The following is a 144,179-nucleotide window of genomic DNA, read 5'->3' as shown; positions in this document are numbered from 1 at the left end:
CATTAGAGCCGTCGGTGACCCCCCCGGGAATCGAACAGGAGACCGACACATGGTGTGGTGTCCGCGGAATTAGTTTTACCCCATTTCACGGAAGTTTGTTATGCCCTGCGCTCTATTATGTCGTTGGTAGAACAGAACCAGCATTTCATTTAAATAAATCGTTAATTTCTTTCAATTCCTTTATAATTTGTTCGGTGGAACTTCGGTGGAAGATTTTTTGAAGAAATTATTGCTTTATAATTCGAAATTAATGAAAAACGTCATTTGAAATGATTATTAAAAGTAATATTTATTAAAAACATTGGATAAAACATTGTAATACTAGATGTACTTAGATATTATAAAATAAAACATCTATCAACTATCTTTCGACTTTAGTATGGACTCAAATTAGACAGAAGTAAAATTAAAGAGTGTTTATAAAAATAGACACATAAAAACATGTATGAAACAAAAAATAACTATGCCATGGAATGAATTAAATTAGTAGTAGGGCTTTGTGCAAGCTGTGTCCTGGTAGGTAACACCCAAACATCAGATTATCTACGTTCAACAGGAATACTTAGTATTATTGTGCTCCAGTTTGAAGGGTGACTGAGCCAGTGTAACTACAAGCACAAGGGACATAAAAACTTAGTTCTCAATATTGGTGACGCATTGGCGATGTAAAGAATGGTACATATTTCTTGCAGTGCAAAATGTCTAGGTGGTGGTGGTGACCACTTACCATCAGATGGCCCAATTGCGGACCTTCTACCTATAACATAAAAAAACTTGACTTCAAAATGAATGTACTTAGAAAAGACGACATGTGTACATATGTTAAATACCTATAGGTACGTCATACGTTACGTCATTATCATTAATACCTCGTCCATGTACGAAGTGCAATACTGGCCCACGTTCTTAATGATCCAAGAACAGACGCGGACCTAACTTCAAATCTTAGCATCAATATTCAAAGCGACACTACAGGATAAATTATTTAGGCTACATTTTAATAATATCGAATATATTCAATAATATTTTACCAATTAATTTTCTGATCTACACTGTATTTAAGTTGTAACGGTCAAGTTAAAGGGATTGCTGATAAATAAACTAACCAATTATTATTCAGTTAAATAGCAATGTTTTATTTATTCTATGTTATGTAAGAGTTAGTATAATTCGATATACTGGACAAATGAAATGTAACGAATGGCATCAGATAGACTTCGTGAGACGTGCCTTCATCGTCAGTAAACAAGAGTGGAGTTCAATTCTTACATTGAACCTACAATTTGAAGTACATACAGATCTTCAATGAAACCTGTTACAATGTTAACTTATGTTTGTATGGGTGAACTTTTAACACAATTAGAAGAAAATGACGTTGAATCTCAAGATGACTCGTGAATGTTAATTAATTACAAAATATATTTCTCAAGTATTTTATATGTTGTGCTAATGTGGATTTTATGCTCGGCGACGATGGAGATCATTCTGAAGACATCCGCGTGTCGAAAGTAATTCTGTTACATATTCTCATTTTCTTTTACCTTTAGAACAAACCTACAACGTCTACTTATAGGAAACAAGATTGTAGAGATATATTTCTTCAGAATTTTGTATTTTAAATTTATAATATATCAGGTTTTCTTCAATCCTTTATATTATTATGCAAATGAGTAGGTAAATAGTTCACTTGTTTGTTAAGAGTATGTTATAAAGATCGCGTGATAAAACCATATATGACCATGTGATTTCTTATGTATGTGTGCGTGTGTACGAACGAGCTCCTTATTTGAATTTCCCACTCTCCCTTCTCATTTAGTCGCTCGTGCTTTTCGAATTCACTATCACCTTTTATAAACACGTAAATTAAACAAATTACTTATAAAATATTGAAAAGCTTTTAGCACATAGACGCATATAAATATAATTACGATTCTCAAAGACTAAACATAACTAATATTTACTGGTAAATTTATTATTCATGAATTAATGGAACTCTGTCTCAGTTAAACATGTTTGCGTGCTGAGCGTGTTTGCCGATTGAACAAACAAAGCATGTGTTTACGGAGGTGATGGCCGCTAATCGCTTAATTTCAACTTGTTTCAGTTTTAAAAGACAAGTGTGGGAATTATATGGACATTGTACATTAGCACTAATGTCCACGTGCGCACACTCTTTTTTAATATTTAATTAAAATTCATTTATCTTTAAACATGAGGCAGACATTATAAAAGAGTAGCCATTCCATTTCAAACGCCGATTCAAATCAAGGCAAGCATTATTAGGTATCCATATAGTTATATCTTTTCAATTCATCTCGCTTATAAATAAAGAATATGTATATAAAAAAGTATATGCGTGTGATAAAATGTTTATGTATACCAACCGGCACAGGGCGAAACATTGCGTTGTAATAGTTTACCCTGCAGCATCTTCATACTTACGACATATCCATAAGATATTATTTATAGAAGCCCAATTAAACTATTCCATATTTTTATTGGTTTCTGTTTCTAAACTTCGAGTTCTAAGCATATTTTTGAGCTACTTTCATATAGTCATTATAATGTACTTTAATGTCTTCACAAATAACACATTAACTTGTTATCATTAGTCTAAACGCAATTCAGTAAGTTCTGTATTTGTTTTGTTTATATATAAAACTTATCTACAATATAAATGTTAAAAAGATCTGCTTCTAATGACTTTACTTCAGGAACAGATTATTTATTTATGATTCCTTTATTATAATTTGGTAAATTTCCTGTATTGAAAATCTGCGTTACACAAGGATCAATTTCAGGTCAGCTTATCTAAGTTTTATATAAACATATTAAATCTGTAACAGTTGTAGTCTTCAAATTTTTAATGTATCATAAAAAAGTATTATGAAGACAAGATTGAGGTATACAAGTATACGTGCATAATATATTAAAAGACTTAATTGATTTACTAGTAGCAATTTTGATTTAAATACAGAACTTAACTTTTTAAGAAAACAAATAATATAAAAATGAATAATTAAATTGGAATTTTAAAATGACACTTCAAAAATACATAGAAGAGCCTACATGAATAAAGTGTCCAGATTTTTATATCGTCCCAAATAGGCAGTAACAATACTCTCAACTCATCATTCATTACTTCAAAAATTAATAGGTACCAAGATAACACTTATGCAAAACGGAACAAAATGTACCCTTCATATTATTAACATCATTTGGATTCCACCACATATAGAACAATTAAAAATGATTTTAATAATATAGTAGATAGAGTTTAAAATCGAATGTTTAGGCCTTTAAGCAAAACCAAAGAATTGACATGTACACCGCAGTTCAATTAGGCTAATGGTATAGGGCTCTAAGGGATTAAATTAATTAGAAAGAAAGTTTTGTTTCCATTCCGGTATGCCTTTGTTTGTTTTAGGTTGTCTTGAAGTTTTATCATATCATTTTGCTTTTAAGTGATTTAATTGACGAATACTTACAAATTTTTAAAATAGTTTTTTATTTGTCTTTTGGTGATAAATTTAGGTAAAGTTCTGGTCGATTTTTTCTACATCGTTGAAGTGTTATTTGTTATTCTACACATTACTATTATTACTATTGTTTACATACACCTGATATTAATAAAAGAAATGAATAACGTTATGTTTAAAAATTCAGCATTAGACCGTATAATAAATTCACACGTGTACCTAATATTTGACATAGCAGTAAACGTTATAAAACGAGGAGCAAATGCGACTAAACGCTCGTAACACCTAATTAACGATATTAAAATACGTCCGCAACCGCAAAGCGTCGCAAACAATGCATTCGCACATCGTAAGCCATAAAACGCAAACGCTACCCTCCTTATTTATACGAATGAGAATTTTAAATTAACTGTGTAAAGCATCCCTAGCGGACGGTGCCCTGAAACGAGTACCGAGGTGGAGTATCTTCCACTTACATCTTATAAGAGAACAGATGATATTTTATTTAAAATAAATATGATTAACAAAAATATATAATATAATTTTGTTAATCGTATGACAAAGTACGACGTAAAGTCTTTGTAGCTAAATAAATATAATAGTTATATATTAAGCAGCAAAATAGTTATATTTTATACTTATTATATAGAATAACAAACTCGGTTTTGTTAATTTATATAATTGTTTTATGGTTCAGGAAAACTGTGTTTTCTAATATTGTATATCTATGGGTGTGCCTATCTTTAATGCGTATTCCTTTTTGAAAATATTACACACTTTTAGAATAGTCCAAGTTCCAAATAATTTCATGGAAAAGAAGTTATTTTAATATCATATTAAAGATTAAAGTAAAGTCCTCATGGGGAGATAAGGCCTTTGTCCAGCTCCTGCACATTTTCTAACCACTCGGTCAATCTCAAATCTTGTATCATATACCATTTTATAATTAAATACTACTAGCTCCAAGTGGAAAATTCTAATATTTTATAGAAGGCCATTATGTCGTGTTCTTGTAAACAAGTCGTAGGCAAGCTGATATATCTTAGAGCGGTCAGCTCACCCACATTAAACCTTTTCGCCCTTCGAGCTTTATTGTTCACATTATTCAATTTTTTTTATACATTTATATCTCTATTTAGTTACTTTAATGGATAAGCAGTTAGCATATAGTAAATTGAATATTTTAATTTTAATATTTAACCTGAGTTTTAAAATTATCTATTTGTAAAATAACCTGATCTTGTTTGATGATCAAAATATTCTCATTACACTGTTTATAGACTATACATTGACTAGACTGTAAATTGATAAGGCATTCTCATAAATCATTGCTTTCCTTACGAGTGCGCTTGCTATTATGAGGTATTTCTCTTCGAGCCGGTGGTAGAGTTTAACAATCAATAAGAAAGTGTTATAATACCTCTTCTTTAAATAAAGATATTTGAGTGTGGATTTCAATTTTATTCCATTTATATATTTACAATAAATTAAATGTATAGGTAGGTTTTGGGTAACTACGATATCCCCGGAAAATCCTGCAAATACCATGTAAGAATTGTACCTTAGTCTTTGACCTCATTATCCTACAACATCTTCGAAGATCATTTGAAGTTTTGTTTTTATTCAATGTATAAAATTTAACATGCGAAATATATGTGCAAAGAAATTATCAATTATTATTTTTCGGTTCTTCTTGTCTTTGTCACAGTTTGAAAACGATCTCGAAATGATCCGTAAGATATTTACAAATAGCAATTGTTCGCCTAACCATTCGGAGATACATTTTATATACAAACATGTTCAGTGTTACAGATTTATTACATGTACAAATCATATAAAACGTAGACGATCGTCGGTACACAACTACTAGTCAAGAGAACACACACACGCTTATAATATATACCTAATATAAAATGTAACTTATATTTTTTAAGTTTACGTCTTAACGGTACACGTACATTATTTGAGTCACGAGTCCAGCACAAATAGACAGTCATGATAGAGAATATAAAGTATAAAGTGATTCTAGGATCTAGCCTTAGTAGCAGTATTGTTTGTAAATAAAAAAAAATATATATATACACTTTCTGGCTTGATATGTTTTGTCTGTACGTAAGAGCTGAAATATTCACCCGTAGTATTTATGAGAGCGAATCAATGATCCATTTTATTGTGTAGTAAGAGCTATGCAGTTGCTGGGCTGACTCGAGGGCGCGCTCCTATCAATCATTGGAGGCTTTTTTGAATTTAATAAAATAAAATTTGTATTTTGTCATCGATTCTCCCTCGTTTTTTTGAGACTGGGCCGTATTCTTCACAAATTTAATATTTTTCGTATAGTAAAGATATTCTATAATTAACTATTATTTTGCTGTTATATATTTTAATATATCTAAGAAAATTTAATAATTATGATAATGTGTGAATTAGAAGTATGTTAAAGAATATAACATAATTAAAAAAAAGCTAATAATAACAAACCTATTACGCTTTCTTAAATGACTCGCGTTAAATGATATTATTTTATATAATTTGAAATGTCAACTTAGGCAATACGTGAAGGTCAACTTAGGCATAAATGACATATTAAAACGCTGTTTCCGAATTGGAAATAACTACATTTTATAATCATCGCATTCAAAGAAGTTTTAATTTTGCTACACAACCGCTATTTAAACTGTAAACATAAACACTACATAAATATTAATTATGAACAGCCACAGTTCGTCCCTGTTCACAGGAAAGTTCGCGCGGCGGCAATGCAGCGCATCTGTCACCGTGCGCCGCTCCGTTTCGCTTCACCTCTTAAATATACTCGAGTTCTGAACAACTCGCATATGTATTTCCAACCCTACTATTTGTTCAAAAAGGGATTTTTCGAACATTTAATTGTCATTCTTTAAAACTAAGATGTTCGTGTGTATCGATATGTAGCGTGTGTTCGTTTTCGATTGTCGAAAAATCTTTCTTAATTCTATAAGTGTCAATTTTGAGCTTGAATATATGACACATTCTTTCTAATAATATATAAATTAGAATTAATTGTCTAATAATATCTGACAGTATTTGACAATTCTGACAATTCATTATTTGACAAATTTGACATTTCTGACAATTCCATTCTCAGGTAGCTTACTTGAGAATCGAATTGTCTTTTCGGTACAATTTCTCAAATAAACAATAGTTTGTAGTCGGTGACTTTCACGATTGAAATAATTCAATTAAATAATACTTTAAACTTTTTCATACTGATAATTCCTTTAATAATGACGAAGGTTTGAATAATAAACTAATAAGTTAAATAAATTCGACATTAACTTCACTAGTTGTCAATTTGCAACTTTGTTAAAGCGCTTTTTATGAGATACTTATTTTCTCCGAAGAAACTTTACATATCTCTCAACTGGGTTATTGAAATTGATTTGTTAATGAATAACTTTCATGTAACTTAAAACAGATCAAATAATACTTACTTGATCAATAAATACCGTTTATATTATTTCTGTAAATCATCGAACGATTTATTGAAATAATGATTTTTTTTATGTACCTACACACCGCATAATAGTAACCTTCTAAGTTCGTAATTTCCATTCAAATTACAATATATAATAACTATATAATAACAAATTCCCAGAATTACATAATTCAACTTTATCATACGCAATTACAACAATCAAGTGCTCAACATCAATGCCGATACCGATCTCATGAACAATGAAAAACTCGATACCCGTAAAGCGAGACACAATTTAAACATTGCATTTACGCCACGCTCCGAGTATCCGTTGTTGCGAACCGGCTCAATACAAAAAAGGGTTATTTTCTCAAAATGCTACGACGTTCAGCCGAAATAATGATTAATGATCGCAAATAAGCGGGTGAGCGTGCCTCGAGTCAGAACAAAAACTGCAACGCCGGTGCAGTTGACTGCGCGCCGCTGCACTTATCGACTCCTCGAATTATTTAAACATTGCAAGTAATATGTACATCATTTTGTGTAGTCAAGGAACTATTTTAATGGAAATCGTTAGCAGCTTTAGTCTTTCAACTGTCATTGTTACGTATCGAGTACTTTATTTTTATATTATTCCTGTATTCATTTTTAGTATAAAAGCATTTCTCTCTAAATTGGTCAAGTACGAATTAGATTCAAACGGAGTGTTCCGCACGTAGAAAAATTTAGGCAAGTGCGAGACGGACTGGCGCACTAAAAGGCTCCGTGCCACCACACAATACTGAAAGATTTCAAGGTTATTTTAAGATTTAGAATTCAGACTCTAATGTAACAACAAATGTACGGTTTTCAGATTTTTTCCTATACTTATGCTACAAAATATAATTTCTTGACAATTTTCATGATTCTAATTCTACGGGAATTTGCCCTATTTGTTGTTTATGGGAAATACAACATAAACGGCCATTTCTTTTCATTGCGAAAACTTAGATGTTTCATTTTTTCACAGCCTTAAGGGATCATAGACCTCAGTATTCGGTATGAATTTCAACTTTATGCGTCTACTCGCTCCTGAGAAAAGAGAAAAGAGAGACAAACATTCAGACGAACAACGAAGTTCACAAGAATATGGTCTCATTTTTTCCTATAGTGGTACGGAATCCTAAAACGAATGATATCAGTAGAATAAGATACATTTCATTTACATATTACGTTTTTTCCAATTAAAATTTTATTTCCATTATAAAGAAATAAATGTAGATACATAACTACAAATCTAAGTAATATTATCTACTATTATAGAAAATTAATAAAATAATTAAAAATAAACTTAAAAGTCGCATTGACGGTTATCTTAAGAATTATTTTGAAATGCAGTTTCAAAAGTCAAAATATAAAACAACAAATGCGAAAACTCGGAATTTTTCTATCGTAATATAGTCTTTGTAACAAAGCTTAAATCGCACACGGTTGCTACAAACGGTACTTCAAACGCTACTAATGAATTGAAATATAAATAAAAGTATCACCGTTTTTTTATATCAATATCGATACTAACAACGATACTGCCCAAAACTGGCAAAAACCTCAACTCGTGTTTAGGAGAAGCTTACTCCCCCGTATTCTGTAGGTTTCCTCAGTAGTTTTCCTGCATTGCGAAGTACCAACGTGAAGAATTGTTATTTTTATTGATTTAAATAAGGCTAGAACTGAGGGTAATCCTTTAAAAAGTGGTCACCTTTATCCGTATACACTGTAAAAAGTAAAAACTCCTTTTAAAAAAAGATAAAAAGTAAAAGTAGTTTTTACTTTTTACAGTGTATAGAAAAAACTAATTAGTACTCCTCGCCGTCATGGACGGACATAAGATATTATGCCCCTTGTGCCTTTAACACAATGGCTTACCCTTCAAATCCAAACACCAATATAAAGTGTCACTATTTTACTGAGTCCTACAGGCACGTCGCCCACCCAGAACATACAAAGCCTCATCAACGGTTAATTATGAATACTATACTTACTTCGATTCTATTGAACCTCCATATCCATAACATCAAATAATAACAAAAATCTTTAAACGCTATAATAGTTGCATAGTATAAATTAAATAAAACAACGATTCCCTTTTTTATTCCAATACCGGCACTAACAAAGAACAAGTTTATTTTAAGATTCGTTATTAATGTGTGCGAAATAATTCGCTCGATACCGGGCCTCGGAGTATTAATCAATTGATGTAATTAATTTCGTGGCGATAGGTACGTCAGAGGCACCGACAGGTGGGAGCAAATCTACAGGAAACCGCCTAATTAGAGCAACCTTCCGTCCGCCTCGAGAAATATCAAACGGTATTATAAATTGAACAAATGTACCGTTTGCTTAATCTAAAGTTATTTATCTTAAAGCCTCGACCTAATATTACGGACAGCCCGAAGTTAGCAACCTTATTCTGGTTTCTACAAAATCCTACCGAAGAATCCAGACCTACTTCAATTTAACGGTTAAGCTAATCACACTTTATAACTTTCAAGCATTCTTTTATTTTCTTGTTTTGATTGTTTTTTATACCAGTTTACAGTTCAAATTTTAAAATATATCAAACTAACAAAAGTCAGCAGTCCTCTACAGTGGTTCTGTGTCTATAATATATTAAAATTAACTTAAAATATATCGTTTAGTCATAACGTATCAGTTTAAACATAACGCTAACATAGATATATACGTCGTCGCTGATGCTTTTACAGATTTTGTTTTAAGCTCTACAACTTTTTTATAGAAATCATTAATAGGTACTTTAGCTATACCTCTTAAAGCAGCAGTCGTAAGAAACGCATTCGCTTGACCTTTATTTATAGACTAACGTTGCAAAATTTGTCACCACGAAAGATCCCCTTTTATAACTGGATAATATATATCCTATGTCCTGTTTGCCTGCCCATGATTTAGTAGATTCATTCTAAATATTAGTAAAAGAATTTCTAAGTAGTATTTACTCCACATACTACATATTGCACATTCTTTTTTAATTCATTTTTTTATACATTAATACTCTTACAATAATTTTAAAGCGTTACATTACAACTATAAATAATTCATCAAAAAGAGCCGACAGGAACACCTCTTTTGAAATTATCCGGCCTAATCCATTCTATCTGAATGAAAATTACTTTTAATAAAATCATTCCATATCATATAATAAATATTGAAATAAATACGACTTATATAGGTATTAATTATTAAACACATTCATTAAAATCGTAGAACATAATAATTCGCAATGTATAGTATTTGTGTTAGAAATATATAATATAACATTGTATGTGTCGAGCTAACCTTGACTTACATGCAAGTTTTAATTACGCAAATGCAAAAAATGTTTTACGTAGTCAGTTATTACGTAGAATAGAAGCTATGACAAATTGATGTATATTATTAACATTTACCTTGAATTGAAGTAACTAGGCCTCGACCTGTCATTAGTTCGCACTAGTAGTAGTAGTAGTAGTAGTCCGAACTAATGTGCATAATAATTTATTATTCGGTAATACATAATATACTTATAAATAAAATAAGTGACATTTATATGTCCGTTTCTATTTAATTGTGTAATAGAAAAATACGAAAACAAACTATACAAGTACCTTAGACGGCATTTTATTGAACACCCTTGAAACTAAAAATACGATTTACGGTGAATTAAAAACCCTTATGACGATTTAGCGGTCGCAGCGTCCCGTCATCCCATCAAGCCCCATCTGACACTAATGAGCCCAACCCTTTGGGACATGTGTACGCCAAATTATACCTTATCACTTGACACGACATGTTCCGGGAATTCTTGTATTTTAACCTTAAGTATCATGTGCAGTCATGCATGGAATTAGTATAAGTAGAGATCTTGTTCAAGATGGTGGAAGCTATAGTTTCGATCCCGAATATTATTATTATTACACGTGTTCTACTGATAAATAAAAATACTTGTTATTGTAATTATATGGCTATGACGATATATATTAAACTCGGTTACTATGTTATATATATTTTTTGTTTACGAATAGCCGAATTGTCTGTTACTATTTTTATTAAGACACTAGCGTCTGTCATCTTCATACAATTAGTACACGTTATTCGTAACCTTCTATAACGTGAGTAATTAAGTTAGCCAATGGTGACTTAATACTGAATTATGTGAAACGAATCGTTCCTTGAATATAATAACCAGGCCCTTTTTGTGCTATCAAGACGAAAGTAATTACCTAAGGTGACCATTTTGCTCACCTGTCTTCCTATGAACTCAGATAAAAGAATTACATTAAAAGCGTATTTTTTGCATTAAGTGTTAACTACAAGTATACGATCGAATCGACGTTACACTAAAGACTAATGAGAAATTATACTCGACCGGAATTTAAAATGCCAAGAGTACATACGTATACTTTACGTAAAGGTATACAATTTATTGTTTAATTTAAATTATTTTTATTCTACCTCATTTTATATAATTTATTTTTTCTTAATGATATAAATTAATTTTTATCCTTAACTATACACTCGTGGACATATATTGAGGAACATAATGAAAGGCTGACTTATATTTAATTCCTTCCAATTACGTGCTTGCCATCGATGTTAATTTATATCATTTAAAAAATATATTGCCGAATTTCATTTGTTTTTCTAGGATAAATTTATGTCGTTTAACGCCAACATCACACGATAAATTAAGGCATAAATGCCAGGCTAGCATAAGTCTCGTGAAGAGTAATGTAGATGAAAATAATTACACAATCAAGTGGCCCAAACAACGAATATTGAACAATATTGGAGACTGATGAGTATACAAGAATTAAAGAAAAAAGTCGCAAAAGAGTAATTGGTTTACAAAACATATTGCTATAAAAATAATCTTTCACATCTAAAGTGAGAACTAGACCCAAGAAAGTTCGACAAGTGATAGTAAGTAAAAGACGTTATGCCGCTATAATAAATTTGTCATCCGATGGTATGGAGAGCTATTTACATACGAACAAACACGGAGCTATGCACATATTGTAGAAAATAGGTCTCACACTGCGTCACAGTCATTATAGAAAAAAAAATTATTTTTACCTGAAACTTTAGAGAATGCTTTTACTGTAATAGAAACTTGATAGAGTGTTTGGGATAAACTCTGAAGAGAGCTCCAATAAGGAAATCCAGTTATGCAGTTACTTCTGGGATGGCTCAGCTAAACATGATCTTGTAGCACTGAACTCGATAAATCGTCGTTGGGAGACACATCGGCAATATTATGGTGTAATCCTAATTCAACATTGTTTAACACTTAAATTACTGTACAAAGTAGCGTGCCGGTCAGTTTTCTACAGGTTATTCTCCAGAGAGTGTGTACAAGGAGTTACATAACTAAATACCACCTTCGTTTCATTCTTCCGAGGAAAATAGGTTATAAAAGTTTATATAGACGATCGTCATAACATCTTATGACCTCAAGCTCAACATTTGATTCTCAATAAATCGTGGGTGGTAGGTGGAAGTACCCTCAGTTCCAACGAAAAAAGAATTATAGGAATTTCCACGGTCATGATCATCAGTGTTTCTTTCATCTACTGGCTTAAGACCGGCGATGATTCAATAAAAACTATATGGAAATACAACTGGTACTATCAAATATCATTTGTACAATTATATCATAGCAATTTCCGATTGTTTTGATCACAATAATACACATACAGTAATTGTACCTTGACCGATAAATCTTTCGCACTTTTATCGTTATAATCACTCGTATACTCAAGTGAGATTATTTGTCTTATGAACCATAACAAAAGCATTATAAATATGAAAGGACGTAACGAACTTTAAAAATTTGAGAGTTGTTTCTAATCAACCAATATTAAAGGCTGACTATTTGCGCTAAATATAATGAACAGCGTATGTTTATATAAAAACAGGTACATACAGTCCAATGGAACAGCAATCTGATACGACCGAAGCGAGATTCACCCCAGAGAATATGGCTTCGCGTTCTTTCTTCTTTTCTTTCGAAGTTCTACTTAACTTTAAGCTGTTACTGGGTTTATTTTTAGAAAACACGGGACCGCTACCTAAGCTGTGTACTAGAACAACCTAAACAGTTTGTTAAAACAATAAGAACATGTAATTCTTACAATTAAAGCAATTAATTTTCAACCCATGGACAACCACTAATTTTTCTACTTACAGAGAAAAATAATAACCGCACCGAGTAACCATTTTTCTTAATAAAGATTAACGTTAACACGTCAAGGGTGAAAATATATAATTACTACCTTGTACGGTACACGTATGGTCTAGTGCATAAAACATTACTCAAGAAAACAAATAGCTTCGGTTGCATTACTATAGTATAACGTAGTATTATACACGAAAAAATAAATGTATGTACATTTTTCATAAAACTCTTACGTAAATGTTTGATATTGTTTGCTGTTCGTAATCTCTGAGACTGTGGCTGTACCGATGTAGCTATATAATCACTTAGTTAAGATAACTTAACATATTATGCACATGTCTTACTTTTATATATTTACTTAGTGATAGGATTTTGTGCAAGCCTATCTGGATAGGTACCACCCACATATCATAGGTATTTGTTTTCCGGTTTGAAGGGCAAGTTAGCCAGTGTGACTACAGGTTCAAGGGACGTACTGTCTCCGTTCCCAAAGTCAGTGGTATGTTGGTTAGGTATATAAAAAAGGTTCAAATTTCATTGCTATTATCTATGGGCAGTTGTGACTACCTACCAACCGATGACCTATTTGTTCGTCCTGGCGATGCCTTAAAAAAAAAGTGTCGGAAAACCTATCTTCTATAAAGTTCTATCTTCTACTGAGAGTCGCTGTGGCCGAAATCGGTTCAGGGGATATCAACTATATTTGGGATTATAAGAGATAACAACTTCTTAAAACCCTGTCGAATTAGTTTCATTTAGAGACTATGTTCAAATTGCATTTGAGATGTTTTCACTCTAAGGCGACGAAACATTGTGTAATTATAGAAATAATCGAAGGTCGTAGAATATCTAATGAAAAGGTCTTTAGGACATGTTAACCAATTCGATTATCATTTTTATTAATAACAAATGGTAGCTATTGAGTTTCTTGCCAGTTCTTCTTGGCATAAACTACATTTCGAACTGATAGCTTTACGTTTATTGTAATCCTGCGACATAACCATTCAAAAGTGCATAAAGAGCCTACTTGATGAAATATTTTTCATCTTCATCCGAAACATGCAGGTTTCCTCATGAAGTTTTACTTCAGCGCCAACAATGAACCTTGATTTGAACCAAAACTTCAGTTTTGATTCACAACTGGGATAAGTCGGCTCTTCATTGAGAATTATATTTTTAATTATCAAAATTAATACAAATATACCTGAAAACCCATATCATATCGACATATTTAATACGTGATATTGATTCTATTGCCGTATCGTAGTACTAATAAATTGTTTATAAGCAATTAAGATATTACCATTATAGGCAATAAAGGCTATTACAAATAATTTTAAAAGAAATAATGTGCTATCAATATTAAATTATTCGTAAAACTGAATTTATATCTGATGCTTTAAAATTATAAAAAATATAAAAGCTAATGGGTAAAACGGACTTTGAATAGCTAATAGCCGTGGACCGCTAAGCGGAATACTTAAATAAGTTTTTAACTTTATTTTAATTTTTTTCTTTTAATCCCCTCTTGAATATTCAACAATATGTAAAGCCGCTTGGAGACAACAGAATATTCTAATATTTCAAAGTTACAATTGTTATAAAAAATGAAATTTTAATAATACCATTTAAACTTCTCATTAGACAAGATCTTATAGGTACTATAAATAATAATAAATACATTGGTGCTCATATATTTATATATACGAGTATGTATATATAAATTTATCAACTAAATATTTAATTTATTTTAATGGACTTCTAATAAATGTTATTATGCCTTAATCGATTCAAATAATAATAAAATATGTAAGTAAATTAAATGAGGTTATTCATTTAGTAATGGCTCATGTAATTTTAAGAGGATAATATTTCATCTATCTTAATATATTTCCCATATTCTCTACTAACATCGTCTTTACGGGACCAGTCAATACAGCAATAAGAGGAAAAAAGATCTGAAATCGTAGTGTAATTAAGACGACCCACCGCATCGACCTCGAGGCCTTGACCGACAACGCGCCTAATGAGTTCAGCAACAATGTTGATCTCGACATATTGATTTCAACTTTACACCGATTTTTTAAAAATATTCTTTCAAATATTTAAATAATTTCAATAATGGAATCGATTGTAAGGTATAATTAGGTTTCTCGTAAAAATAAATCGTCTCAATACTAAATATTTATTATATTTTTCTTGATAAAACTGTATTTTTTTTTTATTAATGATCTGTAATATTTTCATTAATTTCCTTTATAACTCCTAAACGATTCTAAGCCTAAACTATTCTTAGTTGATACAGCAAATCGAATTTTATAAGAATTAATTTTTAAAAAGTTAAGTTATATGTAGCTTCTATTAAAGTATCACTTGAACTCAAATCAAGTACCGTATTTTAGATATATTTCCTATTCACCATTCGAATTATGAAAAAAACTCACCAATCACATTCAAATGAGTCACGAGAATTGTATCAATTGGTAAAGATGTCGCGACGCCATATTGTTACATTGCATTTCTCATGCAATGTCCCGTTCGCTAAACAAAAATCAAACAACAAAAGGAAAACGCCGACGAGCCGGTTACTAAAGTTTTTTTATTTTATTTCAGCGTGACTGGCGCTGCCAAACGAAAAACGTACTATGTCTCTACGAGATCTATACTTAAATCCTCTGTACATAAAAGTCTTAACTTTCTCAAAACTGGTTTTCTTTAAAGACATTTTGTTTTTCAATATAAAAGCACCAACACGAACGCTCCGCCTACACTTGATTTAAAATTAGAACTCTTGCATGACAAACGCCGGTAACACGAAATTATATGCTAAAAAGTTAAACTTTATCTACAGGTGATAGAGCACATTATTGTGCGATAGTTTATCTGCAGTAAGGTGGGTTGCTCCGTAAATGCCATTGGCCCAATAGCGCGACGTGAAACAAACAAGAAATATGGGAGAGAAGAAGACGGCACTAATCAACGGTCGAATTGCGGCATTATTCGAACCAAATATACATTTTTAATAATAAATATATATATATTATTCCTTAATTAAAAATTAAGCCTAACATAGTTCCAATATCAATAAAAAAAAATAAAAACTATGTTTAAACCGAAAACTGCAGTAAAATATAAAAAGAGACGAAAGATATAGCTTTGCTGTGGTAGAGAAAGGGATGAAAAATATGTTTTGTAGACGGCTCGTTTTCTATTTTCGAAATAAGTATAAGATAGAGCAGTTGGTTTAATGGGACGTATCATGTCGAAATAAAGTTTAATTTTGCTCAGCACAGTTTGGTACGTTTGTCTTTTAAGCTTCAAATAATGTATGGAAATGGGCATGGCGGCAAGCGAGCAGTGACGATTCGTTTAGTAGACAGTTGACAGTCGCCACGCCACACTGACATAGCGATAGAAACACTGATAACAAAATATCTATTGATGAATATTTTTTGCTGACTCTCCGCCTAGTGTTTTGTTTTTTATTGGACGGATTAAAGCAGTGCATTGAAGGAGGATTGTTAAGACTTATTTAATCAGTGAAGTGAAGTGTTGTGAAGTTGATAATGACTAAAAGTGTTTTGGACTAACGTGTCTCGATTGAATTTTTTCTATAACTAATATTTTACATTTTACGTAAGTTAATTTTATTCTATGTGAATATAAATAAAATACCAATAAAAAAATAAGTCAAAGAGTTTGGGGGTACTTGTAGAAGTTTCATTGGCCCTTACATCATGAAGACGCAGGTAGAGTTTTTGTTAATTAAAAAGTTCTTGAAGAACCTAGAGTTATAGCGTTAACAGTAAAAAAATATTGCATGGAACGTGATTTGTTTTTCTTGTGATTATAAAGTACTACCTACCTTTCTACTAAACGTTCGAAGTGTGTAATTGAAGTCTTTAATATTATACCAATTAATAGTGTACATACCTATTATGAACTTTTTTACTGAGTATCTTTTATATTATATGTATGACATGTATCTATAGGTATGCATATGAACGTAACGTATACGTAAGGTTAAGTTAACAAAAAAAAAAAACAAATTTATCACTCGGTATAATTTTTTTGCATCAGTTTAATATATAGATAATATAAATTATAATACCTTATTATTAAATTATATAATAAAATATTCTATACATATGTATTCTATACATTTGAAATTATATGTAGGTATATTTAAATTAGGTAACACAGGTAATTAACTTATATTTTATTAAATTTTTAATATATATATGTGGCTTGGGTATGGTACCTACAAAACTAACACTAACACCAATGAATAAGTAGGTATTCAGTGTTGTTATCGCTCAAAAATATATTAAGATTGCCTATCGTAAGATTCATTTATCGTGAGACTAAATATTTTCTTCATGAAATAAGGATGTAGGCACATAAAATTCTAAAATCTTATCTTGTAGGTTAAATCATACTGGAGGAGCAATTTCTTTAGGTAGTTGCCTACAGATAAAGTATGAAAGTTCTTTGTTTTAATTATCAAGATATGAATCATTGCCATTGCCATTGAACTACTAAAAAAGAACAAATAGAGGCTTATCTCTACATTCTAGTGATTTCCTTTATATTATAATGTATACTTTTTAAAGTAAATACATATATATGCACCTATAGCTTTTTATACGTTAATTTAAAAATTATATAAAATATATTTTCAAATTATCTTTTAAAGATTATTTTTTTCTTATAACAAATACTATGTAATCGTGATAAATATTTCTTAAAAAAGACAATTTTAAATGTGTCCTTACCACGCTAAATACATAGCGTCGTAAAGTGTATATACCTAGAGATCGTTTAAGTCTACCACTAATAATAAAAGTATTTCCATTGAGTTTAAATAATATAGTTATTATATCTTATATATAAATTTATATTTAATTAACCAACAACAAAAGTTTAAAATGAATTTCAAATTCCCCACATTATATACATTAAGCTGCAGTATATTTAAATTTAAACCTATATACTAGCGATGTTTGATATCCAAGCTACTGATACGCTATAGCGGTCCCGCCTACCGTCGCTGGGCGGTTAGACGCGACGGGACACGCCCATCCGAATATACAATACACTAACTTACAATACACATGTGTAACTTCCTCAATGCATTTTAAACTACCACGTGATTTAAATAAGAATTCCATTTTTGAATTCGACTAACGGAATAATATCTCATCTAAAAATATGTATATATACAAATGTTTTATTAACACGCTATATACTTGATGATCATTTTTGTTTTATAATCGAAATGTCCAATATAATAAAATGTGTAATTGAATAAGTAATGGTCCAAAGGTATATTAAAAAACGCGCGATCTGCTCATACTTTCTTCAGTATATCACTACTCGTTATATTAAGTTAATAAAAAATAAATGTGGGCATTTTATAAAAAGAGTACCACTACAAATACAATAGGAATATGTCTATAGGTAGACGAGAAGAAATGAAATTTTGAGTTAAAAAAGATGCAATAACAAACGCAGCATACAAATTAAAAAAATCTTGCTTTCAGTTTCTGATCGATATACGATGGATTGCCGCTGATTTTTATAAAATAGTATCACACGTCTTATAGAGATTATTATAACGAAACAATACGTGTTTCCCACACATAATAAAGTAGCTAAATAAATATTTCACGAGACAGTGTGCACCCCATGCGATCCATCACGAATCACGGCTCTGTCGGACGTTTACGACTCGAATCACTTTTCTGTTCCGCAACACTGCATTATGTCACTTTGACATATTTTTATTAGATTCAACGTATAAAATTGCGTATATGTAACGACTATACTAGGCTAAAATTAGGAGTTATTTGGGTTATTTAAGTGTATGGGTTGTGTTTTTTATTCGACTGTTGTAGAACTATAAGCAAACTCTTTTCAGTAAGTTTACTGTCCGATATTTCTTTTTTATTCTGTTATTGATATTTTTTATAAAAGGAAGGTTTTTTAAATCCCACGTTAGCAATATTGTAGGATCTACTTATAAGTACTTATGTCACAGTGTCAATGCCATTGACTCAAAACAGCGTTATACTTACCATCCAGTGGGATACCTATGTTGTTCAGTCCGTCTTTTAGATAGAATAAAAATAATAGTGACTGAATCGATTAAAATATACACATATTAAGAATATTCGCTTAATCTTATATTTAGCTCAACATTGGAAACATTGTAGAGATGGCATAGTAGCTATCATATTCGATAATTATGTTCCAATATTCATGTTCAAATAGCCACTGAAATTACAGGCACATAATATAGCAACTTGCGTCTTAATATTAGGAATTATAATATGTTAAGTGTATTCCTGTGACCATTTGTCGTAAGATATTTTAACAGCAAATACATTGATGTCATTTTAAATAAGTTATTCTATAAACATTATGTATATTGATGAATAATATGAAAGTAGGAATCATCAACGCGGTTATGTTCGCGTTTTTGGGGTTGATGGTCAGGTATGAGGTATTAAAAGTATGCCTATGTCCTTAGGATTCAAGCTAGGTTCAGACTATTTTTTTTCCAAAAAATATATCAAATTCGTTTCAGTGGTATGTCCATAAAAGCGTAACAAACAGAGAGAGTTATTTTTACATTTATAATATTGGTATAGATTAATTTTTTAATTACACTAATGTAACTCTGAGTGTTATACGATATTTTATGTAATCATACAAACCTTGTTAAATCACTTTTGCTTTTAAAGTTTCTTAAAAAAAAAAATCTAATAATTTTATTTCCACGAGATTTTCTCATTTTTGTTTCATTGTTTTTTTCGGGTTTAATAAAAAAAACAGAGCTTATTGCTAAATTGTATGAGGTCCTCATTACTTTAACGTCTCCATAAATTCACTAAATTTGTTTTATGTAGGTCAGTCTTAGTCAATTAGTAGGATAGGATAAGTATATCCTATCCAACTAATTGACTAAGATCTCACTCTCTCCTCTCTAACCTCGGTTCCTATTAGCTTTCTTAATCTCGGTTTGAAACATCACAGTCATTTCACCAGCACTCTGGTCTCATTTTAACCTGATAGTTTTGTTCCCAATATCTGAAACTCATTTTTTTCGAATATTTATTTTATGGTCTGTCTTGACACCTAAAATGCTTCTGAAGATGCTGGCGTTCCTTGAAATGGGACGTCTAATTTTCACTCAGGGACCCGATTTAAGCAGCGTAATTTATGATGGATAAACTGTAACTTACATTTCGTCCAACAAGCTAAGCTAGCAACCTGTAAAGGATGTTAAATGATCTTCCTTTGCGATCCTTTTTGATTTCCTCAATTCTTCTAAATTTCCACACATCGTCTCGTAACGGTAAATTCTTGCACTAAATTCACAATTCAATTCAAGCACACAATTCTCGGATTTGTAAGACCAGAAGCCACTTATGTGCACCTTTTGTTACATTGCAAACTCAAAGTATCATAAAAATTTACTCTAGTCGGTACAAGTACTGATGATCTAGTGGATATTTACTTATTAATTAAAAAATAATGTTAAGAAGTAATGTGCATTTCTGACCGGCATAGTTGACCGACTCAACATCTTGTAATGATAATTTGTAACATTTTTTCTAACAATTTTCTATTCAAATCTTAGACAGTATCCTGAAGAAAATCAGTATAATCCGTGATGCCTGGAAAACATTGCAATAATTGAGAATAATTTATATTTTTTACTTTCTGCAAAGTAAAAAAAATTAAATAATTTATTTAGTTTATACCCACTGATTGATTCATAAAAATAATGAAACGATCAATAATCCTTGACCTTCCCTGAAGTGATCCTTTAGACGTATGCGTCTGGTATACGTAAATAAATAAATATGATTCCAATTTGACTACAGAAAGTTGTTCTGTACTTAGGAGTGTAGGTACAAAATACTAGTTGTAAGAAACTTTTAACTTTTATTTTCAACTAGGTATTGAAAATATATTTTGACAAAGTTTAATCATACCCTCGTTGGCTAGGAATAAAATATCTTTTTATATATGTAATTTATTTCAGTTTCAAACCTTTCTAATAATATTTTTATACTTCATGTCTAGGTGAATTTATATTGCGTATGTTAATGTAGTATATTATTTATTTGTAATCATTTCAGAAATCATAAAGTACTAAAGCCCTTGTGTAATTAAAGGCGTCCTTTACTCTTCACATTTGAATCATATTTCAGCACATTGCCCCAATGCTGATTTTTTAATACAAATTCACAATTCCTTCATCGCCGTACACAAATTAAGCACTTAAAAACTCAGTGGCCCTGGTCAGTGGCGTAACTACCATTTTCGGAGAACAATACAAAAAATGGAAGTAAGAATTACTCAAAAACGGGTTTTGGAAAATAAGCGTTTGATGCCCCCCTGAATGCCCCCATGCGACCGCTAGTATTGACTGTGCTACTAGCGTTGTTTTGTGTTAGAACTTCCAATCTTCAAATTCGCTTCATTACAATTCATATTCCTTTAATATAACCACTGGACCATCTTGGTTCATTGGCAAAATATACGCTTTTGTTATGTAATATTGAGAAATACGATAATATATTCTTAACACCTGATTAGCTTTGTGATGAATCAATGACATCCATCAATCAAGATAATGAACTTAATATTATGATATTTTTATAACGTCTGATATACAACGATCTTCTAACACAACCGTAGTTTCTTTTGTATTTATCTTTATAAATATTTTATAACGAAAGATATTATCGTATTTTTATTATGTTATGAGTATGTATATTGTCTACTATAAAATAATTACGAAAATGTTTCATTGAATAGTTGAAATTGTACTTCATAAAAAATATTATGAATGCCGTTTTTGTTGAGTGCAAGAGATAGATTAGAAAGTTAATTGTAAATCATAAATACAAGTTCCGACGATGACTTCGAGATAATTTCTAATGGAGTTTCCAACGCACCCACGGCACATATGGAGATTTTCTCTTTAGATGAAAAACTTATTATTCAAGCGCACATTCTATAAAATTGCATTAAAAAACTTGGTGCACTTTTCACCAAATTAACATTTTCATTATATATTCGTATTAAATGAGATAATAATACCTACATGCCTACATTAAGCCCATGTGCATACGATACGATACGGTGAATATTTTTTTCTTTCACGAGTCTCTATTTCACAAGTAAGTGTTGTTATGTTATGTTATGTTTTGCTATTGAATTTTAAAGCAGTAACAACCTGACTAATTGAGCTCACACTTTGCATACATACTCGTACACAGTTACTTAATGTTTTGTTTTGTGTCTGCAGGAAGTTTAATCGTTTTATTAGAAACATTCATTTAAATATTATAAGCAAAAGTCCACAGCTTGTTCTGGAGCTGTTCCTATCAGATAGGTGGATATGTCTGTGGCAGACCTCCATCGACCCTTGGTTATTTCCTGACGATGATTTCTTTCACCGCCAAGCCTTGAGTGGTGCTTGCCCGAGTTTAGTTTTATATTTATAAAATACGTGTCATTAATAAACATGGATTTAATTAATTTCGGCTACGAATACCTACATACATTTTATAATTTTTTAATGTAAAATATATTTTGACTACTAGAATAATCTTATGGTACATCGTAAAATATGTATAGAAAATGTATTGCTAATAATTAAAGATCTATTATAATTTTTCTATACCTACCTATAGCAAGTGGATATAGTAGGAAGATATCAGAATTAATTCTTTGAGATAGCCGGTAATCCATACTATTATAATATTAGAGTCAGCCTTTGCTCAGCTGTGAACACTTTACTTACTTTAAAGCAATTCTTAAAAAACCACACCTACGTGCAATCCCTATAACTACTTATAAAATGTTGAAGGTTACGATATACTATAAAGCTATATAAAATATCTCTTATTGTATTCACTTTAAAGTCCAACATTGGCCTATAATATTTTTAAAGCGTCATTAAATCGTACATGACACAGACAGTTACTTTTAGACGAGCGACGAGTGATGATTAACCAGTATTATTAGGCTTAAAGACTATAATTTGATAAAGTATATAAATTATGTGTGTTTTGCGCTGTTGTCAATAGCACTGGAATCGCTCAAGGATGGTGTAGGCGATTGTCTTAAGAGCTCAGTTATGATCTGTCATTACGCGGCCGTCATCGCGTTGCGTGGGAATTATTCTGTATTAGACAATGACATGAGCCTCGGCGCCGTTGATTCTATCAGTTGGATTCCTCGAAGTTCAATTGTCCACTCCAGATACTATATCCATTGCGTTATTGCGATTTGTAATGCAGTCATATAACCCGTTTCCCAATGATATATAAAATTTCTAATAAATAAGCATAAATTTAAATACATATATTTTTTTAAAGTAGGTATTATATACAAGATAATAGAGCTCTTAGACTTTATACTGATGGATTCATACCAATTTTCCATATTATAAAAGTAATAAAGTCCTATTCCGATATAAAGCCAATACAGGTAAAAAGATTTTTCTACTCATTAAAAAACGAAGAAATTTACGGTTGTGTACTTAAACAAAATACACAAACGTATGATAGAATATAGAAAAATAACTAATAATACGTAATATTGTTAAAAAATAAAAAAACATTAAAAAAAAAAAATCTCCTGAATATTAGTACACGACACCCACACATATTACAAATAATTTAGTTACATAACGCATAAGGTATATACCTACATATATATAGAACGTGGTCGGCAATGGGCGGCCACACGCAATTCTATTCCCCGAAGAGGAAATCGTTATGGCCGGCAAATTGGGCCCTAACCACTAGTTTGTGCCGCGACCCGTCTTGTCACGCAGATGTTACTTACATAAGGATTTTCAACAACTTATGAATGCTAAAAAAGGTTTATACATAGATATATATATACAGGAATAGCTAAAGTAACAATCTTTAGATTTTACCTGATTACAAAAATTGTACATAAATGAATTTTAATAATAAGAGGCCAAATATATTTTATCTTTATTATATATTTATTTGTGTGTAATATAATGACGTCACTTGGAAAAAAAACGTAGACTAATTGAACCTGCGTTATTAAAAAAATAGTCAATATGTGGTCAAAAGTTCGTACCATAGTAATTGCTGATTTTTATTAAATGAAAATTGGAATTTTATATTGATTATAATTACAATTATCTCTATGAAAGTAAAAAAATGAAGTCTGAAACTTAATTTTTCATAAAACTATCTCCTTCCTTAGGTAGTACTATGGTCTTGGAACTCATGTTATATGTACCCTACTAATAATTCCTACTTTATACTAAACTTATATATATATATATATATATATATGTATTTTAAACTGCAAGTTTAAAATCTATATTTATAATAGACTGCAACTTGACAACACATAAACTTGTATTAATATAAAAAGCAAATAAAATTTGTAAACGTACTTAGCATGTAGATAAGTAGATCTCATCATGAAAATCACTGATGAATGAAAATGATATTTAATTAGTTTCCATAAAAATCGACAATTTACATAATTCAACCATAATTTTAATGTATGGACTTTTATTTAATGAACGACTTACAAATTAAAAGACTAAATCGAAATGTTCAACATTTAAGCGAAAAGATTCGCGTACGTACGTACTTTTCAAAACAAAACAAAATAATTCATTCATTTGAAAATCAAATAACTCGTTATATAGGTATTTGAACGAGCAAAAATTCAAATCCACACGAGGCATAACCATATTATAGATTTGGAATATTAAATTAGGAATATTGTTATTTCGTAAGCTGTGAGATTTGAGTGAAATGTCGTTTTCTAAATATAGCGTCATAAACAAATTCATAAGTAGGCTATGTTCTCCATTTTATGCGTTTTTAAAGGGCCCCCCTCGAGGGAGCGGAAAGTGAAACGTGGCGTATAACCCACACCCTTACAAAAAACAAGAGGGAAAGGATAGGGCTTGGGAAATTTTAAAGTGTCACCGTCGATGTCGAGATGTAACGAATGTGGAAACTCTGAGTACACTTCAATACAAAACTTACTTCATACCATTATTGCTTACAATAATTTATTTGATGTTCAAACTCACATTTAATTCATTTTATTTAACAAACTGCCACAAATGTTTATTCTCAGAACATGATATCAAATTTTAAAAAAATTAACCGATTTTAAATTTAAATAGGACCGAACGGGAAATATACCGTCCCCAACAAAAATATTTTTTTTCAAAAAGATTCATGACGGAGTACAAAAGTAACAAAACAATACACCCAAATTGATAACCTCCTTATATTTTTGATGTCGGTTAAAGCTGTATGCCTATACAAAACTAATTATTACAACTAAATTAACCTTATACCTTTTTTTACTTTTAACCTTATTATGTATTTATTCTTTAAGTAAGATATTAAATAAGGTTTACGCTACAAAATTAAACACCAAATTTTAATATGAATATGACGGCCTATATATCTACTAACAGTGAACTCTTCAAAACTCCTAATGTATCCCAATATTTCAGCTTATATTATAAATATACAACCAAAAACAGTTAAACCACTCTCATCCTGATCTCCGTAGTACAAGTTGCTTATATACAAGATAATAATAGACCTTGTAGCGGTAACTTTACCCGACAGCCTTGTAAATCACCCGATTAATACTCACTACTGACTCCCTTGAACTCTGATACTTTAAGCACGATCACTCGACAGTCTTGACATCAATTGCGCTGATCTTATGTAATTTATTTACAAGCTATTCGCTCAAGTTAACGCTTATGTGTATTCGGTTTTTATCAACAAGGAATTAATTTATGAAATATGAATTAATATTGATTTTAAGATAGAACACGCTTAAGGCGTTTTTAGCTGGAACAACTAAAACTTATAATAAATTTAGTTTACAATGTCAACGACAGCCTATGAAAGTTTCATCACAGCGTATTAAAATCCATACGAGTAGATTCAAATACACATACACATTGTACAAATATAAAATATGTGCATGAAGTCTTAAAAAGGTATGTAATATATTATACCTAAAAATTGGGCTACAGATAACTTTAATAATAGCTTAGAAAAATTAAACTATTTAATCCAAACAAGAAGTTTATTGCGAGCAACGATACACAAAAACAAAGTCCCACCGGAGGAAATTACATTTCATTGTCCATTCACATATAGAAACGTACAGAGAATTATAATTCGAAAGAGCAACCCATACACATTAAAATAGGTTTAACTGCCAGCCGTTCCACTTTGGAAAAAATAAAATAAAACAAAAAAGGCGCGATCACGCCATACCTCCCGGGCGCGCCGCAAATTCCTGCGGAAAAAATCGTATTTCGTACGTGGTTTGAATTTTAATTGACATTCAACGGCGAAAGCCGTACTTACAGGGCCCGCGAACATTTTTCGAATTCACTTCTATGTATGTCTATAAGGGAGTGCATACGGTAAAATATCGGAACTTCCACCAGTTGCAAGCCATAACCACAAATCCTAACATCCGTTAGATAATATAGGCCCTTTTATAGGGGTGAGTACAGTTTACTTTAAAAAATGAATTTAAATAGTACCTACTCCGATACACCTTATACGCGTACAAGTTACCGTATGTTCATGCAATATCATTACAATTAGCTGCCAAAGCATTAATAATCTCATATATATAGAACTTTACAAACCCCCTTATTCCTTGGTGTTAGTATTATTTAATTCAGATATCTTATTACGTAGTAGTTAATTTAAATTTTAGACTAAAAAATTCCGCTACGTTAATTGTAAAAGGTTTTTTTTTTTTACATTTAATCATTCACAACAATGGAGAATTCATTATCTCATCGTTTCGTTGTTCGACTGAGTCCATGACAATTTTAATAACTTTATTGTTGGACATTACGTGCTATACAGTCCATGATGGCCGCTAAATTACAATAAACAATTTCGAGCCCTCATTATTCTCGCGCTCATCACGACTGGAGCTTAAATTATTCGACACAAAACCACGAATAATTGAGAAATAACCACGAGACAGCCTTCTCCACCTCCTGTTACATTTAGTATGGCGTCTCTCTATTTGGCGCAACATTGAACGATTAGACGGGGCTTTATTGCTGTGTCGTAACAAATGACCTCGAAATTCTTTATTAACTTAACGATTTACTTCAAAGTAATCCATAAATTGTGCAAAATATAAGCTTCTTAGAACAGTTACTTAATAATACATGTATGTTTTTCTTTTATTTTCAGATTCCGTTATGCTGCATTCTGGATCTCGTGAAATTTGCCACTTTAAATAACATTAACTAAATAACAAAAAACATCCTCATAAAATGTATTGAAACGTAATGAAAAAGTAACATACATGACTGTTCGCGGCGTGATTGGGTGACACCGGCAGCGATGCAAGAAATATGCAACACCGCCGCGCTGCCGCTCGACAGTAACCCCTTAGTCCGCAAAATAAAATGTGAAGAGTTCCCTGTCAGAGGTAAACAGCCAGCGAGAATTGGCATGGGGGTGCGCGATGAAATGGAAGAAGAGTTTGCAGTCAAGACGAGGAATACTCCGCCAATGGGCCCCGCACCGGGACAAGAGCACCCGCGCATGGAACATGGCGGCAACGGCTTCTGGCTGGCGGCGGTTACAGCTGCCGGAGCACCCCATCCAATGCTTGAAACTTGTACGGAGACTGGCTTTATTAACAGTCAACCTTCAATGGCAGAGTTCATGACTGCACTGCCTCAATTAGGTGGTGGGGAATTGAGCCCGCAACATACCCCTCCTGGCTACGCTCCAGATCTACCATCACCGGGAGGCGGTCTCAACGTGCCCGAATACCCGTGGATGAAGGAAAAAAAGACGACGAGAAAGAATAGTCAGCAAGGTGAGTTAACGTATTGAAAATAAAAAAGGTAGGCGAGAATGGTACAATAGTATATGATCACGTCCGCTCATAGGTAACAACTCAGTAACTATTTTCTACATTTAAAATGCGCCTTCCAGCATAACAACGTACTAGTTATATACGTTGCGCTAATAATTACATGAATTCCTCCGTTATATAACACAGCGATAAGAACTACTGCTGTTTAACTTTTACTATAACCAATAATTCTAGCAGACAAGCTTTCAACTGATTAAACTCCTTTCAGCTCATAATTGAAAGATTGCGAAAATAGCTAAACTGTAATTCTCATACAATGGGAAATGTTTCGTCAGTGCCGCTAACTGCTACGTGAATAACTTAAGAATTATTATAGAGCCTTTCAGCAACAACAAATGGCCATTCAACCATTGTGTTCTCGTTCACGGTCCCAGAGTTTCTTTAATGAACATCAAATTACACCGAAATATATTGAATTGTATGGCGCGACGACGTCTCATGTCTGTAACTGTTTTTGGCTCTGAGTGTGGGAGTGGTATCACCGGTGGTTGTATTATTTAAGCCAGCCCGCCGCCACTATGCCGTGTAACGGAACGGAATATTCGATATGCACCGTGAACACAAATTATAAGTGAGAACATTTTAAAACATAAATGTATACGTTGGCTACTTCTCTAATGTAAACTTAGTCTAAACTTTGGATTTTGTTTCATAAATATGTATTATGTAAATACATCATTCTTATTCGTAGCTGGATTCGTAAAGTATCCTCCATTTCAATAGGTATCTACAAGTTAAAAAATATAACACTTTCGCATAAATATTATATAATGTTTAAAAACAGACGTTGTGATTACCTACAAATAAATTAAAATAAAGAAAGAAATAATTTGATAAATGTTATAGAATCAACAATATTTTCTTGGACAAATACCAAATATCTGTAAAATAGACATTGTAATAATTTACGCAGTTATATTAACGAAGTACAAGCATAATTTAACGTGTAGATAATACTAGATTTGTGTTTACAGAATGAGTATAAATCGTTTAGTGTTTTATTGATTTAATATGTAATTCAAGAGTAAAAAAATCGTACATTCAATTTAAAATAAACTTTAAAAAAATTATAGAGAATATTTGAAGCTATAATAATAACCAGAATTTATTTTTAATCTATTTCAAATAAGAAGAAAACAGATTCAGCATAAAAAGTGATCCCTATATTTTTGCACAAACAATATGACAGTAGACGAAATGACCCTAAATTTGTCGCAACACAAAACAAAGCTCGTGCTTCATGATCCATCATCATCCGTCGGCCGCGTGAGAACGCGACCTCACCTGGCCCATACGTCTTGTTCAATATGCGATACGTTATTGCTAAATTACAAGATCCATGTCAACATACCACTTTTTATACTAATCTATTAAGCCATTGTTTAAAAAATAAATTTATTATTATTATTTTTTTTCAATTAATTAACAATCATTAATTTCTATCTTTATCTATGTAAAATATTTTATCTTTAATATACTTTTTTATTATTATTTTTTTTTGTAAGTCTAACGCCATAGCATCGACTCGATGCTATACTGCCTACTGAATCATACTTCCTTTCCTAAGTTGATTTGATTTCGTTTATTTCTTCACAATTTTATAAGATGTTTTTTTTATATCAGTTAATTCATAGCATAAAATATATACACTTGTAACCGCGTGGTAGCAATATTTTCATATTTAAGTACGATTAACACTGCGGACAGAAGCTGCCCCCCGCCGTGCGCGACGGGAGGCCAAGCACCGACTCAACATCGCGTACGGAAGAATTGTAATCATCAAACCCGAAATAAATAGTGAAAACAATTGAATATAGATTTCTATCTTAAACAATCAGTATATATTCTTAATAATTCTACGTCTCTACAGTATTTTTAGTAAATTAATAATTTGTTAACAAATATTTTTAAGGTATATTATGTATTATTTTTAAGGTACTTTTATCATTTACCTATTCCTTAATTTATATTTACATTTTTTTTTATATAAATAAAATAAAAAATAAAGAAAAACTGAAGCGTTTGTACATCCGCCCGCCTTCCGTCCGTATCGCCATGACAGACAAACCGACGAAGCACAAGATATTTCCTACATCTAACGGTTTCCTAATATAAGAATAGAGAATGCAATATATATAACTCGCGATCACTAGAATAAATAAATACAAATAAAATGAAATAAAATTAACACGTAATGAACTTAATATACATCGACTTGAAAAATAAATTATAATAAGGTACTTATACGTATACTTAAAAATAATGTTACGAAATACTTTTGCAAAATTTTTACTCAATTCGTATATTCGTATTCGGGTTCATTCTTTTGATAGCAATAAGATAACGATGGCAACACCGTAGCATTGAGGGTAATCCGTCACTGTCACCGCTATCGAGCGATGCACGGCGCTGCAGCCCAGACGCTTTGTGCTAAACTTAGATATTGGATTTACTAAGTTTTGACTGATTTTCTTATGTGACTGCAACATTTTCTGATTAAGTATGGTCTATAATAAAGTAATTACGTTTCAATATTTATATTTTTAATTATTAAAGGTTTTGTAAGGTTTTTAGACTATTTTGTTCTTAAATTGCGCATAAAACAGCCTACTTTTAATATTTCTAATTTGAATAAATTTATTACTAACTACTACTCGTCGGGCTTCGATCCGTACTGTAGTATATTACCTACTAGCCGTTCCAAACATCTCATAGAAAAGGTGCTTTGTCTTCTATTCCGTAGAAGGTAGGCATCGAGGGACATGAAACAAATCGTTCACACGGCCACGCCTCCGGCCTATCTCGGGAATCGAAATTAAAACGAACGCTCCAACTCGATCGATCATTCCGATTCATCCTTAATATAAAAGCATTATTTTTGCACTGCCTCAATTTGTTCGCGGTTGACTGACGCATGATATGAACTCAATTTATAAGCTTTATTTCGATCAAAATAGCAACTTGCAATAAAAAAACACACCTCATTTCACATTGCAGCTGCCCGTAAGTAGAGAACAATTTAACTACTTTTATTTCAGTAAAAAAATGTCACTATAAATACGAGGTCAATGAACCGGATTAAATTAATGTGGTAAGTCGAAATAACATTTTTCAGAACGAAAATAAGCAACGGACATAAATATTGAATTGCGTGTGGGCAAGCTTATAATTATAGGCTGTATAATATAAGCTAAATTAATGGTATGAAGAAGGAATAAGCACTACCAAAGATTATGTATAAATAAATGCATAGCTACAAGGAATTGCATTACATTTAAATGAAATACAATTCTCAAATTTATTTGTAGCATTGCTGTAGAATATATACCTAATGAAGTATATAAAAGAGGCGTTATTAGCTTGAGTAAATTATCATGAATCATTTTGTGATATCAAACATTTATTTGTAGTAACAATACCATTGAAAAGAAATCGATATTTTCAATGAATGAGAATAAAACATCGAAAAATATCCTCAATTTACAAGATCACTGTAGCAAAACCACCAACAGTTTAAAGTATAGATTACACCGTAAGCAAGCAATAAAGTCGACATTCGGATTAAATGAAATAGGTGAATGTATTATTTATTAGCTATTCATAAATATTTACTTATCAATTTTTCTGGTCCAATTTTACGCTCGCTCTAGCATCGCTATAGCATAGCTCGGTATAGCATATTTCAAATTCGTGTTCAATAAAAAAAATAACATATAAGTAAAGTCAAGTACCCTCTCGATTTAAGGAGAAGCACATAATATCAGTATTGTTTGACCGATTTGAACACGTAATCTAAAATTTCACTTCTCTTCTCTTCTTTCCGGGTCAGTTATCATATTTACAGATAGTAACGTCTAATCTAATATTATAAATGCGAAAGTAAGTCTGTCCGTCCGTCTTTTGCTCATTTACGGCCAAACTTATTGAATTTAATGTGATAATTTTTGGTCTTAAGCGAACTACTCTCAAGGAAGAATAAAGGCTATTTTTTATGCCTAAAACCTGACGACAAACCACTAATAAGCGAGTAAAACTGTGGCCGACAACTAGTATTCTATATATTCAAATTATTCATAGTATATATTTAAATTCTTTGAAATTTAACTGTACAAATTTATGAATTTAAAACACAACTGTACTCGACGTTATAGAAAAAAATAATATATAGAACAATCAATCATTCTAAAAAATCTAAACATTTCTATGAACTATTTGATCGATATAACATGGAAATTTTTCTACCCCATATAAAGTGATTTCCAGTTAAAGTTAAATGTAGAACAGCCAAATCGCGTGCTACCTAAATTGTCTGTAACTAAACAACTGAAACATTCACCGTAACGCGAACACATTACATATAATGATGATTGCTGAGAATTTCGTTTGTTTACATAACATATTGAATATTGATAGCGAATAAACGAGAAAAAATTAATTGAATGAATCGATGTAATTATTTAATAACATCATTTATTATTCGTCAATTTGAATAGCCGATTATATCCAGCTATTATATTCATATGTATGGCTTGAATGAGAAATATATCACTTTACTTGGTAGTAGGGCTTTGTGCAAGCCCGTCTGGGTAGATACCAACAGCTCATAGCATATTCTACTGGCAAACAGTAATGGTTAGAATAGTTGTTTTCCGGTTAGAAGGGTGGGTTAGCCAGTGTAATTATAGGCACAAGGGACATAACATCTTAGTTCCCAAGATTGTCGGCCCATTGGAAGAAATTGTTAACATTTCTTACGGCGCGAATGTCTACTATGATTTGTGAGGACAAGTGACCATCAGGTGGCCATTTTGTTCGTCCGTCTACCTAATTTATAAGTAAACAAAAAACAAAACATTGCAAAGAAATCGATAATGGTATTATATAAGTAATCGACAGCATATTACATTTATAACAAAATCATGTTTAAAATAAAATAAATACTATTGAAAAAATAACAATGTATGTTTACACTCTCATTTTCAAACTCATTTTAGTAAAAATAATCCGCAACCATTATGAACAGGTATTTTTTCTAAGAATACTACAGATAGACACAGAGCAATAAATCTTTTGACCGGCGCTCTTTGATTTATGTGAAAAATGACCGTAAATTTGAGGTTAGGTCGGCCGTCACGGGCGGGTCCTACGGTAATCATAAATGTCTCCCACCAATTACGTGTTGAACACCGTCAGCTAGATTTGAAATTGCCCTAAACTTTACTTTTGAGCCAACCAAACAAAATAAAATTATTTAATTGCTTTAATATCGCCGAAGTTAATCTACGAGCGAAAAAAATGCCATTCATTTCTATTATTTTTATGTTTTATTATGCTGAATTATTGTGATTTTACACACTTTATACCTAAGTAATATACTTTATTTGTGTTAATCTATCGTCTCTTATTATTAATCTTAATCTTTCAACAAATAATTGTAGTGGCAACACTAAAACTATTCTTCTTCGGTGTAATTGACAATACCTAAAGATACAATAAGAAGCATCAAAGATATAAAGACATTGCATAATATAGATCAATAATTCTACTAACCATAATTCAAAGATCTATCAACAAAAGTAACCGAATAGTAAAACACGTTATTTTCCGTATAATCACAGTATTCATTGGCTGTCAATACATCGGCAGTATGATTTACGCCGTAACACTTTCACCTCCGTTATATCATTCGGAGGACATAAATCAATGGCGCGACGTCCCGCGACTCGGGCCCCTTTATCGTGTCCCGGCGTCCCGGTTAGCACCGGTTGCAGGATACGTGTTGACTGAAGTCAGTTTTAGAAATTTTCTATGGCTTTTTAACTGTTTTTGTTTTTTTTTTTATTTTATGTTGTTACCGTTATTCATATTAACGGTTACAAAATTCGGGAACATTAGTTTAATTATGTCTCAATTCGGCTTTCTTCAACAACATTAAATTATGTTATAAGTATATTTATTTAATATCATTAACTTTGTTTTACCCAACTTTTATTAGATCTTTACAATTGTATACCTATAGATACAAAATGTGATCAGTTTCTGGTAAAAAAATACAAGTGTACAAAAATATAACACTATCAATCAGATTCTCAAAATTCATTTCTTAATTCATATTTCAATAAATAGTTAAATTAGCGTATCTAATTCCATTTCATTGAATACGTCTCAACAGGAGCCGCACCTGCAAACAAACAAACACACATAATCCGACTAAGCCATAAAGAAGCAATCAATAAATCACTTTCACTGTTCGGGCGCCGTTCGGGCCTTTTGTCCCGATTGTCGGCACCGCAGTTGCAGCAATTAGACACTTACCTGCTGCCCGCGGTAATCCTATTATAAGGTGCATGAGCGACAGCTTCAACGTCAGCGTGGGCGGTCGGATAATGCTATGCTGTGGCTCGGCCGTTTTGTTGGCGTCTGTAGTAAAATGTCAATGAAATTTTACTATTACATACGTATAATGTTACTCAATCGATTTATTCAATTTGATCGACTAAATGTTCTGATAATTGTAGCATAAGAACTATATCGTTTTAAAAACATAATTCCAATCATTCTTTACATTATGATTAAATACTTTGTTTAAAAATAATTTTATTCCCTAAACAGTAATCTATATCCCTTGTAACTCAAATGTGATTATGGTAATAATATCATCCTTCACCACTGCCATACAAATCTGTTTATGAAACAATTTTCTCATTTAACGCGGGATTGTTTAACACTTCGCACCCCTACCCTTAAGAGAGATGTTTGCTGTAAACTGATTTATCATATCAGCAGAGTTCCAAACAAGCATCATCTTACACGCATAAACCCTCTATCACCACCGCAACTTGACAACAAATTTCAAACAATTTTCAACCTTATGTCTATGTTCATACGATATACATTGAGCCAAAAAATGCAACGTGTCTTCTGAGTAGTAGCTTTAAAATAATTGTGAAATCTGTTCTGTGTTGTACATAAGAGATTGTGTCTTATATCCTATACATTGGGCATAAATTTGCCTGAATACTGTAGCTACTTACGCCGTTATGAGCTATGTGTTAGCTGACATAGAGAAGCTTGTCTGAGACAAGGGTGCTATGTATGGTGTTGTCCGGTTTCCGGACACAAACTCGCCGGTAATTAACTAAGTTTCCACTACATATGTATATTTATAAATACTAATGATCTACTCTTAGATATTGTTTATATAGTATGTAAGTATGTTTTTGTCATAGATGTATGCGTAATTGAGATTAAATTATTCGACTTATTAATCTTGCGAAAAATATTACAAAAAGTAGGTACATCCGTGTATAGACTATGAAACTTACATGAAGAAATTCACAACAAACGTTACCGAATAATTCAGCAGTTTGAAGATATTTGCATGCAGTCGTATCTAAATAGTAAAGTCCCTCGTTCACGTTAGCGGTACTTCGAAGAGTCGGAAATAATACATAAAAGCATTATATGATTTTTAACTGTACGCTCTAAAATATTAAAGCATGAACTGCTAGATAATGTCCTTTATTTTATGATACGGCTATAAAATCAAAATCAAAATATACTATATTCAAGTAGGCTTTTACGAGCACTTTTAATCGTTATTTAACAAACTTTATTAAGTGAAGCTACCACCGATTCAGAGTGTAGATTCTACCGAGCAGAACCGGCAAGAAACTCAGTAATTACTCTTTTTCAACGTTTAAAAATACAGTCATGTTAGTTAAATACAATTATATATGTATGTAATATATCCTGCCTAAAAATCAACAAGCATTAACTCCAGGCTTTTCTATCATCTGTATAATCTTGTATTGAATAATATGCCTCCTTTACCAATTTGTGAATTTATGAAACGACAAAGTTACAAATGTCTGCGGAATTTTATTATAGAAACGGATACCTTGCCCCGAGAAGAATATATTGACTTTGCGGAGTCGGAAATTTGGCGTTAAGCTTATCCTTACTTCTTGTGCACATATAATGATTTTATCAATGTGATCAATGTTACTATGAATATACATAATATTGTAAATATATTGTGACGCAACTGTGAGTATTCCTACTTTGTTAAAAACATCTCGAAGAGATTCTTTAGCTCCAAGATTATTACTTCAACATATAAAAAGAAAAAATATTGTAAAATATTTCTATTCATATTTATATAAATATTGCCACAGAACTAAGTACGTAACATATGACGCAATCATAACATAATATACAGTACATACAACATTTAACATCCTAATGAAACCTCAAACATGTTCAAAGACAGAGTATAAATCACTTGCATCTTGAGACCGCGAAATCCGTTTAATCATCTCAGCGGTTATTAATAACGCCTTTGAAATTAAACAATAAATTTGGGGCTAATCGCGCAGAACCGCCGCAAAGCAACCGAGGCGGCCGCTGGCTGAGTCAACATTTATAGAGACAAATTGTTGCACCACTAACACGGCCTCGCCGATGTATTAATCTTGAAGCTACGACACTGCGCTGCCGCCCGCCCCCCCTGCGACACTTAACTAAATGTTACGCTGAAACACTGGGTACGGGAGATAGTTGGTGCGCATCGAGTTTTTTGATACAAAACTTTCGAGTATGTATTCGAATTCAATTATCTCTTATAATATGGGCTACTCGAGTTGTCTACTATGTTTCTTAATACGGACATAAAATCAGTGAAGAAATAGATTGTCATATGACATTACTTTTAACTAGTTATTAACGTTGGTTGTGGATACGTTTCTAAAGTATCTTCTGAAAACTAAATAATCAAGAAGTATAATAATTTACCCAGGATATATTAGAGTTCATTAAACAAACATTTTAACTATAAGAAAAATCATAATTAAACATCACTTGATATGGATATTTTAAAATTAAATATTCCACTGGCATTCAGATTAGAAAAAAATAAAAGAAGGTGAACTCATCAACTGACATAAGATTTTTTTTTATCGAATTATTTCTTACAAACCATCGAGCACAATAGAAGGTCGTGCATACTAGCGTTATCGCGGCGGGACGCGGAGTGATACGATGGTTTTCTCCCCATTTCCCTCGCATGATATATTGTGAGCGGTGCGACACAACTATTAGTGCATCCGTCATTAGTCTCCGTCATCGCAACGTTTAGCCACTAGGGTCTGCATAAACAACTACATTCCGTCTTAACATGGTATATTTTTTGGTCTCATTGACATCGAAACGAATAACGTGTACGTTAAAGTAACAACTATAATACTTTATTTTTCAAATAATAATAACATTTTAAGTTACAGTTAAACCTATATATTTTATAAATATTAATAACATAAATATTAAAAAGCCTTTGATTCTATCCCTGGTTCGTCTCAGGTCGTAATGTACACCACATTTCCGAACAGTTGGTCGATTTTTGTTATTCAATAAGCAATTTATAGGTATGTATCACTTTTGTATTGAATAAAAAATGCGACTTTGTGACAAATGAATAAGTAAATGTTTTTTTTATACATATTATTAACTTATTTTAATAATAATTGATGAATCATTCAACGACATAATTATGATCATTTATTAGAAACAAGAATACAATTTTTAACAAAAAACCTAGTATGTAAAATTTTAGCTTATCGTTAAATAATAAATATTTGATTTAACATATAATGTTTAAGTAATAAGTGGTATACATCAATGAGTCTCTAACATGTATAAAATAAATAAGATGTCTTTAATCAAGGGCACTTTCTTGTTCGAGGAACGTTTGAGGGACCGCGGTCCGTCTCGGAGGGTGCTAATTGTCGTAGACTATTACGTACCAACTAATGAAACTGAAGTATACACAGAAACTATTAACATCTCCATGTATTTCGATTTGGAACTATATTCTAAGCAGTACAGTTAATAGTATTATCATAAATATTGTATGAGAATAATTGTCATCACAGTTATACAAGTATAATATATAGGTATAATATTTCACATCAGTATTATATGTTATCAGTATAACATATTATAATATATCTGAATTTTAATTTATTTGTTTAGTATTAACATATGACATTTTATGTTACGCATGTTTCTTTTGTTGACAAAGTTCAAACTATATACAAATATATATATCAACTTGTATTTTTTTAAAGTAAACTTACACTAGTAAGAATAGTATCTATATATATTTTATTTTTATTTTTTTTATTTATATTTATTGTTAATACATCAAATTACATACATCAAAGAGGCCCTGTACCCCTAAACTAGGAGAACCCGTATCTTAGTACTTAGTTTAGGCGAGCAAATCAAGAAAAATAATACTAAAAAAATATTAACAAATTATTCCACATACCCTCAACGCGCCTTCAAACATGGCGGTTTGCTATAGTCTTTATATCTGTGCCTGCCTAATTACACTAGCTCACTCTTCTAACCGTACGTAAGAATACAAAATTTGCTATTTGGCGGTTGAATAAAATTGATGTAGTTATAATACCCAGACGAATTTTCACAAAACTCTTCCACCAGTTAACAAATACGTTTAGGTAAATAAGTTCGTGTACTATCGATAATCAGTATATAGCACAACAAGATCCCATCGTAGCCGTCACCAAGTGAAGGGTGTTAATTCTCTAAGACGTGCTAATGAAAGCGACTTACGCTACCCACTGATCTCGACCCGATAAACGCTCAGGAATCCGCAGGAAATTGACGGTTTGCTACTTGGACTTGCTCTTGATGACAATAATACCTAAGAACTTTATACAATTTTGTAACAAGGATTCTAAGCTATAATATAAAATTGAAGGCATCTCCTATTGAAACACTGCTATTGAAATTTAACAAATATAAAATGTGACTTAAATAAAGTCTCATAAGTAGTCCTTTACAATTGATTATTTTCTTCTGATACACATAAAATGTGCACATAAACAACAAACATTTTACCGTGTTCATATAAACGCATAAAAGATCTGCGTGTATGCGCATTTCGAATTACTAATTCATCGGGGTAGTTAAAAATAAATAAATAAATATTGGACAACATCACATACATTACTCTGATCCCAATTTAAGTAGCTAAGGCACTTGTGTTAAAAATTATTCTTAATTATGCAAATCATTAAATACAATTAAATAATTATTATGATAAATGTAATTTCTTTTAACACTACTACAACACTCACTCACAAATTTAAACTTGTAATAAAATAATCATTATAAGATAAGGTCTGAAGTTGTCTATTTCGAGCGATTTGACATTTAATTGTTAGCTTAGCGAGCAACTTCATGTAGATTGCATGTCACAAAAATAGCACTTATTTTATTTTCATAAAGTTTCAACAGAGTATTATAAATAAAATTAAAAGAACATTGTAAACAAATAAGTACATAAAATATATTTATGTATTTATAAGAAGATTAAAAAATAAAGCGATATAAAAAGGGATCAATTATATGCATACTTGTATCATAGTACACTTAAATATAGTAACTATTGTAATATTTTTGTAGTATAATAAAATGGTAAGAAGCCTTAAGACCTTATAAAGGTAAGGAGGTTTACATTTTCAAAGATATACTTCATTTACAACAGATTTATGACACGTCATCTAAAATAAAACATGTAAAATTTGTATTACATTGTATTACAAGTAGTATATATTAGGTATGGATATACTAGTTTAGCTGGTTGAAAGACTTTATACAAATGCTTTTAGCTAGGTACTACCAAAACTTATTACTTGTATTGTTGAGGTCTGGTTTGAAGGTTAACTTAACTTTAATTGCAGACGTATAGGAAGTTACCTCTGGCTGTGTACCTACTGTCGGTGTTGGAACATCTTACGCATGCCAAAGTTTACAGACCCCGGTGATGACTTAATATTTATGATTCGTTTCCCTTTACGGTTAAAAAATTGTATAATTAACAATAACGTACAAGTAAAAATTAAAGAAAACTTAACGGTAGGAGTTTTTTCGAAAGTCATATCGTTTACATGTGATGCTCTTGGAATTTTAATAAAAATATACTTATTTAAATGACATCATTACAAAAAACGACCGAGACATAATAGAACGTACACCCCCGATCGTTATATCGAGAGCGGGATCGATCCGGGAATCACTCCGCTTTGAAACTAATTTGATTTTAGCATATTAAGGGGGGCGCTATAAGGAGCATGTCTTAGCCACCCCGGTAATAACGAAAATGATGTAAGGTGTGCCCTTAATATCCATCACGCGTCCGTATTTGCTTATCTATAGACTCGCGGAAGTATAAAAATCGTCAGGGGTTATCACGACGACTTGTGTGTACGTTAAAACACTTAAGACTATTAATTTTCAAGAGTAACAATTCTTGCTTGTACGATGAAATCGAAACCTTATATTTGGATGAGTGTTATATGTATAATAACTTTCGAAAAATTAATTCTAATTAAAATTTTAATTTTATTTTCTCATAGATTATCTCATAGGATACTTTTTTATTATATTGTTTATGTATGTATAGTCAGGTAGTATAAGCTACTAAAGTATTTAGTATTCAGTACAATATAATATAATATATTAATATGTATGTTTACCATATAATATATATATTAGGCATTTACTAGGTCATATTGTATTCTTAAAATATTTCATAAAAGATCGATTAAAGATACAATCTCAAGCTATAGATAGTCGTATTAAAGAACGAAATCTAAAATTTTTATCAGATTCATCTCGAAACAAAAAGCTAACGCCTTTTACAGCAAACTCATTTAACTTTAGGAATTCCAACTCCAAGATACCTGTTTCCACTTCGATTTTATTGTCTTTCGTTGTCCTATTTTCGCAATACATTTATTTTATTTCTCTGAATTTACGGATTAAACGTTCAAGAACCGCGATCAGTTCTGTTTTGAAGTTGGTTTTCCAAGTAGGGTATACAATCAGAGAGCAGGAAGTATACGTTCGGAAATAAATGTAGGCTTGAGGGGTAGATAGCAGCGCTGAATGTTGCCGGCCTCGCGGAGACCTCTCAATCGGATGCTGAGGTACATAAATAAGACTGGATGAAGGTGTTTCTTATCTAAAAGGTTTGTCACTTGACTTCAGTTACGATCGTTTGCATATGTATATCTTGGAATATTTATTTCATAGAAGCGAAACACATCGAGCTGTCTTTGTGTAATCTTTATATTACATGTAATGAAAAAATATATATTAGAACCGTCTATAGCAATATTTGCAATTCAATAAAACTAAATACGTATTGGAAGTGTTCTCATTAAGAATAATTGTGTTGGCTCTTTGTTTCGATCACCGTCTCATTTTATTTTAAGCTGTCAGTTACAATCAACATTACAAAAATATGATCGTCATCTTTAATTCCTAATACATACTATCAATCATCCAATCATTCTTATTACGTTACTAATTTCTTAATGGTAACTAAGATCTAAATGGGCACTGATGCTGTATATAAAGTTGAATAAAACGAAGATATCATTTTTCGTTAAAAATCAAATTTTCGAATCACTATAAACTCTGAAAGTCTCAAAATGGAACATTTTACGATTCAAATAAAATGTTTATCTATACGTAGAAATAATATCTAATTCATCTAAAACGGCTAAAAGCGGTTTATTGAACCGCGAAGCATTTGTAATCGTTTAATACCCTCAATTCTTTATCAGCGCCGAGGGAATCTGTACTTACCGGGATTCGCCCCGCTGCGCTTCGCTGTAATGTACAACCTGACGAAAGCTAACTGATTATCTTCTCTATTTGTTTTGTTAATCAGCCAAATAAATCGCATTTGTGCAAATTATTACTTCAATGTTACAAAGTTAATAAATGTACTTGTTATTGTATTGTAGGGAATCCATCACTACACATTTTTGATATTTTTAAGCTATTATTTTAAAAGTAATTTGTTAAACAATACTGAGTCTTTTTTTTTCGAATCTTAAATCAATGACAACTAAAGTAAGAAATTACTGCTTGAACTAAAACCCGTCAAACATACTTAAAAGCTATTAGTAAAATTTCATATGTTAAAAGTTAAAAACTACGTAAATGCACGTTCCGTATTAAACAAAACGATCTTTCTTATGACTGTATTGGAATATTTTCATAAATTTCAGAGGTCCTTAAAAATAAAATATCAAAATAACACTAAAAAGCAAACGATACAAACTAAGCCGAAGTCAATAATGACGTCATTTGCTTATCAGTTGACCATTACCAAAATCGAAGGCTACATTACGCAGAGTCCGAATGTCCCGAACCGATATAAAAACATCTTATCAAACGCTAACGTCGTTGAAAAGCGGCATCGATTACAATATTCACTTCTAAAAAATGTCATAAATTCTTTCCATTTACAAAAATAAAAACATTGCCAATCTTATCGCCTTCGATTTTTTAAATAACGGTACACCAACGGTAGCTCTGGAGTACGAGTTTTTTTGTCCTCGGTTCCCCTTTTTTCCGGGGAAGAATTTCTTTTCGGCAATTTAGAGGCGAGCAGATAATAAAAGGGCTCTAACTGCTCCGATCGCACCCTAATGAAAACTTGAAAACTCCTCATTTCAGTATCAATAATTCCTATTTCACGATATCTGTGATTTTACGAATCTAATTGATAGTATTTTAACTATATTTTTTCAAAGTATTCTTATTTAATTCATAAAACTGTATACGCATAATATTGGATGTAAAATTCAATATATTTTATTTAATGTTTCTGTATTTAAGGAGATTATACTTACCTGCTTAATATCACAAATCTACCACTAACCTCTCCACCTCAGACGTTAAAAGAACCGAAAAACTCAGCAAGATTTTATTTCATTCAATTATTCTGATTATAGTTTTAATTTGATAATGGCCTGGACAAGGAGTATAGCTTTAGATTCGAGCCACAAAAACCTTTTCAATTCAAATCAATATATCTGACAACAATTTTATTTTATTGTTAATATAATTTTTTTTTATTTAACATATATGAATTTTAAAATCGCTCGAGTATGATCATAACCGGATTATCTCAGTTGGCCAGCACTTGACCCAGTTGCACTGGGAGTAAATCGAAAATCGATGTGCCAACGACCCACGCGACTCCCGCGCTCCAGCTCCGCTTACTAAGGTAACGATGTGATATGTTACTCTCACTTACTCACTTACACTTAGTTAAATTAAAATTTATAATATTTAAAATATTAAAGAACACGGTTTAATTAATTAAAACGTATAACATGTTTTATACAGTTTTTAAACTATAAATGATTTCAAAAATAAAAATAATAAACAATTATTTTTATTTTTGATATCATTTAACCTTAAACATCATTTAAAATTAAAAAAAAAAAATTCGTACGTCTATTCAAAATGAGTTGTCATTACATTAATATAGGTATATATTAATGTCGATTTTCAACATCTAAACTAGATAAACGTACAAGAAAATAAAATAATTGAATTGAAAAATATTATTTTTTATTATAGACAGTTGTTTGAAAGATACAGTAAGTACGTACTTATACTATAGTAAAAACAAATATAATCATCTAGATAAATTATTACGGTACAAAATTTCACATTCTACATCAAAATCACCTAAGAGTGTTGTAGTAGTGGAAGAATGGCTGATTTGAATCTTTTTACATACAATAATATTTAAAAAAAAGGATAATTTCCTTAAGTTTTTTAACTTTAAATCAAGTGTTTTCTTTTCAAGAACCACGTACATATACAAAGTATCTGGTTAAACTTTAAAACTCTAAAGTTTGAGACTTACATATAATTAATCACTCTTTGTATACAATATACATATATATATGTATTATATATGTATGTATTTATGTAGTCAAATTATAATATATCAGTAAAAATTCATAATTCTCGTCAGGACTATACGGTAGCAAGCAAACAGGAAAACTCTTGAGACGTCATAATCGTTCCCAATTCAAGTTATAACAGAATTTATTTTCAAAAATCGAAAAGATTAATATTTTTCTTTAAAGATACAATTTTTTTTAAAACACAACTCTTAATTTTCTTTTTTTGTACCATGCTTTAGTAAGTATCACAGAGACAAACCTGCATATATACCACGGGATAAGGTATTAATTTTGTTTTCTGTAAAAGAATAACTAACAGACGAATATTACTTATTTATGTAATACATAAGACGTGCATTTTATTAAAATGAACAATTCCTACCACCTGCTCTGAATCTAAATTATTCTACGAAGAGGAACGAACTGGCGAGAAACTCAGTCATTTCACACATATCATACACTACATGTGTACAATAAAATGGTATTAAATTTATGTATTACTTATGAAAAATCAACGAAAATCAAAATAAAATTGTACAGTATAATATACCTAATTTATCGATGTTATATTTAAATAATTAGTAATCAGTTGCAATTAATAAGAAATGTACATATTATGTGTACCAATGTAAATGTAATATTACGTTCACAACAATACCACGGTGCACGACGAGGATGTACTACGTACTTTTTCAGTGGCCTGTTATTCCCCTCGTACACGTGACCACTAATTGCTCAGCTGGGACGATACTTTATCATAGTTTTTCATTTGAATATAATACTGTATTATAATGATACGTGTAATGTTTTAAGAGTTATCTTTGAAAATACACAAATATAAGTTATATATAATGTGTAATATTCAAACATAAAATAATATTAATTACTTACATAAAATTTCTAGGTATTTAATTTATCTAATAAGTCTATGTAAATATGATTCAAAATAGAACATTCCCTCGCATGTAATTGACAAAATTAACGTACGCCCGCCATATTGAGATTGTTCAAATTGAGGAATTATTTACAAGCCGCCGCCACATGTCCTTTCTCGGTGCTCGGGAACTTCTCCATGCCTATTCGAATTCCTGTATGGAGTAGAAATACGGCTTTATAGGAGTAAAATCATACTTTCTCCTCGACGGTTCGCGGGGTGCGGTATACTAATGACCGCGCGGGGAGAGGCTACCTACCTACGTATACCTACTGCCACGACAACCACACTTTATATTGCGTTTAGCTGCCTACCCACACTCTCGTTCAACACACACAGACAAGAATTTGTATTTTTTATGATATTCCGCTGTACACTATTTTCTTTTTGATGAAAGGTACAACTTGCAGCTTTTATTACGGTGCATACCACGAGCGTGTATATTTTAAAAAGCGTTTCTCATTTGGTAACATTGTTTGGCCTGGACGTTTAAATTTTTGTTGTTACACTTTATTTTATTCCGCTGATGCGACTCGAAACCATTCCAGAAGAGAGTTTAAGGACTTCCTACTACTATTTTTATTATATTCTATTCTATTCTTCTAAGACCCCCCCCCCCCCAATAGTATACCGGTATACATGATCACTGCCATAGATAGGAATCTATAACTATCACGTTAACATGAGTATAAAATTATGTATCTCCTTTTTCAGATTAATATGTTAAATTTAAATTGAATTGTTTCACTTTACACCAATTAAAAGCAGTCACGGTTTCAGCAAGTCACGGTCGGGTATCCATATGTAGGGCCAAAAGTCGGTGTCGGCCTGTTGAACCAAATCGCTGACTCACGAGCCCTGTGTCAAATCTCAATAAACACAAGCGAAACTTTTGTTAAGCACATGTACTATGTAGTAGAGATATCACATTTGCACATTAGTGATGTAGCGATTTAAAATACAACACGAAAATAATATCGTTTTATATAGCAGGACTATTTTTGTTTATGACTATTAACGATATTTGGAATGTTTTATGTAAATAATACGTATCTTAGATGTAAATGCGAGAACTATGAAATATTTATTTATTCACACATACCCTATCATTTGTTGTACGTAGGACGTCGCGGTGTTTCAAACCACTAATTATTAGAGTTCCGCAGGCTAGAATTTTATTACACACATTTATTCTGTGTACGTGTATTTAAATGTTTCATATCAAGTAACTCTTAGTTATTCTCAATACCTATTCTTACTCTTAATACATACATAATATTTTGTATATAATAGGTATATATAATTATTTGATTTCGTTGCGTACCTACATTATACTATAATTAAATCAATGTAAAAAAAATCGATAGTTGTGTAGTTACTAGATTCCCCAAAATCTTCAAAACATTTCAAAATAATTTGAACAATATTTCAATATTTCTTCCAAAAATAAATTTATTGTTAGGTCCGACGTATAAAAGAGTATATTAAGTTGATTTTGACTTTAAAAAATGTAACATACGATATCCAAATTGTTATTGGAATAACGCATCATCCATCAGACGGAACGCCGTCATGGGGTGAACGGATCGCCAAAAAGTAAGGGACAGCTATATCATTCGTCGCGCGTTAGAAAAGATCCAAGAGAGAAATTTAAGAATTTGCATAATCTGCTCGGGTACTTTATCATAGAACCACGTGTCAGTGACTAGTGCAGTCGCGGATTACGCGGGTCGGATTAAATCGTGCATCTCGCGACTGGAGAGGAGAGAAACGAATGCCTTTACGTACTTAAATGTTTTGATAATAATAACCCTATTTTACATATTGAAGAATTTTTATGAATATGAACACACCTTTTCTTTATGTAACAAAGTCAAAAATTTCCTTAGAACAAGATCGTTAAATATCCGATAGTTAGTGATATCCGATACTGTACGTAATAATTGCAAAGCATAAAGTAGCGTATGGCCTCAAAATTTTACGAATGAGTTACGAAATCACTTTTTACAGAATAGTACCTACTGCTGATATGCACTAAGATGCGCTTAAATTTTAGTAAATATATTAAGATTCTTGACCAAGATTTAAGAAATAAAACTTATATTAAATTATAAATATCACACTGGCAGACAGAATCGTCCAAAAAACGCTTAACTTGTCCCGCTACAAAAGGAAAAAGTCAGCGTCTTCCGTTCGGTCGGAGCCAAAGAAAAAATCTTCGCGAGGGATCCGAGCCTTCCATTTATCATATTCCATATTCATTTATTCGTCAAGTTCTGGATTCATTTATTCGTCATGTCTTGATTTCGTCTCATTTATTATTAAAAATGAACTGTCCGGAGCAGAGCGTGAATACGACTTTGGCCGGAGGCTACCGATTTAATCTTAGAATAATTTCATACCAAATTAGGTCATTGTCTAAAAACAGTTGCAATTTTCTTTGATTAACCAAACAACAAATAATCATTTTGATCATTTAAATATCGATAACATTTAATTCTTAATTCATAAATAGAATCAATCATTATTATAATTATTATAACGTCTCACGTAAATTTATATGTTTTATATGTTTTAATGAATAACATTTATTTTCTAGTTGAAAAGATAATTTAGAACGCTGTACAAACATTTGTAGGAAATTAAAATTTAATTAAAACTGGCCTTTAGAGACCGTTTACATTTTTTCACAGAAATGCATTTAAAGATCACAAGGTCAGTAGATAGGTATATCGCGATCCCAACCCTCGACCGTGCTGACCTGGACTCGCATGATGGATGGCGGGAGGGACAGTATCAGACCGTAATTCAACATGACCACTTAACATTATAATAAGTTGCTACTGGACCAACGTTGTTTTCCTTAATAATAAAACGAATAGAATTTTATGCAATGTTAAATTTATTATGTCAATATTTAATTCAATAATAAAAAAATACACAATAAATAAAAAATATATCATATATATCACATGTTATATGACGCTGGTTTAACTTTGTCACTTCTATAGTCATCATTGGACAATATGATGATCTTATTTCTTAATGCCGTGCTTAAAAGACTGATTCTTTGAACGGCTCGATTGAGTACCTGTAGTTGAAGAGTGCAAATTTGATGTTTTAACCTGTGTTAAAACATAAACATTTCACAAAATCGTTTGGTAATAAGCTTCAAATGCAAAACGAATGTCTCTTAGAAACAAATGTCCATATATTATAGTTTAACCTGCGCGTTAATTGAGTCAATTTCTTAGGTTGATCATCCGGTGTTTAGCATAAAAAAATTCTCGGAGTTTAAGTTTGTTTCAAACTAAATTTCATCAAATTCGGTTCAGCTTCTTGGATGTGAAAGAGTATCTGACAGACAGAGTTACTTTCGCGTTTATTATATTAGTGTATGTGACAAAAAAAGTGTGCTAAATAAAGTTTAGTAATAAATATTTTGTTCAACAATGGTGAACGTTAGAATCTTGAACACAGATGCATCAAATCAAATAAAACCTGCAATCGACTTACAGATTTACAGATCTAAAAGCAGTCTTACTACTCAAATAACAATTATTATTATTACATCTCAAAACTCACGATGATGGATGACTTGACTGACATGACTCGTGACACGAACCATGACAAGAATGGCTCTATTACCTATGTACATGCTATTAGTCTCTCTAATAATGACTTAGCTTAATACGATTATAAAAGGTAAATAAAAACCTAAGCAAATAACAAATAAACTCATCCTATTTCAAATTTACAAAAAACACAACTCAAACATGTTATATTATAATGTTTATTATAAATTATAGTTATTTTATTATTTTAAAAGCGAAATGGACAAATGTTTCAATGCCCATTACAAAATATCTAATGTTATGACTGCTGATAAAAATGTACATTCAAAGCCTTATTCGTTTAACCCTGTTGCGATAGACACTTTCATTTCATAATTTAATTATTCAAATAATAATCAGGTGATTTTTATATGCGACGACACATAACTGGAAATAAGAACAGTAAAGTGAAAAAAGTCATCCCCTTACTGTCCTTTTGCTAGATAATGTTTCAGAAAATTAAGAACTTTTTATACCACGCTGACACACTGAGGTTTGGAGGATATAGGTACATGAGACAGGATTTGATCCAGCACGTGCAGGTTTTCTCAAAACATTTTCCATAGGCGTCGAGCTCGAAATAAATCATTACAGAAGTAAATAAAGCAATTAATAGCTCAGTGATGCTTGTTCCGATTTGAACCCCTGAACAAAAGATTCACATGTTCTACTGGACTATCTCGGCACAATATTAAATTTGTTATGCAATTAATTTAAAATAGTATTTTACGCAAATAAATAGTATTTTAAATTAATTAAGTTAGTAAATTTATAAAAATATCATAAAATCTAACGATTCAACGTTATGAAATCATAGGAAATGTCGAAAAATAATGTTATCAAGGGGTCGAAGGCAAGATATATGTGATCCATTTGTAGGCAATCTCGACAATAAAACGTCAGTCTTTGTGTCGGCTGTCGGCGAGTCGTAATTCTGCCATTTCGCCGACATAACAAATGAGCGCGCATTACGAGTGGCTATCCCGGACTACATACGTCACCGGCTTACCCGAAGTTTCTTTAGGAGGTTTATACAGGTATTGCAACATGTTTTAACTTTTAGTTGCGGCTGACAGTTTCAATTTAAAACAAACTTCTAATATTATTCCTGAAAGCTGTGATTTAAAATAATATATTTTTATTCTATACAATAATAACTAAATGAGACTCTAAAACCTCGATCAAATTGGTGCTCCGTTCATGATACAGTGAGCAAAAAGTAATCACGTATCGAATTTCAAGGTGAACGATCCATACAATAACACGGCTGTCTCCAATCTCAAATCTTGGCCCAAAAAACGGCTATAGGATGTGATGGGTACAGGACCCGCCCCGGGCCCGCTGCGACAGGAACAAATGACCCCACCGCATCATAATAAATAAAACAATTTGTTGTTAATTAGATTTCGTGAATTTAATTTTCATGTCGGTAATTGGTCGGTGGCCACAAAGAGCGGCTCTCTATCAGTGATGGATGATCGAATGGCGCCTTCTCACTATTTACCTTCGTTCGTTCTAACGTAATTAGACGGTTCGGAAGTTTACTTTCATTATTGCTTATGAACCTATTACCATTTTTAATATAAATTTCATTTAAAATGCTATGTATACTCGTGTGTTTATTATTTCAAAGCGTGAGAAAATCCAAAGACTATAAATATAAAAAGAAGATTGTGGTGGATATTATATAACACAATCAAAATTTTATTAATACTTGTAACTAATGATTTTAAATATCTTTCCCTATCCTTGTATTCTTTCCAAAATTTTTTTAAAAAGAAAACAAAAGATAAATCGGGAAGACCGCTCGCATTTAGACAGTTGTTACCGAACTGCTAGCGTAAAGTTTAAAAAATAAACGCCGAAAAAAACTTGGAAAGTCACGGGCGCTTAACTTTCTTCCCCTGTTTTATTATTTGTTCCCTCTTCTACAATTCTGTTTCTCTTTCGTCCTACGATAATAAAGCACTTTGTCTCTTTCTATTTAACTGATAAGTTACTTTTTTAAAGTGCAGGAAAATCGAATTCGTTCACTGGGCGAAATTAAAAGCTGGCACTCGCAGACACAAGTCATAAAAAGGAAATATGAATACCGTTAATCAAATAATTTACTTTGTACTCGTTATTGTTTATTATTTTTGGCGTAAATATTGTGTGCAAACCATAAACAAAGTTAAAATGTGCTTACTTGCGAATGATGTAGATTTTATTTTTGTTAATTCAGACCGAGAACTGGGGTTTTACGTGCATAGTCATTGTACAGTTAGTATTAAGAGGTTTTATATTTACCACAGAATATTAAAAAATTTGCGACAATATAAATTTTTGATATCATACATTATTACGATAACTTAACAGTTATGTTATACTTTTTAAAATTTAGCTTTATATGGAAATCGAAACGAACTCTTAACAATGTCACTAAAAATCAATTCATAAAATATAAAATTAAGAATTTCTTATCGGAAAATTATATAAATTGGTAATCAAATAGAATTATCAAATTGAACATTCAAAATCAATCAAATAAAAAAGGCTACAAACATTACTACGCACGTAATACTTTATTATTTTGTAAATGAATGTTATAAAAGTTCCATACACATATATCAATAAATCTTTATTATTTTTCTAGCTGTACTGTGATGCAAATGTAACGGTCCGCACCACAACAGGGTGATGTTAGTTGAACGCAAATTGTAATCGCGAACCGCTACCGGGAAACAATCACATACTGAGCTTGCAACACCAAATATCATTATTTTTTGTATATATATCTATATAATTTAATCGCATTCTTTTATGCGTAGATTGTTTTGATTGTTGCTCGTATAAACATCATATTTTTAAAATAAATGAACACTGGTTACTTTATAACCAGGGTTAATTTAACGTTACCTGTTTCATTTATGGCCACTCCTATTAATTGCGACAAATAAAAATATCCAATTATATATTTTTTTCTATTTTTAAATTATTTTATATTTTAATTTAAAAAAACAAACATTTCTTAAAGATGACACATATTTAAATAAAGCTATGTTGTATATATATGCTTCTGATAAACGATCAATTCGCTAGGCGTAATAAATTAAAAGTATTCTATGTCCACGGCATAGTTGATTATTGGATAACATAATAAGCAAATAAGTACAAATTTCCAAACACATTTTCGCATCCATAATATATAACTGAGATAGCAATTTCATCATACAAATATATGAGAGTCACTTATTACTATGAGTCAAAAGTATTAATGTAAAAACTGTTAAAACAAAACCGGGCGACGTAGCGATACCCTGATATTGATATGAGTGACTTGCACTTACCGCCCTTTGAATAACGTCGATGTTATGGACAACTACCCCACCCTACTGAACTGTTTACCTAACAAACAATGTCCTTAAGCATTATGCTCGCCCAGTAATCTTACTTAAGTTTACAATTATGCCGTGAAATTTTAACTTCTAATAATCCAAGTCATCGTAACTGCTATTTATTGTGATTATATTAAAATTTCAAACATTGTTTAATAAGAATTTTCTGAGCACAATATATGTCGACCATAAAAAATGGTTTGGAATACAAAATCTATCGTAACACTAAATAGTCAATCATAATTTCAATTAACAATGATCATATTTATAAAAAAATATGAGTAAAATACGACGCACGTATTATGACAAGCTGTATCCAACGTTTTACGATAAAAAGTTTCCTAGTAACGCAACTAAATCCTGTATATCTTATCCGACGACAGTAACGGGACGCAAAACTTTGAGAAGCCACAAAACCAACTGAAATAGCTACTATGTCTATAAACAAGAGAACGGGCGTGGAATATTCAAGAGGAAAGTTGGCCACCGAGTTGGTCATTCCACAGTCCATTGAGTGCGACAGTTGCATATAACGGGCTTAGTTTGGACACCATACGTCATGGGTCATGCATTGTCCCTAATGAAGGCAAACTTACGATAATAGGCCAAGTTATTGCAATCTGAGCTCGGTTTGATGACCACTTAAATGTTGTGATCCTTAGACTAAGTTTTCCCATTATAGAGTGTTGTGATATTATATACATCTATCTATGCTTAAACTTTATTTAAATGCCTTTGTTTTTACAGGCAACATTATAACGCAACATTTTACACTATTAAAAAGGAATGCATTAACATCTTAGATACATAAAAACTAAATATTGTTCAATGAATACACAACTATTACCTAATTAATGATCAGAAATGCCTCATTGTTTTATCACAGAATTTAGAAAATGAATTGAATTTTATTAAAGAAAAATAAAATCGATTAATTAAAGTAGTTTTGATTCAACATTAACAAACATATTAACACCAAATTCAATTTTAACTACATTAAAATATCACAGATTATTTTATTAATTTGAAATGTTTACTGTAAGGGCAAAGAAGAAGTTGTCACGCTTGTCTTTCGGCACGCCGCGCTGAGTGACATAGAGCGGATACTATTTTAACTAACTCTGCTTTCTGAATAAACAAGACATTTTCAAACAGATGTCTAATGATACTAATTTGAATTCCATTTATAAACATATTATATATTCAATTATTTCTTTACCGTAAACAGAACGAGCATTATCATTTAATTTTTAATCATTACTTAAAAACGTTATTTATTCAAAGCTGCTCAAACTATACGATACTGCACTATATATATATTGAGGTAAGATTTACGATCTATACTATAGCTTAACTAAGGAAGGACTTAAATATGAATGTTTAATAGGAACAATTTAAATATATGTGACAACTATTTCAATTTCCAGGATAAAAATATATCTATTTTTTCGCAATTGTAAGCTAGCATCTCGTTATCATTACATAAATATCCACCAATAAATTGGTGGATTTTTGAATTTTTTGAATTGCATTTGCATTGTAGCGTATCGTAATAGATTTTTTAAGTTCATACCAAGCTGCAGCAGCAATTATATGATATCAATATGACGATGTATCTTGTAATGAAACAACGATAATAATAAAATATATATCAATTCGACTAAAAACACTTAGGATCTCTTATTGTCTTACATATAACGGACGTATTTTATAATATACATTTAAAAGGCGACACGTGTGTCCAACATTACTGGGAATTCGAATGTGATAGGTGTCCATCGACACGTGTCTAAAACATGACAGACAGAAATAAAATATGAAACAAAAAACATCAAATATAGTTACCATTCGTGATGACACAATGCTAAAATAACACGAGTATTTCGGGACATACATACCTCGTTACATGGTCTTTGGAATAGTTAGTTTAAAAATAATACAAAATATTTAACTTACGCAGTTACGTTATTTTTTTTCGTTTCCCGATTAATTACATCGCTCTACTATGACAATACTTGTAACGCTGTAGTCATATAGCTATTTTAACAATACTTATTCAAAGAGAACCGTTTATTTATAAACGATTAAAGGTATGACTAAATATGAAAGTATGATTAATACGTTCATTTTGAGAATTTAGCTAAAATATTTGTGGTCTTTCAAATTATACACATGGTTTGTAACTGACAATAGGAAAACTATGAATAGACAAAAGTTAAAACGTTGCATACCGACACACGTATAGACTTCCGTTTAACTGTGCCCGACAGTGGTCGGTTTGTTTCTTTTAATCTCCGCCGTGAATGAAGCTAATGACGTGGCGCTGCGCAGGCGCACACACCTAACGGTCGTCCTCAATCCTCATTCATCAGAACTGTCAGCGACATCTATTGACAGTTGACTCCTGTGTCACGCCCGCTGGATAAATATTCTTGTTTCTAGTGATGATAAATCTGAACAAAATGACTATGTTTTTCATAAACAAAAGATTAACTGGTTATTTTTTTTCTCGTATAGATATACGTACCTATGTACGTATAAATTAGCCCGCCTTAAATCCGTCAGTCATATTTAATACATAAAAAAATATTGGGGATTACTCATCCTTTAAACTAAAGCCTTCGCTAGCGGCTAACAACAATAGTTACTGATAAGAACGTAAAGAAAAATAAACGATTATAATACCATCAGTCATGCCGGCAGCCCCGCGGTGGTCAGGTCAACGGCAAAGAAAAAACTCACAATTCCGAGCCGAATTCAAATGAAGAATGATTCATTTATGAAAATGAAATGACAGAATGAATAGTTATGTGGCAAGGAGTACAAAAGCGGCGGCAGCTACTGGCCACTGCTTTATGCCACGTGCTCCCGAGCCTCGTGGGAACTGTAATATACGGGCTGCACGAAAATATCTTTAGAGAATACGAATCTTCAAAGCTGTAATCCTATAGGCTAATTTACTTTAATATTTTAGACAATTATTACGCATAATCATTTTATACAACCTTTATGAAATAGCTTATAATCGAAATGTTTTTGAAACATCGACTGCATTTGTAAATAGCGCCATTAAACATGTTTGACATTTAGAATTGCGACCTTATCTCATAAAAATGGCAATTACTCGCTACCCCGTACCCGCAGCTTAGTAAACTCAAACGCTAAGAAAGAAGGAGCGGGCAATGAAATTAAAAATATGTCTTAAGGGCAATTAGCTTTAACTTTTACAGTAAGTGCCCTATCTGCCGCCACCGCTCCCTCGCTCTTTTCAATTGCAGGGACGGCGACCAGCTTTCCAGTTTGAGTGAATTTTATGAACTACACTCAAAGTTTTGCAAAACTTCACTCAAATGAGCTTCACTTCATTTAAATTAAATCACAAGGCTTATAATCATAATTATTTATCTTATTATAAGATAGTAACAAATTATAACTTAGGTAACATACATTATTGTGATTTAAAAATGAAAAAATATTAAATGGCTTTAAATATTATGTGTCTCTTCTTTCATATTATATACTTAATACAATATTGATAACTATAATAACTATACATATTTGCTTTTATTATTTCTACAATTTATTATATATTTAGTAAATCTTTATACATATAAAGATTTACTATTTATATAGTCAAGAAGTATACTTTGCGAAGACTATGAACTTTTTATACCAACACGTTGCAAAACAAAAGTGAAAACAGAATTAGGTAATTTTTTAAAAATGTTACTAGAAGCGCATTGACGGAGTGTTTAACAATAAATTTCCATTTATAAAGCCACAAGCAGGCGCGGGTGGGGGGAACTTCCGCCACTTTTTTCCTTCATTTCCTAAGGCCGTGCGGCTAGGGCGCACCGCCCTACAGCCACCAAATTAAAATGTTGCTCGACTCAACTTAAATTATACTGCATTAAAATATATAATGATTCATTTTTTTTTTTGAGTAAATATTTATTTTCTTAAATTGTCTATAAACCCTTCTATTGCAATAATTTGACATGTATGAAATCAAGAAATAAAGTCAATGATTGTAATTAGCTAGTATAAAAACAAGCTAACATACAAATATTAAATAAATGTTGAAATGATGTATACTTACCGCATTATTTAATATTATTAAATACTTCATGCAATGGTAACACTGGGCCGGGGGAAGTTAAGATGTCATACAGAGCACCGCACAAAATATCGGCGGGATAATAATTAAAAGAAGCGATAATGTCCCCGCCGCAGTGAAAAACGACCCTACCATCCTTTTTATTTGATAAATAAAATTTATTTGCGAACGCTATGCCTTCCTCGCTTCTTTGTGGGTTCAACTTCCTATTAGCGATTCTTTGTTTTATTTATAAAAATAGAATTGAAAAAAACTGAGGTTAAAGTTATAAATATAATCTTGGTACATATATTCGAGAAACTATTGTAGTAAAGGTCCTACTATAATAGTTGCTTACAAAATTCATAATTAATATGAACCCTTAACCCTATAAATATATACCCCTGAATGGATATATTCACTTAATACTTTACATATCAAACCTTTTTGACAGAATCTAATATAAAATACCAAAACTCTTCTATAATCACTTCCAATCAAGTAAGTTCATAAAAATATACTTATAGGGCTTTATTGTTAAAAGTACCTATGAAAATTTAAAAATTTAAAGGATTTTAAATCATTAAAATGCATCTCGTAAACAGGCAATGATTCGAATATTCAACTATTAACCTTAGCCTCCCCTAGGACCACAATCGGGACGGTTTTACTGCGCACTAAATATTCTCCCGGCGACAATTGCGATTATGAAAAGTGCACCATTATTTATACCCCGCAGTTTATTTTTTGTCGCCCCTTTCAAGGGCAATTAAATACGGCCAGTCTTAAGCGTTTTGCATATTCCAAGGAGTCTTTATTATCAGTTCCCTAATAGAGATAGCAAAGGTCGAAATGGATAGGTTTATTTTAAAATATTGTTTATAAGTAATATACAGCTGCACTTAGGTACTTTTGAATGAATGAATGAATGAATTGAATGGCAGATATTTTGTAATTTTATATCAACTTCCTATGTCACAAAGTCTGCCAACAGTGTCTTAAGAACATTGTCTAAGACAGAAGACATTAAGAAGGAGGAAAACAGAAGAGCTTATTTTTTGTGATCGATAAAATATATATATATATATATTAGTTTTTCCCATTCACAGAAAATCATCGCTAAAAGCCGTACACAAATTAACCGCTGAGGTGGTTAAATAATGGTTTGAAAATGTAATTAAAGAATATTATTTTATTTAAAATGCCATGAAATGTATTTAACACAGACTAAAGCCCTCTACATACTAAAACGAAAAACTCTGTATAATAAACTATATTGGAACAAGCTTCAGAAGTGTGTGCAAAATATTTGAGAATGATTTGAATTTAGGAGATGTAATATTTCACCTAAGATTCAAGTAAAATTATATAAAATCTGGTAAAAGAACTAGAAGTATAATCTGTATTTATTAACGCGGTAAAGGCTTAAAATGACAGATGTATTATATGGAAGTTGAAAACAAACAAAACAAATCGATTAAGTAACGCCATTAATACCTAAAGGATAAATGAAACGTTGACGGAATCGAACGGAGATCCCCAAGAGGCTGTCAAACTGTTTCGAAGTTGCGCCGTCTGCCGCGACAACTTTTAATAACCTTAATATCACCCAAATGGATTTGGGATTCTGAGAGTACTCATTACAATTTCATCAAACTTTAATATAAAAATGATAATGATTCAACTTTTAAATGAACATACAAGTACATTGTTGTTATATACATATATATGTCTAAATTATTGCAATTAATGCAACTGCATATTCATGTATTGCATTAATATTTATTTATAATTTAAATCACTAAGTAAGCTATGCAGTATAAACTCGGTAGGAGTTCAATGCTCGTTAGAACACATGATAGATTTGTTTTCGTTTTACAAAATAAAGGAGGCTGTTAATGTAATGTGTGTAATAAAAAAAATATAACAAAACTTCACAAATATGCCTCTTGTGGCTTTGTGTTTTACTATAATTTATTTACATTATAAATAGTAAAATATATTTTTTTAACTCAATAGCAGATCAAGATATCGAGTCAGCTCCTGGTACATCCCTGCCTTAACCCTCCCCGAACCAGGCGAAATTGAACCGTCTTAGATCTGTCTCCTCGTAATCCATGCTTATAATTGATGCGATAATGTCAAATAGGCCCCACGATACAAAGAATCGGAAAAATACAAATCTACAACATGATCGATTGAACAGTGACGGACGTAGAGATAAACGTATGTCAGTTGGATGAGATTGCGGCTGCAGAATAGGTTATGTTGACATGGACTTATACATATTTCCGAATATGTATGACGTAACATAATACGTTATTACTATGACACAGTTACAGTTTTAGTATCCTTTAACTATTCAATATATATGTACCTATATAGATATACCTAGATAGATAAACTACGACTAAGTATAAAGATGAAAAAAAAAATCAATGTGTACTTTATTATCATTGCTTTTTTTAATGCACTTTTGAATCGTCATTTTACAGAATTCTAATAACCGAACCACCAGCTTGGAATACCGGTTCTTCTCAGTAGAATGTAGATTCTAGAACCGGCAAGAATGTCTTCTCAAACATTTAAAATACAAGATTATGTTAGTTAAATACAATTAAATGAATATATCGAACCTGAAAGTGAACAAGTATAAGCTGTACATTTTTTTATCAACTGTATAATCTTGTGTTAATATTTTTATGTAGATTTAAATAGGCTGGTGCATATGCCCTTATTTTAAATAATTCTCACGTAACCTTAAAAAATAAAAACACCTAACAAAAAAAATAGTTATTTCGAAACATATCTACTTCTTTAAATAAATGTAAACAAATATTTACAACGACCCTCACGTCTCCAGACACCCTAATCGACGCTGTAACCGACAAGAAATGGCGGAAAAATTTACTTTTTGCCTTTGAAATATTGAATTTTTACATTTATGCCTTTCACACCTCATAACGTAATATTTCTTACCGACTCCAACCCCTAAGTAAGTTTTCTGGAACAGCAGTAACATTCAAAATAAATGTTTAGTACTTTATCAAAAACAACGCAACGCAAAAATAAAAGAAAAATATAAAAAAACATTCCTAATAATTGTAATATTTGAAATCGTCGGGCGTATTAATAAGTTTTTTACTTAATTATAAAAAAATAAGAAATTTATTTATTCGTATTATTGACAATTCCAATTACATAGGAAAATAAAATACATACGAAGCTAGTATAGGTATATACTAAGCGACTATAGTTTAAGTACATGAAAATCAATTACAACAATTTTCAAGCACCCTCACCATGTGCCCCGAGAGCCCGACTCAAATAATGTGACCGCAGCATTTAGTCGGCGGGCATCGAACGTTCTCTAATGGCATCCAACCGCCAACTGGCCACCGCATTAATCCTTTACCGACTCTTGATTAATTATTCAAACTTGCCCCAGGGCCCAACACACACTTCACAAATTGTTTACAACAACGTCACTTGTACCATTAGAGGAATTTTATGAATGTCTTAAAGGTTAAAACATACGTACTTGTAGTTTAACGATATAAGTACATCAAAATATAAATATATTGGGAATACAACCTGAACCCACTAGTCTATATTAAACAGTTACATCATTATTTTTAGCCGTTGTTACCAACCAAATACACATCAAATGTAATCAATCAATTAATAAGAAATATATAGGTACAATTGTCGTAGAAATCATGTTATACTTTACTGTCGATCGGACATATAAAGAAACAAACAACTAAATTAATTCAGGTAACTGGCACGCTTCACTTCACGCTATTATTCAATGTACCTAGTAAGGGTATTGTGATATTATCAAATTAAGTGCGGACATCGCGACTGTTGACTTGAACGATGTAAGTGACCCTTAATCCGCAGTAAATCTTCGGTCCGGGCCGAAGTATCCCGCACGGCCGTACGAGGGTTAAACAAGCGATTCCAACATCATTTATTACCTACTTGTTGTACGTAACAATGGATTTGTTAAAATAAGAGGTACATGATGGTAATACGTTATTGTGGATTTGTTTTATATTAATATTCGTAGTATAAAATAAACTCACAAACTCTGAGCAAGGTCATTTGTATCAAATGCTTTACGTAAAATGTTTAAAAATGAGTTCCAGTTTAACAATAGTCAATTTCCCAAATCCATCGCCACTTCAATCATCCACTAGAAGATATATTTCCATAAATAACTATCTATGACTCGTATAATAAATGAAATAGAACTTTCATACGTCGTCTAAAATGATACTATGTGATATTACGCGGTGTTTCCTAAAATACCTAGCAGCGTATTTCAAATGTATTTAAAAGTATGACGTATACGAAATGACGCTGTAACGTAGATAAAAAATAATAATAGCTCTGGTGACATAGAAGAAAGCTTCGCTCAGTGCGTAAGTGAGGACAGGCTGATAATGTGAACATTATACGCGGCACCTCTTCAGCTCGCATAATCGTCCGTCATGAGCAAAAACACCGCACTTGCATCTCACATTTGAACGAACAGTCGCGGAGAAAACTGTGAATCGAAGAAGTCGATGTTGATTTCTCGGGAAATTATTCGAACATCAAATGGTTTTATCGCAAAACGATTCTACAATTGATCAATAATATTTTTAAGTATGTTTAAGCTCACAAACTTACAATATCATCTTTTTTTTAATTTGCTTTAAATATATTCAATATTATAAATCATTTAAGACTATTCAACACTTGTGTTAGTGGCTATACCTGAAAAGCCGTAATTATTCTAGAGGCTGACCGAGGGCTATCGGCTTTCAGGTTCAGTTAACTGATGATTTAGTTATGTAGTTTAGTCTAAAGTACTCGTGGGTACTTATATAAAGGTAAATTTGAATCTTACACACACATTAGTATTCCTTTATAGCGTAAGCATAGAAATATTTCCAAATTTTAAAAGAATGAATATTTCAAAAATCGATTATGGTAATAAAAAGTGAATATACGTGAATATTAAATATACGTATACTTAAACTCCAATCGTTGACCAAGTTACTACCTAATAATTTATAAGGCGGGCTAGTGCATCAATGCGGAACCAAAATGAACCTTACATTTTGATTGACAGTTGTCCTTGCCCAATAGCATGAGCGGTTGCTGACGAGTCATGTCAATCAAGAACCACCCAACACACTACAATTTATTTCGAACAGTGCAGTGTAGCCTTTATTTCTCCAAATTTAGAAGCTATATTATAAACTGCCCTAATTATAATGCGAATACACACAGACCCTGCGCGGAATCGTCACGCGAACGCGATCGCCCCATTATTCGCCGCCCTTTGTAATTTGAATTTCGAATTCCAATTCGTATTTGTGGTAAAATAAAAAGAACTGTTTCGACACAATGGCGTCAAGGGCGGTGGTCTGACATGCGATCAAGTTATTACATTAAAGGAAAGCGCACCCGTGAGCCGCTCGCAGACCTGTTATTTTAACTTCGGGGAATATAATACTGTAACATTAATGCAAAACTCAATATTTAATAAAAAGTTTGCTGTTTAATGAAAGCGACGATAATGATATTATTTAATTTCAGAAAACGGTTTGCCGCGTAGGCTAAGAACAGCCTATACAAACACTCAGTTACTGGAGTTAGAAAAAGAATTCCACTTCAATAAATACCTTTGTAGACCAAGAAGAATTGAAATTGCAGCTTCGCTTGACCTCACAGAAAGACAGGTAAAGTCATATGACAAATATACGTATACAACATGAGGAGTCTTATAGTAGAATTATTTACAGTAAAATATAATATGTTAAGATAATATTAAAAACGGTGTCACTTTGTTGTTACTATATTATAATATATATTATATTATATTCGTATATATTATTACCATATTAATATGTTTTTTTTAACCTGTAGGTCAAGGTATGGTTTCAAAACCGTCGTATGAAACATAAAAGACAAACATTAAGCAAAAGTGAAGATGGTGACGATAAAGACTCCACAACATCAGAAGGCGGCAAGAGTTCTAAAACGGGCTTGGAAAAGTTTCTTGATGATGATGGTCCATTATCTGGTAAGAAAAGCTGCCAAGGCTGCGAACTGCCACCTGGAGCGTTGTGCTCTCCAGCTGAAGATCTTCCGGAGCTCACATCACGTACAAGGAACAATAACACTCCGAGTGCTACAAATAACAACAGCTTTGCTAGCGATGGCGCTTCAAGTGTAGCTTCGTCATCTTCGCTCGATAAAATGGCTGAAGAAGATTCAAGAGAGGGTCCACCTCCTTCAAGTGTCGTCACGACGGCACCTAGAAATCTTGCTAAACGTATTAAACAAGAATCTAGAAAACGTTCTCCATCTTTAGATGCAACAGGCTGTAAAGTGTCACCTTCTTCATCAAAAGATGGTCTCGTTGGTGTTGCCGGCTTAGACGGTGGAAAATTTTCGTCAGTCAATTTAACACCGTCATCTACTCCTGGTACACCTTCCAGTATGCATCAAAGTCCTTTAGGACTGTACCCTCGACCGTCACCCCCACATGTGCCACCTGGCCCACCGCTACCTCAAGCTGTACCTAACGCTATGCCACCATATGTTATAAGAGGGAACGCTCCACCTGGTCAATTTGTTCCCCATCCAGACTTTCGTATGGACTCCAAACAATTCGTTGGCAAACTAGCTCAGTACCAACAAAACAACAGATCTTATGAAGCGTACGGTCCCGCATTGCAGGGTAGTGATCAACATGTATACACACGGAACCAACAACACTCGAGGCAACAAGAGGGATCTCCTGCAACGAGAACGACGAACGGTATAGGGTCGAGACAATCGTACCCGCATGAAATGTATCAAAACTATGGATACGCAAGCTACAGCAAGGATCAAGTAGCTTACGGCCACCCAGGTTATGATCAAACACAAGGATATCCTGGAGAACACATGGGCTATCCAAACAGTCACTACGGTTATCATTACCACGAGAGTGGGGCACACGACCATGCTCACGGCTACTATAGTAGTGAAGGACAAAAAAATGTGCATAGCAACGATTATACGAAGAATGCATATTACGATACAAACTCATATGGTAATCAACAAGGTAGTGCAAGTGCGACAACCTATGTAGCCGGTGCAACGCAGGGACCTACGCCTGGCGAGCCATATGCCGGTACAGGGGAATGCGGCGACGGCTACGGTTCTTTCCAACAATTTTATGAAGCAACACACAACACTCCAACTACTGGTGATAACTCAAATTCTTCATCAGACTTTCATTTTCTTAGCAACCTTGCGAACGATTTCGCTCCCGAATATTACACCATTTGAGATAAGGACTTCGCCGAGCAGGCGAGTGATCTGTTCGTGTAACAATTAAACGCGTGTAATACAATTATTACAATTCATGTACATAAATAAAAATCTTAGTGTAAGGGTTATGGTGTTGAATTTGAACTGATTATCGCCAAAGGCGGCTAATTGATAATTGTTATATATCTATTTCTCTTTGTACGACTTAAATACCCGTAACTGCGATGTACTCGGTATAATGTAAATAAACTACTCTTAATAATTGTTATTCTCCATAGAGTAAATTACATGATAATTTTACACGCGAAATTATGAAAATATCTTCTTATGTAAAAAATTATTAGATATTGTCAAATATGCAAAAAATATATACACAGACTTTATATTACAGAAATTAATTCAGAAGTCTTAGATATACTATGTACTCAATTTATCAATTGTGCTAAATCGATGCAGCCATATAGCAATTACTTATAAAAATCAAAAATTGTCAAAATTTACAAATCAAACCCAAACATATGGCTATGATCTCATGTATGTCTGTACCTAAACAGTAGGTACAAAACTGCATTATAACATTAATAAAAAATATGAATTGTACACTTACCGTTATAGAAGCTAAATATTATAAATTAATTGATATTTATGTGAAAATACCTCGAGTATTTTTAAATACCTTTTCACGTGTTCAGGTTGAAAGTAATGCAATTTTCATAATTATTGTTTTTCGATACTTACGATTATAATAGATATTGTTTATGAAATTAAGGAATGGTCGTTGCCTTATTTAGTTAATATTGTTTTGTGACTATGGAGACATATTGTAGATACATAGTAAGTTAGTTTATTAAGCGACTATTGTAGATAAATCAGCGCTATCGTTTTGGCCTATTAAAATAAAAAATAATTTGGTGTCGCATGTGTATCGACTTATTTCAATGTATTCATCCCCATTATTTAATAAAAACTAAAGATAATCTTTAATCATAATTGTTTTTTTGATTGATTCAAACATTTGCTACAAAAATACGAGTAAATATTTTCTTATCACTCATATAAGTCTTATGAGTCATATCAGTAATTCCTTTCTGCTAAGTAAAGAAACTTTTTCATATAATTTACTTCAAATTTTTAATCCAATTTAAAAATAACATTAATGAATACAAAACAATTTTTGAGATATTTTAAGTTAAAAAATAAAATGATTATAATAAGAAAGATTTAAAAGCTAAAACACTTTTTAATTTTGTTATATAGATGTCATTTGGAACTAGTTATTATTATCAGCAATGGAGCCCAAATGCACACTGGCATCTCACTATTTATTCTATTTACAAAAAATAATTAAAAATAAATAAAATAATTAAATAATAATTTAAAAAAGTACAGTTAATAACTTTGGGATTTTGTAGTGAGAGAAGCTGTCTATCATTTGGAAAATATATTAAATTTCCAATGCATTATTACTAATAAAGAATTGGTTCTTAAACTATTGAATATTCTATGTTTTGAAAATTCAAAATGTAAAAAAAAAATCTTTATTCAACATAGAAGCATTACACTTTCTTATTGACTGTAAAAATTCTACCACCGTTTTAGAAAGATATACTACAGACCTGAGAAGAACTGGCCAAAAATATATAGCACTCAGTCGTGTTTAAAAAGTTACCTATTCTAAAACAACAGAATATTCGGCTAACGGTGGATAATAGATCTTAAGTTTTTAAGAATGACATTAGACTCATAGCTCAAATGGAATTCTCATTTATCACCCTGTAAGACTCATCTCAACAGCATAAGCCGTTTGGAAAGTAACATATCTAACTAACATTCATACTGTTCTTTTAGTTTAGTTATTTTCATGGTATCATGACATAGTGTGTTACTTTGATGTAATACTTCTGACTTAAACAAGGTAATCGCTCGTCAAAAACGAGCGGATCGATCTATCTGTGATCTTAAAACTAGAAACAGCCCCGGGATGTTTTAGGTATAATAGGAATAAGTACTTACAGTAGCGTCACATCATATTTGCAGCAACTTCGTGTATAACAATAACAATATCGATGATTTTGATAGAAACAGTGACAAAAACTTTGTATAAACACGAGAAGTAGAGATAAACTTGTAGCACCAAGCTTTCGACTCCACAAACTTCGCAAAGATAGTACAACCTCTCTGGGGTAAACTTTTTGAAATAACATTTTACATTATCCTATTTAAAATATATTATACAATTTTAAATCATATGTTTAAAGAAAACAAGGCATACTATACGGTACAGGATAAGAAAGCAAAATTATAATGCATCATTAAACAGTATCTGATAATCATTAACATGTAACCGATACTACGGTGTTTTAAGAATAGCATTGGCATTCTGAACTTTAGTGGTAGTTTAATCCTCATTTATACTCTCTAACAGGAAGCCTTAGCTCAGCTCCGGAGCAAACACGGTTAGAGAAGTTAGACAACTAACTGATATTGATACCGCTCGTCTGACGTCTACTTTAGGGTAACGTAAAGATTTTGAATCTGTTTTTGTTTTACAAAAGAGAGCTGTCCGGTCTATTTCAAATCAGAAACATTCACAGTTTTGTTTCCCCTTTTTTAACAAAGTAGGAAAACTCACTGTTGCGTCACAATATATTTACAACGTTATGGAACATTGATAACTTTTATAGAATCAGTAATAATCATTGTATGTACACTAGACGTAAGGATAAGGTTATATATAACGCCAAGTTTCCGGCTCCGTAAAGTCAATAAATCCTTCTTGGGGCAAGGTTCTTTATGTAATATTCGGGTCTGTAATAAAATTCCGCAGATATTTTTAACATTGCTGATTCATAAATTCAAATCATTTGTATAAAATACATTACTATATAAAGGATATTATTTAGCACAGCATTATATAGATGATAAAAATATTTTCGAGCGAATACTTGTTGACTTTCAGGGTTTATTACATAAATATATATATATCATTACATTTAAGTAACATAACTTTGTATAATAAATGTTGGAAAAAAAATAATTATTAAGTTTCTTGCCGGTTGTTCTTGATAGAACCTACATTCCGAAACGGTGGTAGCTTCACATAATAGTTTTATAATTTGAAGATTGAAAAGTGCTTCCAAATTTTATAGGCACATTTTTCAAAAAAATAATGAATTAAACCAAATCAGATATTGCTCCAGACAAGAATTCTTCTGAATTTTACAGAGATAGTAATTACCATTTCAATTAATTAACACAGCAATAACTCACCCAAATAAGACAACATCTCACTACTGTTTTTGTTTTTTAATATTTAATAAAAGTAAATATTTATGACATGCTTACTTTACACACATCTGCTGGTAAGATAAGCTCTTTCTTCATCTTGATAATAAAATATTTTTCCAAGTGAGGTTGTAAAAGTAGCATTAATACAAAATATCAGTAATTAAATAGTTTAATCATTTAAAGTAATACAGAATAATTTTAAAAAACAGTAACTTATACTGTAGATATATTTGTTTGCAATGTGATGCAAATATTGCTGCTAAGCTTATTATAATATCAAATTAAAAGGTTAAATTATAATAAAGATTGGGGAGAAATGCCATGCATTGCACTTGTTTGAATTAAGATTAATTAAGGATTATGAGGTAAAGCTGATAATATAGAAAGCTAATGTTATGACGTAGAGGCCTTCTGAGCCTGGGCTTGTGCTTGAACTTTCATCTCCATCATCATGCAAATTGCTTCTCGTACTTTTGATTTTTCAATACCCAAAACTTGAATTTTTTCCATTTGTTCAGTTACAAAATCAACTTTTCGTTTAAAGTAATCCTTGGCACCTTCTATATCCTATGAGTAAAATAATAAGCTATAAGATTAGTTAGTCAAAGAAATATGAAATGAAATCAACATTATATATTAACTACCTAGCAATTTAAATTTAGCCCATGGTTGTTGTACCAATTTATGTAAGTAATAAACAATATAATTGCTTTAAAAGTCAACAAAATCAACAGAGTAATTTTTTTTTATTTGATATAGGTGGGCAGATTGGCAAATGGGCCACCTGATGGCGAGTGAGCCCCACCACAACAAATGATAGTGGCAATGTTGGAAATTTTAGCCATACCTTACACACATGTGTGAGTGTTGTATTTCAATAATATGTCAGAACAGAACTACACTAAGTATTGCTAGTTGGCAGTAGAATATATTAGACTTTAATAGCTTTTTAGAATGCAAATTCTATCAAATTAACTCGAGCCACCCAGCAAATTACTATTTTATAGTGAATAAAATAAAGTAAGCTATGATTTTTTGAGCATATCTAATTTTCATTAGAATAATATGCCTGGTTTTTGTTAGGTAATGTGAGCTGTTATTGTAAATGTACATCAATCTACAAGAATTAATATAGAACATTTATAGGCATAAAGTTTCTTAGTGTTAAACATAAAAGTAAATCACAAAAAAAATTATGAATTGATATTTTTAGAAATTCCGATGAACTTACCTTTTGTGCATAGTACCCAGTTCCGATGTCAATTATAACGTTGTCAGTGTCTGCAATAGTACCAGGGACGTACATTGAACCAGTTAAAGGTACGAGGACTGTCTTTCCTTTCGATTCCGGTGTAATTTTTTCAACGCTCTCACCTGATTCTACAAATTTTCCTTGTGCCATTTTAAGAGTTTGTAATGAATCTTGAAACACATTAAGTTCCTGGGAATTAAAAGAATAATATTAATAATGTATTAAAACAGATTTATAAAGAATTAATTTTATTTTACTCACTTGATCTAATTGCTGTTTCAATTTGGCCAACTGGTGAAGATTTAGCTTCGATAGATCAATTTGGTGCATCCCAGGAGCTGGGGCCGATGAAATAGTAGACATCTTAGAAAATGAGATTTATTCGAAAGGTAAAAACAATATACTTGTGTTTATTTTATTTCAAATTCTACAATTACTCATAGTTGCTTTATAACCTAAACAAGAATCAAGATCGACTAATGACATAGAGTTACAGAAAATTAGACAAAGACAAAAATAATACGTATTTTTTATAATAATTTTTTTAGCTGTGGTCAAGGTGCTACTCATACGGTTTAATTAAGTCAAACCTATATAATAAACAATTACTAGCCGGAAACAGTCAATATCATAGCTTTAAGAAAACTTATTCCACTTTTTGTTATTTAGGTTTTGCTTGAAAAATCCTAAAAAATAAAGTCACTAAATCGCATCATCATCATCAATAAATAAATTGTAGAATTTAGTTCCTGAAATCAGAAATGAGTTACTTGTCCCGAAGGAAAGATGGCAAGACTGATTACTTGACAAAATATAAATGTCAAATTGTCATATGTCACAAATCACATACACTACTGGAAATCGGCGAATAGTTGAAGATATCTCCCAAATTTAATTATTTTTCATCTGTAATTTGCGTTAAAACGTTTTTTTTTAATTATCTAAATTCTGTTTAACGCGTTATTTCATCACACGAGTGAACATTTATATATTTATTAGCAGAGGAAATAATATAATATAATTTAGTCATTATACAATATAACCTAATCCCGAAATGTCGGTCACTAACATTGATACTGTAGATAATTTTGTAAATTTCGTCAGGTACCTGTCGTTCCTTCCTTAATTATAAATTCAATATGTCTTTTACAAAAGGAATATGAATTTGTAGCAAAAATATAATGATACAAATAATTATTGCATCAAATGTTGTTAAATCATAAGAAGACCATTCATATTAAATATTAAATCCAAATGTAGCATTCAATAAAATTTACTTAGTAGTAGAAATGCCCCATGTTTTATATATTATCATAATTTCATTAAACAATTAATCTTCAATATATAATTTTCGAATATATCAATATCAAAATATTGTTTCAACATATCTACCATATAAGTAGTTAATTTTTAGGTCACCATCCTTAACAGTTGTGCACTTCTCAGCTGATTGGGCAGACCAATGTGGTCAGGTTACAGACATTTTGAAAGAGCTGTCAAAATTACCAGAAGTACAATCCAGTGGTAGTAAATTTGGTGTTTGTGATGCTGAAAACCTTTCTGAAATCTCACTGAAATATAAGGTATAACACTTGTATCATTATGCTTGTAATCATACAACATTGTAATTTTTTGTATTTATCAATAAAACAAAGATTAAATAATATTAATTATTATTAGATTAATTCTCCACATTTTTTCTATACTTATTTGCCAAGTCATTTAAAAATTCTAAATTTATTATATTAGTATCTATTTATCAAATAGCCTTTTTAGCAAATCATCTAACTATTGAAACATCAATCATCAACCATCATCTGCTCATTCAATGTTTTGCTATATAGATGTTTTTGAGGATGCCCTAGCCCAGCTATGGGACATTTACAAGTTGTTATTTTACTTCTCAAGAAGTTCTTAATAAAATTTATTGATTAGATAAAGAAATGTACCTTTGAACTTATTTTGTTTTTTCTTTTACTAACTGTCATGCCATCAGGCTGAATCAAATCAGTGTTACATCTATGCCCTGTGTATCAATCACCTCTACACAGTACAATACTCTCAAAATTGAGTTTATTTCTGGCACTTACTAAAACCTCGAACCATTTTTGCCGAAACTGATTGGATTTTTTAAAATATTTACACATTTATTTAATACAGCAATAATATTCAACAATGATGCATTATAACAATAATAGTTTTTATTTTAATATAAAATACTAATATTGTTATCATTTATAAATCAAATATGATTATTTACAAAAATCATTCCTTTTACATGCTCCTTTTTTTTTCAGGTGGATTCTGTTCCTACTGTAATATTATTTAAAAATGGCACTCAAATAGACAGAATTGATGGAGCTGATGCTGCCCAAATATCATCAAAGGTTAGAACTCACAGTGGAGCTAAAAATAATTTAGATGTATCACCTAAACAGTCATTGGAAGAAAGACTGAAAGCTCTAATAAATAAACATAATGTAATGGTGTTTATGAAAGGGAATAGAGATGCACCTAGATGCGGTTTCAGTAGAACTCTAATTCAGATTCTTAATGGTACTGGGTATGTTGAACAACCAATGATAATAAGATATTTTTAATTACTTGTCTATGATAATAGATAAATTTAAGTCCAAAATCTATTGTCTAAAATTGCAAATTTTTTTGCATGGATCATTTTTTATATAATAATATTAATATTTTTGTAAAATAAACAATGTGTTTTTAGAGTGCAGTATGAAACATTTGATATCCTAACAGATGAAGAGGTTCGTCAAGGTCTAAAAACATATTCTGATTGGCCCACATATCCTCAATTGTATGTCAAAGGAGAGTTAGTGGGTGGATTAGACATTATAAAAGAACTTCAAGCTAGTGGAGATCTCGAGTCTACTCTAAACCCTTGAATTATGCTCATCTATGTTGTGTAGCTCATTTTTTATTTATTTAATAAAAATATTGAAATTTTATCATTCCCTTTCTTTTACCATTCGTTACTTGGTTATACAATTTATAAAAGTAAAATTTAGGTTAGTTAAAATTTGAACATAATGCAGAAGTTTAATGTGAAATTTCGATTAAATTCCTTGCTTTCTGGTTGCATCATTGTGAAGAGAAAATCGTCATAATATCCTGTGATTTTATTTTAATTATACAATCTGTTTTTCTTGGACTCTCAGTAAAAAAATCTATTTGATATATATAACATTGACACTTTTTGCAAAATGGCCTTAAATTATTATTTATAATTCTGTCGAACATTAAAGAAAATATTGTTTTTAGAGACATTGAAAACTAAATTTGAATTATAAATTAAAATTGAAGAACTGACTAAATCATGATGACAAACTGATAAACATGATGATAAACTTATCTAATAATATCTGGATCATCATTACCTTGTACAATACAATTTTATTCTTATTTATATATCTATACTTAATAATAATATTATAAAGAGGAAAACTTTGTTTGTTTATATTTTATTTTGGAAAAAATAGGGTTCCGTAAGATATTGGGTTTTTCGGACACAAGATGTAAAATATCAACCAGAAAAGTTACTTATTTTGCGTACGCTGCCTAAACAGTAAACTATAAAAGATTGAACCATAAAATGATAAATTAATTGTAGATCTTATAAATATCTACAAAAAAGTCCGCGACACACTATACCTATCTATGTCGAGTGAGGCACAACAACAATTTTTTTATTTAAAAATCTTGAATTTTTCTTGGACTACATTTAAACGCATTTATTTTACTCATGCTATTAATCCTTATCAAAATAATTTCTCTCAGGAATGAAACAGTCAACGAAATAAACAATTTAATTAAGCAGAAAGTACCGGGTGAAGTTAAATACTATAAATCCATAGACACCGTCACTAACATCGAGGACGCAGTGCACTACCCCCAGGAATTTTTAAATTCTCTGAACCCCGCTGGACCCCATGAACTGTCGTTAAAAGTTGGCACGCCGATAATGCTTTTCAGAAATTTAAGCCCCCCCAACATGTGTAATGGCACGAGACTTCTTATAAAGGAGCTAAAAGATAATTTAATAGTAGCGAAGATTATCACCGGCCCTGCAGCTGGTGAATTAGTTCATATACCAAGAATACACATGATTCCTACTGGTTTGCCTAAACCCTTCAAAAGGCTCCAATTTCTAGTAAAAATTTCTTTCGCACTCGATAAACAAATCCCAGGGCCAAACATTCAATTATAATTATATACATACATACATGTCAACCGAAGGACGTCCACTGCTGGACATAGGCCTCCCCCAAAGATCGCCACAACGACCGGTCTAATTAGTAGGAATTGATTTAAGAAAAGAATGTTTTACGCATGGGCAACTTTACGTTGCCCTATCACGGGTCGGGGCTCCCAACCATCAGTATATTTTGTTACTTGGAAAACACCTCCAGGACTGCCGGCAGAAGTGAAAACTTAGTATTAATTACATTTAAATATTTTCATCATTAACAACTTTAACATCCACATAAAGACAATCTTTGCAGCCTGCGGATAATGACTGCGTCGTCGATGTTAGTGTCGGTGTCTGTGAATTGACCTGGGAATCATTTTGCTGACCGTGTCTTTCCTGGGTAGGCTCTTTGCAGCGGTAACCGACATCCACGCGGGCGGAGCCGCGGGCGACCGCTATTAAACATATAAAAATATAATAAGCTTTAAATTTTAAAAAAAAATTCAATGTACACCTACAGATTCGGTCGAATTACTCCTTAATTATATGTATAGAAAAAAATTGTCGGTAAATAAGTTTACAAAATCAAAAATCAAGTCATAATATAACTATTTACATCACATCCATGATCTGTATAGTGTTATAAAGTTTTCATAATTTTCGCAAAGTTTAAAAAAATCATCTTCTTACTTCTATTTATTTTTATTTTTGTATCTTTATGGGTTATTTTGATTTCCTTTTGAGATACGCAACCCTGTCACAAATCTGAAATCTACGCGGACGAAGTCGCGGGCAAAAGCTAGAATTCAAATAAAATAAAAACAGTTGGCGAGAAGTTACGCATTTAATCCAATATATTGATGTTCATCGAAACTTAGATGTAATTAGATTTTGGAGTTAATTAGCCAAGCCAAATAAATTCCGAAGATATTTGAAAATATTAGGTTTATTAAATAACTGATTTTTTATAACAGATTACTTCTTTCAATTTTAAAAACTACATGGATTGCCGCAATTTTATGCAGCAAGGTTTGAAATAAATCGTAGTTCTAAAATTTAATATTTTAAAAATGTATCAAAAATAAATAAATAAACTAATATTCATATACATATATTTTTATTAGGCCTTCGAGCTTGAAAATAGCGGGAAATTGAGGGATAGCCTGTGGCCTAGGATGGCCGCACAATGAATAATTAATTGTTGTAAATGTTTCAGTAGTTACCGCATCATGCAGTTGATTGTACATATTAATTATCATTTTAATATTTACATAACACATGCTACATAATACAATAATATCAAATCTACAATTTTGAATGTATTATGTTGTTATAATTATTACCAAATCCAATAAATACCATTATAATTATGAAAATTATCAAATCAAATAATTTCACTATTATATCTCAGAGACAAACAGAAAAAGATAAACTTATGTCACATCTGTTCGATCGTTTCGGCTTAATAATTAAACTACCCTCGCCTTCGGGAGCCTTCTTTTCCTTTTCCGTTACTGTGACACAATTTTAATTTTGAAGAGCTTGTCTACAAGTATACAAATACGTCAATGCCTAGAAATAAGTGCATTACAAAAAAGCTGGTTTTGCTAGTATATTGTAATTATAAAATTGTATTCAAAACACTTAAAAATTAAATAAAGCTTAATAGAGAATGTTAACAAAATAAATATCTTTTACTTTATTAATATTATGGTATGAAATTTACCATATTAATGCACAAATTCTAATGAACTTTGCTCCAAGGCAATGTCACTTCAAGTTTATTACAGGTTTATTTAAATCGTAATGTTATTTTCTCTTTGGCTTTTTAATTCATGTGATTAACTTCAACTACGATTCGACATTGACGTTTGACAGTCACACGAATGTCAAATATACGTAAACGTAATACAAAATAAAATTATTAATTTCTAATTTTGTTGTTTTAGCTGTTCTATTGAAAATAAATTAATAATTTTAGATTCGACATGGATACATTAATTTCGTTTAACTCTAGTAAGTTGTAAAACAAAGTATTTATTAACAATAATTATTGGTATAAATATTAGTATCTTATCACAGTAATGTTTCCTACAGAAATAATGAATAAAATTAGAACAGCGGGTGATGGAATGGAATCAAATGAAAATGTAAACGAGAACAAAACAAATAGACATGAAACCAGAACGGTTCTCCGAGCAAGCAGTAAAGAATCTTTACTTCCTGGTCGTTTAGTACAAATATATCCATCAAAAATAATTACGCCTGAAAAGAAAAGTTCTCATATATACTCTAAAAATCCGAAGTTTGTCCCTTACGAACCTTATGCAGGTGCTGTTAAACCAATAACTCCTAGGCTGTTGTTGAAAGGAAACAAAAAATCTAGAAATCGTATGGACATAAACAAACTTATCAACCAAATGTCACAAATGAACACTAATATCAACGAATTTAAACCTAGAAGCAAACTAGCATCTTGCAGTGATAAGTCTGAAACAGATACAGATAAAACAAAAATAGATAAGGAAATTCAGAATAAATTAGAAGAGTTAACAAAGGAAAATGAAAATTTAAAAGAGCAACTGAAGCAACAAGCGCAGGTACCAATATTTATTAAACAACCTTTCAGCAACAAATTTTGTTAGTTGTTTTATTTATTTTAGACAGTAAACATTCAATTACATTGTATACTCATATCCTAAAACAGGTGAATAAGGAATTAAAGACGATGCTTGTGGCCTCGATGGGTGAAGATCTTGAGTTTCAAGTCCATTCCCTGAATGAGGATAAAAAACACTTAGCTAATGCTTTAGTCAATTCTGCACAACATTTGTCTACACACCAGGTGAAGATTTATATTAGATATTGAGAAATATATAAACATTAATGATTATTTGGTATTAATTGTTGTTTGCATCAAAAAATTAAAATGAAAACCTATACAATGAACACCAATTATAGTAAAATATTTAATTAAATTTCAAAATAATAATTGAATGGTTCAAGTCAATTTGATTAAGTTTATTTTTATTTTGATCATTAACTATTACTAGGAACAAACAGAATGGCTAGCTGGCCAATGTGAAGTATGGAGAAGTAAATTCCTTGCTAGCAGGTAAATTGTAAAGTATTACATATATACAGTATTTAATATGCATTTTTTGTTTTTATATTTTTTTTACAAATTTATTCCTTACAGCCTTATGATTGAAGAACTTGCGCAGTGCAAGAAAATACTTAATGAGAAAACAGTAAACTTGCATCAGGCAGTAAAACAATTGCTTGATGAGAGATGTAGAATGAGAGATATGATGATTTGTACATACAAAAACTTATACAGCCTTCATGAGAATTGGCTAGAGAGTGTGGCTATTTCTGAATACATGGGAAGTAAAAATAGACCAATTGGTAATCTTAACTTTAACACTACCATGCCTCATTCTGCAAGTGTACTTGATTTAGCATCAACAAATTTAAAATTGTCTGAAAACATCAGCAGTTCAACAGAGAAACAAGCAATTAATCATTTAGATTCACTAGCCACAGCCACTGAAGCCGAGATTTATGCGGAGCAAGTGAGTACATTACATTATTATATTTTTATTTTGTTTGGTTATGTTTGATCTGAGCTAGTGCCATGTAACTTAACCATTTCTAATTTTATTTAGGTAATGGCAATGCCATTTGAAATGAAGAAATTAAACGAGGAACCAGTAAATGCTCTTGTTCATCACGCTTACAACAATAGTGGGAACATTTCACCACCGGTTGCATCTTGCATGCATTGTAATGGAAAAGTTCAATTGCTGTAAATAATACATTTTTGATACAAATTTGAAATAAAATCTGACAAAGCTTGAGCTTTAATTTATAGTATTCAATAAATTGTTAAAAAAATACTGTAATAATGATATTCATATTTACGTCTATATAATGAATTGCTCAAAGTTGCACAACCATAATAAGAAGCAAATTTTAAAATCAGGAAATGGTGCTTATTGAAGCATCAATTAAATATTGCTCAAGGAAAAAGGTAATTGTTATTAATTTCTATTCTAACATACATATACCTAATACATTATAGGCAAGAACCATTTTCATTCAAATATTTTTATTATTTATAAGTTTACACTTTTTATGAATTTTATTGTTATTTAATTTTTGATATAATTATTATATAAAATAAATATGAAACAGTTTATTATTAATTTTTAATTAGGTGCTAATGTATACATATTAGATTTTTGCATACTTAAACAGTAGACCAAGAATATATATTATATGGATAGCATCAATACCAAGGTTGTAGTTTTTAATTATTATTTTTGTGCGATGCAGCATTTATAACATATCCGATAAAACAATTTAAAAACTTTCAACAGATACTAAAACTTTTAATTGCATTCCCCATAAACTTTTTAAAAAGTATGTTTTTTATAACAGTTTTTTGTTTTGCAATTGTCCTACTTTCCTAATCAATAGTGTTATCATGAGTTCTGATATTATAATTATACAAAACATTTGGTATTCATAATTATCATTCCAGGTAGATTCATATTAGATTCCTATTTTAGATATAATAAGCAATTCATGTCATTGCAATATTTATATAAGTAGTGCAGCAGAAAGTTCCACAGCAAGTTAAATCATATTGCTGAAATAGTTGGTAAATTCATATTTGTTTATACCAATTGGAATAATTTTATACTACAAGTAGAAGCTTTAAAATAAAATACATTATTTTTATAGGTTTAAAACTTAATTTGGTTGAAATAAATATAATATATGTTGTATAAAAATATGTATGTATATCTCCTGTAATATTAATACTTATCTAAAATTGTGAAAATTAGTGAAATTCTCATTTGCAATAATAAAAGTAAATATGTATGTAAGGACTTGTTATTCAATTTTCATTAACCCATCACCATTACTTTACTAATAATAGTCAAAATATCTTACAACAAAAGGAATAAAATAATCTTCTGATTTCCTTAAAAATTCTAATTCATTTATTCAATGTATTAAAGCATTACACTTAATTATGTCGTAAATTATATAGTAATTAGTCAAAATTACTATTCAGCATATAATAGCCTCATTAATTCACAATATTTTAACGGACATATGAAATTAATTCTAAAAGTACAAAAGTTCTAAGTATCTTTATGATAGATACTTCTTAACAAATAAAATTCTCAATTTTTTGTCTTATTACATACAATATATTTTATACATGCAACTTTAGTTCTAAAAAAATATATTTATATATTTGTAATAAAATACCGTTACATACTTCACTGTTTAAATTTTATACATCGTTATCAAATTTATGTAATAATTGGTTGTGATATTGCAACATCTCGGTGCCGGTGTAGTTGTAAGCCAGATAGTCTTTGACTGGTACGTACTTAGCGCCGCCGAACCAGTCAACCATTGCAATTTGCGCTATCTTCATTTTAGCGATGAACCAGTCGTGATCTGTATAAAAATAAAACAAAAACTTGAACTTAACACCTTTAATGCTTTATCGTATCACAATTTAAAAAAATACAAATTGTTATCTTTTGTTCGAAATAAGAATAACAATGATAATATAACTATACTACATACTGGAGTTTTTGGAAGAGTATGAGACGTATATTTTTATTTTTTTTGCTCATAGTTTAAGAGGTATACTACAGGCAGTGACAGGATTTAAAAATTATCCAAGTATAGGCAAGTATATAAAAAATTGAAAGTCCATTTCCAACAATATTTTTTCATTTGAATGACGAGTAAGCTGTTATAGGAAGTAAAATTAAATAACTAAGAAATCAAAACCCGTTTGAAATACATACAGCCCTATGTCAGCTACATTTAACAGCTATTATCGAATCAGATGAAATACGTAAATCTAATGTTTGTCTTTATTCTTCTTCGAATGGAACCTACATAATTACCGCTTGGGTGACAGTGACTAAGGAATCCCTTGGTCTGCTGCGTACACGAAATTATTTATCTCGATTCCAAAAGGACCCAAACACTGCCCTTGGGTTAACCCCAAAACTTGCTTGCATAAAAACCGTAGGTAGTCGTTAATGGTAAGTATACTACCCATATGTCATTGCAAATTACCGCACAGATGTATAGGTATACGTAGCATATATTTACACTGCTGACTCAGCGTTGAAAAACGGATGTGATTAAGCGTATTTTTTTTAAACTGGGCCAGCATTTTAAACTTTTTAATTAAACAAGACTTCACAATAAACAAATAACATAGTGTTGAAAAATACGGACATAGTGAATGTAATTATTGTTTTAGTAACAAGTGCAAAAAATATACAAATGATATTTCAAGTTGCTTATAGTGTTTGACCTTGAAAGTTTTATAGGAAGAGACTAAAGAAAAAAGGTTGTAAGTATTTTAAATTCATGGCAATCAAGTAATATATTTATCCGCATAATATATTTAAATCTATTTTGTGTGAAATATATAATATGAGTACCTCATCAGTCATAAAACACTAAAAACTAGATAAATAGATACTGGCAGGATTCATATGCTAGTTATGCAAAATTTTATGATGATCTATGGAGTACCTACCTAGTTAGTCGTCAAGGGTACCTACCAAACTCGCTATCGCATGGATAGGTACCTTTTTTTAGTTTAAGATACAATACCGGTAACCGCGCTAGGAAACCTGCGCTACGGCTTAGACCGATATAATATATAGGTACTTTTTACTGGTCTGAGTGTTAAGGCTGTCTAATATTTTATAAAAAAAAAATATTAAGATTTTTTTTGTAACAGGTTACCGTTTCATTTATATTAGGATCCTACACATGTAATTTACTAATACATACCCTATATATTGTATGTTCTTAATTTTAATATGTTTAATATTTTGGTTTTCATTTATTAATCATCACAATTACACCGATAAACATATACCTACATAGCTATTTGTTGGCTAAATAATTCAAATTCATGATTATGGTTAAATGATATATAATTATACCGATCCGTTGTTTAGACAGTATTTTAATTTAGGCAATATATTGTCACAATAAAAAGTATGCATAAATACATAAAATAGAAAACTTCAATAATTTAATAATGCAAATATAAATAAACACGATTATTAAGCCATATTTGTATTACTCATGTAATTACTTATCACAAGACAATGTTGACTAGTGAACACACAATAAAACATTTATACATCTCTGTTTTATCCGTACTTACAATTTGTTACATATTAGCAGTTTAACACTTAGGGAATTGCGACTTTTGGGTATAAAAGTGAACTGTATTGTACAAACTTAAAGTCCAAAATGGAATGAGTTGACCTTTATAACGTATATTCAGTTACTCAAGGTATTCGAGTCATGGGTATCGGAAAACGTGAATATCGGAAGTAAAATAAAGTATGTTCTATATTATCAGTTAATACACACCAGTTGGGAAGTTTGCCATCGCCGGATGTCTCTCGAACAAAGCGGCCTTTGCGAATTGGTACTCATTAGTATTCTCTTTGATCTGGAAAGTAAAATGTACAAGACAAATACTCTTTATTTTAATACTACAAAATTTAATTTGCATTGAACAGGATAATAATAATAAAAGCGATCTCTCAATCGGTAAATAATAGGTGTAGAAATGACAATATTAATTAATTAGATACAAAAGTGTTTATAAAAGTCTATCAGAATATTTTTACTATAGAAGAAACGCACACTTTCGAAGGAATGACTCCCAAAACAAATGATGTGTGCACAAAATAATTTTAAACAAACAAATGTAAAGGTATTTTGAAAAAATATAATGCCGAGATGGCCCAGTGGTTAAAACGCGTACATCTTACTCGATGATTGCGGGTTCAAATCTAGGCTAAATATTCATGTGCTTAATTTGTCTTTGTAACTAATCTCGTGCTCGGCGGTGAAGGAAAATATTGTGAAGAAAGCTGCATGTGTCTAATTTTAATAAAATTCTGCCACATGCTGCTGCCACCAAACCGCATTAGAGCAGCGTCATGGAATAAACCTCAAAAAGTGGGGGATGTCTTAGCCCAGCAGTGAATCGTTTACAGGCTGTACAAGTACTACTGCATAAAAAAATATCACCTTTCATAATGCCCACTATTGAAATTTTCTAGTACCTAAACTTTGTCAAATTTATAATAATAGGCATTACAATAAATTTATCAATTGTTATTATTAAGATAAAACAGATAACGGAGACGTGAGACAGTTAACGTAAGGGTAATCTTATAATGTCAATAATTACAGAGATAAGTCGAGCGCAATTTTTTTTAAAGTGATTTATTTTATTTAATATAATATAAATACATCTTTAACCTCGATGAAAAAAGTAATCGTTGCTGTTTTTTTTCATTTCCTATATAGGTTCATCAATGAGATGACAGTATTTTGAAGTAGTTACGGTTATCGTCTTTGTCGTAATATATTTAACGTGCTGATAAACTAATATTGTATTAAGTATAACTGGAGAGCTTTGCAAACATTCGTAAGTTAAACATACCATTCTAAAGTGATATCGAGTCTTGACTTGTCCTCATATACAAAGCGTTGACACAAAACAAAAGTATACTACTCGTATATCATATTAATAAAATAGAAACATATAGAAAGTCAATAAATTCATTTTATTATTAGAGTATTATATTCTCACCTTCTTCATCTTCCCGGAAAGCATAAGTCTTGTACATCTGGGATCTTCTGGGTCATACTTCTGGTTCTCGCAATATCTCGTCTGCTCTAACGACACTAATATCGTGGCGCGGGTATTTTTCTGCAAATATTATTTTAATTTGAAACCAATATAAAAATAATAATTGACCTTTGAAGTAAGACTATTACGCTTTAAATATATATAACATTTAACAAAATAAATTACGTTCAAAAAAATATCAAAAGAGTATTTTATTATTATTGTGATTATTAAAGCTATATTGTTCGTAAGGTTTAATGTTAAATGTGAAAAAAGTTAAATTCTAATTTCGATATTTTGTACTTATATAATTTGGACGTTAGTCAGTTTGTATCAATGTACCGATAAATCTCGCGCTGTGAAATCCAAAGGTGACATATAAAAGTATGGTATCCCAGTTGAATTTGCCATCGACCCGTCTACAACGGATTTTACGTTTGAAAATGGAAATCCTTCGATGGCGGGTAAAGTTGAAATAGTTGCTATGGATGCCCAGTCTGTAGAACAAAAGGAAAAGATTTTTCATCAGAACGATTGAATGATATGTTGCCATTTTATACAGACCGTGAAACGGTCACGGATATTTTGCGTAAATTTATTATAAAATTAATTACGTAGGCTTTTTTCATTCTTTAACCAGTTTTCGCTAATTAAGTTATCTTTCAGCCTGAAACAAATCCACCGATATTTTAAAGTGCTTAATTTTTGTTTATTTAATATCGTAGTTGGTAGTGAAGGAAATTATAGTGAGATAACCTGCATGGGCCGACTATAATTCTTCTACACATAAATCCAACAAGCATTAGAACAGGTAGAATACGTCTCGTCTCGTCAAGCGTCTCCTTAACAGACAGGGACAGAGGCTTTCTCTTTCGCTTTGCCTATACTTTACTATCAAAATACAATATTTAAGATCATATAAAAATAATATTTATTAATACTAAGCTATTATCGAGTTAATTACTAAAGTATCAAGGATGTTACGTTCGTTGTTAACCTTTGTTCCTCGACCTTATTGCCGGAATTGATATTTTCCATATGCAATAGAAAACTATTCTTCAAGTAAATAAAGCTTTAGTCTAATCATTTGCGAACAAAAATACTAAAATAATATGTGGGTGCGTTTTAAAAATGTCATCGAAATTTAACTAAATTAGCTCAAAGACAGTGAGAGAGTCTGATAGTCCGAAATGTATCAATGTTCTAATAGTTCTGGGAAGGTTTGGAGGTTGTTCCACACCGGTCCATAATGAGTTGGTGGGTACACATGATTTGTTCGCGGTGGTTTCCTTCAACTCCGAGCACGCGGTGAATTATAATCACATGAAAATTCAGTTGCACTTGTCATGGTTTGAACCCAACATTCTCGGTTAATATTCACGTCTTCTAGACAATGGGCTATTTCATCTCATAATTGTTCCTACTGAATATAAGCTGGCAAAGATAATAAATAAAACTATTATTCACTGTTTAATTTATATTTTTTACATTCTGTAAATAGAATGATTAATACCTTTTTACACGTGAGACCTAATTTTCCAAGGTAGTATATTAACCTCTTATTAATTGTTCAGTAAAGTAACAGACGTAAGTGTTTATATGTGTATTTATTTCGAAATGTTGTAAATTATCTATAATTAAGTTAATCAATAATTCATAACGAATGAAATATTTTGACATTTAATAAATAGATAATAAAATTATTTAAATACCTTATAGGGACGATTATAGTGCCCAAAATGGGAAAGGAATCAGGATCAATAACAATATATTTTAAATTCTGATATCCATAATCTAAACTATTCCATTAAGCTATTTACATTTCCAAAAATAAAATGAAATTTATTCTTACCACAGTTATGTAAAACATATCTCGCCATAGCTACTAGCTTAGTATGATCTGGCGGGCTCGGCCCTTTGTGATGAGATTTTCGGGTCCCTATTTCATTTCCGTCGTCTTTGTGAACCCACTCATTCCGTTGTTTCTCTTGATAATATTTAGTTTCACCGTATATACAAATAACACTTAAACATATAAATAGTTGCTTCCACATTGTTTTGGATCTAGGAAAAAATATATAGGTACATAGTTATTTAAGCATTAATACTTATTTAATTCGTTTTTTATGGCAATCGTGTTGATAGTTCATTATTATTTTTTCTTTATGTGTAGAAAAGCTAAGTATAGATTTATTTCAATTTATGTTAAAAATTTAGGTGGTTTAAATGCTATTATACAACTCAATTTATTTTTATAGAATAAATCAATTATAATAGCGTGATTAGTAAAATATAAAGCATGTACATCATATTATTTCGTTATTCAGACAATATATTTTATATTAAATTACTTATAATAAAAAGACACTTACATTTTAATAATGTATAAAAAAATTACTGTCCAGATATTTTTAGTAATTCACAAAACGCGCTCCACTCTCAAGCAAAACGGAAATGCGCGAGCGCGCCAAACGACTAAATGACGCAGTAGTAATTGAAAAGTTGTGAACTTCAGCTGATCAACATCGACAATAATGCTCAATTCCAATATTAAATATCATGACATAAAGCAAAGTTGCCATAATAATAAAACATTTAATGTTGCCATATAAAAATATGTTGTCTATGTTTGGTTTAATCAATACTGACAAATCGAAGATGTAACAATGTTTTTAATTAATTTCAATTTAGAGTTTCATTTCTATAACTCATGCGGATTATGCAAAATTAAATAATATTATGTAATTATTTTGTCGTACGTGAGGTACAAGTTGAATGATGTAACAAAAATCAGTTATTAATTTAAAAGTTTATTATCATTACATTGTCAAAATTTATTTCTCAGTAAATTACATGAGCATAAACGAGTATGAGATGCGGAGTACTAGCGCTGTTGAGTACTTTTTGCGATTTGTTCCTTGAGCATGAGAATACTGGCACGCTGCTCTGGTGGCAGTAGTGCGATTTGTTCATCAGACAATTGCAATACTTGCATGATCAGTGCAGCCTGTAAATTAAAAAAAAATCACAAAATATTATTTTTCTATTTCCTGTTTACAAATAGTTAACATGACAGTTTTAATTAATTTAATTATTTCAAGTAACTATCTCTTTCTTAAACTTACTTTTTCTTGATCCGAGGCCCCAGATGGGATTCCTTGAATGGTCCTGGCTTGAGCCATGCTTGGCATACCGGGTGGCATTTGTTCTAAATAAAATAAAAAAGGTATTTTTATCATACAATAATAAATATTTCTATGACTTCTTTTACAATTACGATGTCTTAGACGACAATGACCCAAAATTTTAAGTTTTAACTTTTCAGAAAAGTTATTAATGTATAATTTTAATGCTGTTGATCTTTTGTAGAATCTCGATTGATATAAAAATAATGTATAAAAATTATATATTTTTGTTAATAAAATTCAATGATTTTGAAAAAACAAGACAGTATAGAACTCACGTTGTGGCATCTTCGATTGTGTGCGTGGATCGTTAGAACGCACACGCGGGTCAGAATTGAATGGTTGCATATTGGCGAGACGAGGATCACGTGGAAATGAGCTGGTAAAATAAAAATAAATTAAATAATTATTAATTAAATAATAATTGTTTAGTAAAACACACAGCTAAAACTTAAATAAAAAACGACAATACATGACATACAGATACATTCGAAAACAACAGAATGACATGCAAAGGAAGTTCATAATATCTGTACCAAGGCAAAAGACATTTTACTGTTAATTTAAGATAAGTCTAAAAGACCTTTTCTTATACAAGAAAGTAAAAGATAATAATTCAAAAGCTTTTTATTAAAATTTTACTATAGCCCAAACAAAGTACAATTTTCACATTATGATCTTTCTAATAAAACGTCTTTTAAAAGAATACTAATACACCAATTATAAATAAACATCTAGAAGCACATGAAACGGATGAATAATATCCAAATATAAAAGAAAAGCAATAAAAATAATTCATAGTAAATTGAACGTTAACTTATTTAAAATCTCTAAATTAATTTGACAGGACTAAAAATATATTATATGTTCATTTTAAGAAGGTAAACAAGCAAATGGGCCACATAATGGTCACATTGCTCTACTTATACTGGCCCTGTAACAAGAACAAAAAAGATTTTACAGCATAATGCACTCCAACCACGAGATCTAAGTTGTTATCTCCCTTGTTTTAACATTGATTCACACATCCTTTAAACGTAAAATTTGTTATACCGATAGTAAACACAATTTTCAAGTTTTAAGCGAAACAATAGAAAGTCTTTTATTCCTGTCAAATAATGTAAATCATGATGTACAACCAAGTCAACACCCATAAACATTAAAACTATTTCGGCTTATGTTTAAACCAAATAATATTCCACACAATGAAAAAACATGAGATTTAAAAAATACGACTTACTTTTCTTGTACCTCCGTTGTTTGGGCAGGTCTTCAAAATTTAAATGACAAAAAATCATTTAATGATTCATAAAATATGATGTCATTTTAACAAAAGAGCTTTATTTATTTTATTTAAGAATTATATTAATTGTTAAACATTAACATGGCTGTGTTACTATTACTGTTTGATTGTATCATATGCCTATCTGGCTGACTTAAAGCTCATTTGATTGCAACTAACACCTTATCAAAGTCAAAATGCTAAGATGAATTAAAAAAAAATTATTCACTCTATAATTGGCACCCTTTAAGATTTTGTATTTCTATTAATACTAAACACCATGTTTTTGGGTAGGTACTTTTTTATTTTATCGTATGTATGTATTTTATCTATGTAAGCAATTGTAAATGTAATAAAAAAATAAATAGGCATCATTTTAATATGTGTATATTAAGCGTCAACATTTTCTTCTGAGTATTGAAAAAAAAAATGGGACAATTTCGATCACAGACGATATCATAAAATTATATTACTAATAAGTGTCTTAAGTTGCAACCAATTTCAATTTCTTTTTTAAATTAAATGTCGTTAGATTTTGGTTAGTTTGCACATTATTATCAATACAACAATTATAAATTGCAAACGATCAATTTAACAATAATGTAATAATGAGGTACGTACGTATCCTGGGCGGGGGGGTGCGACGTGGGCGGCGGGACGGGGTGCGGCATGGGCGGCAAGCTGCGCATGTCTTGGTCCAACAGGGGAGCTGGCGCACGCGTACTGCGCAGATCCACGTCCATGCCGCCCATTGATTGCATCTGCATCGGTGGACGAGCTAAGTAATATAAAGATTAAATTATCAGGTATACTGAAAGGACGCTTTGACTTTTGACCACATACATATCATCCTGACCGATTTCAGCAACGGCGGCCAACCTCAAGGGAGAACAGCCAATTACGAAGGATATATACTATAGAGCATAAATGTGTGAGCAAATACATGTGCACTGTCATAATCCGATGGGATTCGAATCCGTGCTTTCCAATGCACTTTTACTGAGAAATTACATAGAAAAAACCTGGTTCCAGTCACGAGGCACTCCACAAAAACACGTCGTGGTTATACCTATTATTATCTTGCGACTTGACAATATAATATTGATTTTAGTTTGTGAAAATATTTTAATTGGACCTAACTTAATATCCAACACTAGAAATATTTGTAATTAATAATTACAGAACCGCATCCCAGCAATATTATTATTATTGATAGCAAAAACGACCAGTTAAGTTTAGAAAGTGTTTCTTGTGATAAGATATTAATAAAAAGTTTATTTTAATTGAACATGCTAATCTCACGAACTACCTATTTTGCATTAGATTCCTTTTAAGTGGTATAGCTATAGCATATAAAGTTTCTACACTATGCCCTAAAGAGCGAAAAAATAACCATAATTGTCAACTAACAAGTAACTAAGCTTATCTTACACAGAAATAGACACTTTTTTGCATAATCACTGCATTGCATAAATGTGCTTATTAATATTATGAACTTAATATAATTAAGTATTTAAAAGAAACAACTGCTTTCACTATCATTTTTAAATTAGTGGACTGCATATTTTCTTAAAATATAAAACCTTTTTACTAATAAATTAAAATAAATAATAATCAATTTAACTTACGGACATATTGATTCTGAGGTGGTGGGGGATTATTTAACAATGGTGGTTGTTGTGCTGAAATAAAATAAGTTTTAATATTATTAATAACACTCGATAATACTCTTTTTTTACTTAATAAAAGTAATACAATAACATAGTAAAAAAGTTTACCCTGTGATTGACTGGTAGGCATATATGTAGTGGTTGGTGGAGGCTTATCACCTGGTTGCAAAACGGGTGGCACTGGATTACTTGGATGGAGCATGCTCTAAAAAAACAACATTTATATATTACTATTTAATACAAATATATTTGTCTATTGAAGAATAAAATATTATAACAATTCATTAAATAACATTTAATATAAAAAAATATATACAGTAGAATACAGAGATTGCAATGAAATGGCCATTGAATACCCATACCAACAAAAAATACCCATATACCCAATAAAGAGTACCCATACTAATAAAAAAATAATTTCTAAGAAAATTTAGTAGAACACACTTTGCATCAAAAAATAGACAAGATAAGGGAATACAAGTCATCAATGTGTATGTTGGTTTGTCCTACTACAAACATCAAATAGGCTTATGAATAGATAGACAATTTATGTAAAAGCTACTTTTTATTCCATAAAAATAGAGCCTAAAGCTAAGAAAAATTGTAATAACTAATACAACTAAAGGTTAATTATTTTATGTCATATTTATGCTTTTATAATATAAGTGAGCATGGTAATTATCAAATAGGCAGTAGATATTACTTACAACTGCTGTCGCAGGATCAACAATCCTCATTATTACTTGAGCTTGCAACAATGCATAGGCTAGTTGTGGGTTTTGTAACAGCATATTCCTCGCTTCAGTTGGGTTATTCTAGAAACATAATATTACAATAGAAGATTAAAATCAGTAGTTATTTATATTATAATATATTCATAACATTAATAATTTATGGTAACTAAAATATATCATATCAAATAAAAATTCTTCTAAGGTTCTTATTGAACTAAAAAACTTTTAAACTGAAAATTCACCTGAATACATAGTTTCATTTGCTTCATAAGCTCAAACATTTGCTCCGGAGGTAATGTAGCAACTGCTTTACTAATGGCTTCTGGAGCTTTATCTGGGTCAACAGGATCACCATATGGATTTTCAATCTGTAAAAATAATATTTAACATTCATTAAAAGGTATTCAGGTATATCTAGGTAATCAATTAATGCTTAGCCTATACCAACCGCAGTAGAAATAAAGACAAATTAACAACTTTGATTTTGTATTGATACAATATAATTAATTAAGAGTTAAAATAATATTCAGTTATTATGTATAATGTACCAAAGCTAGTAGCGTTTGATAGACTTTTTACCTATACAAGTTTATACTTTATTTTTCATTTAGGTACATTTATTACTAAGGAGATGAAATAATTAAGAGAAATTTTAATATTACCTGAGGTCCTTGCATTAATGCTTGCATTTCCATTCTCGATTTCTCCGTACAAGCATTATCAACTCGAAGTGAACGACCACCAATTTCATATCCATTAAGATTTCTCATAGCGCTAAGAGCTGTTTCCTGATCCTTATATTCACAAAATCCATAACCTTTCGGCTTGCCTGTCTCACGATCAAATACTAGTTTAAACGATAAAACAGGACCGACTTCACTAAATATATCTTTTAATTTCTCCTCCGTGGCTTCGTAAGGAATATTACCCACTGAAAATAACATATTATATCATACCGCTTCTAAATAAATACTAGTACAATACAACACATTAATTGCTACTTTACCAAAAACCGATCTCATGGACTTGTCCATAATACTTTGCTCTTCTTTCTCTTTACTTTTATCCATTTTTAATTACAGTAAATTGCCTTGTTATAAATAAAACAGTACGCTAAACAATTCTTGTCTAGAATAGCTTCAGAGTTCAGGCTTGAAAATTGAAGTATCTTAAAGTTTTTGACTTTGGCACTTGACATTCCGTAATGTTTTTTTTACTATTACTCCTCTTTCAAAAAGCAAAGATACTATATATTACAGCCTTACCGACGTTTCATATAAATAATAGAAATTCAACATAATATTTTAAGTACATTTGATATAACAAATACTAGCTTCTATTAAAATAGTTTCTGGCTTAATATCTGCAATATTACAAAACTTCCATCAGACAATTATATTTTATATGATAAAAGTATAAAGTTTTTATAAAGTTTACATAAGATATCGATATTAATATTATAAATGTGAAAGTGGATGTGTCTGTCTGCTTGTCTGGTGCTCTTCCACATCCAAATCACTGAACCGAATTTGATGAAATTGGGTATTAGCAAGCTTGAACTCCAAGGAAGGACACAGACTAGTTTTTAAGCCTCACACTTGACTACCAATCCCTAAAGCGCGAGCGAAAAGCCACAGGCGAGAAATATTAATTTAATAAAAATTAAGAATTACATTTACCAATACTTTAATTTGAAATATAATCTTGAGAGCAACTAGGAAGTCTGGACTCTCTTTTTGATCTACGCATAGTTTTTAGTTTAGATTTTCTTCAGTCAGTTGCTCTTCGATAAATTCGTATGCAAAGCTTCATGGGTGTAGATAAACTATTAGAATCTGATGTCTAATTATCATCCTTGTTGAATTAGTCTTTGCGTCTTTCAGTATTTCCTTTATTATTATTATTATTAATTATATTTATGGCTTCTGTCAATAGGTTGACAATTCTGCCAGTGTCAGGGTTGAAAAATACACGTGGATGCTTGAAACAGCACTTTTTCGTTCTGGCAAATGACTGTAGCACGATCTAAAACAAATAGGACATCACAATATAATATACCAACACCAACACCCACTAAGATACAAAATAATAAAACTACCTACATAAATATACTTATTATATAAATAATATATACTTAAACTTACTCAAAGTTTAATGTTATATCTTTTAATATACTTAAATAAAATAGTTATAATAGAGATCTCTGAAGAAGACAAAATACAGGACATGTTGAAAGGGCGAGGGATAGTAGGAGGAAGAACATCATACAGTGAAACAGGAAATCTGGTGCAATCAAAAAAAATATGTTCAACGGTACCCTCATCAAGGCCACATTCACATAAAGAGTGGTTCCGAACCCTGATCCTTGATAAAAAATGAGGGCTGCAGTTATGGCCAAGACGCAACCGAATTATTGTCGAAGTAGAAAACTTAGAGCAGTTACGAAAATCAAAAAACCAGGGTTTTAATGGAATATCAGGTTGCAAACTGCCATGCTATGCCATGCCATGCATGCCAAAGGTAAATTTTCCTTTTACATGACGAGTACAGTTCCATACATCATACCAGCGCTTATTCAAATCAATTTTAGCGACAGAACGTAAATCTTGGGCAAAACAGTTAGCATAAGTCTCCGTACCATTGCGAATAGACCAGGAATGGTGTCCAGGAATCCATGCAAGGGCTACCTCAATTCCAGCAGAGTGACACTTAAAAAGAAGTTCCCGAGTTTTGAGGTTGATTGGGTGAACATCTGTAGAACGTAAGGGAAATTTTAAAATATCCTCTAAACAACTGCGACTATCAGTAATAATTATGGTTTTATTAAGGTTGTGGGATTCTATCAGGGATACAGCTTCATAAATAGCTATTGTTTCTCCAGAAAAAAACAGATATCCTGGGAGAGCATTTAAAACTAAGAGTCAGCTTCATATCAGGAACCCATACCGCTGAACCCACAGGATCATCTGATAGCTTAGAGGCGTCTGTTAACATAGTTCGCCACCCGGGAAACTGCTCATTTAAGAGTTGGCTCCAGGATCTTCTTTATTAATACCAAAATATGTAATTACATTGGGCCTAAAAACAAGTGCATCAAAAGGGACAGCAAACAAAGGATTACCAGGAAATTGAAAAAGAGGAGATGCTGCAATAAATTTTTCATAACTTTTGAAAAGGCAAGGAGCTTCTTTATGAGTCCAATTAGTTGAAGATGGAATAAAATTTGAAAGGTGACAAAGAGAAGTAAGTAATGGGTGGCAAGAATTTTGAACAGCTTTGTAAAGAAATCTATCACAAAGATATTGTCTACGAAGAAATAAGGGAGGATCCAGACATTCTACTTGGAGAGCTTTTATGGGGGAGAACTTCATGGCACCACAAATGATGCGGAGACATTTAGCTTAAATTTTGTCCAAATCGGCTAAAGCAGATTTATTACACGGTTCAAGCAAGAATGACCCGTAATCAAAATGACTCCGAATGGCGTTATAAAGGAGTTTCTGAGTGTAGGGATGAGCATCCCATCACACACCTGAAAGAGACCTCAAAACATTTACCCCAAGCTCACATTTATCCTTAATGTAATTAAGGTGGACCGTGCCAGTCATACGAGAGTCAAAATATAACCCCAAAAATTTTACAGTATTTTTTACTAGAATGGTCTCATTTTCCAGAACAATATCAACATCCGGTATCAATCTTCTTCTGGAACACACCACTGCAGAGCTTTTAGGTCCACACAGAGATAAGCCATGATCCTCTAGCCAGATATAAAGATTTTGTATAGCAGAATTAAGGCGAAGAGCAATCTTCAATAGATTCTGAGGCATAATATAGGGCTATATCGTCTGCGTATTGTAATATGTTACAATCGGATGAACAAGAAGAGTCAAGTTCAGAAGTATATAAACTATAGAGAATGGGACTTAAAACCGAACCCTGTGGTAACCCCTTCCATACTATTCTTGGGGATGCATAGTACCTTGGACTCGAACAGAAATATAACGTTGCATGAAAAGGTTACATATGATATTAATCATCCTCGCGGAAAGACTCAGCTGGAGCATTTTCTGCCTGAGTAGCGGGAGGAGAACATTATCATAGGCTGAAGTGACGTCAAGAAAGACACCAACAAGATGGTGTCCCCTTGAGAGGGCCATGCGAATTTTCGAAGAGAACACGCTCAGGCTGTCTATCGTACCCATACCTTTTCTAAATCCAAACTGCGATTTTCGCAAGATATTCCTGCTTTCAAGAATCCATTCCAATCTATTTTTTATTAGGTGTTCCATAATTTTGGCCAGAACTGACGATAAGGCAATAGGACGATAGGAGGAGGGATCTTTAGGATCTTTATGGGGTTTGAGGATAGGAATGATGATTTGATGTTTCCATGACTCAGGAACAAACCCAGTTTCATAAATTTTGTTAAGAATAGAGAGTAAAATTAATTTTGAACAGTCAGAACATTTCTTTAAAAAGGAGTAAGGAATACCATCAATACCAGGGGAGGAGACGTGAAGATTGTTTAAAACAGAGCAAAGCTCATCAAATGTAAAAGGATCATCCATTAGATCATAGGAAGGAGGAGAAGGGGAAGATGAAGGAAAACAATTTTCAGGAGGAACAAAAGGTGGAGCCAGTCTATCCAAAAAATCATAGAGCCAGACAAAAGGATTTTGTCCTAATTCTAATATATATAGAATTAGGAGAAGGAATATAAATTGACACGAAGGTTGTATTTATAGCCCTGACGGCTACAATATTGAAAGATGGAGAATGCGGAGGGAGAGGAATCAATGAATAGATAAGGGAATGTTTAAGAAGAAGGGCACTTCCATCCCATCCACTAACATGATCATCGCGGAGACATGAATATCCAGGAACCCGAAAACGTGAACCCGGCTTTAACCATGTCTCCGAGATGACCAAAATATGAGGATGGTAGGAGATAACTAGAGAGATAATTTCATGTTTTTTATGCCTAATGCTCTTGCAATTCCATTGGAGAATTGTCGCCATTTTTATTAAAAGAATTACGAGTGAACTGGTTTAGTTTTTCAGTGACAGTGTACGGTAAACTGATAGTATGCTTGGATAATTCAGGATTTTGTCTAGGATGATTATCTGAAGTTATAAGAGCACAGCCATTAGGCTGGGAAGATTTTGGAGAACTAACTAGGGCAGAGTGAGATTCTTTGTCGAATCCCTTACTAAGGGGAGGGCGAGGTCGTTGGTGGAGAAGTACAGTTTTCCGTTGGGATGAAACAGGAGGGATTAAAGGGCTGGAGATTTCGTAAATTGGAGTGAGAGGGCTCATCGTAGGGCGAGTGGGAGTGGACATAGAGTTGGGAGGAGAGCATGCGGAGTCAGCAAAAGAGCGACGGGTAGGGCGAAAACGGAGAGCAGCTTCAGAGTATGGGATATTTTCCTCTGACATCACAATTTTAATTTGTTTCTGTCTCATATGTTATGGGCAATTGGGGTCAAAAGCCAGATGTGGACCTGAGCAGGACAGACATGTAGCCTCACTACGGGGTACTTGACAGGAACGTCCATGATGAGGTTGAGCACACATAAAGCACCTTGGTTTGGATCTGCATTTATATTGAGTGTGCCCAAAGCGACAGCAATTATTATGGATAGTGGGAGGGGAGTAAAGGGTTACTGGAAGTGAAGTGTAGCAACAAAAGATTCTCTCAGGCAAGGTTTGACCTAAAAATGTCACAACAACTGTTTGAGTAGGTAACCACTCAGTTTTACCATCAATGACAGATTTACGGTTCAGCCTTCTTGCTTTTATAGCCCGGCAACCAGGGGTGTAGCATTCGATACTACTAAGGAACTCCTCCATAGACCAGTCGATGGGGATTTGCTTCACAATACCCATTGGGGTAATGTCAAAAGCTGGGATAATTATTTTATAATTAAGCTCCTGGAACAATGGACTGTCAATGAAATCATAAGCAGAAGAAGGATTCTCAAATTCAACAACAACACCGTTGCGTCCTGCTGATTTAATTCCTCCCTTGAGAACACCAGAGACCTTGCTTCTGTAAATAATTTGAGCAAATTTAAGTAATCTAATTGTATAACCAGCTGATGGGTCGGGTTCCACTCGTGAGGCGTGGACAATAATAGGGCCTTGATCGGAGTCGTTATACTTCAATTTAGTACCAGTAAATTCGAGGAGTGGGAATGTGTGCTGAATTGAAGCGCTAGGAGGAGAGGAAGCATCCCGTTCGTTTAGAATACTCTCTGCAGCGGTTTGAGAGCGTTTGGCAGCCTTCAAGACTTTTTTGGAGTCTTCTCCAATTATAATATCAGTAGACATCATAAAATTATGACTTTAGAGTCACCTCCGCCCCCATCCGAGGGCTCCTCAGATTCCATCACCAACTACTAAATTATTAAAGAAACACTTACCTCACAACAAGTAATACACAAGAAACAACGCAGGACAACACAAATATTAGTGAAACTAAGCGATATTAGTACAAAAAACCTAATTTAGAAATCGCGCACGTGAAGCAAACAATACCACCGACAGCCTCAAAAAACAATCTATTATCATTCGGTATTTCCTTTAAAGCTTATATTGGGTAATTTGACTCGTAGCTATATAACGACTATACATATCTATTTATATAATTTATTTTTTATTCTTGGAAGACGTAACCAATGCTTTTCGCGATCGTAGGGTATGAATAATGGCATACTTATTGTTTATATTACGTTTGTAAGAAAAAGATTATTTAAACACTTATATAATAATATTTTTTGAAGATATATGCACACAAGGACCGACGGGAAAATAAATTAAATTATTACATCGTGTTTGTATAAGAGCCATAAGAATGACAATTTTTATCTGTGGAAATTTTGCGATGTAAAATCATTAAATGCGTTTTATTGAAGCTTTAACTATTAAATTGAATACATTTTAAATTATTTCAAGTGAACATATTTATAGCAAAAATTTAAAGGCTCTCTGTGATTCCAACTATTTATTTGAATGAAAAACTCTTTGTTTAAAATTGTCATTCTGTGAAAGACATTTCTCAAAATAGGTATTGATTGTTTTTCGTAGAAGTTTAGCGATAAAAAAAAATTGTAATGGTTTACTATTAATTAAAATTTTAAATCATACCACTGGAAATTTGTGTAGCAATCAGATACTGTGTAAACTGCGGAATGAATCTTGACAATTCTTCAAGAGAAAACTCGGAATCATTAGATACAGTACCGATTACAGTAAGTCCGAGAGAAAAATATCACGGTATGAGGGAAAAAAAGTTATCTGCGGCTTCTTTAACAAACACAGAGGGAGCACGGCCCAAGGTTGTTACTGTGAAACATCCAGAATCAAACAAACCTAAACCCACAGCCCGAAAAAATAAACCAATTCAGGCAGATCTTGATGTTATTAAGGAATTCATTAGATGTCGGGATGAAGGCGTGAAAAGGCTAGATTTGAGCAAATCTTCTATAACATCATTACCTCCAAATGTAAGAGATTTGACACATCTAGTAGAATTTTATTTGTATGGAAATAAGTTAGTGGCCCTTCCTGCAGAGTTTGGTTGTTTAACTAACCTACAGACATTAGCTCTGAATGAAAATTCTCTTACAAGTTTACCAGATTCACTAGCTAATTTGAGATGTCTGAAAGTGTTGGATTTGCGACATAATAAATTGAGTGATATACCTGAAGTTGTTTATAAATTGACATCATTGACTACACTCTTTTTAAGATTCAATAGAATTAGAGTAGTTGGAGATGGTATTGCTAATCTAACAAACCTAACTATGTTGAGTTTAAGAGAAAATAAAATTAAAGAATTGTCTTCAGGAATTGGAAAATTGGTAAACTTGGTTACTTTTGATGTTTCTCATAATCATTTGGAGCATTTACCTCAGGAAATCGGAAACTGTGTTAATTTGTCCACATTAGATCTCCAGCATAATGATTTGTTAGACATTCCTGAAACAATTGGAAATCTTCAAGCATTGAATCGCATTGGTCTCCGATATAACAGGCTCAATGCAATACCTGCTTCACTGAGCAATTGCAAGCACATGGATGAATTTAATGTCGAAGGAAACTCAATATCTCAATTACCTGAAGGTCTTCTATGTAGTTTGACAGAGCTCACTAGTTTGACATTATCTCGAAATTCTTTCATGAGTTACCCAAGTGGTGGACCAGCACAGTTCACTAGTGTATCTTCAATAAACCTTGAACACAACCAGATAGACAAAATACCTTATGGGATTTTTTCAAGGGCTAGAAACTTAACTAAATTGAATATGAAAGAGAATTTGCTTTCATCCTTACCACTGGATATTGGGACATGGGTGAATATGGTAGAGCTCAATTTAGGTACTAACCAATTGGTTAAACTGCCAGATGATATTCAAAGTTTAGTGAACTTAGAAGTACTAACATTATCAAACAATCTGCTAAAACGCATTCCACCTAGTATTGGGAATTTGAGAAAACTTCGAGTATTGGATTTGGAAGAAAACAAAATTGAAGTGCTACCTAATGAAATTGGATTTCTACAAGAATTAAAGAAGTTAGTAGTGCAGTCTAATCAACTGATATCACTGCCCCGATCAATTGGTCATTTGGTAAACTTAACATATTTAAGTGTAGGTGAAAATAACTTGCAGTATTTGCCTGAGGAAATTGGCACACTTGAGAATCTGGAGTCATTATATCTTAATGATAATCCAAATTTGTGCAATCTTCCATTTGAGCTGGCATTGTGTGTTAGCTTGCAGATTATGAGCATTGAAAATTGCCCCTTGACATCACTGCCTCCGGAAGTTGTTTCATCAGGGCCCTCTTTGGTAATCCAATACCTTAAATCACAAGGACCCTACAGAGCCATGTGATATGAGGTTGAAGATTATCAACCTGCTTTACCAGGAAATGATAATATTTAAATAAAAACTGATATAATTTTACAAATATTAGATCCTTGAATTCATTTGTATTTGAATTTATAATTTTTATTGTTGTACTCAAAACAATTGTTCAATATAGTATGACATCTTTGGAGCACAAAAAATGCAACTTTTTTTATAATAAATGAAACAACTTTCTTTCAGGAAGGTTGTTTTAAATCATTATCCTATTTCATACCATAGCTTAATATTTACTAGAATGATTGATTGCCGATGTTACTGTATATAATGTATATGCACAAGCTGTAGGTTAGTTTATCTATCTACAATCTTCTAAGAAATATTTGCATGTTTGCATTATAAGTTATATCAAATGATGTTAAATAGAAGCCAAATTACAAATGACATACATATGGTATGCTAATTATATTTTCATATGTCTATAATAAGCTTGTTACTTTACGATATTTGTAAAATATCTGACGCTTTGTAATACTGTTTATAATAAATTGTTTAATAATTATAAATGTGTTATAAAAATCTTGTAGTTCAAGGTTTCATGGCTCTCTAATGTGGTCTAACAAAACTCTTTTAAACTAGAATTGTAGGTATTTTGTAATGAACAGTTGAAAAGAAAAAAATTGTTATGAACAAATGTTTACTGTGTTTTCTTAAATATTTTAATAATGTCTGCGAAAAAAAACAAATGTATTGACAACTTACTAATATGAACCATAATGCCAATGTTTGTAATATCAAGATGAATAGATCTCAAAATGTTGGTCAGTATTCAACATCACTCCTTTAGTATTAATAATAAATTAATTTATACTTTTGATGTACTGTAATATTTATATTACTATAAAATTATGCAATATAATTTTCAAAGTAGTTCTGTTTCAATATCTACTAATGCCTATTATAGGTGTAATAAATAATAGGCTGTGTAGATTTCTATTTATGATTACTTTTTCTAAGTAGGAATAATGTGACATTTAAGTTAGATTTTAGGTATGTGTTATTTATGAATGTAGTATTAAAATATTGCATTTAACTATTGCTCCTGAAAATATTCATAATTTGACATATAATTGAATGAAACCACCATAGTTGTTTATAACTTTCTACTTACCTATACTGTGTTTCAGGTTTTGTGTAAATAATATGAAGAGTTGACATAAGGGGACTAGTCATTTTGGTCACATTAGTTAAGAGTGATGCCTGACTATTATCAAATTATAGGGCACACATTTACATATTGAATATGTCATCACATTTAACATATAATGCCAATTGTCTTCTTTATAAAAGGATCACAAAAACAATGAAATGCTTGTAGCAATGATGACATTATGTGAATTGGTACTAGCGTTTGCTTTTAAGTTATTTTATTTATTTTACAAGAATGATTATTAATTTCTGTTGGATTATCACATGAAAAATGAGTAAAATTGTATGAGGAAAGAATTTACAAACAAAAGGGCAATTTAATGAATCAATCTTTCGAATTAGAAAGCTCTATATATATTATTTGAATACTGTATTTTATTGGTGTAATAAATAGTATATGTTATAACACTGTTAATGTTAAGGACAAAAACAGTGTAGTGATAAATAAAATATAAAATAGTATTTAAGTCTGCCATTGTGTGAACATTTTCCTTATAAATGTTTTTGTCTGAATGTTAGAAATTTAAATTGGCATTTATTGTTATATAAATTTAAAATATATAAAGTTTTAAATGTCCACGTAAAAGTCCACAATAATTATACAATTTATGTGTTACTTGGTGTTAAAACAACAGTTATATCTAAAATCAATGTGTATGACTATAATGTTTTAATGAAAAATTGTGGTATATGAAATAAATTACATAATCAATGGTGGTGGTGTTTATTTCTTGCATTGAGGGACAAGGAAGTAAAAAACAGAAAATAATTCAATAATTTATAAAGTGCAGTACATATTACAATAAGATTTTATTTGTAAATTGCGCATTTGTTCTTAGAATATAAATAATTAAAGTTTATATACACAATAATTTCAAAGCGTCACCTGTAACTCAAAGCAGTCTATAAAATATTTGAGTAATATCGATGCGGTATAATCACACTAAATGCCTTTTTTCTTAAGCTATGTTTTTCACATACAAAAATATTTGACCTAAAAACGACTATAAAACACTTTCGATTTTGTCATGTGTTTAAACGACAGTGAAACTATAGATTACTACTTCAAAAATCGTTACTAGAATTATTATAAACACATACGAGTATAAGAAAATATCAGAAAAGGTTTAATAATTATTATAAACAAACCATGTTTCATTCAATCTTTAAATTCTTATTCGAGTTTTATTAGTACTAAAAACTATTACTTTAAAATCTTTGTCATTTTTCATTTTGTAGTGTAAGCCTACCCTGAGAATAAACATCAATTCTTAAGGCAAAAACATCATAGCGGTATAACGTCAGTAGTATGTATCTAGCTTAGGTCTACTAAACATGTGCCTAAAATATTATTTCCTAAATCGTACTTTATGTATAAATGAAAACTATTTCAAAATGCTGATTGTTATATAAATGCCTGTCAATACAAAATATTTACTCTCGCAACTAAGAAATTACATTTACTTGAGTATGTTGTACACATAACTAGCTTCGTAACTAATTTCAGTCCTTACTCACATCTTGCATAAGAATATAGTTCAAAACTTCAAAATTATTGAGGTCATTTGCATAATATTATAAAAATAATATTATCATTTCTCAGTATCATTAACAGTAACAATTTGTTTCCAACCATATCGAAAACTAAAAAATATTGAAACTTACATCTATTCATAAATCTTTGGCATTTGTTTCCATTTGCTTAAAAAGCAGTAAACATAGAAGTATTCACATGTTCCGTGATGTTGATAGTTTAAAGTAAATTAAGACAACATCGTATATTTCGAAAATGAGTTATGGCACATTGTAATGAATAAAAAAACTTTGTGATTTAGGTACTTCAGGAACAAATTAACATTCTGTCATTGGTGTAGAAACATATTATTACTGTTGCCTTGAGATTCCTGCATTATGTGACATTATCATACTTTTGTCATAGTGTGTGCCATATTTACATGATTAAACACTTCCTCTGGTGTCTCTTCTGTGGTTCTGGTCTTAATACTGCACGGACAGCTTCGTCAAATACCTGTAATTACATTATATTTTAAAGTACCTATTACATTTACATATTGGAGCTACATACAAACTCAAGAAAACAAACATACATCTCAACATTCAGTGAAATTTAGGACCACAATTTATTTTAAGCATATTATGTGCCCATTCTGACCCCACATGTTTAAAATAAGAATTTTTATATACTTCCCAGAAGATTTATATGTTTAAAGATATATATTAAAACCCATGGAGAATTCGCTCGCGGAATGTTAAAATAAATAACTATATATATTGGCGGCGCGACAAGTTAGTGTAAAAAAAAAACGTAGAGGACTATATTTGTTTCTCTATATGCTAAAAAGAACAATACTTCACCAAACAATTAGATAAAGTTAAAGCATTGGGAGAGACACTCTTTCAATTACAATCTCGGGTCTCTTAAAGCAACTCTAAATTACCAAAGGTATTTATTGAAATTTTCATTTTACAATAAGATAATTTGATACCGAGCCGACAAAAATGCATATAATGTTACTTGCAAAACATATTTTCCAGTACATAAGTTTTTATTTTGTATAAATTCATAAATTGCATTTTGAAATGTAAAATTAGATTAGTTAGTTAAATTACATAAATCGAAGTATTATAAAATCATTTACCTGCTTAAGACCACGCTGTGTCAAGGCAGAACATTCCATATATTTGACAGCTCGTATTTTATTAGCGAGCTTTTGACCCTGTTCTCGCTTTAAAGGAGACATGCCTTGTTCTGAGAGGAGGCTTAATGTCTCACGGTCATCCCTTAAATCAATTTTTGTGCCTAAAAACATTTTTTTTTTGTAAAAAGACAATTTACAAATTAGATATTCATTTAAATAATGTCAATCAAAATTTATGTATGAGATATAGGTACGTAAACCCTGTTGTTTAGATTTGGAAAAAAGACAAGGTTATTGACCATTTCACCTTTCACCATTATATAAATATAAATAGAGAAAATAACTTATTAGATAACTTACCAACTAATATAATAGGAGCATCAGGACAATGATGTTTTATTTCAGGATACCACTTCGAAGTAACATTCTCATATGATGAGGGACTAAAAAATAAAATACACATAAGCATATTTATAATATTCTGGTTATGTCTGGCTATATAACTTATATTTAACTTAGTAAGGCCAATACTAAACACTTACAATCAGATGAATACATAGGGAGTCTAAATTTATATTGATTTTGACTACAAACTATTGTAATAAAAATATGTATTCCAAATAAATAATATAAATAATCTTTGAAATTAAATATTGTTATGAAAATAATGATGAAACTTTGAACATTAGAAGTAATAATTGCAATATTTATAAAACATCTGACAAACAGTTCATTATTTATTTTAGGCTTATTAGGACTATAATTCATGATAATTCCACACTAATTTTAGAATTAGTAATAAACAATAATCTTTGTTCAATGAAATCTTATTTGATTTTAATTTTAATATATATACCTTGTAAAATTAAATCAATTGATGAGATTATTAATAAGCAAAAAGTAGCTCTAAATCATACTATAGAATCAATTTTAATAGGAATTTTACTGTCTATGATATAAAAATTAATGTGCAAGGAAAAAAATCATTACTATGAACAATACCTTGTCACACTAAAGCATATCAGGAAGACATCTGTTTGTGGGTAACTTAAAGGTCGCAGTCTATCGTAATCTTCTTGTCCAGCTGTATCCCAAAGTCCTAACGACACTGCCACTCCATCCACCACCATTGGCGCAGAGTAATTATCAAATCTACAAACAGCAAATAAATTTATTACTACTTTCTATGACTAAAATATAACTATTGTAAAGTGAAATTATATTAATTTACAAACAATTAAAATAGGAACTAATACGCCTACTTACACTGTTGGAACATATTCTCCGGGAAAACTGTCTGTTGTATATGATATTAGCATACAAGTTTTTCCGACAGTTCCGTCACCCACAACTACACATTTAATAGGTCTTCCTGACGACATCTAAAAGAGGATAGTGTACATATTGATAAATAAAGACAAGCGTATGACTCACGAAAAAACCATTATTGACTCCCAAACACACTTCAAATGTTACCTTTTTATACAGATATTGTATTAAGTTAGTAGTTATTTTAGCACTTATGCGTGCTCTTACTAATATGTTTACTTTTATTTATAGAATTCCGGACATAAATACCAAAATCTGATCGTAAAACTGAAAAAACGCATTGAAAGATGGATGCTACATTGCCAGATTTTAAAATTATTGAATGTGAATCAGAATCAGAGCTTAGACTTAGATGTAATAGTTTAGAATAAATATTTACCCATGTTGATTGCAATTAACAGAAAAATCATAATTTATTTTAAATTTAATGCATAAGATCAATAATAGTTTTTTGTTAAATTAATATTTTTTTATAATCAATAAAAATGTGTAATATCTATCAATTTTATTTTCGTAGTATTCGTAAAAAGAAAAGAAAAATATATAGGCTAAGAATAGTAATTTAGAGAATGATTGTATGATTTATGTTGTTATTATAACTAGTAACATTAATAATTAAACTTTTAAAGTACCTTATAATTATTTGTCGCCAAGCAGCCTTATTAGTCATCGAAGCTATTAACTGTCAATGTGACAGCAACAGTATTCTTATGTTATTCTTTTGAAGTAGACGATTAATAATTATTTGTTTTAATTATTTTTTTGTGTTAATTTTCTACAATTTAATTAATTGTTTAGATAGATCTAATTTATCTCTGTAAAGTTGCTGTTCTAGCTTATCTGGTTATAATATAATCAAGATTATTATTTAAACCGTAAGTCTGATCCTTTGTTATGATACATCAGCTTGCATGTTTTCATTTAAATTTTTTGTCATTTATGTTTTATAATTTCAGATGGGTGATTCTTGCGTAGAGACGCCGGAGGCACCAGCCTGGTTGTCCAAGCTAGAGAGTCAGAGGGAAAAATTAAGTAAAGCACGTCTCGGTCACGACAGCGGCGCCGGCGCGCCTTGTAATTCATGTGGTGAGTTATCATCGGGTCGAATGAATTATTATATCGATGCTATTAATTTGTAATTTTCATTAATTGATTTAATTGTTCTAAACGAATTGTTACATTTGTATTAGTTAAGATAATATAAAACATAGTCGAAAAATGGTATATTTTCAGAATATATTTATTGATGTATTATAGTTATATTTTAACTAAAATAAGTGAATGTATTATATTACAGGTTCGGGTTGTCCTGGCTTGGATTTACATTTCTGGCGTAAGGTTTGCAGAGCCTGCCACTGCAGTAAGGATGTGCACGATGTCCAAGATGATGATTTGTCAGGATGGGCTCAGTTTGAGCTACTTGGCACTGCTAAGCCAAAGAAAGCTTCCAGTAAGTAGCCTAAAAAGTTAAATATATAGGTTAATTTAGATATCTTTTTACATAAACTTTAATATTTGTAATGGACATTTAGATCACCAAATATAAGAAATGTTAGTCTCTATAGGTATATATGTATGATTACAGTGCCCCTTATTAAGATCCGTGGTGTTACGGATAAGCCAGTGAAACTTGATTGGGTACCACCAAATGCCTCAACAGAATTGGTAAGTATTATTCATATTATTGAGAATGAATTATATCATATGGCCGTTATACTATCAATTTTAGATAAGGATGATAAGGCATTCTGATAAGCAGCAATAAATTTGATATTGCTGTTATTTGTTATATAAATAATATTTAGTTTAACATTCACATAAATTTACTGCCTAAATGCCTCTTATAGATACAAGCATAAATACACTTACATGGATTATTAAATATGGACATATTTTTTTCTCAACACTTGTGTGGACATGGAGATTTACAGGCTCCTATATGCACACACTTTTTTATTGAGGAATTTGATATAAGGTCTCTTTAAAACTGTATGAATATTAAAGTTATGGGACTTAGCAATAAAAAAATGTGCATATATAATCAACTTATATTAAAAATAATCATAAATGATGGTACTTTTCAGACTACATTTGCTTAGGTTTAAGTATAAAAACAGCCAAACTTATTCTTATAACAAACTGAGTCTTTTTTATTTACTTTATTTTAAAAATAAAAAAGAAAATAAAAAAAAAAATCTATGAAATAAAAAAAACCTATTTAATTTTTTATTTATTTCATTTTTTCAGGTATCAGAATATATGTCATGTCTTGGTCCACTGGCTCCAGTTTCGGGTTCAGAAGCAGCTAAAAAACGTCGCGCACAGCTTCGCACACAGTTGCCTCCACATGATGTAGCCCCTGCTGCGAGACATCATGCTTCTGATCAAGAGAAATCTGAGCATACGGTATGGTCACACAATAAAATAAAAATCACTGAAAGTTATAGATACAATTTACAACGGCCAAAATTAGGTTCTTAGTATAATTCATCTAAATTGAATATTAATTTCTTTGCAGGAATATATCACCCGAATAAAAGACCATGTGGTTGGCATGGGTAATGTAGTAAGGGTTGGTCCTCTTCAAAATGGTGAAGTATACTCTGTTGAAAGCAGCAAATCACATACTGCTATAAACAACACTAAATCTTATGCACTGCCATTGAAAATATCAAATGTATCAAGAGGAGTCAAATACAATATAGTGCCTAAAAATGCTTCAGATAAGAAACTTGTGCTGGATTCACATGGTAACATTGTCAGTAGTGCTGCCAACTTGCCAGATTATAAAACGAGTGCCATACTAAGCAGGATTGTAAAAGATAAACTTCATGTAATGAAAATTGAATCCGACAGGATTAAAAGTGCCGTTGAACATGGCCCTGTTTATGACAAATTGTTAAAGAACTTAAATGATTTGTGCTTGCCAATTTCTAATGATGTCTATCTTCAGCCAATAAAACTTTTTCGTGATGAGTACAATAAAAATCCTCAATTCAAAGAAGAGGTAAATGAATTTGCAAATAAAGCATTAGGAGCTCAGGTAATGCCTGATTTATGGTCTTTGAGTAATAATAATGTTATGGGCACAGCAAAGTTACTAGATGGCAGAATTCAAAAAGGAACTATCTTCGCTCCAAATGGTGAAATATGGAGTTGGAAACATGATCCAACTACACCAGAACATAGTGGCACTATTTGTTCCACAAAAATAAATCCTCAGTATTCTACTACAACAAAACCAATGAATCAGGTAGAGCCACAGCAAACGGCTCCTTTAAGGGATTATCTGAGGAATAATTGCGAAGAAGATCTTCCCCCTCCACCATTGCCTAATTACAACACATATCCTGGTGGAATGTCTAATCCTCAACAAAGTAATGATTGGAATAGTTCCACTGATAATGTTCAACTTGATCATAGTGGAAACCCTGTTCAGATTAGCAGCTATGCAGAGCAGTTAGATCCAATTCTTACTCAATTTGCTGACATATCTCTAAACCCTGATGAAATGGAGTTTAACAGGAAATTGTACAATGAAGGTGTGCCATGTCAACGTTGTGAAAAACCTATGTTTGCTGGAGAAGTTGCTGTAAAAGCTGAAAGAGCTGGACAAGAGGCCATCTGGCACCCACAATGTTTCACTTGTTGCAAATGTGGAGAGTTGTTGGCTGATCTTGTATATTTCTATTATAAGGGAGAAATATATTGTGCCAGAGATTTGGCGAATGTTTTAGAAATACCACGTTGCGCTGGTTGTGATGAATTAATATTTACAAGACCATATACTGCTGCTGAAGGGAGAGCATTTCATGTACAACATTTTTGTTGCTATCATTGTGATGCACCACTTGGAGGGAAAAAATATGTTCCAGATGATAAAACTGGTCTACCCGTATGTTTATCTTGTTATGATCAATTTTATGCAGAACGCTGTAGGGCATGTGGTGGTGTCATAGGCCCTGAACAGCAAGGTGTATCATGGAGCAATATGCATTGGCATGCGGAATGCTTTATTTGTTCAGGTCGTATGTGTGGAAAAAGCTTGCTCAGTGGTAGATTTGTTGTTAAACAAGAAATGCCTTTTTGTAGTGTACCTTGTGTACAAAGTAAAATAAAATAAAATGATGTATGACAAATACATTATTATTAACATAAATTAGTATTTGTATAACATTTTATATTGTTTAGATTAAGGAAGAAACTATAGATGTTATATACACCAAAAGTATTTAAAAATATTATCAAACTTTTAGCATAAAAAATTGTAACAATTGACAATTATTAATTAACAAAGAAGACTTATATGCTCAAATGACTGACAAAGTTATTGTGATAATCATTCGTAATCAAGGGGCCAATATTAAAGTTTTTATATTTTTAATATTGATATTTAAATTATAATATTACATCATTATTGTCACTGAAAGAAATATTTAGTCAATAGTTTCACACTTTTGTGTGCATATTTACATTTTATTTCATAAGTAAACAAATTATATAAGCTGAATAATATTTTTTTTGATAAACTGTATTCTTTAGGAAATTAAAGCAAATTGTGCCATTAATGTTAAAAAATCTTTGACAAAGACAAAGCAAAAGGTATAAGATGTAATATATTTATAAAAGTCATTTGTGTTTTATTTCAAATATAATCCTATTATTTCATAACTCATTATAATGCTCATAGACTTTTGCCTCACGAATTATTTAATACCTAATCCATTGATGGTGCTACTACTCTAAGTAAAAAAAAATGAGTATAGATTATGTCATAAGGTTCAGTTATCCAGGAATTTTTCTAAACATTTATTACTCGGCAACAGATACAGATCAATCAGTGGAGCGACCTACAGCAATTTATAATAAAAATATGGCATTTTTTGGTAATATTGCTTCTAATTGATCCATATAATTCATATTGCTCAATTTCGTCAATACAAATTGCCAAATATCCAGTGGACCTGGAAATTGAAGTAAATTGTGTGGGTGAAAACACAGTATATGATAGTTTTTAAATTGCTCTTGTATATAAACATTCCCCAGTTTATTAAAGTTCTTCTATTGCTCAATACTTTAGTAGCAAAATATTTTATTAAATTAATTATTGTTAATGTTGCCATAAATTTCTTGAAATTTTGTCACAAGACAATTGACCAGTATTGCTCAAAAATGAGTATTTTCTTTGGCCATGTAAGCGCACCTTTAGTAATGTAGATAGACAAGTTACAAAACAAATGGATGAAATTGACACAATTTATTATTATTTAATCATTTGGAAATATAGTTGTTGATGATTTCACCAAATACATATATCTATTTTTATATTCTATATGTATTTGGTCAAATCTTGAAAAAAACATTATTCAAGATTGTTAATTTAACTGTTTTTGACTTAAAAAAAAACATAAACAGGAATAAAGATATTATTTTCATTCTCATTAAATAAAATAAATGTATTAATACTTTCAAGGAATTACTTTTATTATTTGTTGTAGATACACAGAAAATATTAATAAAAACCAATTTGAATTTAATTTACAGGTTATATTATAATTAATTTCAAAATAAATGAAATAGTATAAATAAATGAGTTTATTTGTAGCACATTATATTTATATTTGTAGCATTACAAATTCCTTCATACACAACTTTAAAATTAATCTTAAGTGTTTCTGAGAATGTTACTAGAAATAATAAAAAATACTTTAAATTAGAAAAAAATACCACAATTTATTTTTATACAAAACAGTGTTATCTAGGCAGCAATTTTCAAATTATCCAGGTTACTTTTCAATTTATTTAGATTTTCATGCACAGCTTCTTGTTTATTTTCTAAAGCTGAAATGTTTCCATCCGATCTTTTTATTTCTTTACTGATATATTCTAATCGTTTGGCCACATTTTGTTTTGCTTCTTCTAAGTCTTGCTTTACTAAAACTGGTCCAATGAGTTTGTAGACTTCAGCATCCTTTTTCAATAATAAAAGTTCTTCTTTTACAGCTTTATTTTCGTTCAATTGACTGTCCAATTGCTGTTTCTGTGTTACTGCCTTGTGGTATTCTTTTTTTAAATTATTAAAAACTTCGAATTCTTTTTGCCATTTCTTTTGCACTTCTTCGGCCATTGTAAAATAAAATTTATATTTTTCGTCAAATTGTATGTGTTCAAAAAGAAAATACTTAGGTAATGCACAATAAATCGAAGACTACCAACTATGGATTACAGTGGAAATAGGTTAGGTTACAGAAACGTCAACTGTCAAGTGAACTGCCTGACTATTGACATTGACTTATAACAACATGACTTAGAAAATAAACCGAAATAATCTGTGCCCTGTGGCACAACTAAAAGCCATTAAACTAAGAATTGAATTAAATTGAAAATAATCGACAACAACAGACAACTATTATTTTTTAACAAAAAGTTCTTAAGGTGTTCGGTGACAGAATTATCTATGGGGCATTGTCTCATACTTATCTATAAAAAATATTATTTTATAATATACAGAACAATATGATACAGTTATGATACGCGGGTAATACGCGAAGGCTGCAGCTACTAAAACAAAATGAATAATGGCATAGCAGACCGTGTTGTGTTTTTCTGTACCGTCAAGCGAAATAAAACTTTTTAAAGCTTTGTTTCAAATCTTGTTATCTTTGAGTTTATGTTTTATTTGCTTGGTTTTGATTATAAGCTTCTGTAGTGCCGTATATGGGGGTTGGGCCGTCTAACAATGTAAAAGTCGTAGGTGTGACCTGCTTGCTTTGCCCGCGTAGAATATGAATATATTTACAAATTAACTTAAAATGTTACGTTAATGTAATACCTCTTTGTATACCACATTGGTGTGTATTTCAGTCCTTAGGGTAGAATATCCAGAAACGCTTAAATGCGAATTAATTCATATTTAATCAGTAGGCCAAAAATAAAATTTCGACCTTCTAACTTCAAAAATGACGGTCTTCCAAACTAACCTGTATACGAAATGTCAAACTCTATTTTTCCCCTTAGGCGTAAAATATCCAGAAACGCTTAAATTATTTTTAATCAGTATCCCAAAAACAGTTTTTTGTTTTTAAGTTAAAAAATGACGGACTTCCATAAAAACTTTCATCCCTTATTTCACCCCCTCAGAGGTAAAATATCAAGAAACGCTTAAATACGTATTTAATCATTTTTAATCAGTATCCCAAAAATAAAGTTTCATATTTTTAGCTTAAAAAATGACGACTTCCATAAAAACTTACAACCCTTATTTCATCCCCTTAGTGGTAGAATATAAAAAAAAACACTTAAATACGTATTTACTCATTTTTAATCAGTATCCCAAAAATAAAGTTTCACGTTTGTTACCTAAAAAATTACTGACTTCCATAAAAACTTTCAACCCTTATTTCACCCCCTTAATGGTAGATTATCTAGAAACGCTTAAATACGTATCTACTAATTTTTGATCAGTATCCCAAAAATAAAGCTTCATGTTTCTATTTTAAAAATGACGGACTTCTATACAAACTTTCAACCCTTATATCACCCCCGTAGCGGTAGAATATGCAGAAACATTTAAATAAGTATCTACTCGTTTTTAATCAGTATTCCAAAAATAGTTTCATGTTTCTAACTTAAAAAAATCCATACGAACGTGGAACATCTATTTCACCCGTTTAGGGGTAGAATATCCAAAATTCCCTCCCGAGTGGGTGTCATGATATGTTATTTTATAAGCGCACAGCCTAAAATATAAGTTTTATGCTTCTAGTTACAGCACTTTTTTCCAAATAAAAAGCCTATGTCCTTTTTCAGGCTCTAGACTATGTGTGTACCAAATTTCATTTAAATCGGTCCAGTAGTTTTGGCGTGAAAGCGAGATAGACAGACAAAGTTACTTTCGCATTTATAATATTAGTATGGAAGTATGGATTCTTATTTCAATCGCTAGAGAGCTCCGATAATAACTGCGTCCGATCGCTGCTAAATTCAAAGTGCTACAAGGAAAATCGCGGCCTCCGACGCGCCTATAGCACGTTCCCGCAGGCCCGGCCGGCCGGTACCACCGCAAACGCTACGTTCCGCAATTTTTAAATCTGTAAAATCTTCGAAAATATTATTAAATATTATGCTGTAAAGGGCCATATAGATCAATATTAAATCAACAATGTATTTAAGGTATTTCATTGGATAAGGATTAACGCTGTATAGGTTAAAATCGCTTCGAAAATTAGCCAATATTTGTGGTAAAAAATAAATAACAAAAAAATGTTATTGTGGGTTATCACTTACAGATAGACACATAACATCGCGGACTTTTTTGTAGACATTTTTGAGGTGTACAATTCTGTAGTACATTATTATGATCTATCTCATAGTGTTCAGCCAGCGTTTGCAATATATGCGCACAAAATGTGTCTTTTTACGACATCACATTAGAAACCTGTAAAATTATCAGTGTTTATCTACTATATTGTCCACGTATTATACATAAAAAAATCATTCTCTTTCAATCACTCTATCTATTAAAAAAAACCTCATCAAAATCCGTTACGTAGTTTTAAAGATTTAAGCATAGACAGGAAAGGACAGTCAGCGGGAAGCAATTTTGTTTTATACTATGTAGTGATAACAAATAAGTACAACGTACACAGTTTTCACTCATTAGGAAATACAAACCGCTATGTCCCTGCGTTTTAAAACTGTAATATCTTCGAAAATATTCATTTAAATTATATGCTATAAAGGGCCATATTGATCTATATTGAATGCACAATTTATTTAAGGTACCTAATTGGATAAGGATTAATGCTATGTTGCTTAAAATCTGAACCTAGGGGTAGAGTTATATCCTACATATATGACGTAAATACATCCTTTCGGATGTATTTACATCAAGAGACGTCGACGCGATAGCCCAGGCCCCACAGTTGCACCGGCGCACAGTTGTTGCCCAGTTGGAATTGTGTAGGTATTAAAAGTATTATTTAAAAGTAAAACCTAAAATAAACTATAACCTAAATCTAGCTATAATAAACAACTATGATTTTCATGGTTTTTTATAGATGTAAAAAGTGGAACTGAATTATAAAGTGATATTTTAATATTTAAAATTCATCTTCTAGTAAGAAGATAAGTTTTGTAAACTAACGACACTGTAGGGTAAATGCATTATTTGTATTGCACACGAATATGTTGTGAGGAAAGAAAAAAATAACACGTTCCTAAAGGAATTCTGAGAAAAGTGCCTATGCCCACCAACCGTACTAGATTTGGTTCTAAACTGTGCCCTTTACATTGTATGTACTCGTATAATAAAACAATTAAATGTATTCAGTCTAACAATTTTATTCAGTTGCTAATCTTTGCACGATAGCGTGTATTACTTAAATCATAAATCTATTAATATTTTACAATAATACTATTATTATCTTATATAATGTTTTATGTATTAAAAAATATGTTCGCAACTTATATTTAAACAAGATCAAAATGATAATAATAAAAATATTCTGCCGACATGTAATGTGAAGTGTGTTCAAATGTTGTATTCAATTACAGAAAATTGTTTCCTTGACTGATTTTGGATAGCATCTATAATAGCTTATTTTATATCTAACTCGTGAAATTATGAAAATCAACTTACAGTGAAACAATATTATTATTTTATTATATTACGATATTATTTATTTATTACTCGCCCGAGAGGGGCGAGGTTGTGGTTGTGCAGGTGTTAGGGAAAAAAGTAACAAATATGTACTATTTCAGATAACCTATCTCTGTGCCTAATTTTATTCAGTTGCGTTCAGCCGTTCTGGCGTGATTGACAAAAAAATATGCAACCATTCAAACTTTACACGTACGCCCGGCGGATGTACAGCATTGAAATTGATTGTTATAGGATGAATTTACAATTAAAAATAAAAATACACAATACAGGACCAGGGAGTTTATGAAATTAGTAAGATGTGTTGATATCTTACATGTTATATTTTTCTAATAGAAAATATCCCATATTCACGGTAGTTTTCTGTGGAGAGTTTCCGCAATAGTTTTGGAGCGGAACTGAACTATTATAATATATATTCAAAATGTATTATGCTATTAATGATTCTCGACAATAATTAACACGATGATTTACCTTTTCATAAAATCTTTCTTGACTAATAAATACTTATTTATACAGGACACAGTACCGTTTAAGATATATGATGGTAAAAATTACTAATTTAACATATTTATTATATAAAAATAATCATTGTTTCTATAAATTCTCTCCATATTCTAAAGTCCATAAATATCCAGCTTTTGGATCACCACTTTTTTCGGCTTCTTTTTGGATATAATTAGCCTTTTTCAAAACGTCTTGAATTTTTTCTTGTAATTTAGGATTCCTTTCTTTAGGTCTGAATTCTTGTAATTTTTCCGATCTTTGTCGGTTAGTTTTACTTTTACCAAACCGCTCCCGTACAAATTTTTCATAAGGGTCCTCTTCATTGCTTATGTCATGTTCATCATAGGTATTTACACGGTTTATTTCTTTTAATTTTTCTTTAGGCTTATAATAATACGATTGGTAAAAATCGTCTCCGTTTTTATTTTTTTCCTCGTTATCATCATTTCGTTTGTTTGATTCTTCTTCGGTCTGTTCCTCGCTGTCATCGTAATAAAAATAAGTATTTTTCCCTTTTTTCTTATTATTTTCATATACGGGTTCTTCTTCTGCATATGATAAAATATGATCTGGTAATTTTATTTCAGGCAATTTGATGGTTATGTCACTAAATTTTATATTTAAATTTTCATCGAAATTGTCCTTTTTAGGAGAAATAGTATCTAGAGTACCATCGGAGCCAGTTTGTTCATTTTTACTAGTGTTTGTTTTTTTAAGAGCATGGTTATAATTTAAAGGTATCCTTTCAAATTGTTGTTTAACATTAACCTTATCATCATTAGGAGGTTCATTTTCTTGAGAGGTGTCGGCATTAAAACTTTTTTCTTCGTTGTATCTTAAATGAGCGTTAGCACTATCTTTCAGATTTTCCTCACTTTCTTCATCACTATCTTCGCTGTTAAGTTCTATTACAGGTTTTATTTCGCCATCATTGATTTTGACTTGTTTTTCATATTCATTAGAATTGTCTTTTAATTGATTACTGTTATTTTCATCTGTAAGAATTAATTGATTCTTCGGTTTACTATCATTTTTTAGGGTATTTAGTATATCAGGGGCCTGATCATTATTTATGTTAAAATCTTTAGCGGCTTCATCTTGATCATTAACTTCAATGCTTTCGTGACTAAAATCAATCAAATCGCCTTCTTGAGGCCTTAAATTTTCGTTTGTAAGTGGATCACTTGCGTAATCTTTGTGTTGTGTATTTTGTTTTTTATTTTCAATATTATCTTCTCTTGAATCTTCGCTTGATGTTGTTTCAATTGGAAGTTCCTTGACAGCTAAGCGTTCGCTTTCTTTAATGAATTCATTTTCCCTGCTGTTGTATTCGTTTCCACTATTCAAGCCTTCGTCCTTATCACGCAAAGCAATTGTTTGTCTTGGTGAATATTGTTCGTCATTTTCTTTACTCTCCTTTGAATCTTCTTCAGTACTTTCAGGTATATCCTTAAATTTGTCATAATGTTCCTTATTACTGTCTAATGCATTCCTTTTATTATCTTTTTCATTTTGTCTATCTATATCTTCATCCCTATCTTCACCCCTTTTATGGTGAATATATGTATTTTTTGGTAAAAATTGCTCGATACTCTCCTCATTTTCATTGGATTGCTGTCTTTGATTCAATTCTTTTCCAGTTTTTTCAGGAATATCTTTATAATTATCGTCAGGGTCAAAATTATTCTCTTCATTCTCTTTAAAATGTTCCGTTTCAATAACTTTCTCTTTATCGTTTTCAATGGAATCATTGTAATCTGTGTTTCGGTAGGGTATTTTTTTTTCACTAATTTGTTCGTCTTGTTCGCTATTGTTATTTTCTGTCTCAGTGTTTTTGACCGTAGGTGTATATTCAATATTCTCGATGTTTTGACTATATTTTCGACTGTTTTCTATGTTCGTAGGTTTTATTTTTTCATGCAGCGTTTCAATATTAAAATCTGCCAAGTTTGCACTTTTTATTCCATTTGGAGTTTGTTGTGGTAATTCAAAATCTTCTCTTTCTTGATTGACATGCTTCGTTATTATATCCAATAAAAGTGGAGCTTTATGTATCTTTTCATCTTGAACATTTCTTTTTTTCCTTTTTAGACTGTTTTTAATATTACCTTTGGTTTTCTCTTTAACTAATATATCACCTTTTTTGTATACATATTTTATTAGAGTGTCAGTGTTGATCTTATTTTGATTAGTTAGATCTTTATAATTAGTTTCATTTGCGCAGTCTATGTTATTGATAGTTTTATGAAGTATGTTTCCAACGCCATTCTGAGGTACAACATCTAATCCCTCCTTATATTTTTCTTGTAACGAAACACTTAATTTTGTATTATTACTATTTTGTGACTTATTTTGTTCCGTCTGGGCGCTATTATTTGTTTTATTGCAAATATAAGCGTCTGTCATCTGGGAAAAAATCAAGATAACTTAATCCTTATTTATATAAATTCCGTCGAATTAGAAACTAAAACAACTGTGCTGATAAATTTAGTGCCTAATAAAGTAAATAAATGTTAGAAAACTAAATAAGGGTGCGTGTTGTAATACATTTTATAAATAAAAAGACAAATTTTTATTTCACATACTTTTATTTACAGCGTAACATGTACTACTAGGCAATAATTACAACTAAATACTATTCTAAATACAAAATAAATAAAAGTTAACAAAGGATAAAGTTCGTATGAAGATTATTTTTTAAGAATAATAGGCAAAGTGTTTAATTCTGATTACGAGCTTATGATAAAATATTAAACAAAAAATATTTTATAAGTAATCATACCAACTTTATTTAATAGTACCAGCCAGAAGGCAACACATAAAAAGAAAATGAAATATGAATATAAAACTTAAAATATTTACTAAACTACTTAGGATACGACTCTTTCATGTGTTGACTTGATATGTTATATAGAAAATTATATACAATTCTATATTTATAACTAGAAACTAAATAAAATGTTCCACCTAGGATCTTACATGAAATTCTTATTATTGTTCTACAAAAATATGGCAATCATGCAAATGTGACTTTTTATTTTATACCTTTTACGCTATTTAAAAATATAATACTTTTTTCATAAACAGCTTTTTTTAAAAATATATTTCTAATGCATATATTGTAATTTCCATAATTTTAACATATCTTATCATGGACCACGTGTAAATATATTTTTGTAATTTGAATTTACTTTTTCCAAAACAATGGTTGGATGTTTGACATGTAATATTTTTTATTAAATGTATTTTTTTTATAGGGGTGGCATATTTTGACCTTTTAAATGGAAGACCGTTTAGAAATAAAGAATGATTTATGGAAAATTTTCTTTTGCAAATACAATCGAATACCTATTATTTAGCAAGCCATTTAGCAAATAACTAGGTATATTAAGTAACTCTTCGGGATCCATGATAAAATTTGTAAACAAACTAAGCACATTAAGTAAATAATTTATATTACATTGATTGAACGCTTGGCTTATTAAAATCTATTGACTAAACGTGATCTATATACGTGGTAGATTTAACTAAAACCAGATTTTAAATTCAACACTAAATACACAAAAATAAAATAACTACAAATCAAAGAAAATACAAACAAAATCAAAGACAATAAAGACATTATAAATAAAACTGAATTATAGTATATACCTACTATATACAAAGGGGCAAGTTTTGGAGTAATTAATTTTTTTATATTTGTCTTTATAAGCTTTGTAATCTGGATTTAATTTTATTTTTTTACTCTGTGCATGTGTAACTACTTCTTACCGTGAAACGGATTGTATGAGAAACTACTTACGTATTCCTTAGCGCCTCCTAGGAAAGGCGCGGGCTCAGCCCATTTGCTGAAGTCCATTGACGGTATAATACCGCTTCTACAAGGCACTCGTGGATTTCTAAAAGCATTTTATTTTGAAGTTAATTTTTATATAGTCTTGTAACTTATTTAGCTATTAAAAATACGAAAAAAATGTTCATGAAGTAGTCATTATTTAAATTAAAAAAAAATCGATTGTTATATGGGTCATAAGTTACAAATGGAACTTACAATTCATGATCTGGCAACACCATGGGATAAAGTTGTACTGTATCAATAATATCAGTGTTATCACATATAACACGAGCGAGCCGTGATTTTCTAATCTCGGCCATTTGTTCGTGGGTGAAGGAGGAAGGTTGATTAGGTAATTCGAACCTGAAATAAATATACAATAAATATAAAAAAATATAAAGTCATCCAATAAAAAATGCAATTCTTTTAAATTACTATCAACTTACCAGAATCTATCTCCTCGTCTTGAATATGAAAATTGAGTAGCGATGATGCAAGCGAAAGTTGGTCCTAACATTGACCCCGGTAGAGGTCTTTCCGAAACACCGCCTGACCAAAGATCAACATCGATAGGGTGTTCGAAAATCGACTCGTATTTATGAATGGTTTCATTAGACATAGAACCAAACAAGTCCTGGAAAGTGTCTGCCCCGGATAAACCACAGAATTTTCTGAATTCCATGTAGCCAGGGAGTCCAAATTCACGACCTCTTTGCATGTTAAACGACACTAAATCCATTCCGAATCGAGCTCCAACTTTTTTAAAGAGATGGTTTGTCACTTCCTGCGTGATTGAGTCATCCATAGCTTGAGCAACTTGATTCATTAATCCCATAACATATTCATCAAGAACTCCAGCTCTATATAAGTCGTATGGTCTGCGGATTAGATCTGACAATCTCTTTGACGCTGTAGACAAAATAAAACAAATATTATAATTTTAGTTTTATTTCATTATTTTAAGTTTAATAATGTATAGTGTATGATACTAACCAATAAATTTATGAGCTTTAGACCATCTTTCGACAGCAGTAGGTAAAAGTGAGTGTCCAAAACGGTAAGCAGCTGCCGCAAAAGATGCTATAACATCTGGATTCACTTCAGGATCATATCCATCCCAGTAACCCTATAAATTTAAAGTATATTATAATCAACCCTAAAACCCTTTTAAAAAATTAAAAAAAACAGTACATGTAAATAAGTACATTAAGTATTTGGGAACTTCCGAGTCTAATGACAATAGTAATAAATTCGTCTCATACCTCTTTTTCAAGCACTAAACCGAATTTTTCCATTACGTCTTTTCCAAGCAAAATGGGTAAAAATTCATTATACGTTATGTGCTGTATTTCAGCAATGTTGATTCTTCTCGCTTCCTGGAACAAAGTCTCGTCGTCCCAGTGAGGGTTAACAGTTGCAAGAGCTTCTGCTACTCTGTTATGTTCTCTGGCCATTAAAGTGTGCATTACTGTGAGTACCAGTTGTTCATTTACACGAATTTCACCTATAATTATATTTTGGTTAGTTAATAAGTAAGAAATGTTTTCTTGAATATTTAAAATAATTATAAAACGTATTTCAATTATTATCTTTTAGTTATTACACGTTTATTTAAAAGTGATATCATATAATTTTAAACAAAACTTAAGTTAAATTGATAAATTATATTCATTTGCTTAAATAATATTGGTTTCTTAAAACATACCAGCTTCAAAACAGTACATGTTTTTGTTGGGCCTAGTACAACCTTCATCAGGAATATCAAGTTTAAGAGGAAGAAGATCTTTCAGTCCATATTCTTTAAATACAGGATTCATTCGGAGAAGTCCTCCATAGCCAGTACGTAGCTTCCTATAAATAAATACATTTAAGTATATAAAATTGTATGCGTATCTGAATTTTAAATGTTAATGTTTTATTTTTGTTCATTTACCTTGCGAATTTTTCAGTAACACCATATACAGTATTTCCATCAATAGCTCCAGTTAAAGTGTTAAAAGGTATTCTTGAACCTGGAATGTTACATGACTATTAAATCTATACTAATATGAAAACGCAGCAGAGTTTGTATCGTTTAACGTTATACTACCAGGGATTGCGATAACTCATTTATTTATAAAATTACATTTCACTCTACGATCTATAGAAGCGGAGAATTAAGAATATACGAGTTCGTCTAAACTGTAGACCAGTACTCAAGTACTAAAAATAGAGGCATAATAAATATAGCTTTATAAGTTTAGTATGGATGTACGTAAATATATATATACGTTACAGTATGTTTAAACTTAATTATAATTAATTTTCTCAGTTCAGTAAGGCCACTCCTGTTCTGCAGGTTAGCAAACACTCAAAATGTTAGTGCTGGTTGCCCGATTTTAAAGCCGCAACTAATTTATCTTAATGATTGCCTAAAATCCACGTACTTTATCTACTCGACAATCTTGACTTAATTATTTTTAAACTTTTGTAAAAAAAATTTAGTAATTTTAAAATATTGATGCCAATTAAATCAGTTATCTATATTTCATATGTATAATTTATATTATAATACAAGAGCAGCTTTACATAAAAATATGCAATCACTCGTCCGCTATCATTACATGAAAAGTATTAAAGTGTCCGTTTAATTTGTTTGACGTGTAGTGAAGATAGAGAATAATATTAATAATAAACGTGGTACTTATTCACAATATTCGAATTATTTTTCCTTTCCAAAGTATCTTTGATTTTCGTATCTGACTTCGATAGAGTTCAATCATACGTATAGATTAAAAGAGAGAGGCCTGATACAGCGTTGTTTACGCGTGATATTTGCGGCCGGTATAATTTTTGCACTATATTATGCAAGGGAACACACGTAACGAACTACTTTCGCCTCTCACTCGGCAGATGTCCAGGTCACAAACCGGTCAAATTATAAACGTTAACTTGTATTTAAAATTGAACGGAATAATTTTGTAATAATCGTGACAATGTGTCTACTTAGAAAGAAGAAAACTTGAAGCGACGCTCTCTGTCAAAGTACAAGGATCGTTACAACGTATATTATGTAAAGGTTTGGTCGTCTTTAAGTGAATGGTCAAGTTTTGAAAACTTGAAACCTGATATATATTTATTTTAAGACATTATAATATGTTACTAGCTATAAAGAGTTGAACATCATCTAAGCTCATATTTTAGTAAAAGTTTATCAAATACACTTTTTGGTTTTTTTATTTAAAAAAAACACTAGCTACATACGGATTGGACCTTCATTCTAGAGGTTCCATAGTTCCCCAACATGGTCATAAAAAACTGTGTTGTTTTATATTAGCGTGCTAATATTTTTGTGTTTTTTTTTTAAATTAATAAGTCCATGTCCGTTGCTTGTATGTAGTATTATTGTATATGAGGAACAAACCACATAATGTTTTTTTTGTCGTTGTTTGTATCCTATAAAAAATAAATATTCAAAATATATACACGATACAAAAGATTTTTATAGTGTAGTGTATACACTCATAATGTGTGAATTTACCAAATAGTAGCACAAACTGTTAATTTTCTTCTTTTATAATAATAAGTGTTATTTATATAATATGAATCGGTCTTAACCTATAATTACGTTCTCGTGAAATTCAAACTTGGATATTTATGATCCTTATGTTTGCCAGTTTCAATTCATTTCAAAGACATAATTTACCATCACGTCAAGTTTTCATTTCAAATTTTACAATGAGGAATCTACGAATGTGTATTGGAAAATATTCAAAATTTATAATATGAATAAATTTTCAAAAAACAACGTGACATTTACCAGTGTTCATATTGAATTCCTTATCTGGGTACAAGTTAATAATATATAATTCGTAGCTAATTCTCAAAACGTTCACCTGGTCTATCATGTACGGAACTGTTGCACCAAAAGTGTTTGTAAGTGGTGTTACAGAACAATATAAGTGTCATGTGTCGGTACTGAGAACCTAGTTTGTATGTAACGCAAGATACCGCAAGTGATCGATTGCTGTTTTGCGGTTGTATGTAAGTTTTGAAATAGGATTTGTTTGAACAACATGTGAAGCTATTAGGTTTTAAACTTGCAAAATTAAACGTTAAAAAAGGTGTAACAATGAGAATTTGATTATCAAACTATATAACTTTATTTTTAATTTTTTATAAATAACGAATAAAGTGTGGCTGATCTTGATTATAATTTAAGGAATAGATCTGGTTTCTTTCCGATATTCGATATTAAAGTGGATAAATATTGTTTTTAATCATAATCACATAACATATATATATATATATATATTAGTAGATATTTTTAACAATTTTCTATATCTTACCCAGACGGCAGCCAGGTCTCGGTGAAGGGAAGCCTCTAACAAAATCAATGCACTTGACGCCGAATAGACGGTAGAAGTAATCATCATCAGGTACGCGTATTTCATTACAGTACGGGTGCTTCAGGTGTGGTGGTCGCTTACAGCACTCTTCAGGGTCATTACGGTGGACTGGGTCTAAATCATAAGTGTATATTCAAGACAAGGCGAAAAAATCACTTTCCTCTTTATAATACCATACCTTTCGTTATTAAAAAAATATATAAAAGATTTTAGTGTTACCTTATAAAATAATTGTCAGTTTTGACGACGATGGAATACTACACAGCACAATTATTTTATTCTTATATAAATGAGAAAGATATAAATAACAAATACAAAAATAATAATATTGTACATATATCTACTTACCAAGCGGAGTTCCCGTAAGAGTGTAATCGTGGTCCATGAATTGTCCCCAAGCTATAACCATAACAGTACCGGCATGATCGTGGAATCCGTCGTCTGGGTGCATAGTGCGGGACACCACACGAGACAATGGTAGATCTCTTCCAGTGTGCGATATACGAGGCGCATTGATACCATCAGCGAAAAGTGGGCCAATTAACCTGAATAAATACAAAGTTCATTTCAAATACAGATGAAATTTCTTGGGTTATATTAAAGTATTGTCTACAATAGCACCAAAATGTCTGCTTTTATTGTTATCAGTATTTGGTTTGTGCTATCGTATCGTCTACTAACATAATCACAACAGAACGGTTGCCTATGCCTTCAATATATAAGTATTATTTGTGCACTACTATAGGTGCACACCTATACTATGTAATAAATCATAGGAAAGATAAACATTTTTACATACCTTTGGAATGGAGCCATTGTTGCTCCCCATGTGGGATGCCTTAAATTATTACAAAGTCCGTCTAATCGCCGATATTTACCGGCGCGGCATTCAACGTGTGAGAAAACGGGAGGACAAACTTCACGGATTAATGTCCGAGAGGTATCGATCAAGGGCAAGCCTTTTTCAACTTCTTCATATGTCAAACCATACCTTAAAAAATACAATTATATTAATGTCGTTTTTTAAGTTTACATACATACATATAAAAAAATCGTACATTTTATTACAGCTATTAAAGGAAATACGCTTGTAAGGATATAAAAGGTCAACAAAAAAAAATGCAGTACAATTTGCTCTGATTTTAAATGTTAATCTGTTTAATCGATCATTACCAAAATTAAGTCAACGTTCATATTATTTTTAAAAAGACGGATACAGTCATTATTAGCAACACTGAAGGCGATACACAATTCTTAATGCATCATTAATAATTTACTTGCACTCACAATGAACGAAATGCCAAGGTTAACAATTTATGTTATAAGACCTATACATTAATTGAACAAATAATTACTACCCGATGTTATAATAACGCCTCTACCATGATAAGTATAAACATAACATTGTAAGTGAGTGTTTAGTTGGGCGTTAAATGTTTCAATACGCTTAAAAGAACTTGTATAATTTGATATTTGCATAAATTATGCGGTTAGCTCATAACCGTATCCCGATAGGGTAAAAATGAAATGATCAAGTCATTGGATTGGAATGAATCATGACACCGGATAAACACATAAGTAAGTAATGCTGTTAGTTGTGCATGAGTTTCTCATATGAGGTTTGATTAGATGTTTTCGTTTATTTTTTTTCATATGGTCTAAAACAAAATCCAAATGTAGTTCAAGGTTTTTACTAACGATATTACGTATTAAATTCCATTTTTAAGATTGAAATTTTTAAATGTGTAATGACATTTACCAATAGGTTACATATTAAATTACAAAAATCGTCATAAAAGTTGGTGGTAAATATTGTTTGCACAATTATTTTTTATCTTAAATCTTATTTTAAGAATTCTATCACAAAGAACTCGTTGAACAGGTTATATTTTAAAAGAATGGTCCTTTGATATCAAAATATGAGACCCAGATATGTCAATCATAATATAGATCATTTTGATCATGGACATGACCTGGATTTGTAGCAAAGTTACTGATGATAGGTGGCAATAGCTCAAGTATACTACATAAAAATACATTGTCTGGTTATAAAATATATTTCAAAGTTATAGGTATATATATTAAATACCTATTTCTTAGAGAACTTTATAAGAAAGTAAATAAGTATCATAAGTTAATATAAATAAAAATTGGTGATTTATTTGGATTACTTAGCATAGATTCGTGGATGTGAGTGATAGTGGTAGTTACAATGTCAATTCTATATCTTATTAACTAATCATGTATACCAAACATATTTTCAACGTCAAACCCTTATATTGTTGATTAGTTACGATTGACATGTACTAATTAGTTAAAGTACATATATCTTGATCTTTTCCGTATTGATTATCTCATGGCCGTAAAAGATCTCACGTTTAAAACTAAAATTACAAAGACCAGCCTTGTGGTCAAATTTCGTATTAATCATTCAGCATCAACTATTTCTATTGAGTAGGATTTATTCAGAGCAACATCAGCAAGGCCAGTATTGTGGTTTTATACGTTGAAATGTCAAATCAAAACGAGTGACTTATTAGTCTGGATTAAAACTTTTGTATTGTTCATTAATGTTGCCATTACTTATTCATGTATTTTAGGTGTTAAGGTAAATTGAAAAATAGTTATATATTATTTTTTATCGAATAACTTACATTTTTATACTATTGTTATTGTAATGGTTTTATATAGTTGTTTGTGATTTTGAGGTAGGGAAGAACAAGTTTGATTTTAATATGTTTTATATTTGACGCAACATACTAATATATAGCCTATTCCAATCGAAGTAGGAATAAAGATAAACAAACCTTAGATTTACGCATTTCATGCGATTTGTTAATAATTCACCTATATTGTGCACAACTAAGAGCTTTATTTATAATATACTACATTACAATTAACTACTTATATCCACTTTAATTTTACTTCCAAATTTCCGATAACAGTTTCGTCGACGTTCAAAACGCATTTTTTTCGCAAATCCATAGTGAATATCAGTGATTATCAGGTATAAAAGAAACTTTACTTACGTTCGTGCTAAACTAATAGAAACATCGAGAAGTAGTTCTCCAACACTAGCGAAGTCTTCAGCTTTCCAATCACCCTTCGGCTGCGCTACCACTGTAATAAAAACATAATTATTTAATAATAATTAATTATTTATTGATATTATAAATATTTTAAATTAAAGTTCTGTGCATTTTATGATGCCTGAATTTGTATGTAGTACTTACTACATACAAATTAAACTTATTTATTTAAGGTGCTTTTGTTTAAAAATCTAGATATATTTTTAAACAAAAGCACCTTAATCGAAACTAGTACGGTTAAACTTATTAGCGAAGGTTAAATACGGTAATTGACAATCTTTATAAAAAAAAAAATGAAGTAAAATTGTTCTTTAAGGACAAAGAAAAATGTTAAATTATTCAAAAATTAAATGTTACCAGGCCAAATGTAATTATTTTTTAAGTATATACGTTTTGGCTTCGGAGAAAATGTTAAGTATGTACTTATAATAAGAGTAAATTTATGATATAATAATCGCTTAACTTGTCCCTGGTGGCCCTTGAGAAATAATTATTAAATTTTCATTCGAAACAAGCACAATTTCGACGGTTAATGGTATTTTAATTATGCAACATATTCATTAATAAATGTAGTACTGTGCAGCATATTTGTGCCATATTTGAATTTGAGTATCATAAGAATAATACTTAAATATCTTAAATATTATTATAACTCAACGGTAGTGTTTCTGTTTGTTGAATGTCGTACGTATAAATTGTATCTTAATTGCAATGAGCAAAAAGATGGACCTCTTGACTACTATGAAAATACAGCACAGGAAATCATATAATTACTATAATACTAAATTATCAGTTCATTAATTTGGTCCTTCAACGTGCTAAAATTTTACAAACGACCTTTTTCACTCACAGAACTGATTTATTCAGAAGTTCTAATTGTATCTGCAATTGAAAACTATTAATTATGACATTGTAAATAAAATGCGATTATAACTTACGAATTCTGGATCTGGCGTCCAGGTAGGCTTGATTGATAGCTTCATATGTAATGCAAGTATGTTGACCATCATACGCACTAAAAAAAATAAACAAATGAATTAATTTTATTCAAAACCAAGTTTGAATTTAATTAAGACTAATAGCAGAGAAAAAAAGACATCGCCGTTTTGTACAGCTATCTGAATTTCAATATCGAATGTTTGATGTTTAATGTCCTCGCTTAATTGTATATGATTTTGGTGTGATGGCTTTAGGCCTAATTGCAATTAATATATATTATGTTTATCTAGCGATTGCTACAATTAAAAACAAAAAATTATTGATACTTTTAAATTATGATTTGACAACCCAGAAACGTGACAATGTTAGATCTATTCATATTTTTAAGATACATAATACCCATTATTTATTAATCTTAAATTTCAGAAATGTCCACCCTTAGTTGTAATATAAGTTTAACTGTTAAAGAAAAAAAAAAACGAAGGTATGCAACGTAATTTTTTATAGAAGTTTGGTAACCCTGTTTCGGATGTATGTATAGTGTATAATAAACGAATTTTTAATTTGGAGATTTATTTTAATATATTATTAACAATGTTTTCGAGGACATAATGTGGCAATTCAAACATCAATATTGTTATTATTTTTTAATTTTGCCATCGTACTATATAAAAGGCCCTCCATATAAGGCCGACTCACAGTTAAGCCGTACTTTTTAAATGAATGTTAACAGATACAATCTCAAATAATAAACAACGTTTTTTTTCAGGTAATACATAAAAATTAAACTCCACAATAAAAGAGCAATTAAGTTTCAATTATATGAATGAATTAGTCAAAATTTATTAGATTACACTTTTAATTCAATCATTCACTCATTCATTCACTCATTCATTATCTCGTGAATAAAGAATCAAAAGATAATAAATTCCTAGTAAGGCATATAATTTGCAGCCCAATTTCGTAATTCGACATATCAATAATGTTTTCGTCTGCAGACAACTGCGCACGATGTATTAAGCAACCAGCAACCGCTTGCAGATTCACGCTCACTTTCAAAAATCCTTTCGCTTACACGGTGTACCATTGCTCCCATCAATTGACCGGTTAACAGTTAACATTAGATACAGGAAGGCGTAATAGAGAGGCCATTGCGTGTCTCGTTACGTTAACCATATCAAGGTATGAGATATATTAACACGTCGTCACTTCTTGTTAATTATATAAAAAGTTTATAATAAAACTCATTAATTATACAAGTACTTAATATTACGTTACGTAAATAATATTTAAGAAAATAAAGTTAGTCTTGTTTAATAAGAGATTGAAAAACACCATCCATATTACTTTCGAATTTTAATTAATACAAATAAACTTATTTATTTCTTTATATTTATAGTCATACAACAGTACTAATTTTTATTTGTCTATAGTGTATATATAGATAGTAATAATAATTTACTGATCAAAAAATGTTTAGAAATTTTCAAAATAATTTGAGACAAAGCGATATTGCTATTAAGAGAAGAAAGCACTGATCAGTTGCTGAACCAGGAAACACAAGTTTCAGTTAGTAGCGCCAAATCCTTCTAGTGAAAAACAATGCTTGACATGCAAAAGTAAAATTAAAAAAAAATACAAACAAAAAGATCAGCATAAACAATGGTTGGATGTGACCATCTATAAGGTTAATGTACCTATGTGTGTATAAATATAATTTAGTTTGTTCTAATTTTGAATTCAAATTTAAGTAGCAAACTATGTATGTTTTATTAGCAAATATGTTTGCAGTCTTCATTGATTAAACACAACACGATAAATAGAAAACCGGTGACGCTGAATAGGATTCACTAACCAGTCATTTTCTATGTAAGGCCATGACAAAGGGATTGGTTTACAAATCAACACTACAAAGCGGCCCTACCAAGTTTGGTATAATGCACATATGTAGTTACATATGTGCATTACACGATTATGTCCGAGTTTTTTTTCATAAAGCTTACATTTATTGAGACAAATATTGCAATAAGTATCGCTTTAGTACAAAACAGTGTTATCTTTAGATATTAGAAAATATTAATAAATTTCATCTACATAACAGAATTTGACATTCTAATATTTAAATGTTTTAGAGCCAAGCTACACCAACACTAGTAGCTCAAAAGGGGCAGGCTCGAACCGGGTAATTACCACGTTCTCACAGAATACCGTCGTGAAATACTGTTTCGTCAGGTGAGTGAGAGTTCCAGATGCCCATAAATGGGGATTGGTCTGGGTATTTGTGCTATATTAGACAGCCGTTTGGGCTCGCAAGTTATCGATGCATTTGGGTCACTTGTCCTGGAGGTCAGCGGGATCCGAAGAAACGGTGCTCCGCTAGCCGCCTGTGGTTTGTACGAGGCCCAACTAGCGTGTTAGCCCCACGTGAAAGGCTGCCCAGCCGGCCACGCATAATCACGGAGTTGCTCCATCGTGCCGGTTGGCGACCGGATGGAGATGACCCGATGGCGACTCCCGGGCGGGTTTGGGCGTCCCCGCGCTCTCCATACAAGTTCCCCATCGGTGTATTGTTCCTTGCGGGCTGCTTGGCTCCTGGTGTGGTACTTTTTCCCAACTTCATTCCCCTTCCCCTATTAACTCTAACTATAAAAAGAATCAAAAAGAAAAGTAAGTTTAACCAGCGGTTGCACTTCCTCTCCTTTAAAATGCATTTCTCTAATATCCGAGGATTGCACTCAAATCTCAATGATGTCCATCACCATCTCGAGACTGAGAGACCTCACTTACTCTTTCTAACGGAGATGCAGATCTGTAACCCGTCCGATCCTACATATCTACACTATCCAGGGTACATCCTGGAGACCCAATACCGTGCCCACGCAGGCGTGTGCGTGTACATCAGGGTCGTGATCTGCTGTCAGCGTCTTCGTAACTTGGAGGTTCCTGACCTTTCTGTTTTATGGATTCTTGTGAATACTGGCTTTAATCAAATAGTTTACGTCAGTGTCTACCATTCGTATAGCGGGGACCAGGAGACGACAAGGCTTTTGAACCATCTAAGTGAAGCTGCAGATTCGGTCCATCGACGTTTTCCATTTGCGCAGTTGGTGTTTCTTGGGGATTTTAATGCACACCATGAAGAGTGGCTGTACCCGTATAGTGACACTGACTACGCTGGAAAAGAGGTCTACAAATTTGCAATATATTGTGGCCTCTCTCAGCTCGTCTACGAACCCACTCGTATTCCTGACGTCGTGGGCCACACTGCGTATTGCCTGGACCTCCTGCTGACAACCGATCCGGACAGATATTCGGTTTCCGTTTCACAACCACTCGGAACATCGGATCATTGTGTGGTGAAATCTGTGTCGCACTACTCGCCTCCTGACACCAGCCCTAAAGGCATGAGATCAGATGCGTCATTTTTTCGCCTCTTATCCTTGGAGGCAGGTATGTTTTTATTCTAGAGATCCATCGTGCTGCGCAAATGCTGTCTCGAGTGTGATTTATTAAGCTATGGAGTATTTTATTCCGTTTGCTGAAGTATCCCTTGAGACCAAAGCTCGCCCGTGGTTTAATGCTGAATGCCTCTTAACTGAAAAGCGTAAGCATGAAGCCTATTTGACGCTCGTAAAATCAAAGCTTTGGATGTCCAGGCAAAGAAGAAAACATTCAATGCAGCTACTAAATCTTGCAAAAAAGAGATAAGAAAAGCTCGTTTTGACCACATTGGCCGTATAGGGGGAAAGTTAGCTTCTTTTCCCTCAACGCAAGGCGCAAAGCTTTCTGGAGCCTTGCCAAGTCGGTTGAGAAAAACTTCTGTCGCTCTTCGCTGCCTCCTCTGCACAAACCTGACGGATCCCTGACCCATAGCGCTAAGGAGAAGGCAAATTTATTTGCCAATCTCTTCGCAGAGTATTCTCGTCTTGATAGCAACGGTAAGTATCCACCTCAGTTACCTTCGTTTGGCCCTAAAATGAGCGCCGTTAAAATCCACCAAAAAGAGGTACTTAAATGTTTGCTGAACCTGGACGTTAATAAGGCCAGTGGTACTAATGGCATTCCAGCAGTGGTACTGAAGTGTTGTGCACCCGAGTTGTCTCCTGTTCTGACTCGTCTATACCAACTCTCTCTAGAAACTGGCAAAGTTCCGAGATCCTGGAAGCTTGCTAATGTTCAGCCTATTCCCGAAAAAGGAAGCCGTGCAGACCCAGCCAATTTCAGACCTGTCACGATCACCTCTATAATCTGTAAAATTATGGAGCGTATCTTAAATAATCGTCTCCTAACATATCTTGAAGCAAACGAGCTCCTTAGTGATAACCAATATGGTTTTCGCAGGGGACGCTCGACCGGAGATATGCTAACATATGCCACCCATCTTTGGAGTGAGGCCTTGGAGGGTCACGGTGAAGCAATAGCCGTTTCATTAGACATCTCAGAGGCCTTTGACCGGGTCTGGCACGAGGCACTACTTAGTAAGCTTCCAGCATACGGCATACCTACTGAGCTCTGCGACTGGATATATTACTTCCTGATGGAACGGTCGATTCGAGTTGTCTTGGATGGCTGCTCTTCCGATCTAATGGCAATCAATGCTGGGGTACCTCAGGGATCTGTTCTCTAAGGAACCTTGTTTCTGCTTTTTCTTGCTTTCTGCACATAAACGATCTTTTAATACCCGGTATTATTAGCTACGCCAATGACTGCACCGTAATTCTGTCCGTGATTGAACGGGTGAATGTGACATTGCAGTGGTTGTCCGATTGGGGTGACGCCAATCTTGTCCAGTTCAACCCTTCCAAAACACACGCGTGTCTTTTCTCCGCGAAAAAGAATAGCTTCGATTTAACACCCACTTTCGAAAGTGGGTCCTTACCGATTACTAACCATCTAGGGCTTCTAGGTATTACCATCACCTCTAACATCAACTTTGGCCAACAAATTGAGTCTGTGGCACAAGCGGCGTCCAAGAAATTATCAATTCTTTCAAAGGTTCGGCGGTACTTCAGCTCTGAACAGCTGCTTAATCTTTACACTCGAAGTTCGATCCCGCATGGAGTACTGCAGTCATCTCTTGGACGGTGCAGCCAAATATCATCTGGAAGCTTTGGACTCAGTTGACCGAAGAGCTAGAGGTTAATTAACAACAAAAAGCTCTCTAATAACAGACTACACACCCTTGAGCATCGTCATCTAGTTGCCAGCTTATCGGTTTTTTATAGGATACACTTCGGACAGTGCTCGAAGGCTCTTTTCGAACTGATTGAGCCATCTCCATTCCTTTATCGGACTACTAGGTGCAGGCAAAAGTTTCATCCATAAGTTGTTATAATACCCAAAAGTCGAACTAAACGGTTTGACAGCACGTTTTTGGTGAGAGTCGCCAAGATTTGGAACGACCTGCCTGGGTCTATTTTTCCTAATAAGTTGAAGCCTTTAAGAGTAGAGTGAACAGGTTTCTTTTGGGTGGGCGTGTACCACCTTCGTCTTCATCTACACGTTCCATCAGGAGAGATGGAAGACAAACGCCTATTCCATTTCAAAGATTAAAAAAAAAAATGTCGATATAAAAACGCGCTATGCTTGGAGCGCCAAAAATTTCTACTATTTTTATATAATTACACTATTTGTAATTATACAACATATATCATAACTAGTCTAATAACATGTAATTTTAGCAAGAATATATAAAATATTAACATATATTCACTGTTTATAAAATAATAATGAATACGTACAATATATTCACATACACATATACGATATATCAATTTTAGTTACGATAAACGTCAGACACAACGACGTACGAGCACAAACATTTCACCAAGCTTCTTTTTATGTAAATTATGAGACCCGGCTTAGAAGTCATTTCCTATTAGGGAGACTTGAAGTTTGTTCCACTATGCGGATCCACTGCATTATAACATTATTATACACACGCCAAGGGTGTATACGCACTTCATATATTTTCCGATACATGTAGGTTTTCTCACGTTTTGTCTTTTAATACCGAGCATGTAATTTATTTGGCTTGAGTAAGCTTGAATAAAACCCTGGTAGGGCTCGTCTGGGTAGGTGCACTTATTATAATTCTCACTTTATTTATTTTGTGATTGTTGTGATAGAAATGATTGTAACTACAGGCACAACGAGCATAACTTCTTAGTTTCAAAGTTTAATGGTGCATTGGCGATGTTAAAGATGGTAATATTTCTTATAGTGCCCTTGTGTTTGCCTTGCCCACTTAAAATTTTCTAAAATGTCTAACTACTTAAAATTTAAAAGATAAAGCACAAAGCACGAGAAGACTCAGTGATTCCTGTTCGGAATAAAACCCGGGATTTTTGTTAAGAATAACGTGCCTCACACACTAAGTCTTCTAATCTGCTCGGAACACGAAGACATCATAAACATTGATGATGTTTTATTCAAATATAAATACGATACGGCAAACAACTTGTTCTACGTCTAATGTGCATCTAACGGTGCGGCCCTCTCATGCGTTTGTCCACACGACCGACATTATTCCTGGTCAATGGTGAGGTATTTCACAACGACGATAATGGAATATACCGTTCGTAGACCCACTAGGTATCTCGAATTTAACGGTAGATTTTGTTTATATATAATTTATGTTAGATGTTTATAAAATAAAAAAAATTTACGTCTACTTTCTAGCCATTATATCAGCCGCACCTTGTTAATTTTTCCATAAAATCGCCCACCGGTTTCGTATAAATAGTAGCAGAGTAGGAAGAAACAAATTATCATAAAAATTTGTGTTTATCGTATTTAATAAATAAAATATGGAATATGCTCCATACCTTCTCCTTAAAGGGAGAGGAGGCCTTAGCCCAGCAGTGGGATATTTATAGGCTGTTAATGTAATGTTTAATGTAATAAATAATATGAGGTAAATTAAATCAAGTGTACATTACACTATATGTAAAAGGTAATCGCTTTAAAAAATCAAGTCATACGTAAATTTCAATAAAAGTTATTTATAGCTTAATTTATTCATCGTAACAGTAATATTTACGTAAGTGTCTAGTCTGAGATCGACGTCTAGACTCGTGAGAATCCTAGCTACCTGGACAGATATTTCTCAATCAGAAACTAGGGCTTTTCTCATGTCATAAAAAAAACAACAATTGTATCATAACTCATCTAATTGGCAGCTTAAAAATCTAATTGAAATTGTATCATTACCACTTCCTTATTTTTAAATGAAATATTTTTATATCATTTTTAAATTTAAAATTATAAAATGCTCCATGATTATATTTGTATAGTTAATGTGGGAAATTTAAATCGAATGGAGAATTTTATTAATTAAATTAAAGGATTTAATGTTGTTATGAGAACACTTCTTAACGAATTGAAATAGGTCAGAAAGTATATTTTAATTCTGCCACGGTACCAAAAAAAACGCAATGCTTTTTGATCATTTCTGGAGTTTTTTTTTGTATTTTCTCTGATATAACGGGACAGACATAATTATCTCATAAACAATGACAATCAGACAAAAAATAATTAGTGCGTAAAGCTAATCCGAAGATGATATATATATAGTAGGCCAGTCAATAAAGCCCGTGAAGGTTAAGTAATTAGTATCATTATGATTTTTTGATATGTGGTTTGGGACGTTAAAATAACAACAAATTATTTGATAGTATAGTACTTTGATAGTATATTATTCAAAACAATTAAAATTAAAAAAAAAGTGTAAAACACGTTTACATTTACATAATTATACACTTATTTACATACAAATATTTCAAACAGTCATATATTTAAATGTTCTTTAAATAATCTCATTAATTGTCTTTAATAGTTTTGTTCATAATACTAATGTACGATTTACGTACAGATAATCAAAACGTGAACGAGTTCATTGTGAGATAAAGAAAGTAATAGTAAGCAATGTTAGAGAAGTGTGTCAAGTTTGTAGTTTATATGATGCAAGAGTGCATAAAATGTTGTATCCCACGCTCCTTCTGACTTGACGACATTGTATCAAGATTCGATCAGAGATTTGGTCAGAAATATTTTAATAATCAAAATCGTGTATTGTTAGAGTATCTGATATGAATATACATTAGTCATCCTGTAAAATTCCCACTGCTGGGCTAAGGCCTCCTCTCTGTTTGAGGAGAAGATTTGGAGCATTTTCAACCACGCTGCTCTAATGCGGATTGGTGGATACACATGTGACAGAATTTAATTGAAGTTAGACACATGCAGATTTCCTCACGATGTTTTTCTTCACCACCGAGCACGAGAGAATAATAATACACAAATTAAGCACATGAAAATTCAGTGGTGCTTGCCCGGGCTTGAACCCGCAATCATCGGTTAAGATGCAAGCATTCTAACCATCTCGGCTCTGATATGAATGACACATACTAACTATTAGATCGTTAAGTTTCTTGATTATGTTTTTAAATTAACTACCAATATACGGGTATATTTTCCAATTTTATATAGAATGCTAAAATTGCAATCGTTCAATCAAAATATTTTAATGCTATTAAATAAATGTTTGTGATGTGTTAAATCTAATCAAATTGATGTATACATATTTCTACACCAATCAAATTTACAGCTATGAATTTCACTTTTATCTGAGTGTAAAGATTTTATATCATTAAAATTATTGAATACTTACAAGTTTCCTTTTAGAAGATTCAGACTGTAATCATAAGCGGAAGAACGGCCAGGACCAGTGAGATAGAGCGCGCAGTCATCATCGGCCGGTGCAGTGAGTGGTGTCAGAGATGTGGCGTACACTATGCACAGCGCTACTAAGAGCACTCTGAAATAAAACAAATTATCTATGTATTTTGTTCTTGTACTTTACATTAAAAATATCGTTAGACTAATTAATACTGCTTACTATAATTTACTTTTTATGTAAGTAGTTATTACATTTTTATTAACAGTAAGTTTTCGATGTCGTATACAAAATATAATATAAATCCTTTTTAAGATAATCTCATTGGTAAAAATGAAGTGTGTTGAAATCGATAACGTTAACCTTTTTATGACATGTTGAATAGATAACAATTATAAGTCTGAACTGTTTTCATTCGTATTTTCGCAACCATTTCGTATGTTTTAGGCAATAAATTCCTACAATTTGCTTTAGTCTTTGTGTGGTCAAGAAATACGAGTGGGTGTGTCTATTTCGCAAGATTATTTACCGAATGCTCGTTAAAATATAAGTGAATTTATTAGGAATATAAATATATTGATACTTATTATGATATAAAATAAAATAGTGTTATGTGAAAGTAAAACCGCATATATGTTGATTTAAATCTTTATTAAATATTGCTCGCAAAACGTATGATCGAGGTCAATCGGACTTCTGCTTAATAATAAACTTCAATTAATAAATGTTGTAAATTTGCGAGATTTTGTTTTCAATAAGATTTATTTTTCGAATGTTAATGTTGCTTCATAATAATGAGTTGTTAATTAAATAATAAAGATAACAGACATTAATATTAGATTTATGTTGAGCATATAATTATAATATCAAATATATAGAATACTTAATTATAAGTTTTTTTTTTGTTAATTAATAAATAAATAAAAGAAAAGAAAATTAAACAGATAAATCGTCATAATATATGATATTTCCATAACAAGTTTTCAAATGCAGGTCGCAGCCAAAACATGCATATGTAATCAGAAATGATTCTGAACATTATATTACTAAATGGAGTTGTGCGCAAATAGTTTGCAACAAACTATACTTAACGAGAATAGCATCATTATCTTTTGTAATGATATACGTAATTATTACAAAATGTGCGCTATCCTACATTTGGATATGAGTCAGAAGTAGAGCAAGTGATTTTTCAATTCATTATAAATGTTTTCAAACAATCCTTATTTAATAATCTGAGTATTTATTAGTAATATCATGTTCAACAACTATATTATTTTAAGTTATAATATTTTATGCGTTCGGATGTTACCTTTACGAAAGGCAAGATTAATGGGTTTTTTTATTTGTAACTTTTTAGGTTCTTGCAACATTGTAACAACTAATATGGATACTTTAAAATATTCTTGAACTTTTCAATGAACTAATGAAAATCTAAAGCTAAATTATTTTTTATTGAATATTGTAGAAAATCCAACGACTTGGTCGTAATAACAATCTCGTTTAATAATTCAATAGAGGAAATGAATAGGTCGATAAATAAATGCACCTTATAGAAAAACTGGTAAATAAATAAGCAAGTGTTGTCATTTAGTTTCCTCATAGGGTTTTTGCTACGGGACATATTCCACAAATGGTTCAAAGCAAGTTTAATATATCAATTGCAAAAGTTACTTTTACACACCATTAGTTGGTTAGAGCGAGTTATTTTAAAAGTTAAAACATTTACTGGCAAATGTCGTTAAAAAACAAATTATATCGATACTAATATGCTTTCATTGCCAAAACACCAAACCAAATTTGATGAAATTTGGCATGAAGTAAGCTTGATCCCAGGATATTGGCTACCTAACACCAGACGAACAACCCCTAAAAATGAACACATAAGGAATGTATGTCTCTATCTATTAATATAATAGTTCTAATACTATGAAACGTATGCTTCGATATTTGTAGGATTCCATTTAAAATATACGAGAATTCATTCGGAATATGTTTTCATGCGCAGTGCTTACAAATATTTTCAATGAGAACAAAATTGTTTTAGTATTCTTGCAACAATGACAGCTATCAATCTAGTAATAAAATTGCTAATGACGTGTATATATAAAAAAAAATCCACATGATACTATTAATTTTACAAATCGATTGTTACTTTTGTCTGGATTACCTAAGATTTACAATGTCTATTACTACGTCTGCGTTAATTGGTATTAATTGTTTGTATTGTTGTTATTTTTGATTTTACAGTTGTTTTTTTTTGTAAAATAAATAAAAAAATAAACTAAGTATTCTGTATGTATGGAAGGGCTAGACGTTGTAGTTACTCTATCACCAAACATCAATACTCTGTATTTCGGTTTGATGCCAGTTACAAGAGCCATAACATATTAAATTCCATGCGTGTCCAAGTGTTGTCCTAGTTGTAGGTTTGTTTAATTAATAGAAATCAAGAAATTAAAAATATCTTAGCTATTATAGATACGCGAGGTCCACAATTATGGGAGCAGGATACGTTGATCGTTACTTTGAGTATGCTTAACATCAATTTCCGTTAGAACATAACTCGACGACCTCGGCTTTAGAATGTCATCAGTAATATTTTCAACCTTTCACTTAGTTAATTAATTTTTTCCCATGCTGTAATTTATCGATTAATTTCATCAGATATTCTGGAAGAAAAAAAATTTTTTGAAATAAAGATGTAGTTGACTACCCGTTTTTTTTATTGTATTAGTATAATTATAATTCAAGATTAAAATATTCTTAGAACTGATATTATTGGTTTTGTTTTTGTTTCCACGTATATAAGTAGTTAAATGGTTGTGAGATTTTAATTATTATATATTTTAAGTTAATTTATTCAGACACAATCTATGAAATTTTAAATAGTAATTAATCACGACAATATGTTTTTATAACTCACATTGCCGTAATTACGTTTTATATCAATACTAAAAGTCTACTAAGATTAGTATGTATTCAACTGTAAGCTGCATTTAACTTATACTAGCAACACGTCTCGGCTTCGCATAGAAACAATTTATTTATAAAAAAGTAGTATAATATAAATATATTTATATTCATAAACTATAACACACAGGAATAATAAAGCTTTCTACCAATGAAAAAAATTATAGAATAAGATCATTAGTTCCGGGGAATAGCCCTAACATACAAACAAACAAATTTCATTTCTTTATTATATTAGTATACATATCTGCACCGTTTTTTGTATGATTGGAACGGATATTTATAAACATAAACATTAATATTTAACACCTACATATAAATATTTCATATCAGTTTTAGTGGGTTTGTATTTAAACAAGGTTGTACAACATGCAGCATTACACGCTCTCGAATACTTAATAATAACAGAAATATTTGTTGCACCTATTTAAGAAAACATGCAGTAGTGTTGAAACTTATTAACTATTATGGTTGAGATTGCTCAACGCGAGTGTATTAAATATTTTTGTTCTTAGTAAATTAATAATTCATTAATATATTCATAATAATAATATTCTTCACATTTTTGTTATTTAATTATCATAATAAGCAAAAAGTAACGGCCTGTAAATGTCCCACTGCCGACTAAGGTGCCTTCTCCGTTTGAGGTGAAAGGTTAGCAGCTTATTGCACCGAGCTGTTCCAATGCTGATTGGTGGATGAACGCATGAAGAAGATTTTTCTTTATAATCGAGCACGATATGAATTATAAGCATAAATTAAGCATAAGAAAATTCAGTAGCGCTTGTTCTCGGGCGAAAACCCATAATCAAGCTACAATTTTCGTTTAAGATTCAGGTCCACGAGGCCATGGCACAGCCTATAGGACAATTAGGTCCTTAGGTATTGTCCGTTATTTTGAATTTTAAAATAAGAACAATATTATTGTAATTGTATTAATAAATGTTCTTATTTTTTTTAATTAACCTATTTTTTAATCACTCAATTTATTATTAATTTTTACCATAGATATATTTTTTATTTCATGCTATGATTGTATCCAACTATCCATTTATTGTTGTATATGGTATATTAAAGAACCAAAATCTGTAAAATATGTTATAACAATTTGATTGGGCAAAGGTTAAACAAATTGATGAGCTAGTCGATTTACGAAATTGCCTTTCCATCTTCCTTTCGAATTGTATTCATATTACGTATACATTGGCAACTAATAAACGCTTGTTAAAATATATAATTTCGAAAGCAAATCTACACAGTTTATGATACGAATAATCAAAGCAGGGATTTTGTACTAGAAGATAGTTATTATTTTGGATCATCATGATATTATTAACACTTTTAAGATCAATATTATGTTGGTTTTATGAGTATTATACATAAACTGAAAAAATGTAAAGAAAACACTTGACAACATATTAGATGAAATCCAAACTACTTTTAACTACAGGGTAGCCTTTTGTCTGTTCAAAATATTTTAAAAATAAGATACGTATATAGTTCAGATTTTTTTTACAGTATAAATATTTAATACTTTAAACGTTGCCTTATTATTTTATTATTAAGCATTTATTTAATCGAACTGTGCAAAGTCGAACATTATTACTTATCATGTTATATATTTATGAATGAATTATTCTTTAATACTAGTCTTCATTTTAAGAATTTCTCTTCAAAAGTTTCTCTGCGTCTATTTCACACAACTCATTCACTGCTTGTCTTAATCCTAGACATTTAGTTGGTCAGTTATCTCAATATGAGAGAGAATAATTATTGCTCGAAAGGACTTGATGAATAGACTTTCATGACGCTTTTCACGTTGATTGTTTAATAAGTTCTTGTCATGTCACGATATTCATATTAATACTTTCTCAGTTGCTTTCATGGTAATTTAAAGTTTGAATTAATAATAATGTAACGAATTTGTTTCATTTTGGTATAAAATTATAGTAAATTTCGTGAAATTATTAAGTAACCTCATTTTTAACTGTTATAACTTCTAGTTTATGGTAATTTAAACGGTTATGGATCAGTAATTTGAGGTGAGACCTAATTTCGGCAATGGCTTATACTCTGATTTTTGTAAATAGTCAAGTGCTCTAGGTCTATGAAAAGGTGCTAGTTTTATTTTAATTGTAGAAAAAAGATTGCTGTCGACTATAACGGATCACTGCAGTCTGCAATATGCTACCTACTTATCTAACTAGCCTTACACACATGTGGAATTTTTGAGATGTGATAGTCTTACGTTACAATTATTTTGAAACTAACCTTGCACCAGTGTCGGCCTTGGAATATGTACGTAACACATCGAAATCTATACGTAAGATGTTTAACTATAAACAACGTTACTTTCATAATCAAAATTAATGACCATCTTTTTTGTTCAAATTTCGAAATATATTTTTTATGATTAATATAATTAATTGAAACTGGATCCATCAATCACGAATAGGTTCTTTGAACAATAAAAATGACTACCGGTTTAATATAAATAATACAATACAAAATATATTATACGTACATATTCTTCAATTACCAGATACAGAAATCTGATAAGTTAGAAATGGGTGCAATTCATTAATCTTAGTTTCGCAAAAGCAATAGATAGAAAATATCAAATGGGTCTAATAAATTGAGTGTAGTAAACAGAGATCGATCAAATGTAATCCATAATTCATATTTAATATTTCTGCAAAATATTTTATTTGAACTGAATCAAAATTATTAATTTATTCTTGCATTCGATTTTAAATAAATGAATATAACTAATAATCATATTGACAAAACATATTGAATATAATATTTATAATATTACAGCGAAGACGTCTTTAAACGTTAATTCATAATATTCTATGTGTAGTATATTTAATATTTTCTAACGCACGCTAAGATCATAGAAAAGTTCTAATTCTGTACTGGTTATTGTTAAAACCTGTTTGAAAGTTTCTAAATTTCTTTTATAACATAAAATATATATCTACTATAAATTAATCTTCAACTGTAAAAGTAAATGCGACTTGATACTCTTTTAATAACCGCAGTAACAGTATTTTATATAAAGCTATTACTCACGTCAAAAGATCATATCATAATTGATTATGTCATTTTAATGGATCAGCGAAAAAATGTTACATTGGATAATAAAATGTATGTAATTAGCGAATAGAGTCTAAATTTGAATGTATATTTTATTCACACCTTTGACCCGGGACCAAGTACACTTTCGCTACCATAAAAGCGTCTTAGATAATTCTGTTTTTATGTTACCGTTTCTTGTTCACGACTTCGGACCGGAATATGTAATAGCTATCTTTCTGTTGTTATAACAAAATAGTAGATCGGAGATTAAGTTTATTTGAGACTGATTTAATTTTGAATTATACTACATTCTAATTATAACTCTAAATACTCTTTACAAGTTGTTGTTTAATTTTTATTCGAAAACTTATATGTTAATTGTGTATCATACTTGTTATCATAAAGTATGTGTTAATGACGTAATTGTTAAAATTGTAAGTGTGCTTGGATACGGAACTTATGTTCAACTATCGGAACAATATCATTTATAATAAAAAAATGTGTTAAACTTTTTTCGCAGATTATTCTCAGGTTTGAGTTACTATTTTTCATAAAATGCCTCTGTTTTGAAAAAAGAATTTGAGTTTGTCTCGATTTCGATCGTATAAAATATGGTAATTAAAATAAATCGATTTAATTCGTATTTAATATAAATATTTTTTTCTAAATTTTAATAATTTAAACTAAATGATACTTTACACACATATATATATATATGTAACAAATACGAAATTTTAATTCCCAGTAATGTTTGTATAATTATGACGTATGACGTAAATGATAAATAAAATTACCTTTCAAATGTATTAATAAAAGTTAATAAATTTTATTACATCCGTAATCCGCATCGTATTAAAATATGTCTAAATGGTTAATGAGACATATGTAGATAAAATTAAAAATAATGACTACAAAAACCAAGACCACGTGGTATGAAAGTAAAAAAGCAGCATATTTGCAGAGTAATTCCGATTCTTTGTTAAGAATGTTCTATATCTCATGTCATCAGTAACACAATAGGGCAGGAGTATTGTATATGTATCGAATTTTCTCTGAACGTCTTAACCATTTTGCGTTTCGGCTTACTACTCTTAATGCCTAATCATTTGGTAGCATCCCATAGAAAGTACATTCCCATTCCTAAGAATTTAAGAAACTGTCCCCTGAGTCGATACAATCTTTTACTATTATAGCGGTTTAATTCAATGTTTTAATTGTGCCATATGATGGAGATAGAGAGAAGTAGTGGGAACGTTAACCGCTTGAAAGATATGTTAATTAACGATATACTTTTATATAAATGTCATTCAAAAACTGAAAGATTCATCGTACCTATATATTTAACAATGTATTTAAAACTATATAAAGATAAAAATATGCAAGTAAATGCTACGTTGTAGGCGATTCGTAGCCGCTACGCTCATATAAATGATTTCAACGCACTACTAAAGCAATAAATTAAATATTATATCATTGTATTGTAGGCTTAATAAGTAACGCATAATTAATATTATATATTATTACAAACATTTATATAAATAAAAACATGAAATTACTAAAATAATAATAATACAGTTAAAACCGTTTATGGCGACATCGTTTAGAACAACATATCGGTTATATTGACCAAAATCAAAGGTCCCGGCTGAATACTATATAACTGTCTTATCAAAAATATTGCTTTGTACGACATTGTTTACTACGAAATACCGCATTAAACGACCACATTTGGCTAATGTTTTTGGAGAATTATATCTGTAGAACAACCAGCTGAGTCGTATTGTAAACAATTACTACTGAAGCAGACGAGTGCATTGATGTAGACAGGTCTATTGCGATTTGTGCACCGGCTACGAAAGATTATATTGTACGAGAATTTCAAGAAGAAAAAGACGAACTGATGAACAATTTACAGTGGCAACTTTGAATGATGGTCTCAATGCTGTTAGTGTATTACGCAAGATTGTAAATGAACAGTTTCACATGCATTATAACGATACGCTGATTAAACTCCAAAAAGAATTACAAAATGTGTATACAAAACAGAAGTGTTCCAAACAAACTAAAATTACAGATTTTATGCATACAGGAAATTGACATTGTTCTTTCTTAATACGTATACGTTTTGATTGAAATAAACGAAATATAATTTAATTTCATACATTAATATACATATTTTGCCTATTAATATCTATTCAATAATACCACTTCATAAAAAAATAAGCATCACCGGTTGTTACGACTATCGGTTTTTACGACTAAATATGAATAGTCCCTTCAATATCTAAATTTTTTAATAAAAAGATAATTGTTTACCTCGAAAACATCATGAACTAAAATCACAGCACTAATAGTTAATAGTTTCTGTTATTAACACTATCACGAGCACACTCAGTTTCTACCGGTCATTATCAATATAATAAAATATAGGCGTGCTGTCTGTGCAGCGTCGCTGATAACACTGCGGCTAGGGAAACGAAGCGGACCTACGAAGCCTTCAAGAAAGCGAAAAGCACGTGACGACCCCTGCCACCGATTAACTTACTGTAATATTAAAATATTTTCCCTGGTAACATCATCAGAAGGTCATGCACATTTTAATCTTATATGTAAAAATCTCAGACGAAATGATGATAAATTATTTAGCCATCAAAATGAGCTCGATTTAAAATAAGGATAATGATCTTTATTAAGTCTTTATTAATGTAAGCAAATTACTTTTTATATAAAATAATAATATATTTATGAAATAAACTCTATTTAATAAATAAATAAAACTAAAGAAAGCGTTTATAAATTAAATACATATAATTTAGAACTTATAAACATTACTATAAAACGAGTCTATTATTCTAGTATATTATTGTTTTCATTTAAAACGAGGGACAATTTTGTTTAATATTTTAAAGGTTAGATGTCGTAGTTTTTGCGTCTATGATAAATATAGGATGAAAATTTAGACAGAAAATTTAATTTTATCTGGTTCATTGTGTAATTTTTTAATTTTTTTTTTCTTATTCGGTAGATTCAACATTTTTTTTTTATTTAAATATTTATTTATAGAAGCTTACTTGTATTGTATTGAGATTATCTATAAAATGAATGTTTTTATGTTTATTGTTATTTAATTTAAAAGATGTACAAATAGTGGTTTTGTGTAATTGTAAAATTTATTATTAACTATTGATTAGTTGAATAGATCAAAATACTACCTCTCTATTTACGTAAATCTTAAAAATTATTTTTTTAAAAGGCTTGCGAAAACTGACTTCTTAAAACGGTAATATTTCAGAATGCTAAAATATTTTCGTATGTAATTTGCACGTGGGTGTTAGTTTCGTTGTTTGTCCAACGAATTAGAGATTGAACATTACAATTTAAATTAAATTACTTTAAATATATATTTCATATATTTTTACTGTCTATTTTAATATGAAATATAGAATATTTTGTGTGTGTTGTACAGTGGCATAGCTAGGTGGGCTAAGGAATCGGGCCCTCACTCCCTCTTTCCACCTCCTCTTTAACTTATATTACCCTTCAAAGTTATAGATAGGAATAAGAATAGGATACACGATACAGTGAATTGAACTTATCATTAGTAGGCTAAATCCATACGTCATACATTTTCAAAGCTCTTTTCAAAGCTTAGGTTAGAGGGCCCCCCGAGCTCAGGGGCCCTGGTGCACTGCACCACCTAGCCCTACGATAGCTACGCCACTGGTGTTGTATTTATTTTTATAAGTTATAGTATTAAATTTGAGTACGAAACTTATCTATAAAACATTTGAGTTGCATATATTGTTCATATCCCAATTTTCCCCTCTATCTAATCGTTCAGCTTGTGCGATGACGGTAAGATAATAGCTCAAAAGGTCAGGAATCAGGACTGAACTAACGACTTTCCCTTCGCTAGGCGCCACATTTATAGTCGATCTACTGAGGCTATTATATCGTTCCTTTTATATTCACAATATTGTTTAATGTTAAAAAAATTAAGCTGTATACTAAAACACACTGACTATATTTGTCGTGTTGAATCATAATTAGTTTTAAAGATGTTATAATTGATTGTTTTAAAACATAAAAAATGTAATGGTCTAAAGTAGTTGGAGCAACAAAAACAATTTCCCATTTAATAAACAATCGAAAGGAAACGGTGATATTACTTAAATTATATTAAAGGAAGTGATGGCATCATTTACATTGCCGTCGGAACTGAGAACAGGTTTGCAAGTAATGGACGTGTGGGATCCATTACTAGGTGACAAATGGCAACCATCTTTTGTACTTGCAATTCAAAGATATCCAGCTTATTTTTTTTAAGATTAATATAGTTTTAAACTTTCTTTGAATGTTAAAATTAAAAAAGTGTTTTTTTTTTTAAATTAAATTTTTAATGCATTCTAGTTTACTATAATTCAATATATTTCTCGAGAGTAATCCGAAAAAAACCTTTCCATATTTAAATCAATCAAGCAAGTAAATAGTAAAAGTTAATTACTTATGTTGTTTTTTTTTTACTATTTTTATTTTACCTTACGAACTTCAATTTTTTAAGACGTAAATTTATATTTCACATATATCACCTAACTTAGTGTTGATGAGTTGTTCATTATTAGTTGATCAGCTGCAGAGAATTGTGTAGGCCAGTCTGGGAGAGTTAACTCGGTAAGGTACCTCCTACTTATAAATTAGTATTCTATCGTCAAATATCAATACTCTGTATCGCTGTAGTCCGGTTGGAAGTGTTATTAAACCAGTACATTTACAGACACAAGTGACATAAGATTTTAAATAGACGGTTTAAGGAGTTGATTATTGTTTTTGCAATTACTAAGATAGGCAAGTAGTTAGTTAGCATATCCATTTCCGTACAGAAAAGATATTAAGGACGCTAAATTTAAAAAAAGAAACGGTGCATTGCTGGTTTTGATTTTATTAGATGTAAAATTGTATTTTATTTAAATATCTATAATTAAAAATATATTTTCTGTAGTCTTACAACTTCTCGTAGTTAACTGTACGTAATGAGACGTAACGATAGTTAAATGTAAAATTACTTTTACTATGATATAATTCCTTTTAAATTTATTTACTATTATATTTTCTGTAGGAAGTATTAAGAAGCTCTTTTGATTGTATCAATTATAAAAGATATATCTATGAATAACATCAAAGGTGTTATATCACAATACAAATGTAAAGATATTTTACTATTGTAGGTATTCATTGAAGTGGAAAGATTCAGTTCTAATACGAGACGGTGAAATTACAAATTGAAATTAGTAATGTCATCATAATTTTCATCACACTATCGGAGATAGATCGGCGCTGAATCGAA

General features: G+C 31.2%; 12 protein-coding genes across 12 annotated transcripts; 5 read left to right on the top strand and 7 right to left on the bottom strand.

The window, feature by feature from the left end:
* The first annotated feature begins 16,537 nt into the window (after positions 1-16,537).
* Positions 16,538-63,754, top strand: LOC113392972 (homeotic protein proboscipedia). Its single transcript, XM_026629624.2, has 4 exons — positions 16,538-16,783; positions 27,433-28,069; positions 61,549-61,691; positions 61,879-63,754. The coding sequence occupies exons 2-4, from the start codon at positions 27,586-27,588 to the stop codon at positions 63,289-63,291; spliced, it is 2,040 nt and encodes a 679-aa protein (XP_026485409.1). The 5' UTR covers positions 16,538-16,783; positions 27,433-27,585; the 3' UTR covers positions 63,292-63,754.
* A 2,960-nt stretch (positions 63,755-66,714) lies between these two features.
* On the bottom strand, positions 66,715-68,323 carry LOC113393023 (prefoldin subunit 5). The gene is made up of 3 exons (XM_026629716.2): positions 68,075-68,323; positions 67,793-68,002; positions 66,715-67,128 (listed from the first exon to the last, which is right to left on the bottom strand). The coding sequence occupies exons 1-3, from the start codon at positions 68,174-68,176 to the stop codon at positions 66,955-66,957; spliced, it is 486 nt and encodes a 161-aa protein (XP_026485501.1). The 5' UTR covers positions 68,177-68,323; the 3' UTR covers positions 66,715-66,954.
* A 308-nt stretch (positions 68,324-68,631) lies between these two features.
* LOC113393029 (glutaredoxin 3) lies at positions 68,632-70,782 on the top strand. The gene is made up of 4 exons (XM_026629725.2): positions 68,632-68,917; positions 69,228-69,396; positions 70,111-70,376; positions 70,542-70,782. The coding sequence occupies exons 1-4, from the start codon at positions 68,868-68,870 to the stop codon at positions 70,717-70,719; spliced, it is 663 nt and encodes a 220-aa protein (XP_026485510.2). The 5' UTR covers positions 68,632-68,867; the 3' UTR covers positions 70,720-70,782.
* A 3,092-nt stretch (positions 70,783-73,874) lies between these two features.
* LOC113393011 (golgin-45) lies at positions 73,875-75,910 on the top strand. The gene is made up of 6 exons (XM_026629701.2): positions 73,875-74,039; positions 74,121-74,623; positions 74,731-74,868; positions 75,077-75,138; positions 75,223-75,598; positions 75,692-75,910. Exons 1-6 carry the CDS (start codon positions 74,012-74,014, stop codon positions 75,833-75,835), a joined length of 1,251 nt encoding a protein of 416 aa, XP_026485486.2. The 5' UTR covers positions 73,875-74,011; the 3' UTR covers positions 75,836-75,910.
* A 1,405-nt stretch (positions 75,911-77,315) lies between these two features.
* Positions 77,316-83,277, bottom strand: LOC113392967 (protein CREG1). The gene is made up of 6 exons (XM_026629619.2): positions 83,115-83,277; positions 82,595-82,806; positions 81,085-81,239; positions 80,704-80,823; positions 79,467-79,548; positions 77,316-77,504 (listed from the first exon to the last, which is right to left on the bottom strand). Exons 2-6 carry the CDS (start codon positions 82,794-82,796, stop codon positions 77,335-77,337), a joined length of 729 nt encoding a protein of 242 aa, XP_026485404.1. The 5' UTR covers positions 82,797-82,806; positions 83,115-83,277; the 3' UTR covers positions 77,316-77,334.
* Positions 83,278-83,536: 259 nt separating this feature from the next.
* On the bottom strand, positions 83,537-88,728 carry LOC113392966 (cleavage stimulation factor subunit 2 tau variant). The gene is made up of 10 exons (XM_026629618.2): positions 88,620-88,728; positions 88,276-88,544; positions 87,856-87,981; positions 87,587-87,694; positions 86,988-87,084; positions 86,838-86,891; positions 85,831-85,987; positions 84,206-84,306; positions 83,868-83,950; positions 83,537-83,749 (listed from the first exon to the last, which is right to left on the bottom strand). The coding sequence occupies exons 1-10, from the start codon at positions 88,681-88,683 to the stop codon at positions 83,627-83,629; spliced, it is 1,182 nt and encodes a 393-aa protein (XP_026485403.1). The 5' UTR covers positions 88,684-88,728; the 3' UTR covers positions 83,537-83,626.
* A 5,746-nt stretch (positions 88,729-94,474) lies between these two features.
* On the top strand, positions 94,475-98,410 carry LOC113392891 (leucine-rich repeat protein soc-2 homolog). Its single transcript, XM_026629503.2, has one exon. It carries the CDS (start codon positions 94,808-94,810, stop codon positions 96,512-96,514), a length of 1,707 nt encoding a protein of 568 aa, XP_026485288.1. The 5' UTR covers positions 94,475-94,807; the 3' UTR covers positions 96,515-98,410.
* A 50-nt stretch (positions 98,411-98,460) lies between these two features.
* On the bottom strand, positions 98,461-102,009 carry LOC113392892 (ras-related C3 botulinum toxin substrate 1). The gene is made up of 6 exons (XM_026629504.2): positions 101,833-102,009; positions 101,623-101,738; positions 101,359-101,508; positions 100,717-100,799; positions 100,357-100,517; positions 98,461-99,725 (listed from the first exon to the last, which is right to left on the bottom strand). Exons 2-6 carry the CDS (start codon positions 101,736-101,738, stop codon positions 99,648-99,650), a joined length of 588 nt encoding a protein of 195 aa, XP_026485289.1. The 5' UTR covers positions 101,833-102,009; the 3' UTR covers positions 98,461-99,647.
* Positions 102,010-102,352: 343 nt separating this feature from the next.
* LOC113392971 (testin) lies at positions 102,353-106,313 on the top strand. The gene is made up of 6 exons (XM_064216411.1): positions 102,353-102,560; positions 102,642-102,771; positions 102,983-103,135; positions 103,271-103,350; positions 103,933-104,091; positions 104,204-106,313. The coding sequence occupies exons 2-6, from the start codon at positions 102,642-102,644 to the stop codon at positions 105,806-105,808; spliced, it is 2,127 nt and encodes a 708-aa protein (XP_064072481.1). The 5' UTR covers positions 102,353-102,560; the 3' UTR covers positions 105,809-106,313.
* A 1,092-nt stretch (positions 106,314-107,405) lies between these two features.
* On the bottom strand, positions 107,406-107,921 carry LOC113393046 (prefoldin subunit 6). The gene has a single exon (XM_026629739.2). The coding sequence runs from the start codon at positions 107,810-107,812 to the stop codon at positions 107,444-107,446; it is 369 nt and encodes a 122-aa protein (XP_026485524.1). The 5' UTR covers positions 107,813-107,921; the 3' UTR covers positions 107,406-107,443.
* A 4,022-nt stretch (positions 107,922-111,943) lies between these two features.
* LOC135193564 (putative uncharacterized protein DDB_G0282133) lies at positions 111,944-114,259 on the bottom strand. The gene has a single exon (XM_064216556.1). It carries the CDS (start codon positions 114,257-114,259, stop codon positions 111,944-111,946), a length of 2,316 nt encoding a protein of 771 aa, XP_064072626.1.
* Positions 114,260-115,169: 910 nt separating this feature from the next.
* On the bottom strand, positions 115,170-141,300 carry LOC113393031 (peroxidase). Its single transcript, XM_026629728.2, has 14 exons — positions 141,152-141,300; positions 132,776-132,922; positions 124,104-124,180; positions 123,106-123,196; positions 120,876-121,067; positions 120,425-120,621; positions 120,017-120,190; positions 117,622-117,700; positions 117,394-117,539; positions 116,951-117,192; positions 116,682-116,814; positions 116,135-116,597; positions 115,905-116,051; positions 115,170-115,752 (listed from the first exon to the last, which is right to left on the bottom strand). The coding sequence occupies exons 1-14, from the start codon at positions 141,163-141,165 to the stop codon at positions 115,614-115,616; spliced, it is 2,241 nt and encodes a 746-aa protein (XP_026485513.1). The 5' UTR covers positions 141,166-141,300; the 3' UTR covers positions 115,170-115,613.
* Positions 141,301-144,179: the final 2,879 nt, after the last annotated feature.

The sequence above is a fragment of the Vanessa tameamea genome, chromosome 12, assembly GCF_037043105.1.
Source record: "Vanessa tameamea isolate UH-Manoa-2023 chromosome 12, ilVanTame1 primary haplotype, whole genome shotgun sequence".
NCBI lineage: Eukaryota > Metazoa > Arthropoda > Insecta > Lepidoptera > Nymphalidae > Vanessa > Vanessa tameamea.
The sequence above is the reverse complement of the archived record's forward strand: the minus strand, read 5'-3'. Positions and strand labels throughout refer to the sequence as shown.

Bases quoted from the DNA above. Each gene is read 5' to 3' on its own strand.
- LOC113392971 (XM_064216411.1), top strand. From the start codon at position 102,642: ATGGGTGATTCTTGCGTAGAGACGCCGGAGGCACCAGCCTGGTTGTCC. The intron at 102,772-102,982 runs GTGAGTTATCAT...ATTATATTACAG, and splicing joins CGCGCCTTGTAATTCATGTG to GTTCGGGTTGTCCTGGCTTG. The intron at 104,092-104,203 runs GTATGGTCACAC...ATTTCTTTGCAG, and splicing joins AAGAGAAATCTGAGCATACG to GAATATATCACCCGAATAAA.
- LOC113393023 (XM_026629716.2), bottom strand. From the start codon at position 68,176: ATGTCTACTATTTCATCGGCCCCAGCTCCTGGGATGCACCAAATTGAT. The intron at 68,003-68,074 runs GTGAGTAAAATA...TTTAATTCCCAG, and splicing joins TGAAACAGCAATTAGATCAA to GAACTTAATGTGTTTCAAGA. The intron at 67,129-67,792 runs GTAAGTTCATCG...TTTTACTCATAG, and splicing joins CTGGGTACTATGCACAAAAG to GATATAGAAGGTGCCAAGGA.
- LOC113393031 (XM_026629728.2), bottom strand. The intron at 121,068-123,105 runs GTAAGTAAAGTT...GTATTTTTTAAG, and splicing joins TCTATTAGTTTAGCACGAAC to GTATGGTTTGACATATGAAG. The intron at 117,540-117,621 runs GTAAATGAACAA...ATTTATTTATAG, and splicing joins GTTACTGAAAAATTCGCAAG to GAAGCTACGTACTGGCTATG.
- LOC113393029 (XM_026629725.2), top strand. From the start codon at position 68,868: ATGTCGGTCACTAACATTGATACTGTAGATAATTTTGTAAATTTCGTC. The intron at 68,918-69,227 runs GTACCTGTCGTT...GTTAATTTTTAG, and splicing joins AATTTTGTAAATTTCGTCAG to GTCACCATCCTTAACAGTTG. The intron at 69,397-70,110 runs GTATAACACTTG...TTTTTTTTTCAG, and splicing joins AAATCTCACTGAAATATAAG to GTGGATTCTGTTCCTACTGT.
- LOC135193564 (XM_064216556.1), bottom strand. From the start codon at position 114,259: ATGACAGACGCTTATATTTGCAATAAAACAAATAATAGCGCCCAGACG.
- LOC113392892 (XM_026629504.2), bottom strand. From the start codon at position 101,738: ATGTCGTCAGGAAGACCTATTAAATGTGTAGTTGTGGGTGACGGAACT. The intron at 101,509-101,622 runs GTAAGTAGGCGT...TGCTGTTTGTAG, and splicing joins GGAGAATATGTTCCAACAGT to ATTTGATAATTACTCTGCGC. The intron at 100,518-100,716 runs GTAAGTTATCTA...AAATGTTTTTAG, and splicing joins TGCTCCTATTATATTAGTTG to GCACAAAAATTGATTTAAGG.
- LOC113392972 (XM_026629624.2), top strand. From the start codon at position 27,586: ATGCAAGAAATATGCAACACCGCCGCGCTGCCGCTCGACAGTAACCCC. The intron at 28,070-61,548 runs GTGAGTTAACGT...ATTTAATTTCAG, and splicing joins GAGAAAGAATAGTCAGCAAG to AAAACGGTTTGCCGCGTAGG. The intron at 61,692-61,878 runs GTAAAGTCATAT...TTTAACCTGTAG, and splicing joins TTGACCTCACAGAAAGACAG to GTCAAGGTATGGTTTCAAAA.
- LOC113393046 (XM_026629739.2), bottom strand. From the start codon at position 107,812: ATGGCCGAAGAAGTGCAAAAGAAATGGCAAAAAGAATTCGAAGTTTTT.
- LOC113392966 (XM_026629618.2), bottom strand. From the start codon at position 88,683: ATGGATAAAAGTAAAGAGAAAGAAGAGCAAAGTATTATGGACAAGTCC. The intron at 87,982-88,275 runs GTAATATTAAAA...TTATTTTTACAG, and splicing joins CATTAATGCAAGGACCTCAG to ATTGAAAATCCATATGGTGA. The intron at 84,307-85,830 runs GTACGTACCTCA...TTATTTTACCAG, and splicing joins CACCCCCCCGCCCAGGATAC to CTCATTTCCACGTGATCCTC.
- LOC113392967 (XM_026629619.2), bottom strand. From the start codon at position 82,796: ATGTGGAAGCAACTATTTATATGTTTAAGTGTTATTTGTATATACGGT. The intron at 80,824-81,084 runs GTACATTGATAC...TAATATTTGCAG, and splicing joins TCACAGCGCGAGATTTATCG to AAAAATACCCGCGCCACGAT. The intron at 77,505-79,466 runs GTGTGTATTAAC...ATTTTTATACAG, and splicing joins GATGGCAAACTTCCCAACTG to ATCACGACTGGTTCATCGCT.
- LOC113392891 (XM_026629503.2), top strand. From the start codon at position 94,808: ATGAATCTTGACAATTCTTCAAGAGAAAACTCGGAATCATTAGATACA.
- LOC113393011 (XM_026629701.2), top strand. From the start codon at position 74,012: ATGGATACATTAATTTCGTTTAACTCTA. The intron at 74,040-74,120 runs GTAAGTTGTAAA...TGTTTCCTACAG, and splicing joins ATTAATTTCGTTTAACTCTA to AAATAATGAATAAAATTAGA. The intron at 74,869-75,076 runs GTGAAGATTTAT...AACTATTACTAG, and splicing joins AACATTTGTCTACACACCAG to GAACAAACAGAATGGCTAGC.